The following is a 144,179-nucleotide window of genomic DNA, read 5'->3' as shown; positions in this document are numbered from 1 at the left end:
TATGTTAAGTAAACATATATTCGTTGGTAGGGATGGTCTGGGTACACTCTACTCTCCCCAGACCTACTTTGTGCCTTTCACTCGGTATGTTGTTGTAATATTGACGATAGGGAATGGATATGGCGCTTACAATGCCCTAGTTTGTTTTGGGGTTATATATGGGTATATATCAGATGCAAGTGCTAATTAGAGATGTGGACATGTGGTACTTTTTTTGGAGATTTATTTGTGGGGGTGTTTTTTTTGTTTTTTTTGGAGGGGGGGGGGGGGGGGGGGTGTGGGGAAGATCCCAGGAATTTGTTGGGGAAAAACAAGCACTACAATGTGAATGACAAGGTAGGAGGAATACCAAATTCTAAACTTCCCCAATCTATTTGAATCGAGAGAAGACAAACAAACTCAAGCACAAACGATGTTTGGGCAGTAAGTATTTCACCAAAAAATACATATGGCAAGGGAAACATAAATCAAACACACGAGACATCAAGATTTACACGTAAAACCTCCTCAATGGGAAGTGTTGAAGTCCTCCTCAATGGGAAGTGTAAAAACTATGAGACCTCCGGTCTACTAAGCTCCATTGAATCGATTAACGGAAGTTACAAAAGTTCTTTAAATTGGCCACAAATCAAGTGCCAACAACGAGCAACAATGAAACAAGTTTGCACCAAAACTAGTGAAGAAAAAGGAGAGAAATCAAGTGCCAACAATATATAACAATGAAACAAGATTGCATCAAAACTAGAGAAGAGAAAAGGAGAGAAATCACCCCAAAGATGAGCTACTGTTCACGCCTCCAAAATTGTAGCTACATGCCACAAAATCTGATCTCCCCGGTTGAAAACCATGAACCAATTGTTGAGAACCACCAGTTCAGATATGAGCACGATCCAACGGTTAACAAGTCGAAAACGCAGTTTGAAGCGGACTGCCTGAGCAGAAAATTTCTAGAGCAAAAGAACACAATTTCCTCTCTCAAAACTTCAGAAACAGCTGCCCTCTTATTTTTCTCTTATTCTTTTTCAAACTTAAAATAGGTCATATTTATATGCCTTGACATTAGTGGGACTATAGGGCAAAAGTGGGCTAGGTCCAAAAGGCTCCTTTTAATCCACATAGGAAGGGAAAGGCACTTGCATGGGCCACAGTCCCGTGGTTTTTACTCTTTCACATTGAAGAGCTTTTTCACATAATTCTTGGTGTCTGGTGTGTTTGATTTTTTGCCTTGCCATATTTATTTTTGGTTGACATACTTGCTGCCCAAACATCATTTGTGCTTGATTTTGTATGTCTTCTTTTGGTTCAAATAGATTGGGGAAGTTTAGACTTGGGTATTCTTCCGCTGCTACCTTGTCGTGCACATTATAGTGCTTGTTTTCCTCATTATAGTGCTTGTTTTCCCCAACGAAGTAGTATCAAAGCTTGTAGCTTCCCTTTTCTATGTGTATTAAAAGGTGCCTTTTGGACCTAGCCCACTTTTGCCTTATAGCCCACTAATGTCAAGGCATATAAATATGACCTATTTTAGGGCTTAGAAAGGACAAGAGAGGAAAAAAAAGAGAGCAACCGTTTGTGAAGCTTTGAGAAAGGAAATTGTGTTCTTTTGCTTCAGAAAATTTCTGCTCAGACAGTCCGCTTCAAACTGCGTTTCCCGACTCGTTAATTGTTGGATCGTGCTCAAATTTGAGATGGGGGTTCTCAACATTTTCGTTTATTGGATTTCAACGGTGGAGATCGAATTTTGTGGTCTGTTGCTCAGTTTTGGAGGCGTGAACAGTAGCTCGTCTATGGGGTGATTTCTCTCCTTTTTCTTCTGTAGTTTTGGTGCAATCTTGTTTCGTTGTTGCTCTTAGTTTGGCATTTGATTTGTGGCCTATTTAGAGAAACTTTGTAACTCCTGTTGATTTATTTGGTGGAGCTTTGTGGGACTGAGGTCCCGTTTTGGGGTGATTTCTCTCCTTTTTCCATGGAAATCTTGGTGTCTCGTTTGTTTGATTTATTTTTGCCTTACCATACTTATTTTTTGTCGATATACTTGCTGCCCAAACATTGTCTGTCTTCTCTAAGTTCAAATAGATTGGGGAAGTTTAGACTTGGGTATTCTTCTGCTGCTACCTTGTAGTGCTTGTTTTTTCCCAACAGAATTTGGATCAGAAACGTTCAGTGGTGAGTCGTTCTGAAAATGAATCAGTAAAATTTGGAGAATGGATCTCATATGTTGGTGATCAGTCAGTTAATAAACGAGGAGTTTTAACCAAAGTAAGAATAGTCAGATGTAATTATTGACACAAGTGTCTTACTCAACTCTTGTAAGTTCAGTTCCGGTAAATTCCGTCTTTCTGAAAAAACATTGTAGTTATAGCCCGTTTGACCGAGCTTCTAAAATCTGCTTAGTTTGAAGAGTACTTTTTGTCAGAAGTGCTTTTCGAAAAAGTAGTTTTGGAAAGTAACAGTTTGTATTTGCCTAATCAATTGAAAAACACTTTGGCCAATATTAGAGCAGTAATTTGTGCTTGGCAAGGTTCCAACTTCCAAAAGTGCCTTTAGGAAAAGCTACTTAGCTTCTCAAAAACAACTTCTGCTACTACTCAATAGCTCTTATTTTTTCCTAAAAGCTTGGTCAAACACTCAACTTTCTAAAACTAAAACAAGGACTCTTTGGGAAAAATAAGTATTTTTGACTTCCCAAAAGCTTGACCAAACAAACTATTAGTATGACTTCTTATGGAATCCTATCATTGTCTATGATTTCGCGCAATGACACTTGTATCATAAATTCTTTCACTATCTTTAGGACAAGCTATCACCTTGTATTCTCAAGATGGTATAAAGGTTGTAGATCTTGCAGTTCAGGCAAAATCTAACTATTGACAAATTTCCCATTTTGTAGAAAAAAAAGAACATAGAATCTGGAGGGGATCCGGGTAGTTCCATTTTTGAACCATTCTGTAGCGTACCTTATTCTAAACTTAAGAACAAGATGTTTATGTGGTTTAGTTCATGTTAGGTACTTCCCCATGATTTTCTGGACCATGGGTTTATTAAGCTCTATTTCTTTCCCATTTCCTGTCTGTTTCCAAGCTGCTTCATCAATTTCAGAATTTCTTCCAAGTACTACAAGCTTCATTTGGTATTGAAATTTTCCATAGGCATTGCTTCATTTTCGAACTTGTGAATCCACTTAACTGACGATGAGTCCTTTGTAAAGGCAATGAGCTGATAGTCAGTGTGTATTGACTTTCAAGTCCTGGCTGCCTTGCTCCATTAACCAAAATATGTAAAGCCTGAACCCCTTTGATAGTCGTCTCACAAACTGAATTCTAATGTTTAATCGATGATGTACTGCACCAATTATTTAATCACTCCACTAAGGAAGCTACAATTTATCCATGAAACAAAAGAAACTATCGAAGTCAAACTCTTCTTTATTTATTAGTTTTGTTTCTGGGTGGCATGAAATGCAAGGTAGTCACTGAAAAGAGAGATTTGATAAGCTGTCGATGCATGCGACCTTGGTAATTTAACTTTTGTCCATTTATATCTTCAAGTTCATTGTCATGCTGGTTTATATTTGGACCTTTGTGGATTTCATTATCATGTTAGAATTGGATGTGGCTCTTTTCCTACTTAGTTTCAAAATATTTGGCGAGAACGAACATTGCATTGGTTAAGAAGGCAACTTTCTGTTATACTGTATTCACGTGCATCAAACTTGTACTTATATTGTCTTGTGGCATTGCAGGAGAACTGTGTTTGGGAATAAAATGGTCTATGAGGCTGGAGATCATGTGCAAAGTACTTTAATATCGTCTTTCTTGTCCTGTTGCTGGTTTTCCATAGCCTATGAACTTTATAACAATGAGACTGTTGTGAAATGCTTCTTTGTTGAGTCTGGTGCAGTTATTGGTTTATGTTTGGACTTTTGTGGAATTTTCACTAGTATTCATTGACCCACTTGAAAAGAGGATTGACTGGAATTTCTTTTTGTACAACCAAAAGCACTGAAATTGGTACCTGTGCATTATTGTAGAATGCGTCCTAGGTATGTTCCTAATCGGACAAGGGCTTTGGTCTTGTGGTAACATCGATACTTGATGTGTGGGTTAGGTGCATGTTACTGGTCAAATCTTACGCAGAAACAAGCTGGTTAGGTAAGGGGATTAGGGTAGAGAGACGGGGTTGTTATTCATGAGTTTTGAACTGTATACCACTGGCCATCAGGGATTTTCGTTAATGAAAGAAAGGTTCTTAAGTGAACAATGAAAAGGTGAAATTTGGACGACTGAGGGAGACATGGGTATTTCGTTAACATTTAATACATGCTAAAGATATGTTATTTATTAGGCAACAAACGAAATAGGTGAAAATTATGATTTTTCAGGAGAATGTAGCCTGCAGTGTGTCAATAGTGCCTACAGTCCTCTCGTTGTTTGCCTTTTTGGTTTGTTAGTTTCTATCACTTATACAAGTTATATTAAGGTACCTCCCTCTATTCAAATCTTCAGGGTATTAACGTAACGCAATCTTTAGTACGTTCTTTTCTTTCGTTGGGCTCGGGTCCATTATAACCGTTGTGGTAATGTCCGGAGCTCAGCTACAGACTCTGATTGGGAAAGTCATGCGGGGACGTTTACTTGTGGAAGGGTCTTCCCAAAAGAAACGGAGCCTTGTTTTATAAATTATATGCGTGCTTAAGACTAGTAAACTAAGATTTGAGATGATAAAGTTTAATATATTTGTCTAGTAAATTAGCATAGGCAGGGATTAACAAGCCATCAACCAGGTTTTGAACTTTAAAGAGTCGATTCTTTTCTAATAATCTTGTAGGTGTAAGAGTAGAAAAATATATATGAGATTTTCATGTCTCCCTTTCTTTATTAGACTCCATTGAAGCTTGAAACCAAAATTATTTATTAGAAATGCTTGTCTAAATCATCCATCTGATGCATGAAAGCATAAAAGGCTCACAGGCCTTAACAAAGAACCGGAAACATTCTCCTAAACCTGAGATAACTGAAGAACATGAGATGGATTTTTCACTCCATGGTTTTGTGAGGTATCACTCTACCAACAGGGAAACAGACAAAGCAGCCAAATGAGTTTTAACTGCAAAACATATGGGAGGACAATTCAGCAAATAAAAGCAGGAACATAAAATAAAATAGAAAAAAGTTTTCTTTCTAGACATGCGTTGACATGTTGCTATCAATTGAAAACAAAAAGGCTACTATCTTTTTTGGTTTCCCACTCGGTGTCCGCTATTTGCATTGAACCTGATTAGATCGAGATGCAAGGCTCAAACCGGGACCTTTAATTAAGGATGAGAGAGGACTTATCACTCCATTATATGGTATCTGACAACATATAATCTAATAATCTATACAGTAGCATGTCTCTGGGAAATATAAAATGTTGCGGAATTTTGTTTCAAGAACCTATAACTCTTGTCTGTTTCCTATGTGCGAATCTATATGACGTTTCAACTTAGAAGGTCTAGCTAGACTTATGAGTCGGCTTACATAAATTATCACAAACCGTACATTGAGCTTTTAACCATTCATCACGATTAGCACGAGGCAGGTTCACATTAGTATCCCAAACAATAAAATGTACTTTTTAGCTCGCTTAATTTGTTATTCTCGGTTTTGGCACGAGGTAAGTTAAGCTCGAATCATGTGTGGTTGAATTAGCCTCCTTGTCGGAGTATATTGTCTAGATTGATATATTGTGCGCTTCCTAGTCGAAGCATATACATGTTGAACCTTTTGGGTATCTAACTCTTGGGAAAGTGAGATGAAGGTAGAAACCCCTTTACTTCGTGTTGAGACTTGAGTGTTCTAGTCGTTAGAATCCCCGTGAGAACTATGTTGTTCTTATTTGGGCGTTAGTTGTATTTTTGTCTTCCCAGGGTCATTTAGTACAAAAGAAGCTCGACTTCATGAATTGGCTCGTAGGGAGGTGGCTGAAGCCTCAGACGCTGTGGTCACAGGTAGTCTCACTATTTGTTCTCTTGATGCTTATTCGTTGATCGTTCCAGGTTCGAAATCTTTCTTATGTGACTTCGTACTTTACCCTTAATTTTGGTAGGGAACCCAAACAATTGTTGGAACCCTTTTTCTATGATTACCCTTGCTAGTGTCCTTGTTATCGCTTCTAGAATATATAGAGACTGCGTCGTTGTAGTTAAGGGTCGTGAGACTACTTTTGATGTGTTTGAATTAGAAATAGTGAACCTTGATGAGATTATGGGAATAGACTAGCTTTCCAAAGGTTATGAAATTGTAGTTGTCAATCAGAAATAGTTGGGCTTGAATTTCTCGATGAACCCATTATGGAGTGGAAGAGTGAGATTGCTAAACATTGAGGTGGACTTATTTCCTATTGCAGGTATGTGTTGAACCTTTCAGTTATTTAGTTCCTCCAAAAGTTTAGACTAGAGGTATGAACCCCTCACTCATGTGCTTAGGCTTGAATGATCTGTTTGATGTGTTGTAGTTTTATGTTACCTTGAAGGATAACTCACTTTGTAAAAGAACTTTAGAATTCTAGGAACATGAGGTTTAGTGAAAAAAAAAATCTTAGGCCATGACTTTCATTCGGGGGAGAATGATCCTAAGGGGGAGGGGGATAATGTAACACTCCGTAAATTCGAGTTAGGTGTGAATGTGTAAAACTAGTAATAAGTTGATATTTTAGTTATATGAATCCATTCAGGATGAATTTGGGTGATAAGAAGTCGTTTTGAAGTCAAACCAAATAGTGAAGTTCGTAAGAGTTGTCAAACTCGTCTAAATTTCGGTAGGTCTGACTTCTAAGCCAGTTTTGTGAAAATTCGTTGGTAATTTGAGATAACTTTCTTCATGAAATTTGTCGTTCTTTGAAATACCTTTCCAACGGCAAGCTCCAACGGAGCTCTATGCTAGGAGTTATGCCCATTTTACTGAACATCGTCAATGCAGTGTAAAAATTAGGTGTGCGCGGCGCCCTGGGCATTTCCTTGGGCGGTATTCCAGGACAAATTTTCAGAAAACTCAAAATTTTGACACCGTTGAAATAGACATACTGTGCGCGTCTCCCTAGGCGACGCACCAGGCCATTTTATGCGTGAAGCGATTTTTCCCGAATTTTATAAAAGCCTAACTTCGTTATATTCATTCCCACTTTGTTTTGGTCGACTTTTTGAGAGGAAACAACCCTAAGGTTTCCCCAAAACATATAAGGTAAGTTCTCGATCAATTCCCATCATTACTTTATCCATCTAACATCAAATTAACCTTAGTTCATTTCTCCAAACTCTAGATTCTTGAAAACTAAAGAGAGGAGAAGAATGGGTGCGTAGAACTTCGTCTAAAAGGTATGAACTTCGGTTTTCCTGATTTAATTAATGACTTTTAGGATAGTATAGATTATACTATGCGATTGGAATCCACTAATGATTCACATGAGGTTCAAGAACACGTTTGTAGGCTTAGAAAGCCTTAGTTTTTGAAACGTAAAGAAAGTTCGTAGAAACGAATAAAATTGTAGATTGATTGTTGAACCATGGGAATTCCGTTTTTCTAGCTTTTAGCGGGATTTGAGGTAGGTATCTTTTGAAAACCTTCTTTTGATGTATGTCAATTTTTAAAAATCCTTTTTGACTATAAAGGTGATTTGTATGTCTCTTTTTGAAAATACTATTTGAAACGAATTGTGTGACTTTGGTTGTGGTTCGTGTGCGTGATGGACAAGCCCACATTGAACCTTGTTTGTACTATATTATATATACGTATTCATGATTGTCTCTAAGGGATGATTAAAGATTGAGATATAAAGCTTTGGTATTTGAACTCGAATTACCCTTAAAGGATGTTTAAACTTGATATTTGGAAAGCTTGATTATCTCATGTGAATGCTATATAAATGGATTGTGTTAAACGTGAAACTTGCTTAAAGAAGTGAGTTTGTTTTTCTAAAACTGAAATGAATTGATGTACCCCTATAATGGGAAGATAAACATAATCCTTGAGGAATAATTTGGCTATCATGATGTGACTTGTGATTCGGCTTCTATGCCATGATTGATGATTCGGATAATACGCTATGATTTGTATCTTATTTGTGTTTGGGCCTGTATGGGCAAGCTGTGCTAGTCTAGAGGACGATTAGCTGTTATGGATCCTAACGTATCGATACGAGTATTGTTGTGTCAGTCCAGAGGACGATTGACCTCCGTTGCTTCCTAGCCCGGAGTATCTATTGTTGTGTCAGTCCAAAGGACGATTGAACTCCGAGGAGTATAGCTCGGTGCATATATGGCTGTGCTAGTCCAGAGGACGATTAGCCTCCGTGGTTTCCTAGCCCGGAGTATCGATTGTTTGATCTGCCTGTGAGTGGCTTGTTTCATATCTTGGTTGCCTGTGAGTGGCTTATTTCGTATCTTTGTTGCCTGTGAGTGGCTTATTGATGATAATGAACTTGTTCTCCTGTGAGTGGCTTGTTGATGATATTGGTCTCAAATGGTAATAAATAGTGTACTGAATCGGAAAAGATATATACTTGTCTTGGTGGTTTTCTATTGATGATTTTGAGTTGTATGATTGATCTCGTCTTTGATTTCAAATTATTCTATTGGAACTGTTTTCACTAATCATTATTGTATTAGTTTATTATATTACTTATTGTCCCCGAGACACTCACTGAGTACCCAGTACTTAGGCATACTATTGTTGTTTTTGATGGTATGTTAGGTAACGAAGAAGAGCAGGTATAGACAGATCTCGAGGATTAGGAGCACTTGCTGCTTTCCAGACTTTTGGTGAGCCCACACCTTCATTCGTGGGACACCCTCTATTTTCCTTATTGCTTTTAGTTTCCTGGCTGCGTCCTGATGAGTTAGGCGTTTATTCATTCTCTTAGAGGCTCCAGAGATAGATGTTGTTTTGTGGGTATTGGTTGAGTCGTTGTTCGACTCTCATGGGTATTTCTACGCTTTGACAATCTATTTATTACAGACTTCCGTTGATTTTATTTCTAGAATTATGAGCATGTGTTTGTCTAGTCACTTTATAAAATCTTTTAATTGGTTAATGAAAGATTATATATAAAAAAAGGGACTTCTTGTTATAAATTCATAAGGTGCTTCCGGTGTTGTTCATAGCATCGGATGCCTGTTACGTCCAGGGTGGGTTTTGGGGCCTGACAAATCCCCACTTGGTAACTAATTAACATGCCATTAATTGATGAATCTCTACTAAAGACCGAGGTGCTCATCATCTGGACTTAATCCTCCCCTTATTCTTGAATAAAATTGATTCAACTTGGTAAAAGTAACTTATTAGTTAAGACAAGTTGTAAATTATATAGGGAGAAATATGGGGCAGAGAGGCCTCTAAATTCATGGCCCTTCATGAAGCAAAAATATTGCACTGCAATAAATAATAACACACATAATCCTCTTATCTTCCTCAGTCTTACTCTAGTAATTAATACTATTGTCATGGCTCGCAATTTTGCTTTCTATTTTACTGTTGCACTTATGGTGATGTCCGGTGAAAAATCCTTTTCTCCACCTCACCCTCTTTTTATTTGATATTCCATCTGTTTTGATTTATGTGAAAGAACATTGCCTTTTATATTTATCGGCCCTTTAATTTTGATATCTCACTTGACATGTTTAATTAAGACCACAAGATTTAATGATCATTTTAGTACGTAGATTAAACATATTTATAGTTAAGATCTACAAGATTCAAAAGTCTATTTTACTTTCTTAAATTTCGTGTCAGTCCAATTAATACACATAAAATGTATATCAATATATGTAGGTTTATTACATATGCCAATAAATATGTCTAATCGTTTACATGTTCGAACAACACTGGTACCACTATAACTAAGGGTGTACATGGACTGGATTGGTTCGAATTTTCAAATACCAAACCTAACCAATTGCGTTTTTAGATTTATAAACCAAACCAAATCAATAAAATTCGGATTTTTCAACTGCGGATTTTCTCGGATTATTCGGTTTTCTCCGGTTTTTTCCTGGAAAAGTCTACATACAAAACATATAACTTTTACTTTAAATATTTCTTTAGTCTTAGAAATATACAACTATATCACTAAAGTGTTTCTTAAGAAATTAACACAAAATGTGAGATGGGTGATGACATCGTATTAAAATATTCAACAAAAAAGATAATAAAATAGGTTAAAATAAATATTGCTAATTAATAAGCCATAAAGAAAATGACCATAATCTAAAAATACTAAGTCATGCTAAAATAAGTACAATTAATAAGTATTAATTACATGACAAAGAAAAAAAGTTAAGTTATGTATTTTCACTCTCTAAACCAATTATGCAAAACTAAAGAATAGATATCCAACATTATTGTTATTCCTAGTGCTAGGATTGAATTTCTTTTGTTAGCATTAGTGTTGAGTTGGTTTTGATTTGGACTTTATTTGAGTCACTAACATCAATGGGATATAAAACTTATTGACATTCAAACTTATCAAACTTGAAAAACTATAATAAAAGACAAAAAACTATGAAAAAATTTAACAAAATATTTATAAATTACATTACAAATAAATCTTTTTATGTATAAAACATTTTAAAATCGAATACACGTAATGTCAGATTGGTTTGGTTCGATTTGAACTTTTTTTAGCTAAAATCAAACCAAACCAATTATGGTCGGTTTTTTTTCAATACCAATTCAAGTCAAACCAAATCACTAGTCGGATTTTTTTCTCGATTTGACTCAGTTTATAAATTTGGTACGGTTTGTTGGTTTTCCTTGTACACCCCTAACTATAACATATCGATGTTGACGTTTGGTTTTTGTTTATTTATGAATTGTAGTTTATTTGGCTCACTTTTCAAGAGTGCAAATACTTGCTGTGAGAGACTTAGAAGAATTGGAATCAAAACTAACTAGTAAAAGCTTGATGATTATTTTCGAAAAACCTACGGATGCGGCTAAAGGATATATCTCAATATTGATGCAGGCATGCAGCCAACACACAATATGGATACTGTTGCTTCTAAATTTGAGTAGATGTTCATGTGGTTGAGTATCGTCTTTTCTTTTGTGTTTTCTAAATAAAATAACTATGTTCTACTTCTATCTAGATTAGGACAATGTCGGATGTAACATCAAGATGGGTTGTGTTGGCCTACAAATGTACTTGCAGTATCTGTACGTTCAATTTTGAATAAGAGTCTACGATTTGCTTATCAAGATCTCAGCTTCCTCTTTAATAGTATTATTTTTGTCATGTACATGTTTCCCGTGTAAAAATACTAAATTGAAATCCCGCTGGTATGGAGGCAGAGACGGAGCTAACATATAATATGCGGGTTCATGTGAACTTAGAGCCTGTTTGGATGGGCTTATGCCTATAAGCTGTTTAGCTAAAAAATATAAGTTGGGGTAGTCTAACTTATATTTTTTTTTGGCTTATAAGCTGTTTTTAGCTTATAAGCTGCTTTAGATAAGCTAAGTCAAATGAGCCCAATTATTTTTTTGAGCTTATTTTAAGCACAAAACGACTTTAAGCTGGTCAGCCAAACACACAAAAAAGCTGAAAACAACTTATAAACAACTTATAAGCCAATCCAAACGGGCTCTTAGTAACTTTTGCTTAGATCTTGTATTCGTATAAAAAAAATTCACTAAATATTTATAATTACTTTACTGTGTACCCAATTATATATTACTATATATTAACTTAAGATTTCTGCAAGAATCCATAAACTTTAAATTCAATTTTTGCCTTTGTAAGCAAGAGGAAGGGGGAGAAGGAAGGAGGCTCATGGAATCCTGACAATATTTATAACTATTATAGAAGCATGGGTTTGAGAATCAGGATCGTCGATCAAGGGTATTATTGTAATTTCACAGCCAGCATTAAAGCATTTCCTTTGATTCTTTCATGGGTCTCACTTCTCATTCAATCTCTTTCATTTGTATCTTCAATATATTTTGCTGTGCTCATTTGCATATGTACGGTACTACAAATGATGTCATTTCAAATAGCATGTAATAATTATCAGCTAACCACATGCCACTTTTTACACTTTTACTTTTCACTCTTTTCTTTATGCTCACATAATTTCACTTCTTCAAATTCTTTATAAACTCTTTAATACTTCTATAGTCAATGGCATGAATATATACTATTTATATTTAGTTGCGCATTTTATATACTCTTTTGGCTTCAATTTATATGACACTTTTTTTAGTTAGTTAAAAAAATTGACATCTTTTTATATTTCGTAACAATTTAACTTCAAACGTTCCATTTCATCCTTAATGAAATAATTTACAACCACAAAATTTTTTATAACTTATTCTAGATCACAAATTTCAAAAGTATTTCTTTATTTTTTTAAAATTCTGTGTCCAGTCAAACACCATCATATAAATTGTGACGGAGGAAGTAATATATTGTGGCATATTTTCTTAAATATCATTAATTTCACTGGCTTGATTAACTAAATCGAACATTCATATGTGCCTCTTTTATAAAATATTTTGATTATATAATTAAGAAGAAACTAATCTAACTTATAAAATACACACAATAGTAAAACAAAACATCAAAATCTAATGCAATAAAAAACGTTTGGGAATAAATTAATTTGGACGGAGGATGAAATTCAAATAAATGATGGAGGATGAAATTCTTCAACTTTTTTTGACTTATAAAAATGTTCTTGAAGTACTTTCCAGAAGATCGAGCTTAATCAAAAGTACTAACAAATAAGAAAACGTTAAAATGCATTTCTTCTCATTGTTGTTGTCTGTTAATAGCAAATGATGTTATTAAAAAGGTTCAAGTTCAGCATTGTAATAATTTCATTCCATTCACAAAATATATTAGAAAGTTGGAGAAAAACAATTTTTATTTTTATTACCAAATTCTTTCAAAAAATATATACTATAAGAAATAATATTTTTCTTAATAAATAGAACTCTTTATCTCAAATCCATGTTTATTTGGGGAAAATATTCCTTAAATCTTTGATACCCAATAAACACCGAATATATTAGGATAGATATTATCAAAGTTGACTTCAAAGTAGCAAACTTTAATTTCTTCGTAGTCTATGTTTTCCGAAATAGTATTACTTTAACATTAACTAAAAAAAAGTTATGGAAAGAATATCAATTTGCATTCAAAATTTCTACTATATAGAAGAATCTAGAAGCAGCCCATGTGCAACATGTGAACTTCTTGGCAATTAATTTATTTTTAAGGGTATTTTCTACTTTTAGCATTTAGTTATTTTTTAAAATTGTTTAAATTTAATTGTTATCAAATATAAAAATATATTATTATTTTTAAATAGATTAATCAAATTAAAACAAACAATGTAACAAGGATTACATTAATAAGCAAAAACAATGAATAGTTGGCACGGGCCAATTGCATCTAGTATTAACATAATAAGTGAGTGTAGAACTAATCAGGTCCCTATATATAGAAGACTTAGCGCGTTTTGTATCCTAACGGTTGATAAAATTTGTGAAATTGCAAGGTAAAAAGTAGTTAGGACTTAGGACACGAGGGTTTTTTAAGCTCACTGGTCGATCAGGATTTTTCTTAACGCAGGAGTTGCACCTTACATTTATCCTGCTATTTAAATTATATTTGGGTTTTTTAAAATTATTTAACTGGTAATCAGTAGTGGCAAATTTCAAACAAAAAGTTGGTATGCTGTTAGCCCCTTTCTATTTGCCTTAGTGATGGACGAATTGACACAACATATTTAAGGGGAGGTGTCGTGGTGTATGTTATCCGTTGATGACATAGTATTGATTGACGAGACGCGTAGTGGAGTTAACGATAGGCTGGAAGTCTGGAGAGGGCCCTAGAGTCTAAAGGTTTCAGGTTAAGCAGGACCAAAACAGAATATTCGGAATGTAAGTTTAGTGAAGTAAAAGATCGAGACACTAGCCATATCTAAGAGAGGAAACTTTAAGTATCTTGGGTCCATAATTCAAGGAGATAGGGAGATTGATGATGATGTTGCACAACATATTGGAGCGGGGTGGGTAAAATGGAAGCTCGCCTCCGAGGTACTATGCAATAAGAAATTGTCTCTAAGCCTTAAAGATAAGTTCTACTGAGCGATGGTTAGACCAACTTTGTTGTATTGGGCATAGTGCTAGCCCGTCAAGAATGCCAACATTCAAAAGATGAGCGTAGCAGAGATGAGAATGCTCAGATGGATGTGTGGGCATATGAGAGATATGATTAGAAACGAGCTAAGGTTATATAAGATAAGGTGAGAGTGGCCTCGGTGGCGGACAAGATGAGGGAAACGAGGCTGTGATGGTTCGGGCATGTGCAGAGGAGGTGCGAGGATGCGCCAGTGAGGAGGTGTGAGAGGATGACTGTAGCAGAGTTTAGGAGAGATAGAGGTAGGCTGGAGAAGAACTGGCCGGGGAAGGTGATTAGATGCATTATTTCCTATTCTTCGATGGGTACTACTATCTGTTGTTGCATTTGTTTTGTATCCTACTATTTCATTGCCTTATTTTTCTTACAATATTGCTTCAGCTATTTTTCTTTTGAGCCAAGGGTCTATGGGTAACAACCTCTCTACCCCGCTAAAGAGTAGGGATAAGATCTGCGTACATCCTATCACTCGTGGGATTATACTGAGTATATTGCTATTTATTTGTTTCAATTTTTCCCCTCAAATTGTGTGGACCTGAATTTTATGCTTTACTCAGTGTTATCTAGCTGAGGTTACATCGAATATATATATAGTATATTTTTATACTTGACATCCATCTAATAATCCATTTGAAGGAAACTGAAGGGAAGGTTGCCAGAGAGGAGCTTATCTCACATTCTCACTAAAGCCAAACCGACTTAAATAGAAGTACAGGAAAAATGTAATACTAATTAATCTTTTATTGAAATTAAAGTGGCACCTTAGCAATTAAGAAAGTAACGGTGTGGCCAACTTGCTCCTCTAATTTTCGCAGCTAACCAAAATAAATTATCATTTTACTAGTTGTTAATCTCTACTTGAATTGTCAATTACACTGATCATTATGTTAATCTGCGATCTCTGAGGAGTAGGGATTCTAGTATTTGTTAAGGGTTTGCTTGACAAATGCATGTGCCAGTGTATTAACTTAAACACCATTTGCCCTACAACTATAAGCAAAATTAAGGCGTTTAATTTGTACAATAACTTGTTTACTTTTTCAGGTTATATCTACTCTCGCCCTCTAATGATGGGTCTTCTAATTTTCGGTGTGTATTTACATTTACAATCAAATATACATGTCTAGAAAGTATATACTTATAATAACATAAGGATGACATATTTTCTCTTGTGTGGTTTGCGAGCTATTACACAGGAGTTGGGTTTAACCTGTGCGCACCCGAAGGATAGCGGCTGCAGGTTCCCATGTCATCAAAAAAAAAAAAAAAAAAGGATGACAGATTTAGTTGGTCTATGAAGATATAACTCATCTAAATCCTTCCAAATTTTGACAAGTTTTTTAGACATATTTATCGTGGTTAATTTAGGCACATTATAAGAAACACCCCAAAAAGTTGACCGAATATGTAGCCCAAATTGATCGATGAAAAAATTACTCAAATATATTCTGGAAAATCATTTTAATTGTTTAATATGCTAGCTAAAGCCATAATAAAGAAAACAAAATTTTATTAGTTTTTATAATTAAATAAATGATATGAAAACAAATAATTCTTAGGCGGGTTAATTAAATATAACCTGACCATTTGACATCCCGTACACCTTAAAAAGCATTAAAATCATAGTATATTATAGTTAAAAGTATTTTATATGTTGAAAAAATACTTTTAAAGAAAAAAATTCTAAAGCTCAAAGTAATACAGTAATTTCTTGAGCGGAAAGAGTACAATTAGTTAGAACTAATCATTTAGAGCCCGTTTGGATTGGCTTATAAGTTAGCTTATAAGGTGTTTTAAGCTTTTTTGAGTGTTTGGCTGGCCAGCTTAAAGTCATTTTATGCTTAAAATAAGCTCAAAAAAATAATTGGACCCATTTGACTTAGTTTATCTAAAGCAGCTTATAAGCTGAAAACAGCTTATAAGCCAAAAAAAATAAGTTGGACTACCCCAACTTATTTTTTTCAGCTTATAAGCTGCAAACAGCTTTAAGCTGTAAGCCAATCCAAACGGGCTCTTAGTTTGCCATGTCATATAGTAATATCAACAGGCCTTCTATGCATTTATTCCCACAAAATGTATGAATAAGTAAATCTTTAACTCTCATTCAAGTGTTAATTCGATCTGCAAATTAATGTAAAAGACTAGTAGTATAAAAACATACTAAAATAAAATTTATAAAGCTAAGAGGTCGGGGACAATATTGATTCCAAGTATACAGATTTATTTAATTAAGTGGATTTAAAATTTTGAAAACGGAAATTTGAGAAGTTATATATGAAGTAATATTACTATAATACTATTAGTTAAATATGTTTAAACTGAAATCTAGCCGAGGCACATTAGCTAACTGATCAGAATGCATGGGGAAGCTATGTTAAATCAAATTACTATTAAATTTAATGAATACTTCTATTTAATTAGATCAAATTGTTTTTTTTTTTTTTTTGGAATCTCCAGTAACTTTCCTTCCACTTTCTTTCAATGATATATTAGATGGATGCCAAATTTACAATATGAATTTTGATGATTTAAATTTGTTTTAATCTAAATATCACTAAACATGAAAATTAAGGAAAGTAAAAACACATGAAGAAGAGACAAAACAAACTAACACTCTTGGATTTTTTTTAGTAATTAATCCTGTTGTCATGGCTCGCAATTTTGCTTTCTATTTCACTGTTGCGTTTATGATCATGTCTGGTAAATGACCTTTTCTGCACTTCACTCTCTTTGTATTTGATATACATTTATTTCAATTTATGCGTTATCTTTTTTTTTTTTAGTCTGCTTAAAAAAATGCTATTACTTTTTGTATCTATTAGCCTTTTAATTTCAATATTCTACGAGGGATGTTTAAGACTACAAGATTAAACAACGTGCCCAGATACCCGATTCTGACGCCGCAATTTAACATGTTCGCTTTTTAAATTTTTTTGCACGTGTTCATCCGTACATCTTCAAACATATGATGTCTGAAATTAGTCTTGACAATGTCTAACTTACCAGATACAATATTTGAATTCTCGTATGGTTGAAGTTCAATCATTTTTATCTTACTTCAGCCATTTCTGTCCAAAGTTCATAAATATATAGCTGAAGTCAGGGAAAAATGACTGAATTTCAATTATATATGGATGAAGTGTAGGCAAAAATGACTGAAGTCTAATCATTTTTGCCTGACTAGGCAGAATTGCATGAACTTCACTCATATGTAACTTCTTTGAAGTTTAGTTTTATCAACCTTAACTTCAAACATCATATATCTTAGGAGGCTATATGTGCATATACTTTAAAAATGCGGGCACAAATTAAATGGCGGTGTCAATATAAGGCTGCCTCGTAAAACTTTGACGTGGGGTTATTGTATATGTTACTAATAACATATTGATTTTGACACTTCATTTTTTTTTTCTATGGATTATATATACTCCCTCTGTTTCAATTTGTTTGAACTTATTTTCTTTTTAGTCCGTGCCAAAATGAATGACCTCTTTCCTAATTTAGAAACAAATTCACTTTATGAATGATTTACAGCTACACAAATTTTCAAGGCTTATTTTGAACCACAAGTTTCAAAAGTCTTCCTTCTTTCTTAAATGCCGTGCCCAGTCAAATGGGTTCATATAAATTGAAACGGAGGGAGTAGTTTATTTGGCTCATTCTCCATGAGTGCAAATACTTGCTATGAGAGACTTAGCAGAGTTGGAATCAAAACTAACTGGTAAAAGCTTGATGAGTGGTTGGGTGGATATTGTCGGTCTGCCAGTGATTGCTAAGACAGATATTGTAAATATTGTTACTCCGATTATTTTTGAACAACATACGGATGCGGCTAAATGGTCGTTACATTAATGGTGGGCAACACAATATGAATTATCTATTGTAGATTGTCTTTGCTTTTGTGTTTTTGCTTTTCCCATTTCAGCTTCCTTTTCCTTTTATAGATGAAAAATAAAAACGACTAAGTTCTACTTCTATCTAGATCAGGACAATGTCGGATGTACTTCCAAATTTTGAATAGAACTTCATCATTTTATTATCAAGAAAAGATCTCACGTAAGCTACGCAATTTTTGCTCAGGCTCTATACTTGTACGTATATGTTAAGAAATTTTCCATATATTCATAAATAATTTAAAATGAATTTACTTATATTAACTTGGAATTTCTGTAGGAACCAATTAACTTCAAATCAAATTAGCCTCTACTAATGGAGGGGAAGGGGAAGGGGGAAGGGGTGAGAGGAGGGAGGCTCATGAAGGTCTAACAATATATTAAACTTAAAAAGGTGAGTGTACAACTAACAAACGGAACAGTTCGAGGGAGCAGATTGTAAAATTATGTACGATAATAAAATTAGAGCAACCTCTAGTAAAATCAATCTAGCACACTCTTGTTGAACCACATCATAATGTTATTGTCACATCCTAAAACAACTAGCCCTTAAGAATTCAGAGTGAATAGTAAACTGAGATGCATTTATTCTCTACTTATATCACGATTTTTTTTTAAAAGAAGTTAATTACAACAGATCTAAATCAACACACCTAACTAAACGTGTAAAAGATTCCCTTATATACATTAATTAGAAATTACCACATGATTACAAGTATTGTAACGTAGCAACTCACAATATACTTGTTGATAGAACTTACAATTCGCCTTATGGTTTCAATTAACTTTTAATCCATGAAGATGAAGTCATGAACAACCATCCTTCATTAGTTTTCGGTTCTCATATCTTGAATTTATTTTTTCTCCATACTTAAACTTATTTAGGGAGAAAGGATATTTGAAATGACAGTTTCTCCATCAATCATAATAACACATTGACTTTTAGATGACGGAAATATCTATGAAGAAAAACTTAAAAATATGCATAACTAAAATATTTATAAGTCTATATACAAAATAACAAATATATATGCTATATTAATTTGTCAAATTGACTCGATTTGATTTTGCAGTTTTATTTGATAATTCCTATACATAAGGGTCCATTTTTAAGGAGAAACACTACGTATCAGATATCTTATTTATTCCTAAAACTCAAATAAACCTTGATTAAGGGAAATAAATTCAGACAACTAATAATAATATGATAAATGGCATCATATCTAACTTATCCTCTATTAGTGGTATGTATTACTCCCTGCCTGATTCTCACATCCTTATCTTATCTCCATATCTTTGGGATGTTAGCTAGCAGACATTGACACTTGTGTTTGGCAGTGCTCATGTAGGGGTCCAAGATAGTGATTGAAAATGCCCGACTCAAATATGAGGCCATGCCTTTGCTTTTTCTTGTCTAATTTGTCTAGTCTTATTTGGGGTACAAACGATAACTTTAGGCTGTCCGCAATACAATATATCTCTACTCTGGCCTTCTTTCATGTTCTCTTAATTCATTATCACTTTTTAAATATATTGCTTTCATGAACCATATCGATATAGGGGTGTCAAGTGGGCCGGGTCGGGCCATTTAAATGTGGGCCACAAGGGGCCGGGTCGGGGCCGGGCCATAAGTTAAGTGGGCCGGGCTGGGGGTCGGGCTTGGAGAGGGAAAGGGTGTCCGGCCCAGCCCACCTCGGATAGGGGCTACACGTCGGGCTAACCGGGCCCGTTAGTGGGCCGGGCTGGGTTTTAGTTAGTGGGCCGGGCTGGGTTTTAGTTAGTGGGTCGGGCCGGGTTTTAGTTAGTGGGCCGAGCCGGATTTTAATTATTTAAAAAAAAAATTCTAATGCTAAAATTTATTAAGTTTAATACTTTAAAATCTAGTTGTTGTCAACTTTATTTTAACCTTCAAGTTCCTTAAATTATACTTTGGCCCTATTTTCAAACTATAAATACCATTCATTCTTCTCCATATTATCTCACAATTCCCTACTCTCCTCTTTCTCTAAATTTCCTACTCATCTAAATGGGAACTAAATGGGAACAATGCACATGAGTTTTGATACTAAACCAAAGTTCTTAATTTAATTATCTCATCTGATCCTAAGTCCTAATGTCATGTGCAGATTGTCACGTCTCCATCATCGGTGGAGACATTTCAATATGCTAAAAAATATTTAATTATTATTATATAAAATATTTGAAACTAATAAGATTATATTAATATATTATTATATATATAACTAATAGTTTATATTATTATATAGTATACTGTATAACCTATTGAAATATTTTTGAACTTGTGTAAGCCAACAACAAGATAGTAACTTAAAAGGGGTATTTGATTTATTTCACGCATCAGCAATTTCAGAGGTAAATTATTTTTCATTTAGTAGCAATTAAATATTAACGAATTCGATTCCTCTTCATTTTTATTGTCTCCATTTTTCTCAAGTTCTTACTTGAATAAGAGACACATTACATGAGTTAAAATTAATGGTTAAGTTTTAATTAACTAAAGTAAGATTCTAACTATGGTTTGAATAATTAATAAATATTTCATATATTTGCTTCCAAAATTTGAAGAATCCCACAATTATAGCTACAACTATTTTATTGGGATACAATGTTTTTAAAATACTTATTATTAGTAATAAATGTAACACTTATCTTTTTTTTTTAATTTGAAGTGGGCCGGGCTGGGCCGGGCCGGTGCCCCGGTGGGCCATCACCCGGGCTTATGGTGGGCCGGGCTGGTGGGCTGTCCACCTTGTCCGGCCCAGCCCCCTAATAAAACCCACCTAGTCCAGCCCCTTACACCTATTAGTGGGCTTGGGCTGGGCCGGTGGTGGGCCGGGTTTACCGGGCTGGCCCGACCCACTTGACACCCTTATATCGATATCAAAGAGAAATCAAGATGATCAGGATGATTTTGAAAAGTTAATTTCAATTTTATAAAATAAAGTAACCGAAAATATTTATATGATATTAAGATATACTCATCAAACAATCGATCGAACTAAACCATTGACAGTTCTAGTGAAGGCAAAGATTTCATAAAATATTGGAGTGGTTAAACAATATCTGTCGGCAACTAACATTATCTAGAGCAAAAGAAGTTCTAAATATTGACTTAATCATATACAAAAATGTGCTGAGAGGATGTTAAAATAGGACCATTTAGGTCATTATTAAAGAAACCAAATGTCACGTTATATTAATTTTTTTCCTAATAACCGAATACATGCGCCCAAAGGGTGGCATAATATGAAGAACAAGAAGTACATTAAAACTAAAAATAATGGACCTTTATGATATGAATAGATATAGAATCGATGTCTAACTTATGATTGATATAACTCCCTGCCAGTCACCAAATTCCCACATGCTTATCTTCCCTGTTCAGCCATATTGCATTTGAGACTTTTGCTTGCTGATACACAAGTTGGGCTCCAAGATATTGGAAAACATCAAACTCAATTATGATGTCAAACACCCTGCTTTTCCTTGTCTGATTTGACTTTTTATATGTAGGGTACAATCACTAATTACTGGATATTTGAAACGACACATTGTTTGGTATTTGTTTTAACTCAATGCCCGATACTTCCTTCATCCAAGTGTACATAGCGGTGTTTGATTGAGCACAAAACATAAGAAATAAAGGTTTTTAAAACCTGTGAGCTAGAACAAGTTAGATATATTTGTGTGATCATAAACCATTTTATTATAATTAAAAGTTTAAAAGTTAAATTATTTTCAAATAAGTAAGTGTGATATTTTCCAGGAAAAAACTGATTAAAAAGGATAGTATGCCATAGAGTGAGTTAAGTGTTTTGACTTTTTTGTGGTTTATATTTGTAGTGGAAGATGTAGGTAAATTAATTAAATTTACATTCTTTTTCAATGAATTAACCTGAATAGTTGCTCACCCAACTAAATTGTATTTAATCAATGTATAATCTATATATACCGGTTAAAAAAAACAAACACTAAGTTCGGTTAGCATAAAATCCTTTTTAATAACGAGTGCTTTCTAATTCTGATTGAAGGATTGCAACTTCTTCGAAACTAAAAGGGTTTTGATGAATTTACCACTTCAGTACTATTACTTACTAAATCTAAACTTTCTTTATAAATTGTAAAGTTCCCCCACTCAGAAAAAAAGAAAATACTATACTTCTTAAAATCTCTCAAGCGTCCTACAAAGAAACTTGGATCCAATGGATGTCCTTGAATTTTCTTTTTCTCTCTTGATTATCATCATGTTTTTCTCTTATTCTACATGGTACATCACAAAAAGATGGTTGAAAAGCTCAATACCAACAAATTGGCCTCTCCTTGGAATGTTACCTGGCCTTATACGAAATGCTCATCGTATCCATGAATTTGTAACTGCTTTTCTTGGAGAAACAGGAGGCACTTTTGAGTTCCATGGTCCTATTCTTTCCAATTTGAACATGTTAATTACTAGTGATCCTTCAAATATCCATCATATCCTTAGTAGAAATTTCTCAAACTATCCAAAGGGTCTTGAGTTCCGAGAAATTTTCGATATATTGGGAAATGGAATCTTCAATGTTGATTCTGAACTATGGGAGATTCATAGGAAAACCACCATGTCCTTAATGAGCCACGCAAAATTCCAAACTTTGTTGGAGAGAAACATGAGGGACACTATCGAAAACGGGCTCGTACCAATTCTTGATGCTTTTGCAAAACAAGGCGCCCCGCTTGATTTGCAAGACGTTTTTCAGAGATTTACGTTTGATGCTATCAGCAAATTGTTACTTGACCATGATCCAAGAAGTTTATCTATTGGTTTACCTTATGTTCCATGTGAAAAGGCGTTCAACGATGTTGTGGATGCACTTTTGTATCGACATATATTGCCACAAAGTTGTTGGAAATTGCAAAAATGGCTTCGAATTGGTAAAGAGAAAAAGCTCATTCAAGCATGGGAAGCTTTTGATGAGTTCTTATATCCGTGCATTTCACGTAAACAAGAAGAGCTGATGCATAAAACAATCAAAGAGGAGGATTTCGACTTATTTACTGCTTATACTAAAGCATACAATCAGTGGAATAATGGAGATAATTCAGGCAACGTACAAGAATTTCTAAGGGACACTTTCTTGAATTTGATGTTCGCTGGAAGAGACACCACAAGTGCAGCTCTCACTTGGTTTTTTTGGTTCTTAGCTAAAAATCCCTTAGTAGAGAAAAAGATTAGGGAAGAAATTCAACAACAATTGCATCTAAAAGAAGATGAAATTCTCAAGCATTTCAACATAGAGGAGACAAGAAAATTGGTCTATCTACATGGTGCTTTATGTGAAACTCTAAGGTTCTTTCCTTCAGTTTCATTAGAACATAAACTTCCACTTGAACTTGACATTCTCCCGAGTGGTCACCGTGTTAGTCCAAACACGAGAATTGTGCTATCGTTCTATACAATGGGGAGAATGGAGACTATATGGGGAAAAGATTGTTTAGAATTTAAGCCAGAAAGATGGATTTCAGAGCGAGGAAGGATCAAACATGAGCCATCTTTCAAATTTCCAGCATTTAATGCGGGCCCGAGAACTTGTTTAGGGAAAGAAATGGCATTCATTCAGATGAAAATGGTGGCAGCCACCCTCATATACAATTACCATATCGAACTAGTGCAACCTCAAATAATTTCTCCTACTCCTTCTATTATCGTTCAAGTGAAAAATGGTCTGAAAGTTATGCTCGTTAAAAGGGTTCATCTCCAGTCTAGCTAAGTGGCCAATGATAAATTGTAGTACCTTAATCAAAATAAAATGTGTTAACTGATACCAAATGCGTGTATCTAATTTAAAGAATTCAAATAAAGTTTTCTTGCTCTTTATCAAGTCGAAGTATGTTTATTGCGTAGAACACGTCCACATCTACTGTAAGATCCAAAGCCGTATACTAATCTTTGGGACTTGTCCCTTTGTTCTTACTTTCTTTTTTCAACTTAACTTCTTTGTTTTGAAGTTTCTAATTGAATGGTGATATTCAATGATAAGAGGGTAGCACAATATGAATTAGCTAAACATATTCCGATGTTAAGGGCACCCCCGACGAATGGGGGATTTCATGAAAATTTGATGGGTTATATTGTATTTCTTGTAAGTTGTTTAATAGTTGGCAGCTGGTTGAATCATGTACATACCATGATTATTTGGTTTAAATTCATCCTAAGAATGATGATGAATTACTTCCAAAATTTAGTTACCAACGTGGGACTTCTGTTTGCACCCTACAATCATAGTCTCAAACAAATTAATAATTTTACACGGCCGTCATCAAGCCTCTCAACTAAGTTTCACATGACACATCATTTTATGAACTTATTTGAAGATTGATTGTGTGTCACCACATTGTTCAAGTATTTATGGCTATCGAAGCTCACATGCTAGATTCTTCTTCTTTGTGCGTCTCCAGGCTCCGGAGAAGCGTGCTTGCAGAACGCTGACGGAAAATATAAGGAACAAAATATAGGAGATATGACAAAATGTGTGATTTGAAAAGATTTTTTGTAGATTTTAAGAAACGGTTAAACACTCCCACGTGCTAGAGAGAAAAGTTACTAGTCCTGTAATTGATTTAGTTGGTAACCATTTGAGTGAATTTTACTTTAACCCCAAACATTTAAGTGTTGGGAAAAGATAGCCCTCAATATTGAATGGAAATAATAATCTCCTGTTCTTTATTTTTCAATGAGAATAGATAATTAATTTCAAAAAACATAATAAAAATTGAGTTTTTTTTTTTTATTTTGGAGGGAGTATTTTGACGCTTTTTTACCTTTCCGTATTTATTGCCGCTTCCACTCTAAAACTGAATTTGCACAAATCACTTGAGAAATAAGCAAAACTTCCACTTCAACTTTTGAAAACATCTAATTCATCCGAATGAAGACAACCTTTTGAAGGTGAGTTGCTTTCTTTAATATTGAAATATTACTCCACATGATTGACTTAAGGCTCTGTTTTTGTTTATCAACTTTCATTTTTCAGAGGACAAAGTTAAAATATTAAATTAGTAGAGTCTAGCATTGGTTATATCAATAACTTTTGCTAAGAAGCCATGGGTGTTGCTGGGTAAGCCATGTCATTTTCAAATACTGTTTCGCAATGAAAATAGGGATTCTCACATGTTCTGTGTAAAGGGGACCCGGAACTTGTTTAATCAAAAAAAAAAAAAAAATTTGCAACCAAACTAACCCGTTAAAAAAAAAAAAAAAAAAAAAAAATAGGCTTCACACACAGAATCTGTGCGTGAAAGGGCCAAAGTGTGCATTTACACTTTGCTCCTTTCACGCACAGATTTTGTGCGTGAAACCCTCTTTCCTCCCGACCCCAACCTTTATTCTTTGGAAATCAAACTCAAAATTAAGCTTTTTCCCGAACTTTGATCGAAGATTAGTCACGTTTCAAAACACCGAAATATAAATATTTTATATAGAACTTAATATTTTTTTAGTGTACAATAATATTGGCTCAGTACATCAAGTATACATATACATTTGGATCGTCGTTTTAGGGGTTGTAAAGTACTCCGAAGTACGTTTGAAAACTTGTTGTATTTAGGTTTAAGTGTCATATTTTATAGGGTTTTGATTAATCTCTTTTGTTTTACTCTCAAAGTTATGAAAGTACTTTTTTGGTTCAAGAAAGATAGAAAAGAAAAAATTACTCTGCTTTGTATTAGGTTGTTTTTTTTCTTTTATGTCTTTTTTATTTTGTTATTGTATTATGTAATCCGCACCTTTTGAATGTGCAAAAATAGATATAATATTTAAAAGTAATTCATCCAATACAAGAGGTTCATAATAATTGAAAAATATTTCATTCATTAGCAATGAAATACATCACTAAATTACAATAGACTTAAAAAAAAATCAAGTTATAGACATTCTTCTACTTCCAGATATGCTGCCACCATAGGAGTTTTGCTCACATGAACGCTTATCATGCCCAAATTGCTTACATGTCGAGCATTTGCAAGAGTAAGTCTTTTCACTAACATCTATTTGATTGTGATAACGGGTTAGCTTGTTTTTTCCTAATTTATGGATATGCTTCTTGTTCGCAACCATAGAAAATGGCGCGACTGGCCAATAAGCTTGATTACCAAGGGGACGGAAGTGGCCGGAATATGCTGTAACGTATTTTACGACCTTATATTCCTCCGCCACATAATCAGTTACATTTCTGGCCATTCTCTCAAAGCACTTGACTGCATGAGAATATGGCATGTGGTACGTTTGCCACTTACCACAAGTGCATGATTTTGTACGCTCAGTAACTATATGTTTGTTTCCTCCTTTACCGTCGTAATAACCCATTCTAACTTCATACACTCGTTCAACGACGTCATACTCGATCATTTGGTGACCCTCTGCCTTTCTTCTATGGTGCTCCATCTTTTTGTAGGGCTTTGGCATCCATGTTCCGTCCTTGGCTAATATGGCTCTGGCCTGCCTTGTCTTATCCGCAAATCGCTCCACGGCATACTTGAAAGTTAGTCTTATAGATTTGAGGAGTTCATTGAAAGACTCTGAGCTGTTCGTTGTGAGTATGCCCCCATTTTCTTCCTCCATCAGCATAAAGCGTCCATTTTTCAACTTCTAATTTCATCAACCAAACATATGCCTCTTCACTCACTTCCCTTAGCAGCTCCATTTTTGCAGCCCATTTTCTTTGTTGATGCTGCATCGCAGTCCCCCCACATCAATTTGTTTATAGTGCCATTTCCAAACTTTGTTTGCAAATTAGCCTTTAAGTGCCTTAAACAATATCGATAGTAAGCATGTAGAGGCCGCCACCCTTCCAGAGTACGCATATTGTGCAATATGCCTTTATGACGATCTGATAGGACACATATGCCCTGACGACCCTTAATAACATGAGTTTCATATGAGTCAAGAACATCCCCCATGTCTCGTTTGCGGCAATTGCGAAAGCAAGAGGGAATATTGACTCATTGCCATCCATACCTACTGCAATTAGGAGCTTAATGTCATATCGGTCATATACATGCGTCCCATCTATCGATATCACATTCCGGCAGTGAGCAAAACCATCAATACTTGGTTTGAATGCCCAAAAGACGAAGTCGAAAATTCTGCCCTCTAAAAGTCGCCACTGTACAACAGTGCCAGGATTATCATGTTGTAGAGCTGCCATATACCCCGGCAACGCCCGAAAAGAGGATTCCCAAGTTTTAAAGATCATCTCAAAAGCACGTCTACGCCTGAGAAATCCCTTTCTCTTGCTTATGATTTTACCATATTTGGAGTGGACCATGCTAATACAAGTTTTGACGGGCATCCTGCATAAGTTTAAACAAACAACATTTAGCAATGATGTTTTAATTGCTATAAGATATATAATGTACTGGGTCAGTTAAGTTACCTTGGAGTTTCCTCAATGTCTTTAAGTAACACATGAGCAATCAGGTTTATATCTAAATTAAAATGATCCGCTCGACTTTGTCCCATATCACAAGTGTGCTTTGGATGAAATTTTGTGATTTCCCACAGAACATCAGGCTTAACAATTCCACGAAGCAACCACCGACTGCCTTGAGTCTTTCGCTTACAAACCAACCTCCATACCGATTTGGTTGAGTCATCAACCTTAAAATCCCTCATATACTTTATACAATACATATTGATAGCCCATTGCAACGCCTTTTTTTATGCGAACATCATTCCCTTTGCAAGGACGCATTCATCATTCATGAGATTTTTTTGTTCAATCCACGTTTTTTGGCGACTTATATCATCATCTCTTGTAAAGAAAAATGCATCATCATGACCTTGTAGACTGTCAAGATATGGAATATAGTTAGAATGCCACTGCATTGGGCTGTCAGGAATTGGGTTTTTCGCCATCGGAGGTGGTACGTGGTGGTGAGTTGGTTCTGGGGACTAAAATGTGTATCTTCTTCATCCCCTTCACTATCTTCATCATCGGTTACCTCTGCATTATTAGTTGGTTCATCGCCATCACTCTCTGATTTATCCACATAACTTTGACAATCAACGCCATCTAAGAAAGGCCTCCTCCTACACGATAAAAAGCATATGTTATATATATATATATTAATTATTTAACATCAAGGTGATGGACCTACACATATTGAGAATGATCAACTCTACCAAACTGAGAGAACAGCCCAACATCCACAGTTGGTACCACTGGCGAGTTTTGATAATAATCAGCTGCACCGAACTGAGAATTATTATAATAATCAGCTCCACTGAACTGAGAGTTTTGATAACAATGAGCAGCTCCACTAAATTGAGATGATTGCCCAATATTGCTCGTATCAGGTCTATAACCCCTAAAAAGATTTAAAAATGGTTATTGACCAATACATGCAATAAACACGTGCTACTGCACAAAATAATAATATAAGAATGCATATTTACCAAGTTTGATTAAATTGTTGGGTAAGATTTTCCAACGGCACCTGGCCACATAAAATGTCCCCGTTAGAACTAATATCTCCATAAGTGTTAACTTGATTGAGTTGTTCTTGCGGGACCTCTCGGGGTATCTTTTCAACATACATCTCAAGAACATTAATGGCGACTAAATGTTTATATTCTTCTGACGCATTCAAAGAATCCCCCAAAGAATCATCATTGATATAATGCCTACCATAAAGCACTATACCATGGGAAACTGATTGTGGATATCTGGCTGTTATAGAGATTTCATACTCATCTGGACTAACGTTCATTTTTTCATATATGTAAGTGACTAGTGATTCATAAGACATTTCAAGTGGACATTTAACATGAACGTTTGGTCTTTTATTGTAACGAATTGTACTATTGTCATCAAGGATAATACCATTTCAATGTAGTGAAACCTTAACTGGTGGAATATCTTGAGCCATTTTTTGTAGGAAGTTTGTTTGTTTGTTTTTTTTTTGTTTTTTGAATGACTTAATAGAGTTTTTTTGAATGACTTAAAAGACTTAAAACTTATGAAATGGATGATTTTTTATCTCGTCCAACATTCTTCTTAAATAGATTCATATTGACCCCTATTGCGCATTGAAATGTTGTACAATAGTTACTATTTTCGTCATTTCATGCATTGTATTGTCAAATCGGTCTTTTATGTGTCATAAAAAAACTGAAATTGGCATGCATGATGTGTTGTCAAATCATGTTATATTTGTGCATTGGAATGTTGCGTAATATGAATTAAATTCAAATAAAACGGTCAAAAAAGCAGCATTGTATTGTCAAATCGGTCTTTTATGTGTCATAAAAAAACTGAAATTGGCATGCATGATGTGTTGTCAAATCAAGCATGGGTATCATAAAAAAGCTGTAATTTTCAACCATGATTTGTTGTCAAATCATGTTATATTGCGCATTAAAATGTTGCGTAATAGGAATTAAATTCAAATAAAACGGTCAAAAATTGCAGCATTGAATTGTCAAATCGGTCCTTTATGTGTCATAAAAAAACTAAAATTAGCATGCATGATCTATTGTCAAATCAAGCATGGGTGTCATAAAAAAGTTGTAATTTTCAACCATGATGTGTTGTCAAATCATGTTATATTGCGCATTAAAATGTTGCGCAATATGAATTAAATTCAAATAAAACGGTAAAAAAATGGGAGGTTGTAGTGGGTTTTTGTTAGGAGTTTCACGCACAGAATCTGTGCGTGAAAGCCTACTTTGGTTCTTTTTTTTTTAACGGGTTAGTTTGATTCCAAAAAAAAAAAAAAATTGGATTCAAAAAGTTCCGGGCTCGTGTAAAGGCTACTGTATATATTTTTAATTTTTTAATTTTCACTCTTAACATATTTCATTCTGAAGTGATTTATAAGTGGGTAATTTTTCAATTGTCTGATTCAATTTTATCCTCTTCATTGATTGCCATGGATGAATCCACAAACCTTCAATCAAATAATAAGAATTACACCTCGGAGCCTCACCTTTTTTTTTTTTGTCTATGTCCTTCCAATTTTGGATTCTTGGGTTCCTCTTTATTTGCTTCGAATGCATCTATGTTGGAAATTTATGTATTCCTATGCTGCTAGATACTGAAAAGCCCAACACATTATATGTCCTGCTTCAGAGTACAAATAGAGGTGAATGGAAATGCAGTAATGGATGCTCATTTGAGTCGAAGACGAACATTTCAATTCTTTCAATAATTATTTTCTTAAAAGGACATGCTGGTCATAGCTGATTTTATTATAATCTGGTGTGCTTTGGAGGAAATTGTTAAGTGAAATTGTCAATGGAATAGGTGAAATATACAATAATAATAGTTATATATTTTTGTATTTAATTGTAAAAAAAAAAAAAAGATCTTTAATTAACAACAAAAGATTCTCACCGAAAAATATTAAACAGGGAGTTATCTTTCTCATTCAATATATGAGGGGGGTATCCTTTCCCAACCCTTAAATGTTAAGGGGATAAAGTGAGATTCACTCTTATATATAATAGGGACCTTTTAAAAATGCTACTCTTACGTAATACTATAAAATGTTATTTTCGAAAGCTTTTAGAAGTTTTGTTATCTATGTGAATTACTCAAAAATGACATAAAAGGTAACAATTCCTTCAAAGTATCACTCATATGACCCACTACAGTTTATCAACACTAGTCTCACATATACATTATTGTTTTTTTAAAAAAAAAAATTGAAGCAGATATATTGGTTCATGAATAGCGGGAGTTTCGTGTCTATAAGGGGAAAGGACAATGGTTCTAATTTCCTAATATATTCTAGTTGATCAGTTTAGTGTTCGTTTCAAATTACCTGATTCCAAGAACAACCAAATTGATTAGCAAGAAATCAACAGGAAAAAAAAAGGAATAATAACTTGCATGATGGAAAAACACTTACTAGTAATTTTCAAATTTCAAGTATTGCTCGTCATGAAAACCTAGAATTGAAGAAGAAGATGATCTACACGACGACATTTTGTTGACACTTTCGTTTTCCTTCCTGCTTATAACTAGACCTCGAAAACAATCTCCTTAAAAAATCAACTAGATCTTCCACCACCATCATGCCTCCTTCTCACATCCCCCTCTCTGCCATCAAGCTCTTTGTATCTCCCACCAATCACAGTTTTAGCTTAATTCATCAATGCCACGTAAGGCGCAGATTGATTGGGCGCAATTATAGACTGTGACCTATGCAGCCAATGTGCAAACGAAGCCCCTCGAAGGTGCCGAAAGAGGGGCTTTGAATATACACTTGAGGAGTTTTAAGTATTTTTTGTGAACTCACCATGAATCACCTGATCGGTGTAAAGGATCGTGTTCTTTATCTCACAACAAGTTGATCCCAGTGACCCTTTTGATCGTTGATAAATAGTGTTACGTTCTAGCTTAGTGTAATTATTTTGGATTGCAAATTTGCTTCTTTTTGTTGAATGGACTTTTTGTAGGATTGATGTTTTCTCCTTTTTTCATTCTCTTCTTGATCATTTTTGCACTTTATTTTCATTACTTGTTTTTAAGCCTTTTAAAGTTTGTTTCTAACACATTCTTTTGTATGAAAATGTCATGCATAAATTCTCATGATGGTTTTGTTGACTTGATTTTTAGAGTTGTGGTTGCCAGTGTGGTTATTGTATTCATTACCCTTTCTTTTAATCAAATTCCCACTATCCCTGGGTGTTGTATTCATCACCGGAAACCAACCAGTTACAAAGGGCTGGATTTATGCACCCTTGCCTCCTGGGTGTTGTATTCATTATCTTTTAGTCGAACTATATAAAAAACAATTGAAATATATATATATATATATATATAGCTCGTACAATTTTTTTAAATAATTGACTTTTTTATTACCAAAGTGAATGTTACAACACATGAAAAAGAGATGGATACACACCATCTCAACTCATCACTACTACTTGCTAGCTAGAACTATTACTACCAAAGAACTATAACTGTCAAAGGAACAAAATATTACATTGGATAATAGTTCAGCTTCCTCAATATAACAACTAGCTTTGGCCTTTTACTTTCTCTGAAGAAGACTTCCTGAATAATGTTCCTCACCGCTGCATCTGCACTCCTTTGCTCATCCTGGAAATTTCTCTTGTTCCTTTTTTGCCAAATCTGCTACACAGCCTACAAATATCATCCTGAAAATCTGTGCACTGGTAGACTTACACTTAATGTGTCAATGATCCAAGCCAGTTCAGCCTTCCATCCAAGAGGTTGTCTCTGAATCCCTTGCCACACTAACAATTTCTTCTAAATATAGGCTAAGTAGGTGCACTCAAAGAATAGGTGAAAATGGATCCTAGATTGGCATTACACAATGAGCAGACTTGGTAGATAGTCGTTCCCCAACTAATCAGCATATCCTTGGTATATAACTTCTCAAGAATAACAATAATCTGAAGATGAAGATCCATTTAGAGGTACCAAAGTTATTAGAAACAATTCTCCTCCATGGAACTTACTGAAATGAGACAAGCAGTCCTCTATACATCATCCAGATAGAAAATGCTTCAATGTGCTGCACATCATTCATGTCATAACCGAATGTGACAGAACTAAGAGATTGGTGGGTAAAGTCAGAAGATCACATCAGATAATCAGGCTGACCATTGAGAGCAATACTGGCGAAAACTTGTGCCTGGGTACTCTCAGCCTGGTTGATCTGATTGATGACGGTACTAGCTTGACGACGTTTTCCACGAAAATATGAAGAATAAGGTAAACCCCATAAAGTATTCAGTTTCTTGTGGCAAAGATTTGATAGTTGCATCCATCACTACTAGTCATATACCTCCAAGTTAAACTGCAACATCCCACGATTGGACCTTATTATTTATCTTAACTAATTTTACTTGCTTTTTAATTTTTACAACTGACGATATGTGAGTCTTTGTTGTAAACCGGTTTCAGGTTAAAGTTTTGGTTAGTGGGGAGAAGTAACCAGTAGAGCGATTACTAAAGCCTTGGGTTTTTTTGTCAGTCGGATCAACTAATCAGGATTGACAGTCGGTAGATCAAGGGATGGCGCTGCTAAGCACTATCAGACACCAAATAGGAGCCAAGTAGAGTTAGGATTGTGGAGCCATCATGTCGGCCTAGAATACCAAGCCACATCCAAAACCCTTCGCCCTGGAAGCTTAACCTGGAATATGAGAGACAGTCTTTCATCATATGTAAAGTGACCTATGGTCCTAGTTTCTGTAAAACTGTTAACTGGAGGCCTTGGTTAGCAAGGAAATAAAGCAATGGGTCTATCCATAGCTTTAGAAACTCATATTGAGGTTAGGCATATCATACCTCGAGTGCGTGTATTCTCCTTTTGGATTCTAATATACAAGGTAGGGGTGAAGCCTAACCCCCCACCATGAAGGTGGCTTTAACTATATAATAAAAAAAAACCTTCGCTCTTGTTAGCGAGCTCATAATGGTGGTGGTGAAACACTATACTCTGCCGCTTTACATCCTTATTTCTCCTGCCAACTGGAAAAATCGCATGCCATATCGATGCTGCGCCATCTCTGCTTAAGAATGCTCCAATACAGCGCAATGACTAGAATGATGTTGCCTCTATAGTTGATCCCCTCCACCTAATATTGATTTTGTATAACTCGCCATGAACCTGCTATGAGCCGCCAACGCTGAGCCGTGGGCGTGAGATAAGCAGAGTGATGCAAAGAACCAAGGCTTGGGACGCGCACGGAATACTTTGAGCATCTTGTTTTCATAGGGATTCATTCTTTTGATTAAATTTTTTCTTTAGATCTGTTTACCTTTGAATCTGATCTAAGTTTAATGGGATGACAGTGAGGTCACTCAAAAAGATGAATTCAACTGTGAATTTCTTCACACTGAGCCGTAGTTCTCTTTATGTTTTCCTAATAAATGAGTAATTTTTTTAAAATTTGAAGTTGTCACTGGACTACCAAAGCTTTACGGGAGTAGTATTTCATTTTTTTCTCTCTGCTTTTTCATATTTTTGTTGTATCATCAGGCAACTATTTGTGTAAGAATTGAAGAAAATCTCTTCATATGGAAATATTGTCGCCGATTTTACCGGGGAAAAAAAATGTACACGGGTGAAGAGAAGTATCATTCTTTATGAATCAATTAAGCACTAAACTTTATGAATCAGTTAGAACGGAAAAAGGAAATGACCAAAATGGAGTAGTAAAGTTTTATGCCCTCTCTGATATATTTACATTTATATAATGCTACTAAAGAATCTCTTTTTGACATATATGCATTATTCCATTAGATCAGTTTTTATAAAATTATAGATATAAACATGCTCATTTTACAAATAAAAAATATGTAGGTCCAATTGGTAGGGAAAACCTTGGGCTAATACTGAATTCCTTCTAGCAGATTGGATGGTTAGCTAGATTGAGCTATTTTTCTCTTACTAGGAGATTGTCAAATTAGTCTTTAAGTTGGACTGTATAAATCTTTTACAATTAATAGTGAAATTTTTATGATATAAATCATTTATATTTAATCAGGAAACTAATTCGATAGTGTAAGAAATCTTTTGAAGATATGTTAATACTTTTCTGTTTAGTTTGTAAGAATGATTATTTTCCATATTATTTAAAAATAATTTATTTTTGACTTCTCATTTACTCTTGATTTATAATCACACAAATGTTTATGAATTATTTCAGATTATAAGTTTAAGTATCCTCATCTCTTTTTTTAACTTTTGTGACCACTCAAACACATGCAGCCACATAAATTAAAACGGGAAAATACTTTATTTTTTTGGCCATTTTCCTAACCACAGTTCTGTCTTATTGAGGTTTCAGGTTTGTCACACGGTAATTGACTAGTTGAGCTTATATATACTATAATAAAAAAACTTAAAAAGAGACGAACCGAGGGGGGCACATGCATTCATTCATGTGATAGCTCTTGGATGCTATAGCTAGAAGTTGTTAAAATACCATATCTATCTGGTCATGGTAGTGAGCAATAGGCGGATAGTAGTGAGCAATAGGCGGAGCTAGAGTATCAAGGAGTTTATCGAACCCCCTCATCAAAAAATGACACTATATATAAAATGTTAAAAATAATTTGTGTGTAATATAATAAAAGTTGAATTTGTATAGTTTCTTTATTTAGATACTTCCTTATATTCTAAATCCCCTAAATAATTATCTTAATTTCACCACTATTAGTCTCCGGAAATGATACCACTGTACTACAATATTTCACCAGTTAGACTTGTGAGCAAGAAGAAAGAAAAAGAATGTCTCATACAGCTGTGCTAAGTGACGAAAAAGAGAGGGTAATTGGATCGGAGAATTCGCAATTTTTAATCATGCAAAATTTAGAATTATCACAACAAAAGACTCCTTGTTATCATTATGGTTTGTTTCTATGAGCTAATTAATGATGATTTAGAGGAAGACAAGAGAAAGGATTGTGGATGGATTGTAGCGAGAATTGAATTTAGAGTTTGAACTTTATAAGTTTGAGTTGGAGATTTCTTCATAGCTTTTTGGTTTACTAAATTCAAAATTTATTTTTATACTTAATTAGTGAAAAACTAAAACATATAAGAAATTTGAGTCAAAACTATTGAATTGAATGAACTCATATGTCCATATTGCAGGAAGGATGGTATAGAGGCTGAAGGTTGGTAACAACCCGCACCCTAAACTTAATTATCGATATATCACTATTATATATAAATGCTGATATTGGATTTTTAGTGGTCCTCTTTCTTCGTTCACGATGAATCTTCAGCAACCATACCACAATGTGCAACCTGTGTGGGCCACAGGCCACAATGGACGCTTGTCACGCAGAGAGACTCTCACACAACTGAGTCACTTTCTCAAGACCACTTCCATGTGGACCTTTTTTTATTGGAAGTATAACTTTTTGTAGATCTATCTACCTTTGCCTCTTATTTTGTTACACCTCCATTTTAAATTATTTATCGTGTTTATTAAAAATAGTTATGTCAAATTATTTGTTATTTTAGAAATTCAGGACAAAATTAATTATTTTTATCCATTTCACCCTTAGTAGAATTTTGTCATTAATAAAGATGACACATAATAAAATAAACATTTTACTTTGTTTGTCCTTGTACATTATCGTAAATTTAGGCAATGTTACCAGTCTTTTTTTCTAACTGAACCATTTATCAAATCTCATTATACCAACAATGGTTGGTGGCTGGTACTATTTCATCCTTAATCAAGGTCTCGAGTTCGAGCCCCCTTGGGTGCGGAGTCACCATTGTTAAGGAGTGTTTTGCCCCACAAAGTGGGACTACCCGGCACGAATCTGGATTAGTCGGGCCCAATGCGGCTACCGGATACCGGATGGAAAATCAAAAAAAAAAAAATCTCATTATAGGTTAAATATATCTCACGTCATCCATACATGTTTTTTTCAGGTTTTTTTTTTTTTTTTAATCCATACATGTGCTTGTAGAGATCTCTCCTAAATCATTTTCCAGCATAATTTCAAAAAGAAAATCATTTTATAAGTTTTCTTGAATTATTATTATTATTATTGTACTTATAATTAGATTTATTTGGAAACATACATCTTGAAATTTTTGTTATTACGTGTAATTGTTACTTATTATTTCACTCATTTCTTTTCAAATACCTAATATGTATAATAAATAATGAAAGCAAAAAATCATTAATGAGCAATTTCTTATAGAATTGAAAATGAAGCCGTTATAAGTCAATAATTAAATTATCTTAAAAACCTCTAATTTGATTAACCAATCAAGTAATCTTTTTAATCATAAAATATATTCGAAGAACTAAATTATTTCTTGAGATTCATTTTAATGATTAATGAATTTAGGTTTTTATCTTATTTTTATTTCGTCTAAATTTTTGGTTAGATCATCATATTTAACTAGCATAAATTGTTGCCACGTGAAATTTTGAGTGAAAAAGTACACCAACCCCTCCACCGCCGCCCCACCCCACCTCACGTCCCCATTGTGTATTATTTGATTTTTTAGTTGTTTGCACATAATAAGAAAGTTAGTTAAAATACGGAGTATGAGTTAAGAATGTTATGACTATATTAACCTTTAGCTCTTTTCAAATTTACTCATAGAAAGTACTTTATTAGGAGGTTTTTTAAATCATCTATTAGCAAGGGTAACTTTAGAAAGAAAATATTAATTAACACCTTTGAAAAAAAAATTAAGTACTTTGGAATAAATAAAAATTCCTTAAAATGAAATAAAAAGGAATAGAGCAAGTTATAAATACCAAAAGAGTTTACTTCTATGTACAATGAAAGAATTATATGCTCATAAAATCATAAAATGCCAACATATTTTTAAATTTATGAGCTTCGCCAAGTTAACTTTGTTTTTCTACAAAATAATGTTAGTTGATTAAATATCGAATCACTTGTGTCTTCAATTTGGTGTTTGCTAATTGCATACCAAACTTGCTTCCTAAAAAAATCTTTAAATTATTTTTTAATTTCTCATCCGGCGTCCGATATATGCTTTGAAGCCCGATTAATTCAGATTCACGTCGAAAGGTCTTTTCTTTGATGGTAAAACACTCCCTACCAAAACGACTCTATACCAAGGGCTCGAATCCTAGGCCTCTTGTTAAGAATAAAGGAGCACTTACCATTTCGTCACAACTTTAAAGATAAAAATTATGTAACTAAGAAATTTTAATAATTATTAAGACTTATAAACAAGACAAAATTAACATGTCACTACATTAAATTAATTATAACAAAAAATATGACAAAAATTACACTTCCTTAATTAAAGTTACTACTCTTATATCATGAGTTTGGGCCCGAGCTTAGCACGGACCTCCTGCAACTAGTATAGTTGAATATAATCTTAAAAGTTCATCCATCAACCCTCACAAATTAGGAGTGTATTGCACTTATTATGTTAAAATCCTGAATACACCTTTATTTGCTTAATTGTTTTCTATGTGGTCTATGAGATAGTGGTTTGCCCTCTGGTGTAAGAATAAATATTTTTCAAGATATAAAATAATTTAATTAAAAGTGCCTCGCCCATAGACTAAAGTCATCTCCCTTCACGATTATTTCAACTCTTAATGTTAATATTATAACTACTCCAACCAACACTTAACAGTATATTATCTTAGTTTTTAAAAAAATCATCCACATACTATTCAATTTGTTAAAATTGTTATCACTTTCTAATAAATATTTTATTCGGTGAAATATTTTTCCACTCACCAAGACACCAACTAAGCGACTCCCATAGCATCTAAGTAGAATTTTTCAAACTTATCACATTGAGTAAATCCTTAATCCTCCCCTTTTACTAAGACTACAAAATACTCGTATGAATTATGGTCAATACTAATTATATAGGCATTAATTTCAAGTCCAGAGGTTAATACGGCAAGTTTACACAAGGTATACTCTGATTTTACTTGGCTGATAGCAAAAATACATTATACTAGAAAAATATTTATTAATAGGGAGACCAGGGGTTTTACTAGCCACTGCCGGTCCTCACGAGGGACCACTTGAAAATTAATGTCGGTTTTTGGAGACAAATTGGGTCGTTGGACGAGAAATTTATGTGTTGGAATTTTCGTTTCTTTACTACTCTCTCAGTTTTAAAATAAGTGTCTCTTTAGTTCATTTTACGTCCGTTGAAAAAAAATATAGAAGGGTTCAAAATAATAAATATAAGGTGTAATTTACTAAGTTATCCCTAATTATTAGATGTTTACTGAAAATTGAGCACTATTAAGAAGAGATAGAGTTGCAAATACTTAATCCCTCTGGATAAAAAAAGTGTCAATTTAGTCTTTTTTTCTTGAGTCAAAAAGAGTGTTCAAATCAAGAAAGAATTAACCTTATCTTTCCAGATTTGTTCCTGTTAAATGTTATGTGATTAAATCTTAATACTTATTTAATTAAGAGTAGTTTAGTCAAATTGTTTATTTTTGCATAGGAGTTACTATTTCGACACTTGTTTTAGATTTTTTTTTTTTTTTTTTTTTTTTTTTTGAAGGGACACTTGTTTCTCAGTTGAAATGTGGAGTTTTTGACCATAGCTACCAAGTCAATTCCATGGTTGAATTGATTACCATTTCATTAAAGGCTAGGTTCCATGGTTGAATTGATTACCATTTCATTATATACTAGTCTGAACTCTGAACCTCTGCAGCAGTACAGTTGTAGTATGCCCACAGCCTTGACTGAATGAAGTTTGTCTCTGTATGTACATACAGTGCAATACAGATATACAAAGTAGTGTCCACAGTCCACACTATATACATATATTTTCATTCATTAGCATTCAGCCAATTATGATAAATAATGGGTGGCTCATGGCTTCCACCTCTTATCGGTCTATTCCATCTTTCTCCTTGGCGGTTTCATTGAAAGTTGTCAATAAACATATACAGCAACTCATTTGTTTTGTTTCCCAAACACATTATCAGCTCTTTAGTTTTTATTTTGATTTACCTGTTTGAGTGCATCTTGACTATTTCACTTGGCGTATGTTACCTTACAAGTTTTGATTAACTCTGCACCCATTGTGCTTTATCTGTGCTGGATTTTGATCTCTAATATCCAAGGTTTACTCCCACTTCATTATTCAAAGGTGTGACGCCCCGGTAGAGAGCAAGTTGATGAAGGCGAGTCAAGCAGGACTGACAGATTTTTAGATTGACAAGCTTCTGAAGATGAAATGCACATGACACTTTAGATGAATCCCACATTGAAATAAGAAAGAGAAAGTAATGAGTTTTACGAGGTGTAGCTCAAGTTCACATGGTACTCGTATTTTTGTTGTTCGATCTGGTGTAGCCCGAAAGACAAATTTGTACAAGCTTAGGGTCAAAGCGAACAATATGTGTCATGAACTTGCATCATTGCCAACCTTGAATTTTATTTTAGTACCTACTACTAGTTAAACAAGACATAAAGCAAAACTTGGTCCCTTTCCATTATAAACTTTCAGTTGCTGATATTTTATTGTTATTACTTATTAGTGCTTTGTATCCATGTTAGCAATGTTTGGGCTCCATCATGTGGAGCGCATGAAAAATCCAGATTACCTGCAATAATCATCAAAGAGAAAATTAAACTACAAAATGTCCAGCTGTCTACATTAAAACACTTCCCCAATCTTTATCAAAAAAAGTTTAGAAGAGTTGGATTCCTTTGCCTTTACCCGTAAGTGTTTGGTGCTGAATAATTCTACATGAACTTTTTAACCTGAAGGAAAAAAGAAGACAGCTTCAACCAACTGTTTTATTTTCTTTCAGATGTGGCATTTTGAGCATGGACAGCTTGAAGCAAACAAAAAGAAAATGACATTCACTGCATAACTACCATCTTGTATCAGATATTAAAGATTAGAGTATATTTGGTCTGTCTGAAAGAATTCATATAATAAACAAGAAAAATACCATCAAAATATTTTACTTATTGTCAATGAATCTTACAAACTTTCATCACAATGAACTCTACCATATGCTAAAAGAATAAATGCACAACATAACAGATCATTACAAATGTGAAAGCTTAGAGATTATTATGTGCACAATAACCATGTTACCACTCACACTGCTATCATAAGCCTACTAAAGAATTGAATAAAGCAACACCAAGAAAAAGGGTGTGTGGTTGGAAGAATATCTAACAGCAACAAAAGAAACATGAATTTGTGCAGAGGGATCAGTTATGGCCTGTACTCGGTTTCTAGTGTAGGTTGCGTTCGCGTAACAGTAGCAGCAGGTGCTTTTGTGCTCCCAACGTTAGTCATTTGTAATGCTTCTCCAACCTCTGCAGCCCTCTCCATTTCTTGCATTTTCTTTCTACGCTTGTACTTGCTCGCACACGCTATCAGAAGACCTAAAAGAAACATCAACACTAGTCCTCCTGCTACCGAACCAACAATTATCCAGACTTTCGACTTGTTCTTCTTTCCCTTATGATGAATTACAGATGCTGGAGACACTGGAGCAGGTGAAGGAGCAATTGACTCGGTCACGATAGAGAAATGCCCATGTTGAAATGTTGTACACGTGTTATCCGACAAAACTTTGCTGAAATTCAGAGAACCTTGTAAATCAATTGAAACACATTTTGCAGATGATCCAACAGGCAATGGCTTGACATCAGAAAAACTTATTGAAATAGGCTGACCAGAAACTTTAATATCCAGCTCGGGCAAATTAGTAGCTGACAGATTTGATGCATCGTAAGCAAGAAGACCTAATACGGGAGCCAAGTAGATGTAGCCGGGTAAGTTGTAATATCTTGCAGACCAGTTGCCCAAATTTTGGTAGACCAGTACAAGCCTCTCAACATAAGGCTGCTCGACGACACCAATGGGTAGTTGGAACTCTTTATACATTTTAACTCCTCGTCTCCTTAAGCTACCGCTCCTAAGCCTCAACGCAGATACCTTAATCCCTGTCAAATTCGATGAGACTTTTCCATCATAGATAACACCTGTTCTAATCCTCGGACGATCAAATGCAAGATAAGCATAATCTTGGAGGAGTGTGTCTAGTGCCCGTGCAGCCCCCATAGAAAAGTCAGTTAACTGGGAACTTTCGGAATGTGGCAACCAAAACAACCACATCAGAAAGCGAAGCATCGAGAGACTTCCAATAAGCCCCGTCATGCTTCACAATTTCACTAGCTCACAACAATGTCAACCCCCAAATACACCTTTTTTCCCCCTGAAATGCTTTACTTAAGCTCAAAGTCTATCGGGAACAGGCTCTCTATCTCTACAAAGTAGGGGTAAGGTCTGCATACACTCTACCCTCCCCAGACCACACATGTGAGATTACACTGGGTATGTTGTTGTTGTGTCTTGAGAACCGTGTCATCCGTGTTAGCTTGCTAGCGCCAGACTAATCAGCTAGGCAACCAGCTAAATCCTACAAGCTCAGGTATCAGGTAAACCTGTCCACCAAGGTTCAGGCAAATGTGCCTATAGGAGGAATTCGCAACCCAAAATGTTAGTACTTATCTAGTGATGGTTCTCAGATCCAAAATGAGCAATTTAAGGAAACTGTGCTACAACTACTTTAATATCACAAAGAGACTTCAAGTTCACGCTTTAGGTACTTTTAAATTCATAGATTTCGTTGGAGAATCTGATACTGCAAAACAAATATAACGGTAACAGTATCAAAAGTAGTATGCAAGTAAACTTGGTACTTTAAGCCGTTGAAAAGTCAATAACCCAAACACTTTTTGATAAATTCTTGCTCAAAAGGGAGACTGGAGTGAAATCATTAGCTTGATTCCCCTGAAACCCAAATTATTCATCAATTTGCTAACTAATTACCAAACCCCAAAAATTAAAAATACAATCTTGATGATTTTATTTGCTCACATAATCACACTCTATATAAGACATGGGCATTTTAGGAAAATAGAACAACGTAGTGCCATTCTTGTTTATGTGGACATAAGAAAAAGGAAACAAAATGCAAACTTTTTATTTAAATGAAAAGAAAAATTACCAGAATTTAAGCTCAAAACACCATAAGCCAGCAAACCTAGATATATGATCCAATTAAGCAAAAGGGGTTTAAAATATGGAGAAATACAGTAAAAACTTCAAACCCAACTCAGCATTGTTTAAAAAAAATGGAGAATTTGTAGTTGCAGAGATGAGCTTATAGGGGTTTTTTTTTTTTTTTGTGTGTGTGTGTGAGAGAGAGGGAGAGTAAAGTGAATGCCCATAGACAAAAAAAAAAAAAAAAAAAGGCGATGTAGCAGTGGGCCGTGTAATGAACAATGTGTCCAAGAATGTTATATAGTACTAGTCCTTGTAGATTTGATTATTTGAATAGTACTAATAAAATAAAATCTTCGTACACCTTATACAGTTGTAAGTATATCAAAATGCAGTGTGAGCTGTGAATTCTATAAAAATGATAAGTATGTTTGTTTATACTTTTTTTGCGATTAAGAATAATCTCCGCACTAAATTTTGTAATGATTGATAAAGAGTATCTTGTTGCAATATTTTATTTCCTTTTTTTTTTTTGGTTAAAATTTATTTATAATTAAATGTCTGTATTAATTATGGGATAATTTCTGTATATAAATATAATTCCTAACCCAAAAACTAAAAATGCAATCTTGATGATTTTATATTTGCTCACAAAATGCAATCTTGATGATTTTATTTGGTCACATAGTCACATTCTATATAAGACATGGGCAATTTAGGAAAAGTAGTGCAATGTAGTGCCATTCTTGTTTATGTGGACATAAGAAAAGGGGAAAAAATGGAAAGTTTTTATTTAAATGATAAGAAAAATTACCAGAATTTTAGCCCACTAACTAAGAACAGAAACTTGAGCTTATCAGCCTTCAATATCGAAATACAGTAGAAGCTCAGACACCATAAGCTATTATTAGATATTGTGTATGACCCAATAAAGCAAAATGGGTCTAAAATATGGAGAAATTACAGTGAAAACTTCAAACCCAACTCAGCATTATTCAAAAAAAAAAAAATGGAGAATTTGTAGTTGCAGAGATGATCTTGATTTTTTTTATTTTTTTTGGTGGGGTGAGACTTGAGAGAGAGGAGTACCAGTAATAAAGTGAATGCCAATAGACGAAAAAAAAAAAAAAGGATGGAACAGTGGGCGATGTGATGAAATGTGTGAAAGAATATATATATATAGTCCTTGTAGATTTTAATAGTAATAAAATAAAATCTTAGTACACCTTTATACAGTTGTAAGTACATCAATATGTAGTGTGAGCTGTGAATAGTACAAAAATGATATGTTTGTTTATACAGTACTTTGTTGTCACTGAGAATAATATCGGTACTAAATTTTCTAATGATGGAGATTTGAGAAGAGTATTTGGTTGCAATATTTTATTTCCAATTATGTCTGTATTAATTATGGGATAATTTCTTTATATATTAAATTTAACGAGGAATAAGAACGTAAGTACATAAGAGTAAATCAATGGAAATTTTGACATTTGCAGTCCTACTTGTTAAGGTAACCATTTTTTACTGTTTCTAATATAATCTTTGTAATATTGATTTAGATTAAATTATATAAGAAAGTGTACCAAATTTAAGAAAAAAAGGACATGTAATATGCTAATTTTTTATTCCTTTTTTCTCAAATTTATATTTATTTAAGAATTTAATTTTTATACACTGATATCATAAAATAATTTATACACTATTAAGTCATCTTAAAATAGATACTTATAAGTTATCAATAAGCTCTAACGAAGTGAGAGTGAAATGGTTATTTTTTTTGGGGGTGGGGGGGGGGGCGCTTCAGAAGATCCGGAAAAAGGCTAAACAAATAGTCAACTTTACCTTGGCATGCTTCCACTAACGAAACTAGAATGTAAAAAGGAAAATGACAACGCATCCAAGGAAAAGGATTAGAGCATGTTTGGATGAGCGTATTTTAGGTGTTTTTAAGCTAAAATAGTTTATAAGCATTTTTGTAGTGTTTGTATAAGATTAAAAAAAAAAAGTGTTTTGAATCACTTGTTTTTAAGCCAAAATAATAAAAATAAGCCAAAAGTCATAAGTTAAGTATTTTTAAGTAAAACTTACACAAATAACTATCTTTTAACAGCTTCTAACAAGTTATAGCTATGAGTTGAAGATTTACAATTCGTAGTTGCTTTTGGCTGTATTTCAGGTGTATCTCGCGTTTTTGAAATACAGTGAAATATAGCGAAATACAGCGTGGTTGTTGAATAAAAAAAAGGCTATATTTATGGCAATAAAAATATTTTTCAAATTATATGGTAGTTTGTATTAATGGTTCCATGATTCACGCAAACCTCATTAGGTTCCATTACAGCTAACGTCTCTCCATCAAAATCACTCCATTCAAAAGTTTTTTGCTGGTTTTTGTTGTATTCGGTTGTATTTTGCGTTTTTGAAATACACGAAAATACAAAATTTGGCAGAGTAAAAATAGGCTGTATTTATGGAACATATTCTCTTCTTTCATTTTAAATGGTAAATGTTACACCCCTCGTCTTCGTAGTGGTAGAACTTATGATTTCCTAGTCGGGTATGCCTTGGGAATTGAGACCCGAGCCCGAGTTTCGGAGATAGGAAGTGTCCTACCCCATGTGCAATGGTACCAACAGGTATTCCTGGTGATTTATAGGATTTGAAGTTGAACGAATCGAATCGACGCGACCTGAACCGAATTAGAAAAGTCTGCAGACACTAGTCAAGATCGACGGGTCGTCGAACCTGTCGACGATCCGACGTTATGCGGCGTCGATAGGGTTCCGCAGCCCTGCATTCTGCAGGCGCAGGTCGACGAGCACGTCGACCCGCTCGTCGAACCGGACCACTGAAGCAATTAATTTTTCGAGTATAAATACATGGTCCACGACTTTATGTCTTATTTCTCTCTTTCCCAGATCAGAAAACCCTAATATTTTGCTCTCCCAACATTTATGGCATAGTAGTGAAGATTTGACAAGACCCGAATCCCGTAAACCCGAACTTGTGAAGAAGAAGGTTGTTTCTAGGGTTTCTCTAAGAATGGGAAGCTTAGGGAGTTGAAGTTAAGGTGATTCTTGGGATTCTTGACCCCTCAAGGTATGTAAATGATTTCTACCCTCGTATTTGAGTTGCTATCAAGAGCTTTAGTGATTTTAGGTAAAGAAAGGGTATTTGTGGAAGTGATAGATTGATGAAGGGCAAGGTAGTGACATGAGACTATTTTGAAGAAATGATTAGGGATGGATTTACGTGTAGTTGGATATATATAGGTGTTATCATTGTAAGCCTATAAAGGAGATGGTCGTCTATAATTCGTTAAGCTTTATACGTGCTTGGGAATGATTAGTAAGCAAATCAAGTAGCCTAATTAAGGCTTATGTTATCTTAATTGTAGATTTACAAGTTCAAGAAGTAGAAGTTGGGCGATTTGATATACGTCACGGTATGTTAAGGTTATTCCTTCTTTTTTTTGGCATGATCCTATGATGTGAACCGATAAACGAGTAAGAGAGTTTCCATATTACTCTATTCTTATAAGCTAAGAGAAATACTGTTTTGATGTTCCCGTACCCCGGCTATGGTATTTTCCCCATATACAGATCTTATGATTTCCTGTCCTAGTAGTACTAGTGTAGTAAGGCCCATGAAGAGGCAAATTGTCATTATATTATTTGAGAATCCTGTTGTTCAATCTTACTTGTATTATGCATTCACTTTCAGTTCTCGGGGGTATAGTGAAAGGCACACTTGATAGGGGGTGAAGGTGTGACCTATGATATTACGTTCTATATGTGAAAGGCACACTTGACAAGGGGTGAAGGTGTAGCCTATGAGTGGTCCATGAGTGGCCTATGATGTTGGAGTATATACATGAGAAAAGCACACTTGACAGGGGGTAAAGGTGTGGCCTGTGATGTGACGATGAGGTGTGTACCTACTAGTTATATATATATATTTCTCGACATACAGATTCAGCCAGATGCAGACAGATACTAGTTCATACAGATTTATGCAGATAGTCATTTCAGCTTATGAGTTCAGATCTTATTCATGATTTCTGTACATAGTTATACATGTTGTCTTTATGCCTTACATATTCAATACATTATCCGTACTGACTCCCCGTTGCTCGGGGGGCTGCGTTCATGCCCGTAGGTACAGGTAGATAGGGAGGTGGTCCGGCTTAGTAGGACCCTTATCCAGCAGCGATCAGTGCACTCCATTCGATCCAGAGTTGCAGTCTATTTTGGTAGGCCATTCTTTTGAGATGTATATAGATGGGTACGACAGGGCCCTGTCCCGTCCTTTCTACAGCTTTATTCCAGTAGAGGTCTGTAGACAGTTGTATGCAGTAGTCAGGCGATGTAGCCTTGTCGGCTTATATTCTTTTGTGTACAGTATATATGGCAACCTAGCTGGCTTGCACTGTTCTTCCGCATGTTATGTTTATATGTAGATGCAGATTGTACAGAGTTCGGATGTTTCCTCTTTATGAGATTAGTTTGTTCCATTCATGGGTCATTGATGTTCAGTATGTTTCAGAGAAGTGTTTAGGGGTGTTTGGTCGCTAGAGGTCAGACTCCCGTCACGGCTCATCGGTTTAGGTCGTGACAAAGTCAAATTAAATCAACCATGTATCACGCATAACGACTGAAGTTCCATAAAAACCCACATTTCTCTCTCCAAATTACTTTATTCCAAACTTTTAGAAATACTTCCAAATACAGAAAAATATACACTGGAATACAATGAAATATGGTTGATTGTTTAAGAAATATAAAATTGCAGCATGCGTATATACAATGGAATACAATGAAATGTATCAGAAACTGTTTCGTAAATTAGAAATACATTGAAATATAGCGAAATATACTGAAACAGTACACTGAAATATATAGAATATACTGAAACAGTACATTGAAATATAGTGAAATATACTGAAACACCACAACCACAAACCCTACCGAACCACCACAACAACAGGAAAAACCCTCCTCCTTCCTCCGCCGCCTTTCTTCCGATCCACCATCCTGCTTCACTTCAAAAACCCTACCGAACCACCACAACAAACTGGAAAAAACCTCCTCCTTCCTCCGCCGCCTTTCTTCGATCCACCACTGTCCTCCTCCACTCCAAAAACCATACTGAACCACCACCAAAAACCATTAATACATGAAGCATATGGAGTTCAGATCTGAAGAACTAGAACCTTAATTTTTTTTCGAGTTTAGAGATGGAGATTGTAGTAATAATGGTGGTGGTGGCGGCTCCGGTGAAATCCACTGCTCCCTCTTTTTCAGATCTGAGTGTATTTTCAGATTTGGCGTCGTTCCACCACCGTCGCTGCCACCTCATCATCATCAACAACAGGAGCAATGGCAGCGGCATCGACGGCTTTAGCAGCCGCCGGAGTAAAGTCATGGTTGTTATTCGACTATGAAGCAGCAACAACTTGTGCAACAACGATGTTGCTACAGTTTCTACGAGCTTTAACGCTCAGCTGCCTCACGAAGTTTGGCTGAAGGAGAAGAGAGGCCAGAGATAGAGAAAGGGAGGGAGAGAGGAGAGATTTTTTTTTTTAGGGTTTGGAGAAGATGATAAATCTTAAATGTGTAGTAATGGAGAATAGAGAGGTACATGTATTTCAAAAGTGATTGGACCAGTTATGATATGTAATTTTGGAAAAATAAAGCTACAAAAATTAAATAAAAAATAAGGTAGTTATTATTCATAAATAAGTCTTAGAAATAGCTATGGAAAATAAATTTTCCTATTTTTAAGCCATAAACTATAAGCCCATACAAACAGGCGCTAATCTCTATCAATAGTGCTGCTAAAGCCACTTGAATTAGTAATTTGAAAAATAAGATTATAATTAAAATTCATTAATATTATTAAAGAAAATGAAATAGATGTATATAATTTCTTGACGGATGGATTTTACATTGAACAGGTCGCGGCCCAAACCAGTACGATATATCCATGAAGCAGGACAAGGCATACTTTACATAGAAACTATGCCTTAAGGCATAAATTTTGACCGAATCGACATAGTTTGCTATGAAATCTTGCTTGCGAACTTTTTTTTTTATACTCTACTGATGTTCGAACCCAGAATCTCGAAAGTATTTTCGCCCACTTAAAGTACTGAAGGACAAAAATTAAAGACTTGCGGTTTGAGGGCCAAAAATAAAAGACCAACCTCGAAGAGAGGCATTTATGCGAATGACCCCTGGTTTTCTGCGGGGCGAGGTGCATCAATAATCACCTTTTGGGTTGATGTTTAAATCTTAGCAAGTATTGTCAATTTATTCAAACTTTAGCCAATACTTAAAAAAGAGACTTTGGCCAAGCTTCTAAAAACTGCTTATTTTAAAAAGTACTTTTGAACCTATGGCTAAAAGCAGTTTGTGTTTGGCCAATTAATTTAAAAAGTACTTTTGAGCAGCAATTAGTGTTTGACCAAGCTTTTAAAAAGTGCTTTTATGTGTATTTTTCTCAAAAGTACTTTTCAAAAAAGTGCTTTTGGACAAAAGCTATTTTTTTAGCTTCTGAAAAACTGCTTCTGCTACTCCCCAAAAGTACTTATTTTCTCCCAAAAGCTTGACCAAACACCTCATTTTTTTTAAAATAAGCACTTATTGAAAAAATAAGTACTTTTTGAGGGAAAAATAAGCTTGGCCAAAAAGGCTATAACCCGTTTCGCTTCTTCTTGCTTGCTTATTCTGCGTGTTATGTATCTCTTTTCTTCTTCTTCACACAAATAAGAAAGCGAGTGCATGCACCGACAACGCTTCAATCTCGGACATAACTCCAATTACGTTTAACTTCATGACAGTTTAATCAAGAATAGTTGAAATTTTAGGAGGCCAATTTGCAGGATTGGCCCTCGCTAGGGTGGTCTTTAATTTTTGGCCCTCAAATTAGTGGTTAATTTTGGCCCTCAAATTAGTGGTATTTAATTTTTATCCTCTGCCTTTGCAAATTCTGCCTTAAAGTATAATTTCGCAAGGCAGAATTCTGCCCATGCAAATTCGGCCTTAAGGCCCAAATTAAGGCAGAATTTGCATGGCTAGATTTACAAAATTCTGCCTTAAGGCAAAATTGACAGAATTTGCAGAGGGTAAAAGTTAAAGACCGCCAATTTGAGGGGCAAAACTTAAAAACCACCAATTTGAAGGACAAAAATTAAAGACCACCCCAAATGAAGGGCAATCCACGCAAAAAAAAAAAAAAAAAAAAGATTTTAGGACAGTCCTAAAATTTAATTTTTTCAATTCAATCTCCAGTATTTACTTCTTTATAGTACTTAAAATAAGTTTTTCTTTACGTTGTGATGTTAGTATAACATTAACAGACGATAAAAGTTAACATTCATGCTGAACTAGAAAAATAAGCTTTAGGATACTAAAACTGAACTTTAGGATAGTGTTAAATGACATGAAGTTTGAACTGAAAAAACTAAACTTAAGAACATAGTGTCTTGAAGTTTTCAAGTGAAAATCTAAGCTTAAGGAGATGGTACTCTGAAGTTTTGAATTGAAAAAATTGAACTTAAGGACACAATGTCCTAGAGTTTTATATTGAAAAAACTGAACTTAAGGATATAGTGTCATGAAGTTTTAAAAAACTGAACTTTAAGACACAAGTGAAGTTTTAAAGAAAAACAAATCTCTTCCTACTTTTTAAATTGTAGCTAAACTTTAAATAATTTGCAAATGTTGGCTAAGACTTAATCAATACTCTTAAAACTAGCTATTTTGTGCCAATTTTCATTTGTGTTCTCTCTATCATCTAGATACTTATACTAACTATATGTCTTTAGTCCAGTGCGTCTTTATATTCTAGTATTCGACCTATATCCAGATCAACGGTTATTAGGTCAGATGCTATACATTGATTATCTATTATAAAAAGTATTTTATACTGAAGATATTGATAGCTTTTGCTATTAAATTAGATTAACTTGTATAGTATTTCATGATTGAGGCGTTTCGGATAACAAAAGAAACAAATGCAATTGAACTTGAAAATGCAAATTGTGATTTTTGTTGGCCGCTATAATTCTCCGAGATTCAATTGATGAAGAGAAGGAGAAGGGAAAGGGGAAGGGTACAATAGTGGTGACTGGTGATCATGGTTGTGGAGAAGGTGGTATTAGTGGTAGGAGAGATGAAAGAAGAAAGAAGACACAATTTTTTTTTGTGAGAATGAATAAAAAGAATATTTTTATTTGGGCTTTTCACGCTTTCAAACACTAGTGTGCAATATATATTGTGCCCAACATTATTTATGTTTAATAGGTACACTTTAGGGTCTGTTTGGAAAGCCACCCAGATAATTGAAATTGAGTGTAATTACACAGTTTAACCTATTTGTTTGACCAAGTAATTACATAACTAGGTGGGAATTGGGTGTAACTAATAAGGTGTAATTACAGGGTTACTTTTTTGTTTTATTTTAATTTCTTTTTTTATTTCTATTATTTTTATTTCTTTTTTATTTTTATTTTCTAAAATATATTTTTATTTTGTATTAGATATCTTTCATTTCATTTCTTCTCATTCTCAACCTTTACTTCTTGTGGTTCCATGTAATTGCTCATATTTTTTTAATTTTTTAATTTTATTCATTTAGCATAACCGTGTTATTATTCTAGTTTTTGAAACTACATCTCTTAATATTAGAAAAAATGAGTCATTAAGAAACTTGACATATAATGAGTGACATTATTAAAGTAAAACTTCGTTGTGAATGAGGTTATAGACTTATATTTTCCTTTTCTTTTTAATTATATTTACTTAAGTTACGTTGGAACTTACTTACGTAACGTTAGAATTTGACATAAGAGTATTATGTTAAAACTTTTTCTTTTGGATTTTGAATTTAGCTTATATTTTTTATTTATTTGCTATAGTATTATTGACTTATTATTTCACATTGCATACTGTTTATTTTTCACTTACAGTTGATAGTTTTTTTTTTGTCAAACATTTGAATAATGTTATGACATTATATTTATAAATATCATTTTTCTTGTCAAACATCCAATCCATGATGTTCACAAAAAAGTCTGCTTTTAAGTTTTATAATTAATTAAAATAAAAATATTATTGATTTGAAAAAATATATATCAATTATTTTTTACAATATTAGTGTCAAACATATTATCGTAGTATAATTTCTTGTGCTCTAATTTATGCTATTATGCTATTATCTGTTATTTCCTGTGCTTTGATTATTCTATGTTATCTGTGTCGCTTGCGTTACTTCATTTCCATATCGCTTTGAATCTCTTAGCCGTATCTGACCTGTTTTTATGTTTTTATTGAGTCGAGGGTCTCTCGGAAACAGCCATCCTACCTTGGTAGGAGTAAGGTCTGCGTACACTCTACCCTCCCCAGACCCCACGTTGTGGGATTTCACTGGGTTGTTGTTGTTGTTGTTGTAGTGTCAAACATATGATTATTAATTAATATATTTTCAAGAAACAATATGTTATTAAAAACAAATATAATATCATTTATAAAGGCACGTATCTTTTAAATATTAATTTTAATTTTTTTATAATTAAATTTTACTTTTAAATTAAACTAACTGTGTAATTACACTTGTGCAATCAAACAGCATGCTTGTAATCATACTGTAATTACATTATGACAAACAAAGCGATCGTTATAATTATAATACTTTGTAATTACTAGGCTGTATAATTACTACCCTAGTAATTACACCATTTCAATTACCAAGTGGCTTTCCAAATAGACCCTTAATGATATTGAGCCTATGATAGATGCAAACGCTAGTTTTTTTTTTCATCGATACACACGCTAGTTAAAGTATATTAAAATAAAGATATTTTGGCAACTCTAAGAGGCCGGTAAATGTATCTGGCCTTATTTAATTCTAGAGTTTATATTGTACACTCATTAGTCGCTCTATCACAACATTTCTGATCATACTATGAAATGCAATTTGCTGTTTCTCGTATCAAACATCTAGGATGAATTTTAGGTTTAGATTTTTAATAATCTATCTAAGATATTTAAATTCTATAACTCTATAAGGAATAAATAACCCAACGTTACTCAAATCCAATTGACTGACTTTGAATGAATTTTGAAAAATTTCCACCAACTATTGTTGAAATAATTCACGTAATATTAAATTGACAACCACTTGGAAATAGTTGAGGAGGAAATTGACTTTCATCCTCAATAATCTGACCAATGACTTGATTGTTTTTAGAAAACTATACACTTTAGATGGAATTTTAACTTATATTCAGAAATGATTATCATTTTTGAAAAAAAAAAAACTAATTCGAGTTTTTATTAAACTAATTTCTACAATAATTACAAGAGTTGTGATGAGATGGATTAATTTTTTCACCTTAATCAGAGTTCTCAGGTTCGAGCACTGAATATAAAAAAAAAAAATTATGTTAAAAAGTACTTTTCCTTAAGTAAATCTTACACGATGTAAATCTAAATTAATCAAATACTTGATGTGAAAAAAATTATGTTCCTTAGTACGCCTTACACAATATAAATCCAAATTAATGGGACAAAGGCAAGTGCTAACGCCGTGTGGGAACCGAAATAATTAATTAGAGAGTTTGACAGTTACATAAAAATGTATTACCCACCAAATTTATGTGATTGTTTAGCATCTCTCCTTTCTGGCTCACATCCCTTTTCCAAAGAGCCAGAAAAACCAAGAGAGAAAAAAACATCAGATTCCCCCCCCCCCCCCCCACCCCCACGCCCCACATAACATTGTAATTTTCAATACGTCGATTCTTTTTGATTTTTCTTAAAGACGCGTTGACTGTAAGGATAAAGTGTTAATTAGGGTTTGCTAATTGGGAGGATTAATTATCCGTTTGATCGGATTAGCTTCTTCCACGGCGTTTCCATATCGAAGGTAAGTAAGTAATCAACAAAACTATTATTTATTTACTCCCGCTTTTGTGACACCTTTGGAATTTCGAGAGTTTTTCTTTGATTTTATATATCTTCTTATTATTGTGATTTATGGTATTTCTTAGGTAGTTTTAATATATAAACAAGTAACTTAAAGATTTTATGTGATCAAAATTAATCCTTACTGTGATCAACAAAAGAAATCCGGTTTCTTTTATTTACTATTTATCAAGGTTCTTTTTGTAATGATGATTATGCTTATTAGCGTTTGTTCCTGCTTTTGTTCCGTTGGAGCTTATGAATTGTCTAATTTTTATTATGTGATTTTGGGTTAGGGTTGGAGCTTATGAATGTCACTAAAATACTATCCGGTTTTTCTTTTGGGCCCATTTGGCTACGGAATCTTTGAGTATTTGAAAAAAAGAAGAAGTAGTTTTTGTTTTCAAAATGAAAAATTCATTTTGGAAATTGGAGTTGTGTTTGGCCATGAATACAAATTGGAGTTGTTTTTTGAATTCTTGTGAGTGATTTGGAGTGAAAAAAGTAAAAACCACTTTTTGGTATTTTTCAAATTCCTGAATTCAACTTGAAGTTGAATTTCTAGGAATCTTCCGGAACTTTATGACAAACATGATTTCCGGAATTCAATTCCGGAAAAAAGTTGAATACAGTCATGGCCAAACAGCCACGTATTTATTTATAAAATTTTCAAGGTTCTTTTTGTTTTTGGGCATTTAGTTTAGGATAATGATTATCTTTTTTAGTTTTTCGAGCTTATGAACTGTCTAATTTTATTATGTGATGTAGGGTTGGGTCTAGGGTTAGGGCGATGCGAATGGAAGCGTCCGGTGCAAATTCGGACGCACACAGAGGTATTTCTTCATCGAGTAGTAACAATATTGGTAATTCTAGAAGGCATGGAGTACAATTATCTGCTGCTAATTTATTGCGTTCGCCATTATCCACGCTGTTGGAATATTCTGGAATTCTAAGGACAAGATCAAGTAATTCAGAATCGGATAGTTTGATAAACAGTGGGGTCACTTCTAGCTACCGCGATCAATTTCAGCCCCGCGTGGATGATGCTGGGGCATCACCAGCTTCTGCCGGTGGCTCCGGTGAAGTTTCCATTCGGATTATCGGTGCTGGCGAGCAGGATGGGCCACTGAGGGAAGCGGATGGGCAAAATGATGTTTTGGGGAGGCCAATTTCGAGGTCGGGGTCTGCAGCTTCGGTGGGAGCATTGGAGAGTCAAACGGGTGATAGAGGGGCGGGAGATGGAGTCTCGCAGCAGGTGAATGGAAACGCTGATACAGGGCCTACAGATGCTAATAATAGGGAGCCTTCTTACCAAAGATACGATATACAACAAGCTGCAAGGTGGATCGAGCAAATTATTCCGTTCTCTTTGCTTTTGTTGATTGTTTTCATTCGACAGCATTTGCAAGGTACTGATGTTTCCTCTCCGTTGTAACTATGTGATTTTCACTTGAAATTGTTCATCACAGTTCTTGCTTGTACTTCTATCTATTTCATGTATTTAATGATGCCTGTTTGGGTTTTCCGTTATTTTTTTTCTTTGACTGTCAACTAGCCAGAACCTTATCACTGCTATTGTCACTACAATGGCTATTCTGCCTTGCTTAAGTGGCACAGAACCAAGTTGCTTATATGTATCAGCCAACTATATTTCCCACAGGATTAGGCCAAATTATGAGGCTCGTGAGCTCTTTGAAAATGATGACATTGAATAGTAAATGTAGTGGCCAAAATTATGATAAATTTTCAAGGAATCATTATAGATGGATGTTGTAGTGATTTTATTAGGAAACTAATAATAACTAAAGGAAACGAGTCACAAAAATAAATTTAGAAACTTAAATTGCATCTCTGTATCTGCTTGGAAATTCAAGGTGATAATTGAACCTGATTGAGATGGTTTTACTTTGGTGCGTTCGGTATGGAGGAGAATGTTTTCCGTGGAAAACGTCTTCTTGGAAAATATTTGCAGGAAAATAAGTGAGTTTCTTATTTATTTCTTGTGTTTGGTGTGTAAGCAAAAAATATTATCCTAAAAGCATTTATATATAATCTAGACAATACTATGGGAGGAGGTGAGGGTAAGGGTAGGCGTGTCAGGTGGGGATGGGGGCTATGGGGCTGGGGTTAAGATGAGGTGTGTTGGAGGGTCGGGAGGACACAATCAATGTGAAATTCCACTTATGGAACTTGTTTTCCCTACTTAATTCCTCATTTTTAAGGAACTTGTTTTCCTAGAGAAAATGTTTTCCAAAAATCTTGACTAACCGAACATGAGAAAATTGGAAAACATTTTCTAGAATATATTTTCCTCCGTACTGAACACACCCTATATGTTTACTTAATTGCAGATTTTTCAATTGTAGTAATCATTAAATAGTCTTGGTGGTTAAAGCTTACTTTTTCTTGCGCTATTTTTTGATTGTTTTATGAGTACTTTTTCTTGCCTTACGTATGCACGTGTATACATATTTTTTTTTTCCATGAAGGACTTCTTCTTGCGTTTTTCTTTCACTAAGGCACGGACTATAATTGCATTTTCTCTTATAGGATCAGGTGTTTGTCTATGCTTTTTGCATTTGACAACATTGGAGTCATACAGTTTGCTTATTGAATCTTTGTATTTAGTAGGATATCATACATGTATGGCTGTATGAATACTATATCCATTGGTGTTGTATTATATTTATAACGTTATTCTTTTAGTGCTGGATGCCTTCTGTTGTCTTTATTTTAAACTTTCAATTGAACATGACTGCAATTTTGTGCTTGGGACCTGCATAGTGTGTTAACCTAGTGAATTCTATAGAATGATAGCTCTTGCTACATAATGGACTACTTGGTCAAGGGGTTCACTTGTCTCTCCTCATCATCCCTGTCCTTTCATCTTGTGGCCTTCTCTCTACTTTCCTCTCAGTTTATTGCTTTTTCCTTCTTATCTTCTGTTACCTAAATATTTCTGTTTGGGGGAAATCATGGTATCTACATTTTTTTTTTTTGTGTTGAAAGTTTTGATGGCTATCAATTTTTCCCGTTCTGCATGTTTCAGGGTTACCATAATTTCCACAAGTTAGTATTTCTCAAATTGCTCTTTGGTTTGTGCATGAATCCACAGGTTTTTTTGTTACAATTTTGATTGCGGCTGTCATGTTCAAGTCAAATGATATTGTAAAGAAGCAGACTGCACTTAAGGTGATGTAAAATTCCCTAGCAACACACCCTCAACAAGGGAAAACAGAGAAAAAAAAAAGAAAAAAAGGAACTGATATGCTGATTACTCTTCCTGCCTTTTCTGCTTGATACTTTTCTCATACTAATAAGCAATGAAATTATTGATCTTCTTCTTCGTTGCAGGGTGAGAGGAGAATCTCTGTTCTGGTCGGCGTATGTCTTTTGTTCGGCGGTTATGTAATTGGGTTTTATTGGTGGTACCGTAATGAAGATCTTTTGTCTCCGTTGCTGATGCTTCCACCAAAGGCCATACCTCCTTTTTGGCATGCCATCTTCATGATCATGGTGAACGGTGTGTTCTTGTGAAGTTGTCCTTGTTAGAAATCTCTTGGTCAGCGTTTGGATTCCGATGTGTGAATAGTCTGAAATGATATCATGGAGTTGACTTCTTTCTCTTTGATTTCCTTGATAGATACTTTGGTCCGCCAAGCAGCAATGATCTTCAAATGTCTTCTTCTGATGTATTACAAGAATAGCAGGGGCCGTAACTACCGTAAGCAGGTGACAGCAGTTTAGATAGATTTATCCACCCTATCGTTTATGGAATATGCATTATCTCTTCCTTGCTCTGTGCTATATGTGTGTATAGAAAAGTGAAAAAGAAGCTTTCTGAGAAGTCATTTTCTTTACAGGGTCAATTGTTAACTTTGGTTGAGTACCTTCTACTGCTATATCGCGCTTTGCTCCCAGCTCCAGTTTGGTATCGTTTCTTTTTGAACAAGGAATATGGAAGCCTCTTTTCATCATTAATGACGGGGCTGTATTTAACTTTCAAGCTTACTTCTGTTGTCGAGAAGGTATATTTTTTTTTTAATGAGTGTACTTTCTTCGATGTCTTCTTTGTCCTTCAGTATCTTAATCATTCTTTCTTAGATAAGCCAGTATCTTAATCTTTCCAAATTTTAAGGGTCGATATTATCATTGTCCTAACCTAGCTTTCATCTGATCCTACCTTCATATTCCGCAGGTCCAATCCTTCTTTACAGCTTTGAAAGCACTGTCACGTAAGGAGATTCATTATGGAGTATATGCGACTTCTGAACAGGTAACATGGGTTCTTTTTATTTTTTATTTTTAATGAAGAAAAATAAAAATAACGTTTCCTAAAGTTTGGTGAAGATGTTTTTCACAAGAGAAGGTCATAATGCTACATAGAACTCGATTTTTCTAAAGTTTAGAACTCCTTATTCTCATACACAATAATTCCAAACTTAGAAACTTATCATCTGGTAATTTGGTATGTTTTCCTGCCTTACAGGAATGGCAGTTAGAATATCTAACTCGCTGATTCAAATATTAATTTCTTGTATGTGGAAAAAATTCCAGATTTAAAGCCCTTATCATATGAGTTTGCTTGAGGATTACATTGCTGTGCTGTTTACTGGAACATTACGTTTCATTTTGAATAAAATGGGGAAGAAAAACTTACTCCTAGTATGGTTATTTTTAATCAGGGTGTTGGAGAAGTTCCCTTCTGTTCTAGAATGGAAAAAAGAAGAAGCAGTTCATGCCTTGCTCTCTATCTTTTTTATGGGCAGGCAGCCACATATTCTAGTGTGCCCTAAAGTAACGCGGTATTTTGTCCCGGGCGGGGGGGGGGGTAGGTGGAGGTTGGGGGCAGTGAGATTATTTTGGCGGAAGAAACAAAAGATAGAAGAACTTTTTGAGTCAAAGGAGGAGATGAGATGAGGGAAAAGAAACCTTGGTAAGAAAGGGAAAGAAAGAAGTTAGAGAACGAGAGGAAGAAGAGGTGAAGATAAAAGATTGATTAATTTATATAGAACCATATATCATGATCTTTCTGAAAAAAGTACTATATAAAATGATTTATGGGCAATGCCAAACACTCTGAGAGAGTGGATGATCAGTCGGAAGAGCGTGAGAAGGAGGAGAAGACGAAGGGCATGGATATGGCACCACTAGCGGTAATGTGGGTTGTTTGGAGAGAGAAATAGGAGAGCTTTTGAAGGTGTAGAGCTGAGCTTCTCTTAGTTGAGGAGTAGTCTTTGTTCCCTTATTTTCTTTTGGTGCACACAAAACGTTCCTTGTTGTATAGATGAATGGGTGGAGTTTGTGGAGAATCATATCGTTTTGTAAATTCTCTACTCTTTTGTATATCTCTTATCTAAGGCCGTTGTGACCATGTTTATGAATGAAAATACATTTACTTGATAAAAAAACGATTCACAACTTCCAAATTACTTGACTAATTGCTTAAATTAAAATGGCCCATCATTAGCACCCAAGGGTGTGACCTATAGTGGTTAATGAAGTGGATTGAGAACCATGAAGTTTCAAATTCCAGTAGAGGCAAAACACTAGGTGATTTCTACCTCTCTATCCAAGTCTTGGTGGACAGAGTTACCGGGTACCTGTGCCTGTAGAGGCTAGCACCTAACTCATGGAATTAGTCGAGGTGCGTGCAAGCTGGTCTGGACACTACGATTATAAAAAAAATGGCCAATCATTAATATCATTTAATAGATCCCAAATGAGCTTCTCTATCCATTTTAAATTGATTTCTTGATTTGATTCGGCATGGTTATAAACAAAGACTTGAAAAGGTGAATTATTTTAGTATTTGTGGGGGAAGCATGCTGCCTATAGGGTTACATATAAAATATAATGTATTTTACATAGAATTTGGTTCTTGTCTTCTCGGACAAACTTTTTTCTCCATTAAATCTTTGAACCTGAAGTTCTCTTTCTAGAGAAGTGAATCTTTTTGGTGGTTTAAGAGGAAAAGTGGACATTCAATCCGGAACAGACATTGTATATTGTGTCATTTTTTTTTATAACCATGGTGTCCAGGTTAGCTTGCGCACCCCTCGACCAAATAATTCACTTAGTATTTTTGTCTCCGTTGAGATTTGAACCTGAAACGTCATGGTTCTCAACCCACTTCATTGACCACTAGGTAACACCCTTGAGTGCTTGTATACGATCTCCTTTATGAAAGTCTTGGCTGTTTAACTACTTAAAACTCATGATTATTTATAGATTTTAATGTAACTTTTCCAAAGTATTGATTGATATTATAAATAAATATTTTTTCTGTCACTTAAATATCAAAATTTATAATTTATGAGTGTATAAGATATGAAAGAGTCGATAATCTTTACATTTTAGTTTCATATACGTATGAAAAGGATGCACCTTATTAATATCACGTATAGGAATAGAATTAGGTGTACATAGCTATGCGTGAAATTTAGTGATTTAATTATTTATTGATGCAAATTTTCAACTTTCAGACTTGTCTTAGGATTTTCAACATTTTCAACTTGGAGACCCTGAAAAAATTGAATAACCTGAAAACAGGCAGCGAGTTGCTTTTTCTAGAGAACACGCTATAAATAACTTTATTTGGAAATTCTGGTTAAAAGAAGTGTCATCACTTTGGTTCATGATCTGGTTGGATCATTTGGTCAAATTACATCATGGAATTCTTCTCTTATATGGGGATACTACTGTAAATTGTAATTCATGCTTATTTCACATGAGCTAATTGTGTCAAACAAGATTTGCCTTTTGACTATGTTCACTTTGTCATTCATATTCTGGATTTCACTGCCTATAACTTGTTACAGTAGTAGGTTTATCTTCTTCCCCATATTTTGATTGGTAGTTTGTCTTCTTTCTCTCACAAAAGAACAAAAAAAACATGTTGAGCTGTGCACATCCTTCTCTTTTCTCGGGCTTGGCTGGGAGGTGCAAGTCCCTTTCCATTTAAAAAGATTTAAATCATCACATAGCCCATCATACTGAAGTATATAACCATCCCTTGCTTTCGGTGCCTTGCAAGTTGGGTCGAGTTCTCTGCGAACAATGATTTGGACAGGTTTGGGGACTTCCACGGAGGACTTGAAGTGTTAGGTTATCCAAAAAAGTAAAGAACAAAAGAGAAAAGAAAATACCTCAAATGTGTTAAACTTTGGAGTAACATTTGTATCCTGGAAGCTATTTTTCTTTAAAAACAGTATACAACGTAGTGCGTGAGGAGGTGTTGGAAAAACTCAAGTGCACTTGGTTTCTGTTGGGGAAAAGCTACCAGAGTTATTATGGTCTTTCAAAGATGAGAAAATCATCCTTGTAAAACGTATTCAGTAAAAAATTGATATGTAAACGAGTACGTCAAAGAAACTAACTGAACTGTTTGCTTGAAGTGTTTACTGAAGCTCTAGCGCGATGTGATTAATTTCAGGTCAATGCTGCTGGGGATCTCTGTGCTATTTGCCAGGAGAAAATGCATACGCCAATCTTACTACGTTGTAAACATATATTCTGCGAAGACTGTGTGTCTGAATGGTAAGTTATCTGCACTTCTCCTAGGCCATTTGTGCTTTGACCCACTTTAAGCATGACTCGTGCATGATAGTGTAACTTATATTAAAATGATGCGATCTTCCTTCTCTCAATAGTCACATATAGCTGTAAAAGTAATGAGCACAACACATAAACCATAAGATTGCAAATAGCATATGAATCATGCACAAGCAATATTTGATATCCCTTTCTTCAATTTCGTTGAGCTTATTTACGTTGAATTGGTCAGAGACTTAATTTCTTACGCCTAAGGCTAAGGTTGGCATCTCAACCAGCTTACATCATTCCCTTTTTTGGTTGCTTGATGGTTCTTATTTATTCTGCCAGGTTTGAGAGGGAAAGGACGTGCCCTCTGTGCAGGTCTTTAGTAAAACCTGCCGATCTAAAATCTTTTGGTGATGGTTCAACTAGTCTCTTTTTCCAATTATTCTAAAGAGATGGATGTCGATGAAAGGGAGTCTCTTCAAAGCTGCCAACTCACTACGAGCAGCTATAGCGGATCACCCATCCACGGAAAGCAGATTGACTCTTTAGATAACAGATCTATTGCCTCCAGAAAGTAGTAAATGGCTTAACACACTCTCTGAGGCCATTGTTTATAATGCAGTTCCACACAAGGAGCGGGCTATTGTTCATACGTCCGTGAGGAGAAAATGTTTGTATCATCAGTCCATTAGTCAACAGAATTCCCAATTGTACAATGTATGAAATAGTGTAGTAGTCATATTTATCTTTCTATCTCCATGGCCAGTTATACTTCACATCCTAAATGAACCTATAAAAGAACAATGTGTCATCCCCTAAAGCAAAGGTATGAGTTATTGCGCCCAATGTTGTTCATAAGTAAACAAGCTAGCATCTTTGATCTTAAAAACTCTCGCTACGATCTCTATTCACAGGAGAAATTGGCAACCAACCACTTTTGGGACCGTTAATCAAGATTTAGCGACAATCTCAAAACTATTAAACATTTATCCACTTTATAATGCGGATACAATGATACTTTTCACTCATTGTACTCTTTTAAAACTTCATAATTGTGTCTTGGAGTTCTAACAAGCCTTTCAATTAAAATTGCATCAGAAAATTTTACGTCAAAAATTGGATTGGAACTTCAACATAATACGGATTTTCACCTTTAAAAATTTGCAACTGCAGCAGAGAGTGTTGGAACTCCAGCTTAGTGTGGTGAATTTTCACTTGCAAAAGTTTCGAACTCCAGGAACGTGTGCTGAAGTTCAACTTGCAAAGTTTTAAACTATGGCACCATGCCCGGGAGTCGTTTTGTATTTTAGCTAGCGATATTTTTGTCCAAATGTTTTTTTCACATTAAAAAGTGGCTACTTTCTAATTACATTTGAAATGATGGTTAAACTTTGATTGCTAACTTAAAAACTGGTCATTCCATCCCTTATGTTGGAAGCAAAACTTCAATAAAAGGCTTTAAGCTTTTTGTTTAGTTATATTAGAGATCTATTTTTCTAGCCTTTTGATATGCAAAGTTATTAAAAAATTATAATTGATTTTTTCTAATAGTTCTTTCTCAAATTTTAATATATCTAATCTACTTAATCTACCTTGAGACATATTTTCCAATTTAGGATTTTTATTGTTTTGTTAAAAAGTTATCGAGGCTCTTTTTTGGGATTGTGTTACAGTTTTTCATCCTCTTTTTTGAGTTTTGAATAATCGAATTCTTGTTTTTAATTGATATATTTAAATACAGGGAAAAGGGCCAAATATACCCCTCTACTTTATTTTATTAGCCAACTTTGTCCTCCGTTAGTGATAGTGAGCAAAAATACCCTTGCCGTCTACAAAATTTACACCTATACCCTCAATTGGATGGAAAACCCCAAATCCCATAAAATTACTCGTTTCAATTAAAATTACCCGACCTGCCTCTTTTAACCCGCTTGCGACCCTACCCTCACTGTTGCTTGCTCCATAGCCATCATCGTCGGCGAGCTTGTGACACCGGAGCTCCGGCGAGCTCCAGCCACCATCACATCACTGCAATATGTGAAGTGTTTCAATCAGTACAAGAACCGTCAATGGAGCTCCGGTGTCACGAGCTCGCCGGCAGTGATGGCTATGGAGCAAGCAACAGTGAGGGAGAGGAGATGGAAGTCTAGGTCGCGGGTGGGTTAAAAGAGGGGGGGGGGGGGGGGGCGGTTAATTTTAATTGAAATCGGGTAATTTTATGGGATTTGGGGTTTTCCATCCAATTAAGGGTATAGGCGTAAGCTTTGTAGACGACAGGGGTATTTTTGTTTACTATCATTAACGGAGGATAAAGTTGGCTAATAAAACAAAATAGAGGGTTATATTTGACCCTTTTCCCTTAAATATAACGTAAATAACTAAAAAAATAATATAAACCTTTATATTGTATGACAAGGAGCTATTAGCATTAGTCATGACAGTAAATAAATGGAACATGTATATGACTGGCAAACCTTTTATAGTGAAGACAAACCAAAAGGCTCTTAAATTTCTTCTTGAGCAGAAGTTGCATACAGGACCACAGTTAAATTGGATATTAAACATATGCAGTATAATTTCATCATTGAATATAAGAAGGGAAAATAATGCAAGGTTGCAGAAGTCTTATCTAGGTTGCCCTTGGCAAAATTAGCTACTCTTAATGTATTAACCAAGTATGCTCACTTCATAGAGATTTTTCATACTTATTTAGTTACTGTTATTGCCAAGCTATTCATGAAGTATGTGTATAAACTGCATGATATGTCAAAAGATATAGTTAAAGATAGGGACCCCATCTTTACAAATAAAATATGGTAGGGGTTGTTTTCCATGTTACGTATGTTGTGGTCACTCTTACTACGTCTACAAATTATCGCCCTCAAAGTGATGGGTAAATAGAGATGATCAACATGTGTTTGAAAATCTGCCTAAGGTGTTTCTGATCTAATTTCAAGTAGATTGATTTTCTTATTTAGCAACAGCAGAATGATGGTATAATATCTACTTTCACCTTTCAATACAAACTACACCTTTGTTTACTCCGGATTTAGATAATCAATTAAAATTGTAGGTGAGGTATAGAATATGTCTACTTGAAATTAAAATTGTAGGTGAGGTATGTGGCTATATCTTGTACCTATTTGATAGAGAGAAGAAATATAAGAATATGCTATAAAGGAGCAACTGATGATCAATGGTTAGCTATAGACTCATGTATCTACTAGTACATGAGCGTTATTTGATTTGAGAAACATAAGAAATAAGCACAACAAATACGGATCAAATCTGATGTATGAGAGGGAGATTTTGTATATATATTGCTATTACAAGAGTTCTTGGAAATGTAGAAGCCAACCCCCTAAGAGGAGGACAATGTCTCTTATTTATAGTAGTGCCCCATGGGCTTCACACAACATGAATAATAGAATAATAAAATAATAATGAAAAAGCTCTGAGTTGGGTTAGGTTGGATTAGGTGGACCCTACGGTCTGACACCCGTACGATTGGCAGTTGAACATAGCAGGACGTCATCGACGCTTGGCAACCGCGCTATGGATCTCCCGGACCACTGGCCACGACCAAACGGACATACGGCCTCGAACAACCGGTCATGAAAGAACCGGACCAAATGATGCCCTTCCTTTGCTTCGGTCCAAGCGTTTCCCCGGTTCAGAACGGGAGCCTTCATGCACGTTCTTGTCCCTTTCTTCCCTCGGCCTTCGGTCTCACCGGTTTAACATATACCCGGTTTTTACCGTATACAAATAGTCCCCATACTTTCTGGATCGTAGATTTGTCGGAGTGACGGGGAGTGGATGAATCACTGAACCGGTGACTCCCTTTGTCCGTCGTTATCTTTTCGTTTTTGGCGGGAACAGTTGCGCCACGTTCTTCTGCCATCGGCCACGTGTCTTATCCTGGATGGTCCGCTCTGACAACTGCACGTCGTTTCAAGTCATTCCTCATTAATTATGGGGCACGTGGCGCTCCCCGGTTGGCTGGGGAATCGTAACCGTCATAGCCCTTACCTATATAAGGCCTTTTCACCTCTTCATTCTAACATTTTTACGATCCATTCCTTCTTCATTTTCACTCTTTACTGCACTTCTTCATCTTCACCGTATATAGTTATCCTCCATAGCAAGTTTGCTTTCGATCCATCGCTTATATCACATAAAAAGAAACAACCTTGTTACCATCTTTGCTAACTGCTCTTGCACGAGTGTCGCTGCTTCTTACTCTGTCATTCCTTGAATCGTCTGTTCCCTTACTCTTTTTTAACTCCCTTTCTGAATCCACTCAACTTCTTCTTTCCATATTTTCAAAATGTCTGAGACCACTTCCCATGATATTCCCTCGGTTTCATCCCAAGGAACCGAGCCTGCATCTCCGGCTAAAGCAAAAAGCACTGTTACGTCCCGTATTTTTATACATTGGGACAACCCGGATTAACTATGACAATTAAGGGCCAAGACTCTTTCGGGATTTGAAGTCGGGAATTTTGACCATTTGATTTTATTTTGAGGCATAAGTTGAATATGAAATTGATGGCATGAACACTTAGGAAAAATTGGGACCACAATTCATAAAATTGGAATTAAAAATCTTGCCCAAAAATGGCCTTGTAGCCGTGTGGTCCACAAAAAGGTCCCACACATTGTGTGGCCAATTTTAATTGGTCCAACACATTGTGTGGGCCAAAGATTTGTAGAGATATTTGTGGACTTAAAAGATGAAGAACCAAGTCATCTTTATTCATTTTTCCCACACTTAGAACAAATAGCAAGAAGGAGAAAAACCCCTCCAACCTCACGGCTTGGAATATGGAAAATCAAGTCCAAATTTTGCCTCTCCAAAATTAATTCTTTGGTACAAACCCACTAATTAGAGGTCCCTAAGTAACGTGGAAGTGTCGTTGGAGCGATCAAGCCATCAAATTTGTGGATTTCAAACCCTAGCCTAATGGTGGAGTAAAGAAGAAAGGTAAAAATTTCTCTTGTTTTATGAGTTGTGAATGTTTTGTGCACAATGTAGTATGTTAATATGGATGAAAATCATGAGATATAATATGTTGGAAGTGGGTTATGTTATGGGTGTGTGAGCCGTGTGTGGGGTATATGTGGGTGTGTATATGGGTGTGGAAAATGGAATTGATGAATTAATTCTTGTATCATGTAAATTGTTGTAGAGTGAAGAAATAAATTAGAACCATCTAAATGTGTATATGTATATATATGTGGGTGTGGCCGTATATATATGGTCCCAAATGTTTGGCAAAGAATGAATTAATATCGCTTAGCGTCGAAATGGTTATTGTGATGACTTCTATGTAGGAAATGAGAATTAATGTCCCGAATTGATATAGTAAGCGTTGCGGACTGATTTGGAGAACTTTGTGCATTTAATGTAATCTTTATATATGAGGACCATTAACATATGTATATGGGTAGTGTGGACGAATGTGAGTCCTATAATGTGTCGAAGATCGCATCACTATCGCTTAGTATTTTAGTTATCGTCGATATGAACTCTAGTTGGAAATGAGCATCTAATGACTTAAGATTGATGTTGAGATTGCGCGGGCTGTTTTGAGGCTTATTGTGCGTTGATGTAATTTGTATATTTAATGAAAATGATATCGTTATATTGTGGATTGTGATACAAAACATGACGTGAAAATGAGAAATGTTTAAAGGGGGCAGTTCACGGTTTTAGGGGCTGTTTCGGCCAGATTTGAAAAAAAAAATGTTGGATCGTTGGAAATATTATGTGAATCGTTTAGAATGTCCTTGAATATTGTTGGTAAAGATTCGGGTTGATAATTGAATGTATGAGCTATATTGTGGCTTGAATGTAAGCCGTTGAAACAAATATTATGAATGTTGTCGAATGATGTAAAAGAGAGTATTAATGCAATATTGCCTTTCGGATTGATTGTCGATGTTGCTAGGTTGGTTGTTGTTGATTTTGAGCGAGTTAAATTCTCGGGATGGCCTATTTACAGGGGAAATGCTGCCGAATTTTCTGTAGAATTTAATGATTAGTTGGAATAAATGGCTTAAGTGCCTATGTTTAATATTGGATATTCGTTGGCATATTTGTAGACCTTGGGGAGCCCGAGGCGTAGATTGGGATTGACTTTAGGTTGGCTATCTTGGAGTGCGTACGAGGTATGTAAAGTAACCTCCTTTCTTTTGGGCATGTCTTAGTTTTACATAGGCTAGATTAGAGCCTTAAGGAAATTCCCAATTCAAAATCCGAGCATGTTATGGTCCGTATATGTTCCTTGGCACTCTTATGTATGATTTGATGAAATATGAACCCTTATGTCTTTGAAATAATCGCTTTCCGAATTTTGCATAAAAGGGTTCACTTTAAAGAAGTTCGTAATTTTTGGAATGCCATATCTTGCACAAATATGCTCGGATTACTCCAATATTTTTGTAGAAGTCTATATGACACATGATATGTATGTTTTCCGTAGGTGGGCCCGACTCGGGTCAATACCCGTCCGTGGGTCCCGCGACTTTCCCTTATGTAATTCGGAAATTTTTTGAAAGAATTTGTTATGATTATTATTTCGAAATTCAAGTATGATCATTTTGCTTATGTTTGAATTTATGATAATGATTTTATGCATATGACTACTCACGACTCTACTCGTGCATTCTGTTATTCCTTCGCCGAGTCCCGGGCCGGTTCTGTTGTCGTGCGCACTTTGTTATACTCCGGAGTTATGCTGTGTTTATGGTTCACCGAGCTACTCGCAAAAGATGGTCGGGTTCCACTTATATTTGGTGTTATGTTGTGTATGGCGTTATGCGGTGATGTGATATGTGACGGGGATACGGAGATTTGAAACTTTCTGGTGTTATGCTGTGTTATGGCGCCATCGACGGGCGGGCGACCATATTCTTCTGTACCCTATGCATGACTTACATGTTTGAAACTAAACATTTTGATATGATTGGATTTGCACTTATGTTCGGCACTTCTGTTTCGTTTATGTCTCAGGTTTGATTTCTGTATATTCTGCTTTGCATACTCAGTACATATTTCGTACTGACCCCCATTCTTCGGGGGCTGCGTTTCATGCCCGCAGGTACAGACGCACAGTTTGGTGATTCACCAGTTTAGGACATCCCCTTCTGCTGGTTGGAGTGCTCTTCTCATTTCAAAGCATATATGTTGGTATATTTGTCGCTGAGTATGTACATATTTGTTCAGGGGTACGGCGGGGCCCTGTCCCGCCATATGTTTTGATCGGTATGTTTAGAGGTCTGTAGACGTATTTGTGGGTGTGTGTGCCTACTTCTGTACAGTTGTGTTTATATGGTTCTATTCGTTATGGCAGCCTTGTCGGCGTGCATTTGTATATGTGTTTTGGGCCGTTGTGCCATTTGATAGCCTTGTCGGCTTTTGACATATTTGACAGCCTTGTCGGCTTTTGACATATTTGATAGCCTTGCCGGCTTTTTGATATATGTGCATATGTTCGGCGATGCATATTCCGCCGCCTCTTCTGATTCTGATATAATGTTTTGTACGCGCAATCGCGCAAGATAATATTCGTTCTCAACTCTGTTTAAAACAAAAATGATGAATATGAAATCCGTATTAAGCTTTGCTATGATGATTTAGTTTGTATGTCCGTTTGGGTGCCCAAGTAGGGCACCAGTCGCGGCCCACGGGGCTGGGTCGTGACAGAAGTGGTATCAGAGCAGTTCGTCCTTGGAATGTCTACAGACCGTGTCTAGTAGAGTCCTGTTTATCGGTGTGTTGTGCACCACATCGATAAACAGGAGGCTACAGGACATTTAGGATGTTACCTTTCTTTGAATCTTAGATCGTGCGATAGAGCCAGCCGTAGGAAATGAATCTCTTTCTACTAACCTTTAATTTCAGCTGGAGGACGGTATCGACGTAGGAAAGTGACCGATGATATTGGAAGCTATACCGTACACAAGTAAGAAATGCTATGAAAGATGTATGTCAGGGAAGCTATTTGAAGTAGGATGGAAATATAAAGTTGAAGATTGGAAAGAAAAATAAACAGGAAGTTGCCTCCGATGCCGTTTGAGTTAGGCATGTGAGGTAAACCTCGACATTTTCATACTTTTTATTGAAATTGTTAGCCCTGTGTGGCTATGATACGATGTGATATGATGATATAAATACGTATATGTGTTGGCCCTGTGAGGCATGGTTGGTATTTCCTGTGTACAGGTTTTGGAATAGTAAGAAATACAGAGGAACCTCTGCCCAAATTTTTCCAGAAATATAAAAAGGAGATCGAGATATGAGTTCTTAGTATGTCTTGAAAGTTGATACCGATAGGGTAATCTATTATGTTGGATTAAAGTTAAGAGATACCCTCCATGGCATTCGTAAGAAGCATTATCCTTGATTGGGAAATTTTATTTCGAGAAAGCATATAAGAGTAGCAAATTCGTAATTTATTTAAACGGACCAGAATATGTTCCAACCACATGTTGCTTCAGAAAAGCTTATGTGAAAGGCAAAAATGTCCAACGATTAAGTTCGGTTCATTTGAAGAATACTAAATGTATAACAGGCAGTTGGGAATTAAATGGTTCGCTTATGACTCAAAAGAAATATATATATATATATATATATATATATGGAGGTAATTATGTGAATTAAGTACTAAAGGATTTCGCGATGTTCGTCGGATTCTAGTGTTCTTTTGCGGGTGGTTGGAGAATGCTTTACAGTAGTATTTTATCAGTCTTCATCGACTAATTGGAGATGGAATTTGTGGAATAAAAACTTAAAGCTGTGGGCTGTTTAAAATTATATATGTATATGCATGAGGAGAAAAATATTGAGGATTTATAGGGGGCGACACAGTGACTATATAGTCCGAAAAGTAAAAGAATTCTCTCTAGATCGGGGTGGGACCCGCTACGAGAACGTTTTGAAAATATGTAAGACCCCGATTTGCCTTAAATTATGTGATAAAGGTTGTGCGGGGAAATTGATGCAATTATACCGGCCTTAACGCGTCTAAATGCATTAAAGTTGTAAGGTTAAGCGTGCCAGGGCCAGAGCAATTCTGGGATGGGTGACCCCCTGGGAAATGTTCAAAAAATTTCGCAAATATGGATACAAGAGACGAATAGGAAATTTGGAGTAACCTAAAAGGAAATTAGGGTACGTGGAATGATTAGAAACTTTATAAAGGTCGCGTGGGCTGAGACGGATTAGATTAGTGAAAAAGAAGAAAGAGCAATGCAGCTCTAGAATTAGAGTGAGTTTGAACAAATGATTGCAGATGTCTTGTGAAAGAAATGACAGTGATATATATGTATGTATAGGACCCCCATTTATGATTTTGCCGATCGATTGGCGAACCTTAATAGACAGCGTTATAATATATGGGAGACATTAACAGAATAGAATTTATGAGACGAAGTGAAAGGTATGATACAGATGTTACGAGATAAACAGATATTGATTTTGCTATGGGTTGAGATTGGAAGATGCTAATACGACGATATTTTGGAAAGAAAAGAGAATAATTGAGTGGAAGGTAAGGAGACCAAAGTGTTAAAAAAAAAAAAAGGTAAACCGTAAGAAACGTAATTAAGCAGAGCTTCTAAAAGAGTCGACGGGCAAAGCACGAAATTACTTGCAAAAAACGAACCGGAATGTAATAATGTAGGGCAAAAGAAAAACCTATGGCATGGAATGATGAATCATGCGAATATTAAGTAATTTGACTATCGAGAAAATAGAACGACGGATAAGGAACGGGTATGAAGGAAGGATATGATTATTAAAGGATAAATTGCTATATTAATTAAATTATTCGAGTGCCAGCTATCAGATAAGATTTGTACTATATGATTGAGAATTTCATCACTTCGTGATTTTGTTAAGATCTCGTACGAAGATAATCAAGTTATAAATTATAAAGGGAAAACATGGATACGGTATAAGCACAACCCCAAAAGAGGATGAGCGGATGAAAGTGAAGTAAAGTAAGTAGAAATAGAAACAATTGACACACAGAAGATTGAAACGATAGAAAGTTGGCCTAGGTCTTCGACATAGACCGAGATACACAGTTTTCGGGGATTAGCCAGGTATTACAGAAAAATTTGTGAAGGACTTTGCTTCTTCTACGGCACTATTAGCGAAGCTAACTCAGAAGGCCGTGGAATTTCAGGGAACCGGTACGTGTGAATGCAGTTTCCAGTACTGGAGGGAAAAATTAATTACAGCTCTAGTTCTCGCTCTTCCCGAGAGGCCAGTCGGGTATGTTACTTATTATGATGCTTTCGGTATTGGGATAGGTTATGAATTAGTGCAGCACGGTTGAGTTATGGCCTAGGCCCCCCAGCAGTTTAAATCGCACGAGAGAAATTATCCCATACATAACCTGGAATTAGCCGCGGCGATTCATGTTTTGAGAATGTGGCGGCATTACTTACACAGGGTCCACGCTGATATTTATACGGACCATAAGAGCCCCAGTATAGTTTTAAGCAAAAAGGGAGCTAAATTTGCGACATAAATGACTTGAATTATTGAAAGATTATAATGTCGATATTCTGTGTCATCCTGGAAAAGCCAATGTGGTAGCTAATGCACTTAGCCGTAAGTCCATCGGCAGTTTGACTGATGTACAGTTTGATGAGAAAGAATTGGTTCGTAGAAATTTATCAGTTAGCTAGCCTTGGAGTCCGTTTGGTCGATCCTGGAGATATTGGGATTTTGTTCGAGAAGTTCCTGAATCGTCGAGTATAGAAGAGGTAGAACAGCATCAGTTTGAGGATCCTATCCTTGTACAGTACAAAGATACGACCTTTGATAAAGAAAAGACTTAGTTTGAAATTTCGTCTGAACGGGGTATTAATATACGGAGGTAGATTATGTGTGTCCGACGTTGCAAGGTTATGATGATCAATTATGGGCGAAGCACAAAATGTTCGGCATTCTGAATCCACAAAAATGTATCATGATCTTAAATATTTATGCTGATGGGATGGTATGAAAAATGGACACTGCAAAGTTCGTTGGCCAATGCCCAAACTGTCAGTAAGTCAAGATCGAGTATCAAAGGCCCGGCAGATTGCTTCGGGAACTAGAAATTTCAGTTTGGAAACGAGGAACGATTCGCGTGAACTTCCTTATAGGCTTACCGCGCGCCCAACGCGGATACTATTCTATTCGGAGAATTGTTGATAGATTAATGAAATCAGCCCATTTTCCTCCAGTCAGGACTACTTATTCGGCTGAAGGTTATGACATAGTGTATATTAATGAGATAATAAGACTTCACGGGATTCCTATATCTATTATAACCGACTGAGGTGCTCAGTTTACGGCTAACTTCTGAAGATCGTCCCAGGAAGGACTGGAGACTCAGATGAGTCATAGCACAATATTTCATCCTCAGTCCGACGGACAGGCCGAGTGTGCTGTTCAGACACCGGAAGATATGCTATGGGCCTGTGTTATTGATTTCAGAGGTTGTTGGGGTGATCATTGTCGCTAATTGGATTTGTTTATAATAAAAATCGTTATCACTCCAGTATTCAGATGGCACCATATGAGGCTTTGTATGGCAGGAAATGCAGATCTCCGATTGGTTCGTTTGACGTGGGTGAGATTCAGTAATTGGTCCAGATGTGGTCCAGCAGGCAGTCGATAAAGTGAAACTGATTCGAGAGCGACTATTAGCGGCCCAGAGTCGACAAGAATCTTATGCTGATAAATGACGTCGACCGTTAGAGTTTCAGATTGACGATTGGGTATTACTGAAAGTATCACCTATGAAAGGTGTTATGAGATTTGGCAAGAGAGGAAAGCTTAGTCCAAGATATATTGGGCCTTATCTGATTATTCGTAAAATAGGCAAAGTGGCCTATGACTTGGATCTGCCAGCTGATTTGGGAGCGGTTCACCCGGTATTCCATGTTTCTATGCTTCATAAATGTATTGGTGACCCTTCCAAATCTTTCCTTCAGATGATATACAGGTCACAGAGGAGCTATCTTATGAAGAGCAACCTATAGCCATATTGGATCGTCAGGTAAAGAAAATGGCGGAATAAAGATGTGATTTCTGTTAAAGTGTTGTGGCAGAATAATAATCGAAAGGAATTAACCTGGGAGGCTGAGGAGCAGATGATGAAAAAGGTATCCTCACCTATTTTCGGCACCTTCAGGTAATCCAAATTCTTTGTTTGATTATGTTGATTCGTGATCGATTTGTATATGATGGCTATAAAAGAAACTCCCCCTAATTTGAGTAAGATTAGTAGCATTAATCCAACATTCGAGGACGAATGTTCTTAAGGGGGGGAGGATGTTACGTCCCGTATTTTTATACATTGGGACAACCCGGATTAACTATGACAATTAAGGGCCAAGACTCTTTCGGGATTTGAAGTCGGGAATTTTGACCATTTGATTTTATTTTGAGGCATAAGTTGAATATGAAATTGATGGCATGAACACTTAGGAAAAATTGGGACCACAATTCATAAAATTAGAATTAAAAATCTTGCCCAAAAATGGCCTTGTAGCCGTGTGGTCCACAAAAAGGTCCCACACATTGTGTGGCCAATTTTAATTGGTCCAACACATTGTGTGGGCCAAAGATTTGTAGAGATATTTGTGGACTTAAAAGATGAAGAACCAAGTCATCTTTATTCATTTTTCCCACACTTAGAACAAATAGCAAGAAGGAGAAAAACCCCTCCAACCTCACGGCTTGGACCATGGAAAATCAAGTCCAAATTTTGCCTCTCCAAAATTAATTCTTTGGTACAAACCCACTAATTAGAGGTCCCTAAGTAACGTGGAAGTGTCGTTGGAGCGATCAAGCCATCAAATTTGTGGATTTCAAACCCTATCCTAATGGTGGAGTAAAGAAGAAAGGTAAAATTTTCTCTTGTTTTATGAGTTGTGAATGTTTTGTGCACAATGTAGTATGTTAATATGGATGAAAATCATGAGATATAATATGTTGGAAGTGGGTTATGTTATGGGTGTGTGAGCCGTGTGTGGGGTATATGTGGGTGTGTATATGGGTGTGGAAAATGGAATTGATGAATTAATTCTTGTATCATGTAAATTGTTGTAGAGTGAAGAAATAAATTAGAACCATCTAAATGTGTATATGTATATATATGTGGGTGTGGCCGTATATATATGGTCCCAAATGTTTGGCAAAGAATGAATTAATATCGCTTAGCGTCGAAATGGTTATTGTGATGACTTCTATGTAGGAAATGAGAATTAATGTCCCGAATTGATATAGTAAGCGTTGCGGACTGATTTGGAGAAATTTGTGCATTTAATGTAATCTTTATATATGAGGACCATTAACATATGTATATGGGTAGTGTGGACGAATGTGAGTCCTATAATGTGTCGAAGATCGCATCACTATCGCTTAGTATTTTAGTTATCGTCGATATGAACTCTAGTTGGAAATGAGCATCTAATGACTTAAGATTGATGTTGAGATTGCGCGGGCTGTTTTGAGGCTTATTGTGCGTTGATGCAATTTGTATATTTAATGAAAATGATATCGTTATATTGTGGATTGTGATACAAAACATGACGTGAAAATGAGAAATGTTTAAAGGGGGCAGTTCACGGTTTTAGGGGTTGTTTCGGCCAGATTTGGAAAAAAAAATGTTGGATCGTTGGAAATATTATGTGAATCGTTTAGAATGTCCTTGAATATTGTTGGTAAAGATTCGGGTTGATAATTGAATGTATGAGCTATATTGTGGCTTGAATGTAAGCCGTTGAAACAAATATTATGAATGTTGTCGAATGATGTAAAAGAGAGTATTAATGCAATATTGCCTTTCGGATTGATTGTCGATGTTGCTAGGTTGGTTGTTGTTGATTTTGAGCGAGTTAAATTCTCGGGATGGCCTATTTACAGGGGAAATGCTGCCGAATTTTCTGTAGAATTTAATGATTAGTTGGAATAAATGGCTTAAGTGCCTATGTTTAATATTGGATATTCGTTGGCATATTTGTAGACCTTGGGGAGCCCGAGGCGTAGATTGGGATTGACTTTAGGTTGGCTATCTTGGAGTGCGTACGAGGTATGTAAAGTAACCTCCTTTTTTTGGCATGTCTTAGTTTTACATAGGCTAGATTAGAGCCTTAAGGAAATTCCCAATTCAAAATCCGAGCATGTTATGGTCCGTATATGTTCCTTGGCACTCTTATGTATGATTTGATGAAATATGAACCCTTATGTCTTTGAAATAATCGCTTTCCGAATTTTGCATAAAAGGGTTCACTTTAAAGAAGTTCGTAATTTTTGGAATGCCATATCTTGCACAAATATGCTCGGATTACTCCAATATTTTTGTAGAAGTCTATATGACATATGATATGTATGTTTTCCATAGGCGGGCCCGACTCGGGTCAATACCCGTCCGTGGGTCCCGCGACTTTCCCTTATGTAATTCGGAAATTTTTTGAAAGAATTTGTTATGATTATTATTTCGAAATTCAAGTATGATCATTTTGCTTATGTTTGAATTTATGATAATGATTTTATGCATATGACTACTCACGACTCTACTCGTGCATTCTGTTATTCCTTCGCCGAGTCCCGGGCCGGTTCTGTTGTCGTGCGCACTTTGTTATACTCCGGAGTTATGCTGTGTTTATGTTTCACCGAGCTACTCGCAAAAGAGGGTCCGGTTCCACTTATATTTGGTGTTATGCTGTGTATGGCGTTATGCGATGATGTGATATGTGACGGGGATACGGAGATTTGAAACTTTCTGGTGTTATGCTGTGTTATGGCGCCATCGACGGGCGGGCGACCATATTCTTCTGTACCCTATGCATGACTTACATGTTTGAAACTAAACATTTTGATATGATTGGATTTGCACTTATGTTCGGCACTTCTGTTTCGTTTATGTCTCAGGTTTGATTTCTGTATATTCTGCTTTGCATACTCAGTACATATTTCGTACTGACCCCCGTTCTTCGGGGGCTGCGTTTCATGCCCGCAGGTACAGACGTACAGTTTGGTGATTCACCAGTTTAGGACATCCCCTTCTGCTGGTTGGAGTGCTCTTCTCATTTCAGAGCATATATGTTGGTATATATTTGTTCGCTGAGTATGTACATATTTGTTCAGGGGTACGGCGGGGCCCTGTCCCGCCATATGTTTTGATCGGTCTGTTTAGAGGTCTGTAGACGTATTTGTGGGTGTGTGTGCCTACTTCTGTACAGTTGTGTTTATATGGTTCTATTCGTTATGGCAGCCTTGTCGGCGTGCATTTATATATGTGTTTTGGGCCGTTGTGCCATTTGATAGCCTTGTCGGCTTTTGACATATTTGACAGCCTTGTTGGCTTTTGACATATTTGATAGCCTTGCCGGCTTTTTGATATATGTGCATATTTTTGGCGATGTATATTCCGCCGCCTCTTCTGATTCTGATATAATGTTTTGTACGCGCAATCGCGCAAGATAATATTCGTTCTCAACTCTGTTTAAAAACAAATGATGAATATGAAATCTGTATTAAGCTTTCCTATGATGATTTAGTTTGTATGTCTGTTTGGGTGCCCAAGTAGGGCACCAGTCGCGGCCCACAGGGCTGGGTCGTGACAAGCACCTTCGAGCCTACAGCCTCGGACATTATACCGGCCAAACCCAACTTCAACAAAGATTTTGAGGTTGAAAAACCTTCTTCGGTGTCCGATAGGGGGTACGATGTGAGGCGATACCCCTCATCCATTACTGAAGAGAAACTCGACATAGTCCGGGCTGACTGCGGGTGGGACACCCGTCCGGTTCGGGTTTTTGCCCCCGGGCCGAGTGAATCAGTCACTGACCACCGGGAAGGTTTTTTGTATGTGTATACTTATCCCTTCACTCTCAAGCTCGACCCTCCGGTTGATCCGGTCATCCTGGACATGTGCCGGACCTACGACGTGACCTTGGCACAGATTGGTCCGATCGTTTGGAGGGTCGTAGCATGCCTCCGATTGTTGGCCAACAATGCCGGGAAGGAGCTCACGCTGGCCCACCTGATACGCTTATACTCCCCGAGTCTGTTTCGGGGTGGCGTAATAAAACTCGCCAAGCGTAACCGGAATCCATTTTTCTCAAAAATGGACGAAGATAGAGACTGGAGCTGGCTGGAGCGATATGTCCGGGTGAGGACCGAGGACATCATTCCGGCCAATTACATGCCCTTCCCGGAGAAGTGGAACAACAATTGTAAGTCTGAATCTTCAAGTAATTGCTTTTGTATGCTTCGTCAAATTTTGATCCCACTTTCTCACCGTTTTTCTTATTTATATCAGCCAATGGATATATTCCTCCGGTAGTCCGGAACCTGAGCGAATGGGTCACTGCACTCCTTAGCCAACATATTCACGACGACCGAACGTGGGGCCACCTGTCACGCGGCCGATGGGTCGCCCAGAACCACGGTAATACTTTGCCCTTACCCGTGTTCACTGCATCTTCGACTACCCGTATTCATTGTGTCTTTGATTTTCAGGTTTTCCCAAGGGCTCGGTGGATCCCAGACCGGAGACGACAGCCGAACCTACAACCTCGGCACCCGAGTTTGATTTAGAAGGTGCATCTCGCATCCTTGCTGCCGCCAAAAGAAAAAGGCCCTCAGACAAAGGGCAGAAAATGAAGAAAAGGGCGAGGAGCGTCGTTAGGACTCTCCGAGACGAAGCAGAGCCCGAGCTTCTAGTCCAGCGTATCGGTGCGGCCCTTGCCGTGGCCCCTATTCCGGAGGAGGATGTCACCGCTTCTCCACCTCCTTCGGCCGGTGAAGGGCCTTTAGTCCCGGCGCTACCCACAGGTGCGGAAGAAGTTCTTCACCCGGCTCCTCTATGGTCGATTGGTTTCGTCTACATTTCAGGTGAGGCTTCCTCCGAAGTGACCCCCCTGCAACGGGCAAGTAGATCTGGGGGGGCGGCTGCTGCCGAAGCTGCTCAAAGAACAGAGCCGACCCCCGAGAGTGAAGCTCCACCGGTCATTGGCCCGTTGCCCGATTATGAGACCACTGCAACTACGGAGCCCCTTTCATTGTTGAAGCTGCTGAGGTTGCTCCAAGTTCTTCAACCCCGGCTCCGAGGCCTGATGAATTTGAAGATATGTTCTCGGGCAGTCCTCTCGCTACCGTCGAAGCTGCAGGATTCGGGCATCTTCCGATCCCTCGGGCCACGAAGTCGGCCAGCCGGACCTGCGAATTTGGGACCAGGGACAACTTGGTGCGTATCTTTCCGGCCCCAAGTGTGGAGCCGAGGAGAACAAAATTGGTTATAGTCACCGTCCTCGAGGACTGCAGCTTTCTTTCTCGTCCGGTGGGTGTGGCGAGCTATCTGAGGCCTCTTCTCTCGAATTCGGACAAGCGGAAGATGACCGGGGTCTCTTGGCAGTGCCTCATTAACGAGGGTATGCATGCGGGCAACCGGGTAAGACTTTTAGTCGTCCTTGCATAACTTTACTGCGAATTTTAGCCTTGTTTTGTTCAAGTTTTAACTTTCTTCATTTGCAGAGTGTGGTGCTCGTCAACGAAGCCTTCATCCGTGCCCAGCAAGAGATGGGCGATCTTAATGGACAACTGGATGCCCAGGGCCGGAAAACGGAGAAATATCTGCACCTTCTTCGGGAGAAGGAGAAGGAGTTGAACCGAGCAGTTGCTCTTTCCAATCTCCGACTCGAGCTTGACGCAGCGAAGGCTGAAAACCGTCAGTTAAGGAGTGAGCTGGCCGCGATGACCGAATACAATCGGAGTCTCGAAGCTGACAAGATCTGCCTTAGCCGAGACAACGCTCAAATTTCCTCGAGGCTTGGTGAGCTCGAAACCACCTTCTCCCAACTCCGGGAGGAGCTGGATTTGGTGAAGTCGGATGCTGCGAGCTTGGCCGAGAGGAATCGGCTGCTCAAATCTGAGAGTGCCCGATATCAAAAGCGTGCAAGGGTGTTCGAGGAGAAGGCAGAGATGAGGGCCCAGATGTGTGCTGATCTGAAAAACGAGCTTAAAGAGACGGCTGATGCAAATGACACTCTCCAGGCCGAGCTTCAATCGGCCATCCAAATGCAGAATGTTATTGGAGAGGCTTGGGATGCTCTAGCCGCGAAGTTAGCCCAGGCCGAGGCTGATTTGGACGAAGCTTTGAAGAGCGTCGAGGCCACCGAGGCTCATGCTACCATTGCCACTGAATACGAAAAATGGAAGTCTCGGAGGATCACCCTTGAGCAAGCCGAGCGTGGTTTTACGGATCTGCCGGCCCTTATTCTCGAGGCAAAAAGAATCGAGGAAGAGGCAAAGGGTGCCCTCGGGACCGACTCTGATGACTCCGAGCGGACAGTGTCTGAGCACTCCAGCTCCAGCCATTCCGGATAGATTAGGGCCTGTACTTAGCCTTTTGTTATTTTTTGCCTTTGTAGGAGTTTTCAATGTAAAAATCCTTCGTTATAAATGGAACATGTATTTTCCTTGACTCTTCACTTTGCTTGAATGTTTTGTTATGGTTTCCGCCCGAATTGTCGGTTTCGTTTTTAAGGAGTCATTATTTCTGACTGTGCCTATATATCGACATTTTGCTTCATCCGGTACATTTTGTCCGAGAATTTTATTTAGTTTTTTCCCGTGGGACTTATCTTATGCTTTGTGAATAAGGACGTCTTCGAATCACAACGGGCATTTTTAGGGCCGGAATTTTTCGGCTATTTTTACCTTTTAGGGCCGGTATTTTTCGGACACCTGAATCTCATCCTTAGCTGGATTTTGATGTAGAAGTCCCCGTCTATGGGGCTACTAATTTTGGCTCGGTTCACTATGACCTTGTTGCCTTTACCGATTTCGATCGTAGCGCCCGGTATCGGGTATATATGAACGAAGTAGAGCCGAAATACGGCAGTTATCCTCGGGGTAAAGTGTTTTACCAGAAAGACATTTCGAGAATAATATCTAAACTTTCGATAATTTTTGCATTGCAAGTATTTGTATACATGAGAACGAACTTTTTCCTCCTGCCTTTGCCGTAGCAAGTACTAAATGGACACGATTCATTCCGATCGTTTGGTCCTTACATCGGAACCTAATGCAGAATGTCCGATTCTTTGTTTTGCCGTAGCAAATATTGCGTGGACACGATTCATTTTGATCGTTTGGTCCTTACATCGGAACCTAACATTTTTGGTCCGATTTTGTTTGTTGAGGGCGGCCTCCGGTTTCGGCTAACCGGGGAAAACTCCAGAGTGGGTGTGATAGTCCCCTAGCCCTTAGCCGAGCTGCAAGATCGGATGAGTGCTATCAAGTCCCCATTCGTTGGGTGTGACCCCGAGAATCCGGACGTTTGTCCTTTATCTTTGTCAAGTAACATGTTTTACTTGTTGCCTCATTAAAAACCTTGTCGGAAAACCCATTTTGGGACAAAACCGCACTAAGGAAAAGAGTGCAACACGTGTTTTCAGAATTAGGTTCTTTTCTTTGCCCGGTACTCGGTTTCCTGCAAAAAGGAAGGGTCAAAAATAGAATAGCTTGGGGATTTCATACCTCAGCAGTAGTATCTTTTCAGATGAGCCACATTCCAATTATTGTGCAACCGTTGCCCGTCCATGGACTCCAGCTGGTATGATCCTTTACCCGTTACCTCGGTTATCTTGTACGGTCCTTCCCAGTTCGGGCCTAGTTTTCCTTCGTTGGGATTCTTGGTGTTCAAGGTAACTTTTCGAAGCACCAAGTCCCCAACCTGGAAATGACGAAAATTGGTTCTCCGATTGTAGCACTTTTCCACCCTCTGTTTCTGGGCTGCAATACGGACCGACGCGTTTTCGCGAAGTTCATCCCTGAGGTCGAGTCTTATGGCCATGGCCTCCTCGTTTGACTCCTCGGTGGTATATCGGAACCGGAGGGTCGGTTCTCCGACTTCCACGAGAATAAGGGCTTCATCCCCGTAGACCAACGAGAAAAGAGTTTCCCCCGTGCTTGATTTCGATGTGGTTTTGTAAGCCCATAATACCTCCGGTAATATTTCTCTCCAATGATGCTTAGATGCTTCAACTCTTTTCCTCAGATTTTGGATTATTGTCTTGTTCGTGGATTCTGCCTGTCCGTTCGCACACGGGTGATACGGAGTTGATAAAATTTTCTTAATTTTAAACCCTTCGAGGAATTTGTTGACTTTGCCACCCACGAACTGGGGCCCGTTATCACAAGTTATCTCAGCGGGGATGCAGAAACGACAGATGATGTGATTCCATATGAAGTCAATAACTTCCTTCTCTTTGATTTTTTCAAAGGCCTGCGCTTCAACACATTTGGAGAAATAATCAGTCACAAAAGGAATAAAACGGGCTTTACCTGGTGTCCGTGGTAATGGACCGACGATTTCCATTCCCCACTTCATGAAAGGCCAGGGTGACACCACCGAATGCAACAACTCCCCGGGCTGATGAATCATCGGAGCATGTCTCTGACACCCATCGCATTTACGGACAAAATTCTTCGAGTCTTCCTCCATCCGGTTCCAATAATAACCGACCCTGATAATCTTTCGGACCAGAGCATCGGCACCGGAGTGATTGCTGCAGGTTCCTTCGTGCTCCTCTCTCATCACATACTCCGTCTCTCCGGGACCCAAACACTTGGCCAGGGGTCCGAAGAAAGACCGTCGGTACAATTGGCCGTCTACCAAGCAAAAACGCGCAGCTTTGGTCCTTAATGACCGTGATTCTTTTGGGTCATTCGGGAGCTTCCCATCACGCAAGTAGTCAATGTACTTGTTGCGCCAATCCTAAGTTAAACCCATTGGGTTTATCTCGACGTGTCCATTTTCTATCGCCGTTTAACAAGTGCACCGTTGTCCCGGGGTTGATTTCCTCCCCTTCGACCGAGGATCCCAAATTTGTTAATGCATCGGCTTCGCTGTTCTACTCCCTTAGAATGTGTTGTATGGTCCACTCTTTAAATCGATGTAGTATCACTTGGATTTTTTCAAGATACCTCTGCATCCGTTCGTCCTTGACCTCGAAGACGCCGTTCACCTAGTTTACGACCAAAAGTGAATCGCACTTTGCCTCGATTATTTCAGCCCCCATACTTCGGGCCAGTTCCAAACCTGCAATCATAGCCTCATACTCCGCTTCATTGTTAGTCAATTTAGCAATTCTAATGGACTGTCGAACGGCATTCCTGGCCGGGGTTGTAAGGACGATTCCCATCCCGGAACCTTTGAGGTTCGAGGCCCCGCCCGAATGTTGCGACCAAATACCCGAGGCCTTCCCCGGGGTCAGCAAAAGTTCTTTCTCGACCTCGGGGACCATAGCCGGGGCTAAATCTGCCACGAAGTCGGCCAAGATTTGGGACTTGATGGCCGTTCGAGGTTTGTACTCGATATCATACCCGCTAATTTCTACAGCCCATTTAGTTAGTCTACCCGATAATTCCGGTTTATGCATGATGTTTTTTAGGAGGTAAGTAGTTACTACACATATCGGATGACATTGAAAGTAGGGCTTGAGCTTTCTAGAAGCGCTTACCAATGCCAATGCCAATTTTTCCAAGTAGGGATAACGGGTCTCCGCATCCCCCAAAGTTCTACTCACGTAATAGATAGGGAATTGTGTACCTGATTCTTCTCGGACCAAAACGCCACTTACCGCTACTTCGGAGACAGCAAGGTAGAGAAAAAGCGGCTCGTTCGCCTTCGGTGTGTGCAGCAGCGGGGGGCTAGACAAGTACCTCTTCAATTCTTGTAAAGCTTTTTGGCACTCCGGTGTCCAAGCGAAGTCGTTCTTCTTCCTTAGTAAAGAGAAGAAACGATAACTCTTGTCCGAGGACCTCGATATGAAGCGACTCAACGCCGTTATCCTTCCAGTAAGCCTCTGTACTCCTTTGACGTTATTCACCACCTCGATATCCTCGATGGCCTTGATCTTGTCCGGGTTGATTTCAATCCCCCGGTTTGACACCATGAAATCCAAAAATTTGCCGGACCTTACCCCGAAGGCACATATTTCCGGGTTGAGCTTCATGTTATACTTGCGGAGCACGTCGAAGGTTTCCTGCAAATGTTTTAAATGGTCCTCTATTTCCAGGGACTTGACTACCATGTCGTCAATATAAACTTCTATTGTTTTTCCTATTTGTTCTTCGAACATCTCATTAACTAGGCGTTGATAAGTTGCACCAGCATTTTTTAATCCAAAAGGCATGACATTGTAACAGTAAGTCCCATACCGGGTAATAAAGGATGTTTTCTCTTGATCCTCCGGGTGCATCCGAATTTGGTTATACCCGGAGTAAGCATAAAAAAAACTTAACATCTCATGCCCGGCCGTTGCATCGATCATTCGGTCGATGTGAGGCAACGGAAATGAATCCTTCGGGCACGCTTTACTTAAATCCTTGTAATCAACACACATTCGAAATTTATTACCTTTCTTGGGCACCACTACCACATTAGCTAGCCAATCCAGGTACTTTACCTCCCGGATAGAACCTATTTTTAAAAGATTTGTTACCTTGTCTTTTACGAAGGCGTGTTTTGCTTCCGCCATAGGCCTTCTCTTCTGCTTCACCGGGGGAAACTTCCCGTCCAAGCTAAGCTTGTAAGCTGCTACTTCTGGTGATATACCTGTCATATCTATATGTGACCATGCGAAGCAATCTGCGTTAGCTCAAAGAAATTCAATTAACTTGCTCCTGAGCTCCGGGGTAAGCCCTGTGCCCAGTTATACCTTTCTGTCTGGTAGGTACTCGAACAGGATGATCTGCTCCAGCTCCTCTACAGTTGATTTAGTTGCATTCGAGTCATCCGGCATGACGAACGATCTGGGCACCTCGAAATCATCCTCTTCGTGCACTAGATCCAACCATATGTGCTTTGATTACTATTGGGCGTGCTCTCCTCCGGTTACATCCTTTTCCTTCTGAACCAATTCTATAGGCCGAGGCGCTGCTTCCTCCGCTGCGAACATTTCCCTTGCAGCGGGTTGTTCACCTCGGATGGTTTTTACTCCTTCCGGGGTAGGGAACTTCAGCAATTGATGCAGCGTCGAGGGCACGGCCCTCATACTATGTATCCAGGGTCTGCCCAGCATTGCATTATACTTCATGTCCCCTTCGATCACGTAGAACACCGTTTTTTGAATGGTGCCATCGACGTTTATAGGCAATGAGATATCCCCCTTTGTGGTTTCACTTGCCATGTTGAACCCGCTGAGTACCCGGGTTACCGGTACGATCTGATTGAGCAGCCCTAGCTGTTCGACCACTCTCCACCGGATGATGTTGGCCGAGCTACCTGGGTCAATCAAAATACGTTTAACCTTAGTTTTAAAGATAAGTACAGAAATTACCAATACATCATTGTGCGGTTGAATGATGCCCTCTGCGTCCTCGTTGCTGAAAGAGATAGAACCCTCGGGTAAATGATCCCGGCTGCGCTTTTCGCGAACAACAGAAACCTTGGCCCGTTTCATCACCGGCCCCCGAGGGGCATCGATACCCCCCAACTATCATGTTGATTATATGCTGGGGTTCTACTGGCTCGGCCCTTCGATGAGCTTCCCTTTCCTTGTAGTGACTTTTGGCTCGTTTACTCAACAGTTCTCGGAGATGACTATTCTTCAGTAACCGGGCTACTTCCTCTCTCAACTGGCGACAATCCTCGATTCTGTGACCATGGGTTCTATGGTATTCACACACCATGCTCGGGTCCCGTTGGCACGGATCTGACCTTAGAGGTCTCGGCCATCTTACATCCGGGACAGGACCGATGGCCGAGATGAGACCCGAGGTACTGACGTTGAAGTTGTACTCCGATATCTTTGGTGAGTCCTTGTTGCCGGTAGAGCTTCCGGCATCGCTCCTGAATGAGAGACCCCGGCTGTTCGATGGGCGCTCGACCCGTTTACTACCCCGACCGGAGAAACGGCTTGGGCTCACCCTTGATTTTTCCGACCTAAAACTTTACTTCTCCGAATGGGAGTATGGCCGATACCTTTCCTTCGACGATTCGGCCTTCGTTTCGTAACCGTTCCTTGGTCTCTCAAAACTTTTATTCACATTTATTGGCCCCGGGGGGAGCTCGAATTGATCATCCTCCACCCGAATCTTCGACTCGTATCGGTTATGGACATCAGCCCATGTCACAGCCTCGTACTCCAGCAAGCTTTCTTTTAATTTGAGCGAAGCCGTTGAACTCTGAACATTGAGCCCTTTTGTGAAAGCTTGTGCAGCCCATTCTTCTGGAACCGGGGGGAGTTCCATCTGTTCCCTTTGGAATCGGTTGACGAATTCATGCAGTAAGTCGTCGTCTCTTTGGGTTGTACGCAAAATGTCGGCCTTACGGGCGTGCACCTTTTTGGCACCGGTGTGAACTTTGATGAAGGCATCGGCGAGCATTTCGAAAAAGGTGATCGAATGTTCAGGTAGATGGTCGTACCACGTCAATGCTCCTTTTGACAAAGTTTCTCCGAATTGTTTCAGCAACACCGATTCAATTTCATACTCCTCCATATCATTGCCTTTTATGGCGCATGTGTATGAGGTCACGTGTTCGTGTGGGTTCGTTGTGCCGTCATATTTCTGGATATCCGGCATTTTAAACCTCTTCGGGATTAATTTCGGGGCTGCACTCGGAGGAAAAGGCCTTTGGATGTACCTTTTCGAATCCGGCCCCTTCAGTAAAGGCAGAGCCCCCGGTATTTGATCCACTCGAGAGTTGTATGTTTCGACTCTCTTTTCGGTCGAGTCTACCCGCTTTGCCAAAGTTTCGAGCATTTTTAGAACCTCGCGGGAGGAGCCAGCTCCGGACCCATTGCTCTCAATAACCCGTGCCTCATCCCTTCTGGGTTCAGCAACACCGCTCGTCTTCTCCGGGGTCGTTGTATCCCCTCGGGTTTGCAACTGGGCAATTGTGATCCCTTGTTCGGCAATCGTTGCTCTCTGTTCCTGCAACATTTCAAAGATTAAACGTAAGTCAATATTGTCATTAGGTGTACCCGGTTCTTTCCGGCCCTATGCCCGGGACAAAGTAACAGAATTGTGGGTATTTAGAGGATCAGTGGCCGGTAAGATGGCATTCTCCTGGTCCACGGTGTTTTGACGGTTGAGGCCCTCCCTCGAATTAACAGGGTTAGGGTCAGCAGGGTTTGGCAATCCTCGTGGCCCGCTGCCTTCGTTTTCGGCCACGATCTCGTTGTTGTTGACGTGACCAGGTTGCCCACTGTCAGCCATTTAGTCCGATTTTTCAGAGACGAACAGAAGGTGTTTTTTTATTTAGATGGGTAAGGTAGAGATCAAGATCAAAGACCACTATTATGCTAGCCCCACGGTGGGCGCCAAACTGTTTACCCCGGATTTGGATAATCAATTAAAATTGTAGGTGAGGTATAGGATATGTGGCTATATCTTGTACCTATTTGATAGAGAGAAGAAATATAAGAATATGCTATAAAGGAGCAACTGATGATCAATGGTTAGCTATAGACTCGTGTATCTACTAGTACATGAGCGTTATTTGATTTGAGAAACATAACAAATAAGCACAACAATACGGATCAAATCTGATGTATGAGAGGGAGATTTTGTATATATATTGCTATTACAAGAGTTCTTGGAAATGTAGAAGCCAACCCCCTAAGAGGAGGACAATGCCTTTTTTTTCTTTTTTTCTTTTTAGTAAAAAAAAAAAAAATAGTGCCACATGGGCTTCGCACAACATGAATAATAGAATAATAAAATAATAATGAAAAAGCTCTGAGTTGGGTTAGGTTGGATTAGGTGGACCGTACGGTCTGACACCAGTACGATTGGCAGTTGAACATAGCAGGACGTCATCGACGCGTAGCAACCGCGCAACGGATCTCCCGAACCACCGGCCACGACCAAACGGACATACGGCCTCGAACAACCGGTCATGAAAGAACCGGACCAAATGATGCCCTTCCTTTGCTCCGGTCCAAGCGTTTCCCCGGTTCAGAACGGGAGCCTTCATGCACGTTCTTGTCCCTTTCTTCCCTCGGCCTTCGGTCTCACCGGTTTAACATACACCCGGTTTTTACCGTATACAACCTTTACGAGGCATTTTATGGTCAACCACCTCTTTTGATACTCTATTATGGGGGAGGTTGATAGGAGTTTGTTGAGCTATCTACAAAGCTCAATAGAGAATGGTGGTACAAGCCAATAAGCATAGGTCAGACAGGCAATTCAAAGAAGAGAATGGGGTTTTAATTAAAAATTCAGCCTTACAGACAAGTATCCATGTTTGGAACTCATTTTACAATATTTTCTGCTAAGTACTATGTATCCTATCAAATTCCGCAGAAAATTGAAGTGGCCTACAAACTATCCCTTCCCTCACAACTTTTATTGCGCGCAATATTTCATGTATCTCAACTAAAGTTGTGTCACAAGCTACCTGAGAACATCTCACACCCTCTAGTGATTGATATCTCTAGTCCCTTTTGTTCGCAACCACATAAAATTTTGGATAGGCGTATGATATAGAAGTGTAACAAGGCTATCACACAAGTCCTAATATAATCTGATCAACCATCTCTTGAGGAGAAGTAAGATTTTAACAACGGGGATCTGATACGAAGTATATAAGATCAGCTTTGGGTAGTAGTACATTGAGCTCAAAAGATAGAACTTGGTAGTTAAGTTGGTTAGGAAATGAGTTGAAAGAATTCTGGGAATAGCCACTTAGTCCCCTCTATCCTTATTTATAAGCTTCTGTTATTACACATTGCACCCTTTTCTTTGTTTGTCTGTTATATAACAAGTTCTAACTAGTTACTTACAATTAGCAGAATGGGGAATCATAGCCAGGTATCAGCATACATAATTCTTATATTGTAATTATCCACCATTAATGAGAATCATTAGCTATATTTCCTACTATTTGCTTTCCTCTTAGTTGTAGTTTTCTTCTTTTTCAGCTTCTGTATCAATTATACTCCCTCCAATTTATTTTATTCGTTGTTGTAGCCAAACAAATTTAGTCAAAAATAGTTATCGTTTTAGAAAATCAAGAAGGGGCAATAATTATTATTTTTTCAAATCCACCCATACTCCAATAAATGATCTCTACAAATTTCTAAGAAGTCTTACCAATCTTATGAAAAAAATTGAAAAGAGATACTAAAAGGTAACTCAGTCAAATAACCCTTATGATTAATGCTAGTATCAAATGGTTTTCTTAATAGATGTGTCAAAAATCGACCAATACAAAGGACAAGAGAGAATAATACTAGACAAATATTAATTATGGATGAAAACAAATCATGATTGGCACTTGATCTCAACAGTTAGATTCATGTTCGTGTTAAATCTTTCCCCTTGGAAGAAGTTGAAGTTCTTGGTGGTTCTTCATTGTGTTGAACAGTACTTGTATTCACTAGAGCTGTTAAATTTGTGACAGAGGAGTTTCTAGATGGTGTGCCTCTTGATTTAGGGGATAATGGAGGTGAAGCTGAGAGCATTCTTGAAACAGCTGGTATTGGGGAAACTTCTGTTACTTCTTCAAATCCTTCATCCAAATACACTACATCCTGCATTGTCAATTGATGGTACTCCACAATCTCTCTTAAGATGAGATTCTCACGAGCGTAAACTGAATTCTCATGTGCTAGACGAGCCTTCTCTGCTAACAGCGTCTCCAGTTGAAGCCGTATCTGATAATTGCAGCAAACAGGAAAAATTTCAATCGTCACAGCAGATTCATAAAAGGTATCCAGATGATTTAGCACTAGCACTTTTGCTAAATGTCATTTCGTTGGCATTGGATATGCAGTTAAGGGAATATCACTAGTTCTGGGAATAACAGCTTTGGGATAGAGGAAAAGTGAGCAGATATAGCATCATTGTTCACTCTTCTAGATGTGTTGACGAGTATTCCTTGATCATTTCGTCCAAGAAGGGAAGTTCCTCTATTTCTATGAATTTTTCTAGAAGATGCCAATCAAACCCAATACACCAATCAAGGGCCAAAGGGGGTTTTCCAGAAAATCACACTATATATATATATAAAAGGCAGCCCGGTGCACATAGCATCCTACATTAGTAGGATCTGGGAAAATCACACTATATATATAAGGTTCAAAATTTTCTTTTATTGTATATATGGTAGATGATGAACAACCTCTTGCGTTCATGAAGGGGAGCCTTGGCGTAACTGGTAAAGTTGCTGCCATGTGACCAGGAGGTCACGGGTTCGAGCCGTGGAAACAGCCTCTTGCAGAAATGCAAGGTAAGGCTGCGTACAATAGACCCTTGTGGTCCGGCCCTTCCCCGGACCCCGCGCATAGCGGGAGCTTAGTGCGCCGGGCTGCCCTTTTATGGTAGATGATGAACCCCCGGGTGAAAATCCTACCTCAGCCACTGCAGGCAATTTATAGTTTATGTAGTTGGTCAGAAACAACACTCTGGTTTTGTTGACACACTATGCCTGAACTAGTCGCTAAAATACACAAAAAGAACTTAAAACAATACTATATTCTTGCTTTCCAGGATACTATCATATGTTTCCCACAGGCTGATATTCACTAATGTTTTGCAAGTTTGCTACTTTGCTTTGATCTGCAACTGATTTTGAATCATTAATAATGGATGAAGAACAACTTGAATGAGAAAAAAAAAGAAAGAGCATGTTAAACTAGAGCAGTATATGCTTTTCAGCATAAAAAGGAACAAAATTTTCAAGATTTCCGGTGCAGTATCATATTAGAGAACTTGACCATAAAATGAAGGGTTACTAAGATGAAATTAGAAGAAGATTTGTAGCAGGAGGTGAAAAAGAAAAAGTACCATGTCATCATCCGCAGGGTTGTCTCCCTTTTCACGAGCCTCTCGAAGCATTTTATTTTCTTCTTCCAGCTGAGAGCAACGTTGCTTTGCAAAAGCAAGATCTGCTTTAACAGTCTTTAACTCTCGTAGTAGTAATTTTGCTTTTGCTGCAGTTGCCATTGCCACCTGTAACCCCAAAAAACAGGCCAAAAAATGCATTTGATCACCAGCAAGGAGATAGAAACAAGAACATTTAATGGTCTAAGTATTAATATTGAAGTTGAGTTAAAAATTTAAAAGCATTCTCAAGGATAGTGAGATCCTTAATGCTACATGAATCAGAAATATATATATATATATATATATATATATATATATATATCATCACACAAGTTGCCACCTTACGTCGCGAGAAGCCTTTAATTGATCTTCATGAATAGTTTGTGTTTGTGTTAGTGGCCGAGTTGTTTGCATCTGCCATGGGCTATGTCCATTCAAGACATGATTTTGCGACGTCTCAACAACTGTGCGTCCTTCCTGAAATTCAAGAAAAATATTATGTTGAGGCAGAACATGTACCTGATGAAGGAAATCGGAGACACTATAACTATTCTGGTGAAAATCAACTCCAGTACTCAAATCAGCCATGGCCTTCTTCTGTAGTTCAAACCATTTATTTCCCTAGTCATTTGTGCACTGCCTTTTTAACTAATTAAAGTGTCATTAGTCCAGCTGGAATCTTGGGTGCTCCAGTTTTCTGGAAATTTCAGGGATTTGATATAGCCTGTAACCTATATTGCTCGTGACCCTTCAAAAATGCAGCGGGGTGCGTGTTAGATCTTCCAAGAGTAATGCATTTTTGGAGGATCTGATATAGGTGTTGCAATAGTTTTTGAGAATCCGAGCAACATAGCCTATAGTACTGGATTTTGAGGAGGATACCTAGATTGGAAGCTCATGAACCAAACACTACGTTTCATTGATGCATTTCCTTGCATATATAGTGAAGAAAGGAGCTTCAATATCAGAAGTAGCCGGAGCCAGAAAAAAAAAAAAGGAAAGAAGCAAAAAATTCCACACATGGAAGTAAAAAAGGCGTCAATTTTTGAGCCATCTTTGGCACTACACTGGAAGCTTATCTTATTTTAAGGGGATTCAACAATGTATATATAAAAAAAAAATTGTTTGTAAAGAGTATTTGCACAAGTTAATTCTTGGGATTCAACCGAACCCCCTTCAAACCATGTAGCTCCGCCCCTAGGAAGAAGTAGTAGTAAGAAACTAAGTTTCACTTTTACTTGGTGGAGCTTGTGGTTTAATAATGAGAAGAAAAAGGCTAAATGATGATCACCTGGCTTTCTTCAAGAATGTCTTTGCCTTTCCTCGCTAAAACTCCCCAAAATCCACCTGCCTCATTTTCGCTATAACCATTCGAAAGAGCATCCTGATTTTGATGAACAAATGTATAAGTAGGGGTGTACAAAGTAAACCGACAAACCGCACCAAATCGATAAATCGAGTCAAACCGAGAAAAAAACCCGATTAGTGGTTTGATTTGATTTGGTTTGGTGTTGGAAAAAAAAATCCGATCATAATTGGTTTGGTTTGGTTTTAGCTAAAAAAAGTCAAACCGAACCAAACCAACCCGACATTACATGTATTCAATTTTTAAAATATTTTATACATAAAAATATTTATTTGTACTGTAATTTATAAATATTTCTTAATTTTTTTGTAGTTTTTTATCTATTGTCATATTATTCAAGCTTGAACTTAGAATTTTGAATATCAATAAGTTTTATATCTTATGGATGTTAGTAACTCATATAAAGTCCACCAAAACCAACTCAATACTAATACAAACAAAAGAAATTCAATTTACCACTAGGAATGAAAATAATATTGAATATCTATTCTTTAGTTTTGTATAATTGGTTTAGAGAGTGAAAATACATAACTTAAGTTTTTTTTCTTGTCATGTAATTAATACTTATTAGCCGTACTTATTTTAGCATGACTTAGTATTTTTAGATTATGGTCATTTTCTTTATGGCTTATTAATTAGCAATATTTATGTTAACCGATTTTATTATCTTTTGTTGAATATTTTATTACAATGTCATCACTCTTCTCGCATTTTGTGTTATTTTTTTATGAAACACCTTAATTATATAGTTGTATCTTACTAGGACTAAAGAAAATATTTGAAGTAAAAGTTATATATTTTGTATCAAGACTATTCTAAAAAAAAAAAAAACCGAAAAACCCGAGAAAACCGAATAACCCGAGAAAATCCGAGATTGAAAAACCCGAATTTTATTGGTTTGGTTTGGTGTATAAATTAAAAAACCCGATGCAATTGGTTTGATTTGGTGTTTAAAAAAATCGAACCAACCCGGTCCATGTACACCCTTATGTATAAGTAATTAATTTACAATTAGAGAGTATTTAATTTAACAAACATGATGAGAATTGTTGTAAACTTTAATACGACACACTATATGCCATAAGAGAAGTCCATACTGATCAATGTGACTTAATCATGTATAGATTTAAATCCTTCAAAACAATGAATATTCAAAATCAATACGCCAATTGTGATCAGACATATAAAGCAAAAGAGAGAGGAATTTGAGAAAGTGAAAAGGGGGTGAGCCAAAAAAAAAAAAGCCAGATAAAATAGAGATGATTGAACAATACATTGCGTACGTGGAATTTTCCGTAAGCGGTATTAACATTTGTAAAAGTGAACCATGAATAAGTGATAACTTATGAGAAGCATTGACTTTCTTTATATTTATACCCATATTTTCATTTTGCTTATTGTCTATATACGATAAAAAAAAATCAATGAAGCAATAATCTGTGACAATGCTTGGGGCAAGGTATATTCGCCCCCGGAACAACATATAGACTACAATGCATGCAACAAATTTGCAAGAAGGAGCATGAGATTATATAAATGGGGATCTACAAATAGGAAAAAACATACCCCATATGCATATATGAGAAATAGGAGAAGAGGAGGACCTGATAGGAGCGATCACGATGAGCAGCTGAGGCTCTAATAGCCTGAGCCGCGAGAGACGAGGATGAAGAAGAAGAAGACGACGATGAAAAAGGGTCCCCTGGGGGACGGAAAGTGGTTTCATGATGGAATGTAGATGATCTGCTGATCCCTTGCTTCGCGTCTCCAGGGGGACGAAAAATGCTCTCTTCTTGGAATGTGGAGGATCTGCTGATCCCCTGCTTCCTTCTGTATGCCATTTTTTATTTCTTTCTCCAAACTTGGAATTGGGAGAAGAAATATTCAAATCAAGAAAACAAGTGGAGTCAAACAACAAAGGCACCAAAATGTGAAGGGGATTTGGCTTGGATATTGCAGAAAAAGAATGGCGGGTAATAGGGAGAGTGAATGTGAGGGAAAGGGTGAATAACGTCTCTAACTAACTAACTCTCCACCTTTTATGTTGACTCTATGAAGCATTAAAATAAAATAATGGAATTTATTACTCTTAACTTGCTTCATTGAGGGTGCTATTGCTGCACCATTACTTTTAAAAAAAAAAATATCTTTGTCAAGAAAATTTGTAATTACATGAGTACTATTTGACAATAAGCCATTTTTATGACTGCTATTTTTGAAATAAGCCCCAGTTCCAAAGATAATCGAAATTTAGTTACTTTTTTGTGCTAAAATAATATTTGGACAAAAATACCTTAAACGTAAAAAGCAGCAAAGACTCGCTTCTTGATTTGCTCCACTCTTAATTCTCAATAAATCGCCTTTGTTATCTCAGGGTGGGTTGTCCAGGTACAAAACCTCTGGTTTGACACCTTGAACTCCCACATAGAAACCAGGACCCCTTACATGTTTTAAGGTGACTTTCATATAGTTCCATTATGGTTCTCATTGCTCGTTGGAATGGAATAAAGAAGCAACCAACAGAATCAGGACATTGTTATGAAATTTTCACTTGTACAAGTTTGAACTCTAGGATACTGTTATGAGATTTTCATTGTGCAAGTTTGAAGTCTAGAATACTGTCTTGGAGCTTCACACGTACAAATTTGTACAAATTTCGAACTGCAAGACGAGTTCCTAGAATTTAGTTTTTGTAACTTAAAACTCCTGGATAATGTTCCAAACTGAAGAACAAGTTATTCGTTTTTTTCCTCTTCTTCTTTTATGCTTCATTTGTGGTTTTCTACTTCTTCCATAGAGCAAGAAATACAAGTTTAATTGTTTTTGGAGTATTGACACGGGTACACGATAATATTTTCGAAGGATCTCCATCACATAGGTGATTTCGACCGAGGCCTGTGAATTCACAGTACCATGGCAGACACATTATGTTGTAAATGTAATTGTTTGTGTACACGCTTGTGACAAACTACGAGCTCCTTCCACAGTTCCACCAGTACTAACAACCTACTGTTATGGGGAGAACATTGTACAATTTTTATTTTTATTTATAAACGTGATACGCGGTCAACTTGGGAGAATTTGGTAACTATATAGAGCGACAACAGTTTATTTATTTTTCTGATCATTACTTGAAGTTATCGTCTTCTGATTACAAATGTCACAAACAAATCCTACTTACTTATTTTCCCAAATGAACATAAAGTCTCATCTTTGTCTTTACCAAATGCTCAATCCAACTTTGACCTAGCCACCAGCGGAAGAAGCCAAGAATAAATAAGGAGCAGTTTAGTTAACTCCTCCACCATGACTAATTATACTTATAGATATAGTAGCAGTAGATATTACATTCCTACATTAATAATCACTACATCTCTCTCTGTGATTACGAACAATGAACAGCTTTTCGACAAGGATGGCACGATCTTGGGTAAGTGGAATAAAAACTTCACATCCAAGATCTCTTCTTTAACCCTGTGTAGCAACACTGTTTTTTATCCTAACTTAAAAGAGTATGCTGATGTAGAGGATGATCCATCCAGCCATAGAGAAAATAGCAAAGATATGAACCCAAAACAAGATAGCAGCTGCCTCCTTCCCACACCCTCTCAAGTTGGCAACAGCACCTGTCAAAGAGTAAAAATTTGATGAAACATGCATACACACAGAATAAGTAAAAGACGACAAAGTGTCTATAGCAGTGTCATTTTCCATCAGCTTAACACATCGACTACCCCTTAATCTGTTATTAAATTTCATTTAGACACTTGAACTATGACATGTTTTCAATTGAGTGCTTGAATACATGATTATATGTTCCTATTAGAAACACTTCTAGCTCAAATTATGGATAAGTTTTTGCATGTTCTCACAAACATCCACTACGTAGATAAGTTAAACACTTAAAATATGTCATCTTTCTTTAATTATAGCATTAGTCTCAACAAGCCGTAAAACCTCCAGTTTATTCCAATTGAGGCTAATGTGTATAATTAAAGAAGGCAACATATATTATGTGATTAACTTAATTACCTAATAGATGCTTGAGAATACCCACAAAAGTTTTCTCAAAATTTGAACAGAAAGCGTCAAGTAATACACACTATCACGTGTTCAGTTGCTCAATTGGAAAAAGGTCGCACTTCGACTTAATGAAACTTTACTGACAAATTTAAGGGGGGTTATCATCAATGTAATAAGCCTTTTTCCATCTAAAGTCGTACATTTGACATGCTTCGAAAAGACTCTGGAAGTAAAGGTATTTTACCAGCAAGTATGGATGTGGGCATCGTATACTGAAGAAGAAGAACAAATCTGAACATTTTATCACCAGCAGGAAGCCAGCCAAGCTTATCAACTAACATGACAACGCCAAGTCCAGTTGGAGGAACCAAACACAGCCGTGCAAAGACAATTGCAGCAGTTGTTTTTAGACCAAGTTTTGAACTTCCAGGTCCTGGTCCTGCAAGATTCAAATATCAAGCAGTAAATAGGAGCACCTAGGAACATCAGAATTCAAACATCCTTGGAAAAGTATAAGCTTAAAAGAAGGAAACAAAGACCAGTTACTTACCATCAACAAGATTGCCTCCTAGAGCCAACAATATGCAGGGAATCATGGCATCCCTGATAACAAGAAAACAACATTCAATTAACATTTCCACCCGTAGACTAGAAGAATCGAATTATTGGATATGTCAATTCAGCCAAGTCCGAGTATTCTAACAGTAGAGGAACAAATAAAAGCAGATTTCGTGAATCCAATTCTTTAGGAATATATGCTGATGTAAGCTATCAAAAAGGAATATGTATCATGTACTGACATAAGAAATTCTTAGGCAGACTCTCAACCAGCATGCTGCAGGACCATTAGGATAATATTTCACATAGGCTGTATGGCATGTATGGTGATCTTTAACTAATTCTGCAAAGAAGAGCAAAACTTACCCAAGAATCAAGCAGCTGTCAGTGAAGAAGTAAAGTGGAGCATCAGAAGTAAAGACCTGGCGCCTCAGGACTGGCACACATCCTATGACAATCGCTAAGATCTGTAGAAGCAGCACGCAATTTAGCAACTGTCATAAAAATTGTTCTAATTCACAATCTGCAAAAAGAATTGGAGCACCCAGAGAAAGTAAATGGAAATGCATATATGGATCCATCCCAAGACTATTGAACTTACAGAAGCTATAATAGGAGGTTGAATTATTTGCTTGAGCTTCAGTTTCTCATACAGAAATTTAAAGAACTCTTTAACCTGCAAGGAAATTGATGAGTAGCCAAACATCAGTATTATAGAATACTATTAAGATCATCCATCAAAACAAGTATTCAAAAGATTTTATCACAAAGCACGTAGTGAATCAAGGAATCCAAAACCCACATGAGACTGATTTCCTACATTATTTATGTGTCAGCTTGTAACAAAATTAAATGAACCTAAATTAGCACTTATCATGATGCAAGTTCAATATCATGATGCAAGTTCAACCGCTACAAGCAATAAAGAGATACCACTAATGCCAACAAAAGCAAGAGAAGAACCATGTGTCTTGATGCAAAGTTAAGATCTTTAAAACAAGAATTTTGAGGCTCCAGGAGTTGGCCAAAATTCCAATAATAACTTCACTAAATAGAGAGCCTTGGCGTAACTGGTAAAGTTGTTGCCATGTGACCAAGAGGTCACGGGTTCGAGCCGTGGAATCAACATCTTGCAGAAATGCAGGGTAAGGTTTAGTACGATACACTTGTGGTCCGGGGACACACAGCAGGAGCTTAGTCCACCGGGTTGCCCTTTTTAACTTCACTAAATAACTGAAATTGATTACTCAGGCTTGAAAATTTGTGGATATTTCAAGAATTCCAAAGACATTATGCAAAAGCAACTGAACTGAGAAAATTAGGGATGTACTAAGCATGAATCATCGATCTAGCTAAGGACTTGAAGTCTACATTCAACTAAGCTATTAAAGTATTGTGGTCGGACTTTGAAAGCTCTATTCATTTCCACAGCAACAAGAACAACATACATACCCAGTGTAATCCCACAAAGTAGGGTCTAGTAGAGTGTACGCAAACCTTACCCCCACCTAGAAGGTAGAGAGGTTGTTTCGACAGAGCCTCGGCTCGAGGAAAAAAACAGTACAAAGCGGTTCGGAAAAGAAAGTTGCAGAAATGATGAAGCCATAAATCCAGATCTATCCAAAGTTGAAATGACCCGTGATTCTTCCTCTATGGGTAGATTCCTGCTTATTTTTTATTCACATAGAAAAATCTCTTGAAGGAAAAAGGTAGTCCTGCCACAATCATTGATTATTTATTTATTTTCCCCTGAATAAGGCATTGAAGATCTTATGCAAAAAGCATTTCATTTTATGAAGCACTAGCAATGTTAAAATCCGACAATTATTAGAAGAAAAACTAGTTCTGACACCTCAGTGATAGCAAGCCTGACCCTAAATGCCAAAGTTCTATAGTATTTTCTCCATCACTAAAGGGATTACTATTTCTACTCATAACGCCAAAAAGTACTATGGGTAAAGGGGCAAATAATCTAGGCTCAAAACGTCGTTCTCACCTTTTCTTTGTTTGAACCACTAGAGTCAGCTGGTGCAGCATTGGCTGTAAGTAATGGAACTTGCTCTGCAGAAGTACCTGATGGATGGCTCGGCAATCTATCTTTGTTAGGAGTCTTGATAGGAAGGTTTGCATCTTCAACGTCAAAGGTGCCGAGCTCAGGAGGAGGTGCGAGCATCTGGAATACATAGGTGTAGAGGATAATTGCACCAACCTACGCACATTTATCAAATAGTACTGTTAGACAAATATCCTATTAAAACTATATTAATCTAAATGATGACAGTGAGTTCGAAACCATCAACTATGAACTCTTACATACCCACTGGCCAAATGAGATGTACGCATTACCATCTCGCGAACATATTTCAGAGTCACCGAAAGGATTTGATTTGTCACGACATAATGCAGCTATCAGGACAAGTGGAACATTTCCAATATTCCCTGCATGGAAATGGAAAACATAAGCTTACAAATCTGGCACTGAATTCCAGATACCAGCATATTAAATAGAATAGACAATTATAGTTGAAATACACTTTCATGTAAAATGCACTGTGAAAGATGAGTTACAAAGTTGCATACTGTAAGTTGCATTATATAAAAATCAAAGAGACTTCATAAAATAAGTGATTCCTAACTAGGAAACTAGCTATAGATGGAACACTTACCAATGCCAATCTGTATAATGGTAAATTTGAAATAAGGGTAGGGTGGACGGATGATCGTAGCAACAATAAAACCGATGATAGAACCTAATACGGTCGTGATAACAATGTTAACAGGTATGAACCACCTGATAAAATGAAGAACGTCAGTTGAAAATACTATAGAATGGGATTGCAGAACGAAATGAGCACGAATGTAATGTAATCCTTACCACTGAAGCAATTTTTCATATGTAATGGCTTGTCCAAGTTGAGAGAATATCAAGCATGGCAGCAGAAGTGAAAATACCAACTGCATCAAACCATGTAATAACATCTATTAGAGATACATAAAAGCTAAAACTTAACTACTTTTGCCATTAGGGACCGCACTAGTAATCAAAACAAGTGTCATCACATAAAATTGAATTGATGATTATGTTAGAATCTATAAAAAAGAAATTGAATTGATAACTTCATAACATCTATCAGAAAGATATTTGAAGACTCATTGAGCTATTTCCTATTTCAGGATTGAACATTTAGTAGAGCTTATTCTAACTAGCCGTTTGACCATGAGAACTATTCACTTTTTTTCCGAAATAATTTTTCACTTTATTTCAAAATCAGAGTTTGGTTATAATATTTTAAAATCCAACCTGGAGTTGAATTCCAAATTTGGAAAAAAGCTCCAAACCTGTTTTCCAACTCCATCTTCATAAATTTCAAATAAAGTGCATTCTTCCTTCCTTTGCAAAAATTATAACCAAACACAACTTGAACTTACATAACGAGACTTAACAACAGTGCTACCATAAAAATTAAAAAATAAAAGTACTAACCCCATTTAAAAGCTTCCTTCCATTTGCTGGAAGAATATTGACATACTTGGAGGCCATCAGAAATCCCAAGAAGCACAAAGTAAAAACTTTTGCAATTGGTAAAACAGCAATCTTAATGGTCCCGAGAAACGACTCTCCTCCTCGTTGCGGTTCTGTTAGAACCTCAACAAGAAACCTTGGCACCCTATCCATCTTTTCTACCTATTAACTGCTTCCCTCAAAGGCAAAACAGTGTTCTTGTCATCCAAGACAAATCTCTCCAAAAAACCGAAAATTTTCCCTTTTTCGGTCTTGGTAGTCCTGCTATTCTTGTTTAGCTAATCCAAGAAACAAAATAAGCCAAAGGTTTGAGCTTTATCTATCTTCCTGCCCAAAAAAGCAAGAAAGTTCAAATTTTTGGCAAGTAATGCTCAGCTGGTCCAACAATTTTAGCTCCCTTTCTGCATAATTAGTTAAAAGAAAGCTCCAATTAATATGAAATCCCAAATGCTATATTGGAAAGTAGTTGACAAAACAACAAAAAGCCAACTCACCACAACTACTGCAAGGATATATTTGTGTGTTGTGGGGTGGTTTTTTTTTTTTTTTTTTGTGGGGGGGGGGGGGGGGGTGTTAAAAGTATTGCAGGTTTAAAAGGTGCTTTCAGATTTACAAAGAAACACCAAAACTAAATCTTCAGACAATTTTTAGAAACCCCATAACATAATTAAAGTTAAGTGCCAAAAATACAAAAAACAACTACCTTCCACGAACCAAAAATTCCTTTTTTTAACCACAAGAGTCAAGAAACATCCCAATATCTTAATAAAGCATCTACATAACTCATATCTACAACAAATATGCAATAAACACATCTCATACGTTAAGAATATGTAAGTATGAATTAACAGAAAAAGAGTAAGAACTAACCAATAACAGGCGTCTCCACAAAGCTAATATCTTGAATAAACGTTTCTTTCTTTATGGGGTTTGGTTTGTTTATTTGTTTGCACTTTTTTGTGAGCCTTATATAGAAGCTAAAAAGAACCAAGAATCCGAAAAGGCGTATAAATAATAAATGGGAGTTTTAGAAAAATTAATTTACAATGTGTATTGAATTTATATGTAAAGAGATCCCATACCCCACACAATTTGGCTCATTCACGAATACTCTGTTCCCATACAGGTATGCACAGATGAGTTAAAATATTGTCGATTTTACCCCTGATTTTAATATGAATGTACGATAATACCCTTTTGATTTGGAAGTTGCGTCCGTACTCTAGTACGTTCATAAGTGGACACCTGGCTCCTTCTTACAGGGTATTTATCTTTCTTTTCTTTTTTTCCTTATTTTTCTTTTTTACGATGCACAAATTATCACCTGCCAATTTTTTATTTTTTATTTTAATTTCTTACTTTTTTCTACCGTAAAATGGGAGATGATAATCAGTAAGGTTGTCGCGAGTTAAAATTAAAACGCCGTTAATAAATGTGAATTTGTATCACTATAGTATAGTACTTTGTTCGATTCAAAATAAATATTCACTTAATCTTTAGTTTGGTTCAAACTAAGCTAGGGTTTGGTCATAGATTCCTAAAAAAAAAATTGAAAAACTTGATTTGAGTAATGTTTTTCAAAATGTGTTTGGCTATAGTTTTTCAAAATATACTTTATTTTTAGTTTTGAAAAATATAAAACATTACTTATACCCATAAGTTTTAAAAATTATCAAGAATACCTAACCATACAAGACATATATACTAGTTAATCTCAAATTATGCAGAACATGATATTTTAATAACAATTGTTAATAACACGGTTATTAGCTACTACAATTCAAATTATAATATAAAGATCCATCTGTGCAAGAAAAATAATAACGGTAGTAACCAGCTATTCTTTAATATAGTTTTCCACGTTGTACGAACAATCTTCACTTTATACAAGAAGGCTAATTTAATTGTGGAAACATGATAGATACGGCTTTAATGGAAGAACATGGCTAGATAGAATTAGTTGGGTAATAAATAAATGGCCTTTTTTAAAATAAAATATAAAAGTTTGGGGTAGTTTTTAAAAGTTTTGAAAAGGCCAAAACATAAATCTTGGCCCAAAAACAAGTTTGAGCCACAATTTGGGAATTTGAAGATTTGTTTTTAGAATCTGGCAAAATTTTATGGCCAAACAAAGATTTGAAAACAAATCTTCAAAATATGCTCTCAAAATCTAAGGTCAAACGGGAGCTAAGTATCCATTTACATAATCGAAGGAATTAATTTTATTTTGTTAGATTTACCCTTATTTACTCAAGAGGATAAATAATCAAGAGTCTCATTAATTAAAGGTAGTTTAGTCAAGACATCTATTTTTTTCCTAGGAGTTTGTATTTTCTTTAATAAAAAAAATTAATATTTTCTCAAGGTATGTTAACTGCTAAGTGGACACTTATTTTGAACCGGAGAGAGTACAATTCTTTGGCTAAAGAGACTTAGGGGTTGTTTTGTTCACGGATTAAATTTTTCTGGGATTATAATTTTTGAACTAATATTTCTCATCTTAGAGGTGCGATAAAATAATCCCAAGTTGTTGATGGGATAAGATGAGATATTCAGGATTAAGTTTGAGATTAAATTTATACCGCCAACTAAATACATTATAAATTTAATTTCAAACTTAAGGATATCCCACCTTATCCCGTGTACCAAACAACAACCCGTTAGTCTTTTCGTTTAATTTCCATTCGATATTTTTGAAATTTTGGTTAATACGTTTGATATATATATGTTCAAATCAAAACCCGAAATGTTGTTAATAGGAGATTAAGAGTTCTTTAGTATGAGTATATATCATCATATGGAATAAGTACAGGTCATTTTGGATGCGAGAAATTAATTTAGTTTTAAGGCAAAGCACGGTTAGTGTAAGACATGGTAAATAGATTCTAACAAATGTCCATTTCTAAACATAAACGTTGATCATAAACAAAATTTATCTCATATAATTTCAGCGATTTGATAATTGATGGAGTGATCTAACTGTTAAGATACAATATCATATTTTTGTAATTATCTAAATGGAACACGAGAAACTATTACTTTGTGAAATGTAACATATACGCAGGGCGGAGGAGAATATCGGCTACGGACTCTGTCGAACTCACTAATTTTGGTTTAAACTTTTTATTATTTTAAATTTCACTGAATATTTACAAAAACAAATTGAAAAGATTAGTACACATGATCCATAAATTTTAAATTTTGACTTCCCATGCGTATACCGACCAGTAGATATTAACCAAAGCTACCTAAATGCAAATTCCATTTGGGAGAATTTCCATCTTTAGTCGGTCACTTAGGATGCAAGTTTGAATTAATGCGATTAGTCAGCACAGACACCGAGGTTACAACGAAAAGTCACTTAAATGCAATTTCTAACAAGTCTCATTGGAGTAATATTAATGTCACCTAACTCAAGTCATAAAATATCTTCAAGAAAACTTTGACCAGTTTTAAGCGTTGCAAGTGGCAAATTATTACTATAATATAATGCACATTTGTTTCTAATGAAGTAAAATTCGTTTTTTAACTGATAAGAATATTCTCTTGAGAGAAAATCATGTGGTCATTTGTACTAGTTGGAGCATATTAAAATATTACTAAGAGTCCGTTTGAATTGACTTATAAGTTGCTTATAAGCTGTTTTCAGCTTTTTTGAGTGTTTGGCTGGCCAGCTTAAAGTCATTTTGTGCTTAAAATAAGCCTAAAAAATTAATTGTGCCCGTTTGGCTTAGCTTATCTAAAGCAGCTTATAAGCTGGAAACAGCTTATAAGCCAAAAAAAAATAAGTTGGCCTACCCCAACTTATTTTTTTTTGACTTATAAGTTATTTTCAGCTTAGAAGCTGTTTTTTTTTAAGTCCAGCCAAACAGGCTCTAAATAAGAAAAGAGAGAGAGACAGTTTGTCCTGGATTCCATGGAGCGAGGGTTGGTGAATCCTTTGTTTATTTGATTTTTTATTTCCTACAACTCTTAACTAGACGGTGCAACTTCCAACTGTGTAATATCTTCCCCTGTTTTAATATATGTCTGATGTTACCAAATTATTGCTTAATTAAATGAAGAAAAGGAGGGTGAGTATATAAAATATTAGTAATTACTACTCCTATTATGTAATGAGACAACATGGAAGCAACGTGGCAATCTTCTATTAGACACCTTTGTTTGTGAATTAAATCAACACTTCAATCAGTAGAGGGTCGAAGGTTAAAGAAGAAAAAGACGCCATAAGATAAGAGAGACATTTCATTTAGGCATAGCTTGGAATTTTTAAAAAAATGCCATAAGCATAAATCTTCAAGATAATGTATTCGAAAATGAGAGGAGATTTATATAGTTAAATTGCTAAAGTGGGTTTTGGGAACAAGTTAAGGAAGTACAACATGGTGCTTTTACCGTTTAGCAATTGTAAATTTCTGCTTCTTTGTTTTATTATTGTTAAAATACAATTAAGTAAATAAAAATATATTATCTCTAATAACTTAAATTATTAGATTAGATGATCACGTGTCAGAATCAGACTCACACGTGAGTGGATTTGTTGAAACATAAAAGTATGATCTGTTTAAGAAAAATCAATTGACACGCAATTCAACAATTATGCTCTTGATAAATCATAAGAAGAGAATATTTTATACATTTAGGTAAGGGAATATTTGACAAAAAGCATCTAAATTTTATTTGCCATAAACTAAATACAATAACAAGTTTTGTCGTTTTATCATTGAGACAAAGGAAAAGTTAATAATGCACAATTTATTTTAAATGATGCTCTTAGCAAAAAAAACAAAAACTAATGTCAACGTCAGAATTTCTCCTAGGCTAATAGCAACCACGCATGAAATGCATTCAACAAATTTGAGAATTGGAATCATTCATCACTAATAAATCATGTCAAAACTACCATAAAACCCATAATGCATTAACAAATTATTCATCTTAATTGTAATGATTCATTTAGACCTCATAATACAAAGGCGTAGTCGGGGATTAACTAAGAGCCCGTTTGGATTGGCTTATAAGTTAGCTTATAAGCTGTTTTCAGCTTTTTTGAGTGTTTGGCTGGCCAGCTTAAAGTCATTTTATGCTTAAAATAAGCTCAAAAAAATAATTGGACCCCTTTGACTTAGTTTATCTAAAGCAGCTTATAAGCTGAAAACAGCTTATAAGCCAAAAAAAATAAGTTGGACTACCCCAACTTATTTTTTTCAGCTTATAAGCTGCAAACAGCTTTAAGCTGTAAGCCAATCCAAACGGGCTCTAAATCTTAAACTAAGAAAAGATTCCGGTCCTTTTGGACATATCGACAGACACGCATGTAGTAATTATCATTAAGGCCATCTCCAACCCACCTCCATTTTTATCTTCAAACTTCATTTTGGAGTCAAAAATGGAGAAATTTTGCTCCAACCCAGCTGCAAATTTGGAGCGACACTATTCATCCACTCCATCACTATTCCCCATTATTTTATTATGTTTTATTATTATTTAACCCTTTTAATTTATCATATTATATATACCTAATTATGTTTATGTAATATCTTTATAATATTAATTTTACATCTTAATTTTGGCATATAATTTTGATAAATTAATTTTCGTGCATATATTATTTTTATGTAAAATTGAAAGTTAATTTTATTATAAGTTATAATTGTATAAATAAATATATAACCATCACAAAAATGAAAGGTGCAAATATAAAATATAAGATGTTGCCGGACAATATGCAGGTCGTAGTGGATCCCCAACAATTATTCTTGAAGTTGTAGCTGATTATGACCTTTGGATGTGGCATGCATATTTTGGTATGCCAGGCACCAATAATGACATTAATGTTTTAGAGTCATCACATTTGTTTTCCAATCTTGCTAAAGGTATTGCTCCTCCCGCCCATTATGTTATTCAAGGAAAAGAATATGATGTGGGTTATTATTTAGCTGACGATATATATCCAAAATGGTCTACCCTTGTGCAAACTATTCGTGAGCCGCGTTCGCCAAAGAAGAAATATTTCTCGATGAAACAAGGATCATGTCGAAAATATGTTGAACGTGCATTAGGAGTTTTGCAAGCTCGTTTTGCAATTATTGCAGGACCGTCACGTTTTTGGAGAAAAGAAGTGCTACATGATATAAGAACTACATGTATTATACTGCACAACATGATAATCGAGGATGAGCGTGGTCTTAATGCACCAATTCAAGATGCTGGGGAAGGTCCAACTCCAACAGTAGAAATGGTAGTTGATGAAAATCACCGATTTGAATAATTTTTAGGTCGACACAAAAAAATTAAGGACAAAGATGCTCATTTTGCACTTCGTAATGCATTAATAGATCATTTTTGGGAGCATACTAGAGGTGGAAGTTGAATATTTAAGTAGTATTTAAACTAAATTTTACCATAATGTAATATGTAATGAATTATCTTGTATCTCAATGATTTCACTTTTATTTGAATTATCCGTTAATATGTATATTCTATAATATTTGCTTACAAATTATATTATTTAAAAAATTATGGTATAAAATAATTTTATTTTAAATGGTTATATAAGAAAGAAATATGAATTATATGGGATGAATATGTAAAAAAGAAAAAAAGATAAGATTTGTTTAATGGAATTAAGAAAATAAAATTTAAATAAAAGATAATAATATAATATAGAAGAGAGAGAAGAATATAAAAAAGAATATTCTTTTTTGGAGTAAAAAATAGAGTAATGGTTGGAGTTAGTTTACTCGATTTTGGAGTAAAGATTTGGAGCGAAGGGTTGGAGATAGCCTAGTATAAAAGAGAAATATAATAATTAGGGGGTCTTCACATGTGTTATTGATCTGCAGATCTAGTTGAACTAGTTGAAATGTGATTGTGATCTGATATAAACCACACCCCTTTCTCATTTTCGATCTATGCTTCTTATTTTTTCTTCTTCATTCAAAAAGGATTGTCCACTTCTTTTATATTCTATAATTTTTAGTTCCTAACATTTCCATTCTACCCTCAATAAACTTATGGGTCAAGTTTTACTTTTTTTTTTAAATTGAAATCATGATTTGGTATCCAAATCATACATTTTTGGAGAATTTGGGATTTGAAATCATGATACAAAGTTGAAGTTGAAATTTTGTACAAATTGCATAAACAAACGCTAATTTAAAATTAAAATATGAAATCATAATTTCATATCGTATGACCAACCGTCTAACACCCAAAATGAAACGATCAAGCAGTAGCTATTTGATAAGTGGACTTAAAATACTTATTTGCGCATATATATATATATATATATATAGTTGCAGCCTGCTGGGGCACCAGTTATTAGTTCTTCATCTCCATGTGAAGCCATCTATATGTAGACGAACTACTCCATTATTTGTGAGTGTTTTAAGGCTTCATCAGACAAACAGTACGTTTGGCAGCTGGATATTTCATCTTTCTCCTCATAATAAAATCAAAGTAATTAATGAGAGTTGTCGTGATCGATTAGATATTTTGATTGATATAAGTTGAAAGCTACTCTTTCTTTTTTTTGGAGTCGGACAGTGTTGCCCCACCATTTAATCGACTAGTAGGTTCAACCGGTTTAATTTTTCGAATTTAAGTTATATACGTACAAACTTTAAAAAATATTTATATGGTCAGGTCATATTTATTTGCACAACATATAACTTATCTTATTTAAAGATTTTAAATCTCACTTTTTAAAGGGATTACCTTTAAACATTGATTCGTAATTTTTATAAAAGAGATTCAAAATATAAGGAAGTAAACGCATAATTATAAGAAGTCAAAGAATATTTAACATTCACTATATATATATAAGATAATTTCGACCTTGTATATAATGTAATTTTCAGTGAAGGGAATTTAGATGATTTTTTCCCCTTCCCCACACCAGGCTCTACCCCAGCGTGTAAATAACTTTCACGTGATTTGGTAGTGTAAAAATAATTAACACTATTGATGTATGTAATTAAGTTATACACCTTTTTCACGGATCATAAAGGAATATATTATAAACTCTAAATTTCTAATATTTCAGTAAATTCGAAGTTCTCAATCCATAATTGTAAAAGTGCAATGAAGTCATAGTCATCCGAACATAACTATGGAACTCATTCAATTTAAATTGGATTGACCTCTGCGACGTGTTTGGGAAGCTTTTAAAGTAGAATAACGGATCTGATAATTAGTTTTGGTGGTAGAAGTGGTTTAGGCCTCATTTTTGTCATTAAGATTAGTACGTCTGAATCTGAATATAATGCACATCTGAATGATTAAGATGTTGTCCTAGATCTGAACACTGAATGATTAAGATTGTTTATTTTCCAACATCTGAATGTGCATGATGTATTTATTTAAACATAGTTTATATACAATTCACATAAAAAAGTTACTAAATGGTGGTGGTGATAGTTGTGATGGTGGAGGTGGTTGTGATGGTGGTGATGGTTGTTGATTGTGGTGGTGGTGATGATGATTGGTGCTAGTGGCTAGCAATGGTGGTGGTGATAGTTGTGATGGAGGAGGTGGGTATTGTAGTGACTGCGCACTGGTAGCGATTGGTGGTGATTGTGATGACAGAGGTGGTTAGTGGTTGTGTGATGGGGGTGGGTGATGGTGTGTGGGGTGGGTGGTGATGAGTGTGGTATGTGGTGATGGGTGGGTGGGGTGGGGGTGGGGGTGGGGGTGGAAAGAGGGTTGGGTGGTGGTGGGTGGGGCTGGGGCTGGGTGGTGGTTGGGAGGGGGCTGGTGGTACCTCTTAATGATATTAAAACTTTGCTCAAGATCTTAATGATTATAGCCTGTTTGGCCAAGCTTATTATTCCTCCAAAAGTATTTATTTTTTCAATAAGCGCTTATTTTTTTGCCAAGCTTTTGGGAGAAAATAAGTGCTTTTGGGGAGTAGCAGAAACAGTTTATCACATAAAATCACTTTTTAATAGCTTGGCCAAACATTAATTGCTGCTCAAAAGTAGTTTTTAAATTAATTGACCAAATACAAACTGTTTTTAGCCAAAAGTACTTTTTTGAAAAGTACTTTCGAAAAAAAGTACTTTTTAAGATAAGCTGTTTTTAGAAGCTTGGCTAAACAGGCTATTAAGACCTATCCAGAACAAATAAGTAGTCAGATCTTAATGTAAATAAACGCACTTAATAGCCTAAGATCCGAGCCATTCATATTCAGACCTTCGTTAAATATGCAAACAAATGTCGTCTTATAGTCTAGTTTTACTCTAAACCGAAACAAATGATGCAAACTCCTACCCTATCCAAGAGAATAGAATAGTACGAAGTCATAGAAACAAACAACCTTAGATAGGTGTGCAAATAGTGAAATTATCTGCATTATTTATAATCAATTTAAGAAATGATAGTTTTATATATTTAATTGAGACAAAATATTTCATTAATCTACTGTTATACCCCGTACATTTATACGACGAATTATCCGCAAGCAAATCGACTCAAGTTAAAGGCGGAATTATTTTCGGACATGAAATAAGAGCTTTTAATTTTCAACTTTGATTATCACAAAAATTGCTTATAAATTTTATTTAGCATAAAAATATTAATATTGGAGATTAGGAATTAATTTAATTATCGAAAGTGGGCCCATGACATGTGGCGAGATTTGGTTGGCCTTGAATGAAGATGGACACATGTCATGAAAATTGACACATGTCCACTTTGTAAAGATTATATAAATGAGCATAAGTGGAAGACTACACTACAATTAATCTTGCAAATTAGGTTTTAGAGAGAGGGGCTCTCAAGCCTAGAGAGAGAGGGGCTCTCAAGCCTAGAGAGAGAGGGGTTCGGGCACTGTTCACGGCGACTGTTCACAGCGGCGCCACTGTTCACGGCCGGCGCCACTGTTCACGGCCAGCCCATTTTTGCCCCCTTCTACACAATTAATTGGAGAGATTTGAAGATCAAGAGGAGGAAAAAGATGGAGCTCATGGTAGCCATGGCAACTCACGGCCATGGCTTTCTTGAAGACATTTCATGGTGAAAAATTAAAGTTTGTCTCTAAGGTAAGATTTAATTCTTTTCTACATGTTTTGGAGGTAGTTTAGACTTGTATAGCTTGGTAGATGTGTGTTGAATACAAACGGGTTATGTATGTTGATGTTGAATTATAAATTGAGCCGTGTAAGGGGGGTGTTTTGAGTAAGAATGAGGAATTGATTTTAGTAGCATTATGTAGGAATTAAATGGTTAAATTTAAAGTTGTGATTATGGACATATTGCTATCCTTGCTAAATTGAAAGGATTGAGGGTATGATTATGTTCATATGATTATTGTTGTTGTTATCATGGGTTATGTGATGAGAATAAAGGAAATTAATGGTTAGAAACTTTATAGAGGTCGTGTGGGTGTGTGAAGAGGAGTGTGGCCGTGAGCCATAGTAATGAAAGAGAATGGTGAATTAAAATTTATTTAGCTTGTTAGAGGTGTCGTTGTGACATTGATGACGTAGATAAAGGGTTAACGAGTTGAGTTGGTGTTGAAATTGGTTGTATGTTGTTATGAGAAATTATGTGATTTTTATATAATTTTTATGCAATTATGAAAGTAAGATGCTAAATGTGAACTATGGTTGTTATTAATGAATTTGGAAGAAAACAATGCGATTTGGTAGTTTCGTTGCAATTGTAGAAGTTTCGAATGGAATATGGAAATGGGCGGAATGGTTCGAATCCTTGGATATTGTTTAAAATGTTATTGAAATATGTTTGGGTAATCTTGAGTTAGTTAATGAATATGGAAAAATGTTGGTATTAGTTGGGTGGTGTGAATTTAGAATGGAAGAGTTACATTATGTGGAAAGGAAGGGAAAATTTTTGGATTGTTGGAAATGTTGTATGAATTGCTTAGAATGTCTTTAAGTATTGTTGGTATGGATTCGGGTTAGTATTTAAATATATAAGCATCGATGTTGGCTTGAAGGTAAGTCGTCGAGTTGAATTTATGAAAGTTGTTGAATGATGTAAAAGAGAGTTACTATTATTATTTTGCCTTTCGAATTGGTTATCAATGTTACTAGGTTGGTTATTGTGGTTGTTGTTGTTGATTTTGAGCGAGATAAATTCTCGGGATGGCCTATTTACAGGGGAAGTGTTGCCGAATTTTCTGTAGAATTTAATGATTAGTTTGGAATGAATGGCTTAAGTGCCCTTAGCTAATGATTGGTATTCGTTGGCGTAATTGTAGACCTTGGGGAGCCCGAGGTGTAGATTTGGATTAGCTTTAGATTGGCTATCTTGGAAGTGCGTTCGAGGTATGTAAAGCTATCCCTTTTCTTCTTTTGGCATGTCGTAGGTGTACTAGGATCGGATTCGAGCCTCGAAAAATATTCTGCTCATCGGAATCCGCATTTGAAAATATCCCTCTTTCATTCAATAGAATTGAACCCTTTTTGTATGCTTTCTTAAAAATTATGCAAACCTTCCCCAAACTTTATGAAAAGTTATAGAATGTCCGTAGAACCTTCGTAGGTGACCCCATAAGCCTAAAATGCGTAATTTGAGCCCACCGTCTTGCTTGTCCCAAGGTGGGCCCACTAGTCCCGGTTTTACCCTTATTGTACTTAAGGCTCGTTTTCGAGCAGTTTTTGGAAAGAAATGTTCTGACTACTCTTTTAACTACTAAACAAAAAAAAATTATTTTAAATAATTCATTAAGTCTTATAAATTGTTTTGGCACTCGGAACGACTTCAAAAAGGTTATGCTTCTGTAATTCATTATGACATCCGAAACTCACTTATTATGATCCCGTCTGACTTCATTGAATTGGTTTGTCATTGATATGCCTCATCGAGTCTCTGAAAATATTTATGATATTTTAACTGCATTTAGTTTCTCACTACTCTATTCGTGGATGCCCCAATGTTTCCCACACTGAGCCCGGGCCAGGATATGTTGTCAAGCGTAATCCTCTGCATTGTTCGCCGTGCCTCGATGTGAGGGGGCAGGTATACGTGTACATGGGTTTGTGGAGTATGTTGTGCCATGTACACATGTTCTGATATGATTTGCCATGGCCATCTGATATGATATACTATGTTACGGGGTTATGCCCCTATTCTGATTCTTCTGTGTTGTGGCACCAGCGTCGGGAGGGTGGCCACGTTTTGTCTGCCGAGTCCCTTGGCAGGGGCCGGATTTGATATGACATATGTTTCTGTACACACTCCGCATGTTTTGAAAATATATATTTGATACTTTGGATTTTCTACTCACTTTTTCTGTACGTTCTGTACCAGTTATGATTTTGTTTCTGTAATTCAGGCTTTAAATATTCAGTACATATTTCGTACTGACCCCCTTTCTTCGGGGGCTGCGTTTTCATGCCGCGCAGGTACCGACGACAGGTTTGCTGATCCGTCCGTCTAGGATATCTTTTCTGCCATTTGGAGCCCTCTTTTATTCAGAGCTCATCTTTTGGTACAGTCTGTCACTACTGTATTTATATATTCTCGTTCATGGGTATGGCGGGGCCCTATCCCGTCATATGATTCTGTCGGTCTGTTTAGAGGTCTGTAGACATGTTTGTGGGTTGGGGTCTTTCTGTACGGATGCGTGTATATGTTGTGTTTGGGCGATCCCATTCGCCGCGGCGGCCGGTCCGCATATGTTTAAATGTTGTTTTGTTGGCCCTGGGTGGTCATTGTTGGTATTATCTGTGCGCAGGGTTAATTTGGATAGTCTGTAAAACAAAGGAAACTCTGCCGAAATTTTTCTGGAAATTATCTAAATTTGAAATATAGCCTTGTCGGCTTCTGCTATATACTTGAATGCGTTTGATAAAAATTTGAGATAGCATTTGATAGATGTGTTTGGGTGCCCAGATCGGGCACTAATCACGGCCTACGGGGTTGGGTCGTGACATCTACTTACAAAATTAATTTATAAGTTGATCAAATCACAAATACTCTCTCTGTTTCAATTTGTTTGAACCTATTTCCTTTTTAGTCCGTGCCAAAATGAATGACCTTTTTCCTAATTTGAAAACAAATTCACTTTATGAATGATTTGCAGCCACACAAATTTTTAAGGCTTATTTTGAACCACAAGTTTCAAAAGTCTTCCCTCTTTCTTAAATGTCGTGTCCAGTGAAATGAGTTCATATAAATTAAAACGGAGGGAGTATAAAAATTCTAAATGATTTCCTATTTCCATGGTGCAATTGTCATACTTTCAAGAAACGTATATGTCACGTTACAAACTATATAATATTTCAAAGTCCTATAAATACGCTAATTAACAGATGGAAGTCGATGTATATATCTTAACCAATTAATTCTTTCATTTCTAAAAATTGAAAAAAAGTTTGAGTAATTGTAATACAATTGGTAACTATAATGGGATTTTGTTCAGCAAACGAACATGAGAATTCACTATAGGACAGGAGAAGACAAGTTAGGTCAGAACGTTGACAAGACTTAAGAGCTGAAACACGTCATTCGCATTTTAAAATATTAGTTTATTTATAACAGATAAATTATGTTCTAAACAACACCATCCATGGCATTCCAAAAAAGGCCCTAAGAAATGTACCAATTACTATTAGGCTTGCTGGTGGTGCGGTTTATCATTTGCATCGTGCATGTACATGTACTGTGGTCTGCGTGTATGTAAAGCGCCTACATTTACAACAATTCAGTACGAAAGTTTTTGCTTTAATTTTCTCCCTGTATACAAATCTAAGGAGGCAACACAAGGAAATAAAGATCACAGATTAAGTTACTTGCTCTCCTTGATAAAATATATTATCACTTCGCACTTGTCAAATGTTAAATAGCTTACTTTGACTCATTATTTAAAACCTTTTCTCATATTTGAAAATGTAGAAGGTTTCGAACTGTAAAGTTCTCACAGAATTTCTAAATTAATTAATTTTATGCTCAAGAATCAAGAGGAGACTACTAGATTTTTGGCTGATGATTTGTTTCAAAATATTATATAGCAAAATCAATTATATATTAAAAGAAAACTTCCATCTCATAATTATTTTTGTCACTTGAGTTCTTCCCGTTAGATGTGAATTTTTTTCATATTTATTGTGTTAGTATTACTTTAGTTTTCTATACATAAATATAATCTTATAACTTAAGAACCATTGCATATTTTATTCGCCAATAATTCAATGATAGTTAATTTTGGCAGGCATGAAGAAAAACACATGCATTTATTAGAAATCACATGAATATTGGAATTTTTACTAAATGTGGACTAAACGGGCTAAATAAATATAGTTAGTGGACTTGATTTGGGTTGAATCACTTCATTTATCATTTTTTGCTGTGGATTGTCCTTCAAAAGCACTGGTCTTTAATTTTTGTCCCTCAAATTGGCGATCCTTAATTTTTGTCTTTCGCCTAATACCTTAAGGTTTTGGATTCGAACCCCAACTCAGTAAAAAAAAAAAGGAATTTCGCAAGGCAAAGTTTTGCATGCAAAACTCTACCTCACGCAGAATTTTGAATGGAAAACTCTACCTGCAGGCAGAATTTTGCATTCAAAATTCTACCTGAGGCCTAACTTTGGCCTGAATATGCCTAACTTTGCTACAAAACTCTGCCTTGCTATTTTATTTTTATTTTTATTGAGCCGGGGTTCGAACCTCAAACCTCATGGTATAAGGTGAAGGGAAAAAATTAAAGACCACTAATTTGAGGGGCAAAAATTAAAGACCACCCCAAAATAAGGGCATTCCTGCGAGGTGCCTTATCATTTATTGGTGTGGGCTAACAATAGTGTAGTCTGTTGTAGATCTAATGAAGCTCGTTATGAGTAGGTCTATTAGGCCAAGACTTGATGTCTATAAATACATGGTTAATCTCAGAGGCGGAGCTAGGATTTGAAGCTTGTGGGCTCGGAGTTCTAATTCCTTAAAGTTACTGGGTTCCAAATTAGTAATTTGTACATATTTGATAAAAAATTTAATACAAATATATGGTTTGGACGAAAGTTACTGGGTTCGGCCGAACCCATATGCAAAGGGCTAGCTCCGCCCCTGGTTAATCCCCTCTCATTCCTCGAACTTAAGGTAACCAACCTATCCGATTGCTAGTCGTGGGGAGAGCAGTGAAAGAAATTAAAGTCGTAGCCAAATGTTCCCCACTTTTGGAGTTACGTGTCTTAATCTCGCTTTCGTATGGCGATCTTAATCTATGCAACGTTCTGGGCTATTACAAATTAGCTTCAAGTGAAACAAGTTTAGGAGATTTGAAAAAGAATCAAATATGGAGTACTAGTTGACAAAAATGGTAAGACGGAGAGATCTATAGGAAAGTGATATTTCTTGTATACGTAAGGTATAAAAGAGTAGAGTGACAGATACCCGGAGAAATAAGCGAAGTTACATGGAAACTTCAAATTAGGAAGTTTCGTAAGCCTTTTGTCTCTTTTGTTGTTTCAACTCTAAGCAAACGCAGTGCATCATGCATACATACACAAATAAAAAATAAATGTAATTGATCTACGCGTTATGACTTTCTAGTAAAGGAATTTAGATGGAGGAACTTTGTATTAATCCAACATCAAGCATCACTACCAAAAAAAAAAAAAAAAAAGCGACAAATAAGTTTTGTTGCTAAACAAAAACTTTTTGTCGGTAATCTAATTTAATGATGATTTAGTGATTGATTATCAACAAATTTGTTAGTTACGGATTATATAGTGACGATTGGCAACAAATTTTATAACTAATTCTTGTTTTTTTAGTGCATGTACAACCATTACTCTCTCCTAATCTTACAACATATTTTGAATAACTCTCACTAAATTAAGGAGAAAAGTATGGATAATGAGTGACGTCATCCAAGGTTTTAAGTTATGAATGTGAATGAAGTATCAATACGCAAGTGAAACTATTACAAAGGGTGGAGACTTACCTAATTAGTGCGTGTATATTGTATTATAATAAATTAATAATACACGTATAACTAAAGTTATGTGCTACAGCCTACATATATATATGCGTCCGTTACCGAAGGCCTATATCCAGTCCTAGTGCCATGCATGGATATAAATTAACTGAGAGCGAAGTTAAGGTTTCTTCATTATTGAGAAAGCAAAGATATTATTTTATCGATATTTTGAAGTAACCGTTCGTAGTAGAGTATTAAATTTGTTGAGCTATTGAGCTAAGGGGATGATAGTTTGAGCTAGTTGACTAACGATTAGACATATTTGTACCAAAAACATAATCGAAAGGTGAAAATAACCTATTTTAAATAATTCATAAGTATTTTTAGCCATTTTTCCTTTTATGAAGTAATCCCTCTACGCTTTTGTATCATGACTAGCAAATTATGTCCATGTGATGCACGGAACCCAACATGATTAATTTGGTTACTCACTTTAGTTAGTTTTTATGATTTGTATTTTGCAAAGGATACTGCGATTCTCCTTAGTGAGTCTCCATATTTCGTTTCTTTTCCTCTTATTTTCCCCTTAATTTGTCAATTATTGTTAAAATATGTCTTATTTTGGTTATGTCCGCCTCTTTTTATATTTAGTAAGTTGACAATTCAAATATCCTACATGTCAAGTTTATAATCACAAGATTCAAAGGATATTTTATTATATTATACACATTTTTAATTTAAAACCACAAGATTCAAAAGTTTATTTTTATTTCTTAAACTCCGTGTCTAGTCAAACTTAGACACTTAAATTGAGACAGAGGGAGTATATGTCAAATGAAGAAAATGAAAGGACAATTGAGACACTGCGGAGGTAGAATTAATGTTAAACTTCTGAAATGTACACATGTTAATTCCTGCTTAGAGTACAATTTCTTGTGCTTACTATCATTGCATTATTCTAACAGAGGTGTTTGATGTAAAATTAATGTAGTTATAATTGCACTAAGTATAGTTCAATAACTAAATAAAAACGAAATTTAAATTTCCCTATAAGACCGAAACTAAAATGTAAAAACATTAAGAATGAATTCAGAATTCAAGGCTAAAAGAAAAACAAACGCATAAGAAAGGTAAGAGGAAGAGGAAAATAGCTGTTCAAGATGCAGATTTACTTTTTTTCTTGCAATTGATTAACACAAGGGCCAAAGCCACATAAATTCGTAGAATAGACATTAGAAAATCTGGTAACTTTTGTGTTTGCCTCTACTACGTCTATATGTTTAGTAAAGAATTTATTTCTCACAATGTTTATTTCTTAAATTTCGTGTCTAGTCAAACATAGACATTTAAATTGAGACAGAGAGAGTAGATGCCAAATGAAGGAAATGAAAGGACATATGAGATACTGCGGACACGTGAGACTTAAAAAAAAGTAATAAATTTTATAAATGTAAAGAAACAATAATCGGAGAATGCAAATGAGAGTAAAATAAAGGAAAACGGAAATAAAAGGCACTCCCTCCGTTCACTTTTACTTGTCCACTACTCTAAAAATAAATTTTCACTTTTACTTGTTGACGTTAATATATCAAGTCAAAGAAAAAAAATCTTTTTATTTTACCCTTCACATTAATTACTCATTTTCAAATCATTTTTCAAGGCTATTGAGACTATACACCAATCAGTATGGATATTATGATAAAACATACACTTTATTTATTAATTCTTAAAGAGCGTGCAAAGTCAAAAGTGGACAAGTAAAAGTATACGGAGGGAATAAATATGTGCCACTCAAAAGAAGAGAATTAAATTGAAGTGCATACGTATGTACATAAGAAGAGAATAAACATTTAATACCATAACATATGTCTAAGTGGAATAAAAAATTAGTTAGTTAAAGTGTATAATTTATATAACTTTTGGTATCAATTTGCATTGCAGTGTTGGTCTTCCCTTCAAGTTTATAATAATAAATATATAATAATAATAATAATAATAATAATAATATAGATTAATTATTATTATATTAATTACTTTTTATATACTATATAATATAAGAGGGAATGTGAGGACTTTTGTAGTCCTCACAAGAGTTTCCCAAATTTTTAAAAACTTTTTAATTAATTACTTTTATGTCCTAATTTTATTTATTTAAGTAAATTTTTTGATTTTTTATTTTTAAGGTCTACTTTTCAAAAGCTATCGAACCTGGGGACTTTTGTAGTCCTCACAATAATTTCTAATTCTTTTTAAAAAAAAATTAATTACTTTTAGGTCCTAATCTTATTTATTTAAGTCAATTTTTTTATTATTTATTTTTAAGGTCTACTTTTCAAAAGCTATCGAACCTTCTACCTCATTTTTCATGTTCTTTGATTTTCTGGTTCGTGCTCGATATCCGCATTTAAGCCCAATTAATGTAGATAATTAGCACTGTGTCGCGCCTATTCGGAGGGAACGCTTCCTCCAAAGATTTTTTCCATATCCATGTTCGAACCCCTAATCCCTAATTAAGAGAGGAGCAGCTCCATCCGCTGCACAAGTTAAATTATGTATTTGTCTTAAAAGTTCATTAACTATGTATAGATTATTTATTTAGAACTAAATAACTTCAGAAAATTAGGATACATAAGTTATAAATGTCAAATTCTGACTCCGCATTTGATTTGAGGTAAATAATTTTATCAAAATGGAAGTTAAAATATTAAAGCAGTGGAATGAAAATTTTGCTTTTATATAATTACCCACTTGTGGGACTACAATGGGTATATGGTTGTTGTTGTTGTTGTACACTTGTACTAACACAGATTATATTTTTTTAGTTAAAATATCTACTTTTATATCTTGAGTTTGGGCCCGGGCTTAGCACGGGCCTCACATAACTAGTATATGTAATAAGGGATGATCAAACAATTTTTGTCGTCCTCAAGTTAGATTGTAACTAGGCTCCCCAACCGAAAAAGCTCCCTCTTCTAAATTTACCCCTATCTCTCCCCTTTATTGCTTTAAACTACTAAGGTGTGTTGGTGTAAATAGAGGCACTTTGAAGCCCTTTTTCAATAATACCAAATCCCTCAAACTAATGGTTTCCAGGTGAAGTCATATGCGGCTATGCGCTATAGTGCATCTTTATATGCCTCAATATTACCCCTACTTTGGTTATTTATTACTTAATTGCCATTATTCAATTTGATAAAACTTTCGGGCCCTTTAGAAATACTTATAATTTGTGAATTGTGAAGATTCCACACGTCACTATACAAGACTTTTAACATTACTATGTAGATGATACATTTCCCAGTGCATTATGAAATTATTTTTAAATTCTCCGCATCTTGTTTTTGTGTAGTATTTTTTTAATTTTGAAAATATCAAATAAGGTATGATGTTCTAAATTGATGTTCCCGAAAAATGAGAAGCAGAAACAGACAATATAATTAGCTACCTTTTTTTTTTAACATGTTGTAACTGTTTAAAAATGGGATAATACTCCATGCATATTTGGTGTTACCCTAAGTAAAGCATGTACAGTATTGCACCGAAGAACAATGAAAGTTCTCTGCTTAATAGCTTATAGAATCTTCAATTGTTTAACGTGAGGCTTTTACAATTTAACAAGAAATTTGATCTTTATATTAAACATCGTTGGCTAACTTATTTATTATTCATTTTTTATAAGAACCTTGGGATTCAAATCTTTTTATTGGGAAATTGTGTTGGTATATAATTGATGAGTTATTTATCTCATATTTAACAAAATTAACTTACTTTTTTCTGACGTTGTTTGAGGTATCATAATTTTTTAATTTTTTTTAATACATGTGTACTTAAATATTACATAGTTTAAAAGAAATCTATTTCTTCCATAGCTAAAGAAATTATATGCTCACAAATTTATAGAAATGCCAAATGTTCCCAATTTATGATCTTCGATCAGTTATAATTATTTACTTGTAAATCTTTTTACTTTGTAGTATATCGAATCACGTGTGTCCCTTTATTATTTACTAATTCTCTTCCAAACTTGATTCTTACTAAAAAATATCACTTTTAAAGATTATCCAAATGTGTGACTAAAAAACTTTGATTCTTATGAGAACTTATCGACAAGACATGATTAACGCGCTACTACCATAAATCTATTATCCGAAATAAAAGTATGATTCAAATTATACAATATTTGAATCTAGAACTTTTAAATTTTAAGTTTGGGCCCGGGCTAAGCACGGACCTGCTTGAACTAGGTAAAGTTTATGTGAGGCCCGTGCTAAGCCCGGGCCCAAACTCAAGATATAAAAGTAAATATTTTAATTAAAGAAATATAATTTGTGTTAGTACAAGTGTACAACAACATCAACAACCATATACCCATTGTAGCCCCACAAGTGGGTAATTACGTTAATAATAATTAAATTTCATATAAGTATATTTTCAATATATGAAAGCAAAACTTTCATTCCACTCCTTTAATATTTTAACTTTCATTTTGATGAAATTATTTACTTCAAATCAAATGCGGAGCCAGAATTTGACATTTATAAGTTATGTATCCTAATTTTCTAAAGTTATTTAGTTCTAAATAAATAATTTATACATAATTAATAAACTTTTAAGACAAATACATAATTTAACTTGTGCACCGGATGGAGCTGCTCCTCCTTTAATTAGGGATTAGGGGTTCGAATATGGATATGAAAAAAATCTTTGGAGGGAGCGCTTCCCCCGAATGGGCGCGATACAGTGCGAATTATTTGAATTAATTGGGCTCAAATGCGAATATCGATCACCAAACAGAAAACCAAAGAACATGAAAAATGTGATAGGAGGTTCGATAGCTTTTAAAAAGTAAACCTTAAAAATAAAAAATAAAAATTTGACTTAAATAAATAAGAGTAAGACCTAAAAATAATTAATTAAAAAGTTTCCTTTTAAGTAATTGTACTTCTTTATTGTTTTATTTGGTACAATTTCAAATCCTTTTATGCTTACACGCGAGTGCTACAATTTGACTTTTCCTTGCGGTGCTCTCAATCATTTTGGAGACAAGACCCGCATAAGACCTCTATAACTGGGTCCCACGTCCAATTCAACTTTTGCACGTTATTTATTGTTCTTGCTTTTCATTTTATTACCTCAATTGTCTTGTACTCTTTTTTTTCCCCTCAAAATAGAGTGTCGATTTAGCTTCTTTTTTTTTTTTTTTTATCAAAAAACGTGTTCAGTTATCAAATAAAAAAAAATTAATCTTATTTTTTTAGATTTATTTTTATTAGTGTTAAGTGACAAAATCTCAATACTTATTTAATTAGAAATAATTTAATCAAATTACCTATTCTTGCATAGAAATTTGTATTTTCTTAAAAGATGTGTAAATGACTAGATTGACACTCTTTCTGAAGAGGAGGGAATATATTTTTGTAAATAAGACAATCTTTACATGCCTTTTTGTAACGCCTAATTGATAAAAAAAAAATTGAAGAGGAGGGAATATATTTTTGTAAATAAGACTATCTTTACATGCCTTTTTATAACGCCTAATTGATAAATTTTTCGTGTAAGAGATGACATGCGAGAATTGCAGTATGACATTCGGGGATTTCTGACGTTGGGTTTTCTTTTAAGCCTTCTTTTAAATTGTTTGACAATAGAGGCAATTCAGCAACTGGCGACTAGCAACCTTAAATTTCTTTCTAAAGTTTTCTTGATCTAAATGTAGCATTTTTTTTTTTTTTATAATCAACAATTTCCGAATTACATTTAAAAGCTTAAAAATATTTCTAATCCTTCAGAAATTTGTTGCAGTCTTATTTCTCATCTTCTCAAGTATAAGTTTATTTGGGAGTATGTGGTGTTTTTAACTTTTATATTTAGGTCATAATAAATGACTTTTAAAATAATCAAGAAAGTATTAATTACTTTTTAAAAAAATTATCATTTAAGTAAATTTTTACACAACCAAGAACCCATATTAAATTTGTTATATTTCATTAAGAATAATTTAGTGAAAACACTTCTACTTTTTAGGGGTGAGTGATTTTTAAGGAGTGTGTCCATGATAAAAACACCTATAATAGGAACCGGTCCGAGAGTACCATTTTTTGCGTTATTTGTCCTTATACATTAATTTAGATAACTTTGGAGCAAAATGTTTTTTAATTGGTGCATTATAAGGTCTTACTTTGCATTTAAATATGTCTCACATCATATGTTCTTCTCCATATTCTACTTTCTATTTGTTTTACACCTCCAAAATTTTACTTCTTTTGCAAAGCTCATACGTGCTTACAACTATAGAAAGTAAAAAAAATAAAATTACATGGTGTGTCATATGGTGTTGAAAATGAAGGTAGTATTATCAATCAAGATCAGATTGTCTTTAAAATATCTTATTTGGTTAACTAAGAATTAAACATTTTAAGCATAAAAATTAAATAAAGAGCTAAATTGATTCTTGAGGTTCATTTTAATGAATTTAAGTTATTTCTTGAATTTCATCTAAAACTAATGTTAAAAATCACATTTAACTAGCATAAACACTTGACACATAAATTAATAAAAATACAAAAATAATTTTTATTTATAATCTTAGCCGACTTATAATTATGATACTTTATCATGTTAGTTTATACAATATCGAATCACTTGCATCCTTTTGATATTTGCTAATTTTCCTACTAAATGTTCTTCCTTATAAATATATTGTTTTTAAAAATTATCGAATTATATAACGAAGAGACTTAATAATTATGAAAATTTATCAACAAGATATGATTAACCTACATGAACAACATACCCAGTGTAATCTCACAAGTGCGTCTGGGGAATGTAGGATATACGTAAACCTTAACTCTATCTTTGTGGGGCTATGATTAACCTACAATTACATTAAATTAATTATGTGGTAGAAAATATAATACAAATTATACTTATTTAATAAATATTACATATTATTTCATATTTTGAATTTAAGTCCGGGCTTAGCACGGGCCTCCGATTAAGCACGGGCCTCCGATAACTAGTATAGATAGAAATGAGGTTTGAATTAGGCCTGTGCACGAATCGGTTCGGTTCGATTTTGGCCATCATCGAGTTGAAATTCTGAATTTCGACTTTCTAAAATTTTCAACCAAACTCGATCCGTTCTAGGTTCAATTCGATTCGTTTTTTATTATTTCGGTTCGGTTACACAAATCGATTTGTTCGGTTTATTTGAAATTTAAACAAGTAACTATTTCATTTTCGTTTTAGAGTAAATATAACAAAAAATAATGAGATCCTAAATTTGCAGTCTTATAACCAAGACATTAACCAAGAAAATATCATAAACTTGCAAGCATAATAGCATATAAACAGCAAAACAAGAGCTTGTCAGCTTGTGCAAGCATACAAATCCGCCAACACCACATTACATATACCAAATTAATAATTCGGCATCTTGCAACTTGCAAGCAGACCAGCATAATAACTCAGTTTGCATCCTCGAAAAAAAAATAATATAATTTGTACATGCTAAAGTCAAAGAATAAACAAAGCCTTGGGTGGACAGTGGAGGCAATGGTCAAAACGCAAAGATGGCTCGTGAGAAGAACATTCAAAAGATGAAAGACTAAAAAGGAAGTCAGCTTGAGGCCAGACATTCATTTGCACCACTTCTGAAGTTAAATAAATATTACTTCACTATTAAGTATTAAGCGTATATATAGTTAGACTATTAGTCATATTAGTCACTAGTGGTGTATAAATTCGGTTTGTTCGGATCGATTCGGTTGATAATTGAAGTCAACTGTATTCGAACCGTTAAACCGTAATATTTTACAATTGCATTTGTCAATCGAAATCGAATTGTATTATCCAAATTGAATTATCTAAATTATTTCGAATCGATTCGAAAATTCGGATTGAACCGATTTGTGCACAGGCCTAGTCTGAATGAACCAAAAACAAACAAACAAACAAAAAAAACTAACGGAATCACTAAGAAAATATTCCGGTCTTTTTGAACATACCGACAGAAACACACACATGTAATAAATATACTAGTGTCAGCATAAAAGAGAAAAGAGAATATATAATTAATTAATTAGAGGGCCACCACGTGTGTTATTGATATGTGATTGTGATATCATAGCTCCCAGCCTCCCCCACTCCCACGTCCCACCGTTTCAATTGTATCAATCACTAGTTCAGTGTTTCCTCCGTCCATTTTAACCTTTTTTTTTTTTTTTTTTAAGTTTTTTTCATCTCCGTTTAAAAAGGTAAACACTTATTCGCATTGAGTGTTTAACAAAAATTAAATATAATTTATCATGATTAAGTGATTTAATGAAGTAAATATATGCATTAACTGATTATGGCTAAGTGATAGTTATATATATTCAAACGCATGTCATACATTCATTGATTTGATATAAACGTCTGATGTGGGTAAGTTTTTACCGTTTAAAAGTTACTCTCTTCGTCCCCTTTACTTGTTCACTATATTAAAAATAAGTGTATATTTTTCTTTATCTAGTTTGAAAAATAAAGATAGAATTTATCACTTAATTCCTGATTAATTCTTTATTAACTATAATCATTTTTCAATACATTTCTCAAAAATATTCTATTTATTATATTCAACCGGTGATACAGTAAACATATCATTTTATTAGTTAGTACTACTTTTTAAGGGGGTGTGACAAGTCAAACACGGACAACCAAAATAGAAGGAGGGAGTAATAAATATAAGGTACAGTTTACTAAGTTATTCTTATTTATCAAATATCTTTTGAAAATTGAACAATAATAATAATAATAATTATTAATAGTTAAAAATAATTGTCAGCTTTGATCTTGAATTCTTAAAATGACAATTATTGCTAGACAATTATTTTGAGCTGAAAGACATTTAAAATGGAAGGAAATTAGTGTTGATTTCGTATGCTTTTTTTTAAAGAAAAATTTATTAAATATTTATTTATTTATATTTTCATATGAGGTATATATTGAAAAATAATTTTGAACTACTAGTACTTCAATATATACTTAATAATAAGAATAAGATTTAACATAATAATAATAATAAAAATAAAAATAAAAAATCCTTTAATTTGTTAAAATAAATAAATTTAAAAAATTGATTTTAATATACCGTACTTGCAAAAGGGAACGAGTTGGAGTACTGTGCGTTTATTTATTCATACAACAATCATGAAATTTGAAACACAAATTCACAAAGTCTCTCTGTTGTATTATTGAATTTTGTGTCCCTTCGAACATACACACAATACGAGACGAACGGAGAAGTAACAAATTTTGATAAGTGGACGCCCATATATAGCTGCAGCTAGGAGGACGACTGATTAGTTCTCCATCTCCCCGCGAAGCCAATACAATGTAGTCCATAAATTAATATTATTTGCTGTCTCAATTCATGTGTGTTAATTTCGTTTCTAATATATAATGTTATTTTAAATAAATATTAATTTTTAAATTTTAATATCTCAAGTGATTAAAAAGTGCTGGAAGTCATTTTTTGTTTGAAGACTTGTAGTCGTTAGTTTTACTTTATTTATCTTTTAGGGTTTCGTGTTATTTTTAAATTAATGCTTAACTTTATTTTGAACGTGTCACGTTTTTTTTATTATCAATTTAGGATGTAAAACTATAAACAATAATAAAAACTAAGATAATATTTATAAATATGCAAAAAATATATAATATTTACGATAAACTATACAACACTAATGTATATACACTATCGTGGATGGGTCCCACATGTGGTATTCCTGAGACTATCCTTAGGCCTAAGGCTCATACCATCCCCGCCGCCCTCGCCATCGTCTCCATCGCCCTTTTTCCCCTTAATAACTGGGCGCTCCAAGCCATGATCATCTCATCTTCCCCTAGCCCGTGCGCCCTTGACTAGAATGTGCTTCTTCTTGGGATCTGGTCCCGCTAGCACGGGCAGAACCTCATGCTGACCTGGTGTAGATAACGAAATTTTATTGAATTTAAATCCGTAAGAAATTCGGATTATAGTAAATTCAAAATGTATTAGTCCAAATAAAGATTACGGATTAATATAATTGGATTAATTATTTAAAGTCCAATAAATATGGATTTAAGTAATGGTCCAAATTCATTGGGCTAGTCCATTTAATTGGGCTACAAATGATGAGTCCACTTTGTCAAGCCCAGGATGTCATCTTATTCAAGAGGCCCAAATTGATGTCACATGTCAAATGACGTGGCACGCCAAGTCAAATAAAGGAACCTATAGGGTCATGCCACGTGTCAACATGATGCAGCATGCCTAGTCAAATCAAAGGCCAATGAAGATGCGCCATGTGTACAAGTGATATGTTCCGGCCAATCAAATATCGACATGTCAGCTTAAATCTGATTGGTCGAAAGAAGCCTGTCCTTATCACAACTCCTCCATCCTACAACTATAAATAGGGGTCTCATAATTCAGAAAAGGGGATAGAAATTCTAACAAGAAGCAAGAGAGAGATCGTGGATCAAACGCTGCGGATTTCTCTACAAGCTAAAAGCATTCAAGCATTCAAGTATTTCTCTAGAAGTTCTAGAGATCCAGACGAAGATTCAAGATCAAGCTTCAAGCCCTTGAATCCAAGTACAAGTTCAAGATCAAGACCACCAGATTCAAGATCAAGCTTAAAAGCCCTTGAATTCAAGTACAAGTCAAGATCAAATCCATCAAGTTTAAGAATAAGCTCAAAAGCCCTTGAAATTATTGTTGAAAAGACGAATCAGAGGAATCATAAAGATTGTAACACTCATATTCTGAAATCAAATACGACGATTGTTGCGATATTTTCCTGTCTTGATTATTATTTTCTCGACGCGAATTTTATTGTCTACACCCGGGTCTAGAAACTCGACCTCTTCCTCGTCAGGAGTTGCCACCACAGGCGCCGAAGGATGAACCTGAAAAGTATATAATAATTAGTACCATTTCTTATTTATATTGAATACATTAACGTTTGTTGAATAATCAAACCTGTGTGTCAACGAGCACCTGAATAGGCTCCTGAGCTGGGTCTGTAGGCTCCTGAGATGGGTCTGGTGGTGAATATGAGGTAGTCTCCTGGACGAGACGCTGTTCAAAGTCCAAATAAAGGTTATAAAAATTAAATAAATATTTACCTTATATTGAATAAAATTTGTTTTAAGTAAAAATCTTACCTGCGCCTCGGTAGTCTCACGAGAAGACACTTCTGCCTCGGCAGGCTGATGAGAATGCTCCTGAATGGGTCTCTCCTGTGGACCCACTGGCGCCGAATCCTAAAATATGAAAAAAATGAAATAATAAGTAACATACATATTTAAAATAAGTACTTTAAATAATCAAATATGTATATTAAATATTGACCTTATATTGAATAAAACTAATTTTAATAAAAAGCTTACCTGTGGCTCAACAGTCACATGGGAAGACACCGCTGGCTCGGCAGGCCCATGAGAAGACGCCTGAGTGGGTGGCTCTGGTGGACCCGCTGGCGCCGAATCCCAAAATATAAAATATTACTAAATAATAAGTAACATATATATTTAAAATAAGTAATTTAAATGAACAAATAAGTATGTTAAATACTAACCGAGATCAAAAACTCATCGAAGTCAAGAATCCTGGCTCCCTCTAAATTCCTCACAGGCCGCTCATCAGCTAATGAAGCGCGTAACGCCGCCCAATCGACGTTATCACGCTCCTCCATGTATGCATTATGGATCGGTTGTGATGAAGACCCAGGTATCTCAGCAAGTAGGAGCGCCGACGTAAACATAGGTGAGTCCCCAGGTGAGCTGCCACCGGCCTGGAACGGTTGCGGATGGACTAGACAGGGAACGTCCTCTGGAATGGGATCGGCCTCATCTACCAAATGGTGTCCTCCACCACCAGGTCCTCTAGCAGCAGCACCGCGTCCTCTACGCGCACGACGTCCTCTGGCAGCACGACCTCCTCCTCTGGGAGCACCGAATCCTCCTCCTGGCGCTGCCTGATACTCAGCTTCCGGAACAGGCTCCTCCATGCACCTAATCTCTCCTGCCTGCCGGATACCATCCTCGGATATTCGTACCATCTCCGACGCAAGCCCCGCAAGCCCGGGATAAGGCATATGCTCTAACCCCAAGATGCGTAATCGCTGTACAGCCATCAACTGCATTTGTGTTTAACAGTAAAAAAAAGTTATTTTTTAAAACATAACAATTAATGCAATTAAATACATCTAAATACAATAAACTTACCAATGCCTCGTACTGCCCCGCAAGTGCTGAGTATCCTACATCCCTAGTGGGACGCAAAGCTGGGTTGCCGATCAATCGGCGTGTGATCTGATGATACCAGCGCATGTAATCCTCAATGGGAGTCAAATGGTCGACCACCGCTAAAATGCCCAACCTGTTCTCCCGACGGTGGAACTAGACAGCCATGAAAGCCATAAAATCATCATCAACGGCAGCCCGATCGTCCCGCTGATAGTGTCGGAGCTCATGACGGACGTCAGGGGGTATACTCTCTGTATGCCCAAACTGTCGTAAGACACGCTCGGGCATGTGGTCCTCTACGAGGTCCAGGTGTATCAATGGACACCGAGACCTCCAAACCCCCTGACCTGCCCTGCAAAAGGCCGGTAAACCATCTAATACAGCAGCGTACGACGTCCATATAAATAGCTGCAGAACATATAAATACAAATCAGTGATCCCCAAGTAGAAAAGACGTTTAACTAAATTAATAATGTAAAGTTAAATAGTTTTACCGTATCGTCCGTCATGTGATCAAGCTGGTCCCGGAATGAAAGAATACTGTGGTGCGTATCCACATCCCGGTCAAAAACCGCTGTCCACCTCCCCGCATAAGGCATGTCGATCTCAAGGTGATGCCTATGTACCAGCTGAAAAGGCAGCATCCTTTCCCACGCCCATAATTGTAAGTGATATTAGAAAATACGATTTTTTAGTCGTCGTTTCAAGAGGTTTGCTTACATTAAAGGAACACACACTTAAAATATTACCTGGAGAAGAGCAAAAAATCCACACACATCTCTGACAGCACCAATAGACGCTTGGCACAGGCATCTGTAAAGATACGCCAAAACAGCACCGCCCCAGCTGTAGTCTCCCAAGCGGTCCAGATGCTCCAAGAAAACCAAATAACATAAATTGACAAAGACACCCGATGAGTTCGGGAACAAGATGCCCCCGAATATAATAAGCAGGTACAAACGGGCATGACGATTAACATCATCCTGCAGGGTGCCGTCCACAACCGGATCCAGACTCTCCAAATAAGTACAGAGTGCACTAAGCTGAACCCGACTCTGTCCCGATAACTGGGCCGCCGCATCAGCCACGAAGTGGGTGAGCCTAGTCAACTCTGTCACCCACGTCTGACCAGGAGGAGGCTCGTACCGAGTGTATAGTGGCTCTCCATCTACCTGCAATCCAAAGAAGACCTCCACATCTTGAAGTGTAATCGTGGCCTCACCAGTGCGAAAATGGAAGGTATGTGTCTCCGGCCTCCACCGCTCAACCATGGCCGTAATGAGCGCTCAATCATGCTGTAACCGACCAATGGACACGCAACGGTAGATGCCGCCCCGAAACAATATCTCGAAGACGCGAGGGTGTGGGGGGCGCTCGCGTAAAAGAGTCCACGCTCTCTGCAGCCTACAGGGATGGAGCCTAGTCGATATCCCTATAGTACCAGCCCATAATAACTCTGACCTATGATTGCCTTACAATGGCAATACTGATCTATCAGCGGGCCCCGAGTGAACAGCGGGCCCCGGTGATCATCAGGCCCCGGTTGATCATCGGGCCCAGAGGGAACATTCGGATCCATGAAAGAGTCCGGTCTGTACAAACTAAATTAGTCATTATTCTTGAAATGAAAGATAAATTATATTAACTAATTAATAATTTGTAGGGAATATGTGAATTATGTAGTATTATATCTTGTGAATAATTAACATGGGATAAACAATTTCACAAATAAATAAAATAACAATGGCATAATTAACATAATAGGAGATTACTATATTTTGGGGGTATGTAGTCTCTATGTACGTGCGTTGCACGAATATTTCTTGTCGATTTTTATAATATTATTTATATTCTATTGATAAGCAACTTGGAAAAAAAATATCTACTTATTATCTTGAATACAATATTTATTTTGAATGTATAAATCTTTATTAGATAGTCTTTTTGAAAAATTATTTTCACTCTCCAACTAAATATTGGAATAAAAATAATTATTTTCAACATAACTTTCGTCATATTAAATGTGCAGTAAATTTAATATGTGATAGTAAGGACACATATGTGATGGCAAAGACTTTTAAGTTAATTAGTTTGGGAATCGAAATTCAGCAGTAATATTTGTTTAGAACTCTATTTTGAATATGTTATATATTTTTAGTTGACCAAATAGCCAACACAACTACGATAAAATTAGACTAAAAGAGTATATTCGTCGACCACATATTTTTAGACAAACTTTACATTTTTATCGTTAACTTATGTATTTATGAAAAGAAGAACTTTAACTATTCTTTTTTAGATAATCTTTTTTTATTTAACATATATATTCATGCTTTTAAAATAATATATATATTTACAATTCATAATCATTTACAACTTGTTTGGATGGTTGTTACCTATTTTATTATATTGTGTTGTTAGTTTAAATACAATGTTTGCTTTGATTGTTACTTTAATTTAATTGTATCGTATCGTTAAATCCATCGTTATGTAACGACAAAAGGTCTTATTTTATGTAACGACTGATTTGGTCCTATACAGTACAACACAATACGATACATTATGAAACAATACATAACAATCATCCAAACAAAGTGTTAAAAAAATAATAATTCATTACCAATCAACTTCTTTCAATTCATAAACAATATTTAACAACTAATTAATTCATAATCAATAGTTAACAAATAATCAATTAACAAAATAATAATTCATAAACAATTAACAAATTAACAACTCATAAACATATAACAAATTAACAATTCATAAACATTTAACAAATTAACAATTCATAAACATTTAACGATGGATGAATTAAAAAAAATAAAATTGAACAGTGGCAAAAGCCACTGCCCAGTCCGATTTTTTTTTTTTGGAAAATAACAAGGATTAAATGTTAAACATGCTTAGAATATAATGTATATAACAAATAATGACAAAAGTTCATAGTAGAAAACCTTAATCGAAGATTTTTTATAGTTATTTTAATCAAGTTGTACGCCGCTTTTTCCCAAAATTTGAACTTAGAATCTTGCTCCTTGACTTGAATATACCGAGAATCTAAAGTTTCCCGACGAAATTTAATAGAAAACAACGTTTTTGGATGTGGGGACCACCTTCAAATCGTCTCCAATGGCGTTTTTTTTTTTTTTTTTTTTTTTTGCCACTGGAGGGATCGGTGGTGGAACCAGAGGGGAATTTATGTTGGGTGATATAGCGCAATATTTTACTGCGCTATAGGTGAGAGAAATTTTTGTTTAGCGCAGTATTTAGTACTTAACGGCTCCGTCACGGTTAAGTGTTTTAGCGCAGTATTTTACTGCGCTAAAGGTATTTATGTAACCTTTTTTTTGTTGTTGGGGTATTTTGGTTCAAAATGTTTTTTTGGGGTCATTTTGATTTTGGACTCATATAGTAAACATATCATTTTACTAGTTAGTACTGCTTTTTAAGGGGTGTAACAAGTCAAACACGGACAATCAAAATAGAAGGAGGGAGTAATAAATATAAGGTACATTTTACCAAGTTATTCTTATATATCAAATATCTTTTGAAAATTGAACAATAATAATAATGATTATTATTATTTATTTAATATTAATAGTTAAAAATAATTATCAGCTTTGATCTTGAATTCCTAAAATGACAATTATTTTGAGCTGAAACGACATTTAAAATGGAAGGAAATTAGTGTTGATTTTGTATGCTTTTTTTTTTAAGAAAAAAATATTAAATATTTATTTATTAATATATTCATATGAGGTATATTTTGAAAAATAATTTTGAACTACTAGTACTTCAATATACGTAATAATAAGAATAAGATTATTAATAATAATAATAATAAAATCCTTTAATTTGTTAAAATAAATAAATTAAAAAAATTGATTTGAATATACCGAACTAGCAAAAGGGAACGAATTGGAATACTGTACGTTTTATATATATCAAATCATGAAATCTGAAACATAAATTCAAAAGGTCTCTCTTTTTATTATTGAATTTTGTGTCCCTTCGAACAGATACACACAATACGAGACGAGTTTGATAAGTGGACTTAAAACTTATTTGCCCCACATAGCTGCAGCTTGCAGGACCACTGACCAGTTCTCCATCTCTACGTGAAGCCAATACAATGTTAGACCATAAATTAATACGAAGTATTATTTTCTTTGTACTCAATTCACGTGTCTTAATTTCGTTTCTAATATATTTAAAAAAGAATGTTACTTTTGTTTAACCTTAAAATGTAGAACATTTGTTTAACCTTAAAATGTAGAACAATTAAATTTGTACGGGTGTCAAAGATATGTGGTTAAATTCAATTCAAGATTAAATAGCGAGATATGTCAAGAGATGAACAAAGAAGCAGATCTAACCAAATGTTAAATACGTATGGCCTCGGATATAGAAACCGAGGTCGATACCCTTTTGTTACAATCTCTCACGAGGTATAATAAAAAATGAACTTAAGAACAGATGAGAACTGATTTAATAAGATTCTTATGATTGTTGATGTAAACTATTTCTCTCCTTGCTATTGCCAACCTCTTTCATGAATGATGACCTCCTCTTTATATAGTAGAGGAGTTTCAACCCTAGTACAATTCTAAATAAAGCAAGTAAATCTGGTGACAGCTGTATTGCCAAAATTGACGCCGAAATATCCGGGTTAGGACGGATATTTCGGTCTCCCACTAATGGCAGTTAATCGCCCTTCCTTTATCGCCTCATCCTGGCCCGGGCTCAAGCCTCGTTCCCGGTGAGACGATCGTTTTGTGACCGAGCATAACCATGACGACGAGAAACCGAGCGTGCTTGTGTCCTCGATTTTACCTGTATACAACTTTAAATAAATATTAATTTTTGAATATCAATATCTCAAGTGTTATATTTAAAAACAAAAATTAAGAAACATTTTGGTATATTATATATATTTTTAATTTAAGATTCAAGATTTGTTTTTTTTTTTTTGGGTTAAAACTTCATATCGAATTAAACTAATACACGTAAAATGAAAGGACGGGATCCTTGATACTAGTAATTTTGTGAATTGAAGTGAGTGTTTAAAGCTAGCTGATCTGACAGTAGAGCATGTTTGCCAGCTAGATATTTCAGATTTCTCCTAATTATAATGTCAAAGTCATGAGAGTTGCCGACTTGCCGTGACCAATTTCGATATTTTGATTGAAACAAGTCGAAAGGTACTTTTTCTTATTAAAAAGACGGATGCAATGTCGGTCCAACCAGTACAATTAAATTTAATATTTTTTATATGGACTATAGAGTATATTCTAAAAATAATAATTTTCAATAAATGGCAAGTTCTGAATTCATAGTCGTAAAAGGACAGTAAATCCTCAATTCGTTCTAGTAGCGAATTTTGCAAATTTTAGATGAATCTGGTCAGTTTTTGGTATTAGCGCAATACTTGTCTACATCGGGTGTTTACACTCAATCAATGCAACTTATCAGGGTTAAGTGATTTAATGAATTGAAGATATATATTAACTAATCAAGATCAAATGAAAGTTGTATATATTCAAACACATGGTGTACATCTATTGGTTTTGGTGTAAACACCCAGTGTGGGTAAGTATTTACCATAATTTAGTAGTACTCCTTTCGGTTAAAAATGAGTGTCCACTCAGTCTTTTTCTTTTAATTAAAAAAGAGTGTTTACTTACCAAATAAAGAAAAAATTAACTTTGTTTTTGCAGATTTTCCCTTATTAAGTATTAAGTGCTCAAATCCCAATATTTAATTAATAAGAGATAGTTTAATCAAATTATTTATTTTTTTCTAATAATTTTTATTTTTTAAGTGGTATACAAATGATTAAGCGGATACTCTTTTTAAATCGGAGGGAGTAATTTTACTCTAAAACCCGAACGGAAACAAATCATATTTGAAGTCATAGAAACAAACAAGACAAGTGCGCAAATGAAGAATAAAATAGGGGCACAAAAGATGTTGGATTTGATAACCACTGGAAACAGCATAGGGACATATATTACCAAATAAAACCAGCCACATCCCCACAATAACATGATAGGGGAACGATAATATATAGATAAGTATAGTAAGAGCACGAGATAGACTTATCTTTTGATTAGGCTTTTGGTGGGGTACTCTGTCATAATTTAAGTATTATGCACTGTAGTGTATCTGGTAATTTCAAAAATAATAAATTAAATTTCTTAAGTAGTATTATTACCTTTTCTATATGGTTATATATCTTACCTTACAGCAAAATAACATTAAAGGCAAACTGATTCCTAGTTGTACTCTAATCAAAATAATCTCTTTACTGATAACCAAATTATTTCCTTTCCAACCTTATTTACAACTTCGAGATTTTTATGGGTTCTTTTGTAGACCACGACTCAAGTAATTCATGATCACATTAAAGAGATAATTACGGCAAGGTACTTTCCGGTGATCTAACTTACCAAACTTAGCCTAACTCTTTCATTATTACCGGGCGACCCATTGTCAATGTCATTCCTTGCTCGATTTCTATTTTTTTTTATAAGGTGTCGTTTGGTTGGAAACAACTTATATTAGGATTAGTTATTGGGAAAAGGGTCAAAAATACTCCTCAACTTTCATAAGTTGACTACTTTTACCCTCCGTTACATGCTGGGGCCATATCTACCCCTCCCCTTACAAGTTGGAGCCAAATATACCCCTATCGTTAGTAAAGTTTCAAAAATATCCCTCATTTATAACATATTCCTACATAAGCAAGTCTAGTCATTTGGAATTGGGTGACATATATGGACGCCACATGGCATTTAACTTAGGCTTAATGCATATGCAGCCTCCTAAACTTGTTTTTTTTTTCTTTTCCATTTTGGCACCTCAACTAAGTATTGTTCCTATCGAACCCCTAAACTCGTCCTCCAGTGTGTCTATTGTGTTTGTGTTGTTCCTATTGAACCCCTGAACTCGTCATCCAGTGTGTCTATCAAACACAATTTGACATACATAGTATTTCCTCTTCAATGTAGCAATATGCTAATATATATTTTAATTTAATTACGCTATCTTTTAGCTAAGATTAACATCAATTGAGAGAAAAAAAAAGTAGCTCTTAATTAAGCTGGCAGTGGAAGAGCAGAACCAGCAGAAACGTGCACATCCAAGACTTAAAGAATAGCTTACCACATGTCTTAACTATTACTCCACCTTCATTTTCCCAATTTAATTTCTGTTTCTAATAAAAATCAGATTTAGGGGGTTTGATAGACACACTTGAGGACAAATTCAGGGTTCAATAGGAACAACACTTAGTTGAGGTGTCAAAATGAAAAAAAAGGGCAAGTTTAGGGGGCCGCATATGCATTAAGCCTTTAACTTATTTTATGTGGTGCCTACGTGGCAAACTTTTTTAAAAACAATCTGGAAAATTGATTTTTCTAAAAAAAATGGCTTTTATTAAAAATTTATATTTTTTTTATTTTCTAAAGCCCGCTTCTTAAAATTTTTTTTGCAAATTAAATGTTTTTTTTAAATCAGTTCTTTCAGATTTTTTTTTAAATTAATCCAAATTAAAAAAAAAAGTTTTTCAGGACACTTTTTTTTTTAAAAAAATAATACTTTATAGTTTTCCAGATTAAAAAAAACCATTTTCCAGATTTTATAATTAAAAAATCCAATTTTCGAGAATATATTTTAAAAAATAGGTTTTATAAAATAAAAAAAAATCATATTTTTAATAGAAACCATTTTTTTCAAATTTGTTTTAAAAAAAATCAATTTTCCAGATTGTTTAAAAAAAAAAGTTGCCATGTAGGCACCACATAGAATAAGTTAAATGCCATGTGACATCCATGTCACCAAATTCCAATGACCAGGTTTGCTTATGTGGGAATATGTTAGAAATGAGGTATATTTTTGAAACTTTGCTAATGGTAGGGGTATATTTGACCCCAACTTGTAACGGAAGGTAAAAATAGTCAATTTATGAAAGTAGAGGGGTATTTTTAACATAATCTTAAACTTTCACATTATATTTGAGAGGATCCCTAATATTATACACTAAGGTATGATCAAATACCCATATTTCTCTAGGAATTACCATAAAATTTATATTAGCTTTTCGTTAATCTTTACATTATTGGTCAATCTTCCATGTTTCGTATTTCTATTTATGTTATCAAGTATATCTATGGAGTGCTGTCATACTTCAGTTTTTCTTCTAAGCAAACGACCTCATTACAACATTTATTATTTTTGTACTTTAGTTGTACAAAGGGAGAAATTTGCATTTAACGAGAGATGAAAATATTATTCTATTTGGGCAGTTCTAAATGGCAGCAATTCCACCGCACTTTTTTTTTTTTTGGGTTTGAAGTATCTAAATGTTCTTTTTTGATGAAGAAGTAGTTTCATTAAAAAAGCATCAAGTATATAATTATACAAAACAAATACATTTTTTATACACTGCAAGCTGAGTTGGTTCCCTATCATTTTTGTAGCAACCACCATCATGGGCTCATGGCAGACATGAGATAATGTAATCATTCCAAAAAATCACTCTCTTGCGAAGCCTCTCATGAATATAGAGGGATTGACAATGTCAAAATTGATTACGTTGTTCTTCTCATTCAATTTACAAGCAAAAATTATATATCGAATCGTTAGTTTTCTATAAGTAAAAGTTAATTAAAGAATCATCGCAAAATACCTATAATCGAATAATTGTTTTTCCATGAAAATGCACGCCTTTTACTAGAAATCATGTGAAAGGATTTTAGGAGATTTGAGTAAGTATTTGTAAAGTTTGTCAGTTTAACGTTGAATCAATATCTAGAGACGCTTTCGAAGCTATTGTATTCTCTATTGTCTTTGTAGCAACTATACTGTAGACATGAGACAACGGTTCTAGTAAAAAAAGTCATCTTCTGGCGAGCCCCTCACGAATACAAAGGATTGATAGTGTAAAAAATTGTTTGTGTTGTTCTTCTCATTCAATTTACTAGCTAAAAATGATAATAAGTCCCGTATTATTATTAGTCTTTTTTATAAATAAAAGTTTATTAAAGAACAATCGTACAATGCCTATAATCGAATAATAACTTTTTTCATGAAAAACACATGCTTTTTACAAGAAATCACGTGAAACAATATTAGGAGATTTAAATAAGTATTTGTAAAGTATATTAGTTTAGCTTTGAATCATTATCTAGAGACGCTTTCGAAACTATTGTGTTCTCTACCGTCTTTGTCATGACTGTCATGTGGACATGAGACAACGATTTTAGTAAACAAAAAAAAAAAAAAATCATACTCTGGCGAAGCCGCTCATGGATACAGAGGGATTGATAGTATAAAAATTGTTTACGTTGTTCTTCTCATTCAGTTCACAAGCTAAAAATAATATGTACCGTATTATTATTAGTTTTTCTATAAGTAAAAGTTTATTAAAGAACCATCACGCATTTGCCTATAATCGAATAATGATTTTTCAGAAAAGCACTCCTTTCACAAGAAATCACGTGATAGTGACATGATTTTAGGACATTTGAAAAAGAATCATAGATGGAGTACTGGTTAACAAAAATGGTAAAGACGGAAGAGATATAGCATGATATAGAAATAAAGTTAGGAAGAGATATAGCATGATATAGACATAAAGTTAGGAAGAGATAGAGCATGATATAGAAATAAAGTAAATATCGTAATAAAGGAAATCAAGGAAATATCAAAGGAGGGTTCAAAACCTCTCCTTTTTCGTGTGTCAGCTCTAAACCAACACAGTGCAATGGAGGGCATCAACGTATACATACGTAAATAAATAAATAAAAGTTACACAATCGTTTATATTTATCAGCAAATTTCATTTAAAAACTCAAATTTATTCTCATTACCTTAATAAGTACCATGACGACAGTTAAGTGAATAAGTTTTGAGAAAGTACTTTACAAATTTAATAACAAAACGATATTCCCCACAAATGTTAGTACCCATTAATTTCATCTTATGTCAAAAAGGAAACGGAGATACACACACGTAATGCAGTTACATTTCCTTCTCTTTGTATATTTATGCCATGTAGATGACATGGCTGTTGCAATCAAATTGATACATGCGTTTAAGATTTCTCTCATGCGCAGTTACGCAAATAGCTCATCAAATTGCTCTAAGCTTGAACCCAAGAAGTTGAACACATTTGAATTATTGAACATACTTATTGTTTACCCCGAATTTGGATAATCAATTAAATTTGTGAGTGGGTATAAGATATGTGGTTAAGTCTTAATCTACTTGATAAAAGAAAGATATAAATGTGGATATAATAAGACGAGAGCAATGATAATCGGTGATTTGCGATATGCTTGTATGTTCACTAGTGTATGAGTGTTACTCGATTGAAGTAATGCAAGAAATAAATGCAACAAATATGACCGAAAGCAGGTGTTTGAGAGAGAGATTTTGTATATATATATTGCTATTACAAAGTGTTCTTGATGTGTGGAAGCCAACCCCCACAAAGGAGAGGGATGAGCTCTATTTATAGTGTTCTCTCTATAGGCCTCATACAATACAAGTCATTAAAAAATAAGGGGAAGGACAACTCTTAGTGGGTTAGGTTGACCGTACGGTCTGACACACGCATGGTTGGTGGTTGACCATGACAGGACGCTACCGACGCGTAGCTCACGCGCAACGGCTCTACCGGACCAATAGCCACGGTTATTCGGACTAACGACCTCGACCGACCCGATGACGAAGAAACCGGACCAAGCGGCCCCCCTGTTCAGCTCCGGTCCGAGCGATCCTCCGGTCCGACCGTTCCTCCGGTTCAAAATTAAAATCTTCACCTGTGTTATTGTAACCTTCTTCCTTCGGTCCCCCATCTCCCCGATTTGACTCATATCCAGTTTTTACCGTATACAGATAGTCCCCACACTTCCCGGATCTCCGATCTATCGGAGTAGCGGGGAGTGGACGAATCACGAAACCGGTGACTCCGTTAGCTCGTTGTTATCTACTCATTTTGGCGGGAACGGTTGCGTCACATCTCCCTTTTCAACGGCCACGTGTCCTGCCCCGGATGGTCCGCTCTGACAACCGCCGCATGCACGTTGTTTCGAGTCGCTTCTCATTAATTATGGGGGCACGTGGCGCTCCCGGATTGGTCGGGGAATCGTAACTGCCACAGTCCCATGCCTATATAAGGCCCTTCCATTTCATCATTTGAACATTTAGCTCCTCGATTAACCCTTTCTGCTTCAAACGTTCCGCCTCTTACACACTCAATATCCTTGCTCATAATCATCTGAAAAACTTGATTCTCATTGATCTGCTGCTTGCATTAGGTGAAAAGGATCGATACCGCCACCTTTTCTACTTGTTATTCTCGCCTGTTGTTGCTTCCTTCCGTAGCTTTTGCCACTTTGTGAACCTTTTGGCTGTTCCCTTCGCTCTTTTGCCTCCCTTATCTCTTCTTTCGAATCATTCAACTTCTTCCTTTCATATTTCCCAATGTCTGAAACCACTTCCCATCACATTCCCTCGGTTTCATCCCCAGGAACCGAGGCCGTATCTCCGGTTAAAGCAAAGAGCTCCTTCGAGCCTACAGCCTCGGATATTATACCGGCCAAATTCAACTTCAACAAAGACCTCGAGGTTGAAAAACCTTCGTCAGTGTCCGACAGGGGATTCGATGTTAGGCGATACCCCTCCTCCATTATCGAGGATAAGCTCGACCTGGTCCGGGCTGACTGCGGGTGGCATACGCGTTCGGTTCAAGTCTTCGCCCCTAGGCTGAACGAATCAGTCACCGACCACCGGAAAGGATTTTTGTACGTTTACACTTACCCCTTCACTCTCAAACTCGACCCTCCGATCGACCCGGTCATCTTAGACATGTGTCAGACTTACGGCGTGACCTTGGCTCAAATCGGCCCGATTGTTTGGAAGGTCGTGGCGTGCCTCCGGTTACTGGCCAATAATGCCGAGAAAGAGTTCACGTTGGCCCATTGATACGCCTATATTCCCCGAGGCTATTCCGGGGCGGCGTAATAAAATTAGCAAAACGCAGCCGGAACCCCTTTTTCTCGAAGATGGATGAAGACAGAGACCGAGGCTGGTTGGAGCGGTTCGTCTGGGTGCGGACCTCGGACATCATCCCGAATGATTTCATGCCCTTCCCGGAAGAGTGGAACAACAAGCGTAAGTCTGAACTTCGAGTTATTGCCTTTGTATGTTTTGTCATTCTTCGGTCTTATTTTCTCACTGCTTTTCTTATTTTTATTAGCCAACGGATATATTCCTCCGGTCGTCCGTAACCTGAGTGAATGGGTCACGGCACTCCTCAGCCAGTATGACCACGACAACCGGACATGGGCCCACCTGTCACGCGGCCGATTGTTCGCCCAAAACCACGGTAGTGCTTTGCTTTTACCCGTGTTTACTGCCTTTTTCACTATCCGTACTCATTGTCTCTTCGGCCTTCAGGTTTGCCCAAGGGCTCAGTGGATCCAAGACCGGAGTCGGGCGCCGAACCTACAGCGTCGACATCTGAGTTCGATTCAGCGGGTGCGTCTCGTGCCCTTGCTGCTGCTGCTGCTGCCAAAAGAAAGAGGCCCTCGAAGAGAGGGAAAAAGTCGAAGAAGAGGGCGAGGAGCGTCGCCCGGACCTCCCGGGATGAAGCAGAGCCCGATATCATTATTTGGAGAGTTGATGCCGATTCTCTCGTGGCTCCGATCCCCGAGGAGGCTGTTTCTGTCTCATCTCTTCCTTCTGCTGCTGAAGGACTTCTGGTTCCGGTCTCGCAAACAGGTGCGGAAGAAATTCTTTCCCCGGCTCCTCTAAGGTCAATTGACTTTGTCGACATTACAGGTGAAACTTCTTCTGAAGAAACTCCCCTGCAAAGGATAAGGAGGTCCGGGGAGGCGGCCGCTGCTGAAGCCGGTAAAAGGACTGGGCTGGTCCCGTAGATCGAAGTCCCCGTTGGCGCCGATCTGACGCCCAAGCACGATCCTGCTGCGACTACGGAACCCCCGAGCTTTGCCGAAAATATTGAGGCTGCTCTAAGTTCCTCTACCCCGGCTCCACGACCTGACGATTTCGACGATATGTTCTCGGGCACCCCTCCCGCTACCGGCGAAGCTGCGGGATTCGGGCATCTCCCTATCCCTCGGGCCACGAGGTCGGCCAGCCGATCCTCCGAGTCCGGGGCTAGGGACAACTTGGTGCGTATTTTCCCGGCGCTAAGCGTGGAACCGAGGAGAACAAAGTCGGTTGTGGTCACCGTCCCCGAGGACTGCAGCTTCCTTTCTCGTCTGGTGGGCTTAGCGAGCTATCTGAGGCCTCTTGTCTCAGATTCGGACAAGCGGAAGATGACCGGGGTCACCTGGCAATGCCTCATCAACGAGAGTATGCATGCGGGCAATCGGGTAGGATTTTAAGCCGTTTCTGCTCACCTTTACTGAGGATTTTAACTTTGTCCCGTTCAAGTTTTTAACTTGCTTTATTTTGCAGAGTGTGGTGCTTGTCAAAGAGGCCTTCGTTCGCGCCCAGTAAGAGATGGATGATCTTAAGGGCCAATTGGATGCCCAGGGCCGGGAAATGGAGAAGTATATGCACCTTCTTCGGGAGAAGGCGGAGGAGTTGAGCCGAACAGTCGCTCTTTCCAATATTCAGCCCGAGCTTGACGCAGCGAAGGGCGAGAACCGTCAGCTGAGGAGTGACCTGGTCGCCATGACCGAATACAATCGGAGCCTCGAAGCTGAGAAGATCGGCCTTAACCGGGATAACGCTCAAATTTCCTTGAGGATCGGTAAGCTTGAGACCACTTTCTCCCAACTCCGGGAGGAGCTAGATTTGGTGAAGTCGGACGCTGCGGGCTTGGCTGAGAGGAACCGGATGCTCGAATCCGAGAGTGCCCGGTATCAAGAGCGTGCTAGGGTGTTCGAAGAGAAAGCGGAGAGCAGGGCCCGGATGTGCGATGATCTGAAGAACGAACTTAAGGAAACGGTCGATGCAAATGACACCCTCGAGGCCGAGCTTCAATCGGCCATCCATATGCAGAATGTTCTTGGGTAGGCTCGGGATGCCCTAGCAGCGAAGTTAGCGCAGGCCGAGGCTGATTTGGACGAGGCTCTGAAGAGTGTCGAGGCCGCCGAGGCTCAGGCTACTATTGTTGCTGAGTACGAGAAGTGGAAGTCCCGGAGGATTACTGTCGAGCAAGCCGAGTATGGCTTTTTATCGATCTTCCGGCCCTTATTGCTGAGGCTAAAAGGGTCGAAGGAGAGGCTAACGATGCTCTTGGTTCCGACTCCGATGACTCTGAGCGCTCCGGTTCCATCCATTCCGAGTAGATTAGGGCTTGTACTTGGCTTTTATCTTTATTTTATTTTTTTGCCTCTATAGGACTTTGGTTTTCCAATGTAAAAAACATCCCTTTGTATAAATAAAAAATGCATTTTTCTGGTTTCCTTGTTTGAATGTTTGCTATTACTTTTGCTAGAAGTGTTGGTCCGTTTTGAGGGCGAGCTGGCTCGTGGTTGTTAGTTCGCCGTGCCCGTAGGACTTACCCGTCGCTTTTTTAGAACGAATAGACTCGTAGTCGTTAATTCACTGTGCCCGTAGGACTTACCCGATGCGTTGTGAATTCAGATGTCTCCGAAACACGATAGGCATTTCCTTAGGGCCGGTATTTCTTTGGCCTTGGCTAAATTTTGGCATAACAGTCCCTGTTTGGGGAAGTTTATCAAATTTTGGCTCGGATCATTGTGACCTCGTTGCCTTTGTTGAATTTTTTAACGATTTAGGCTCGGTTCGCTGTGACCTCGTTGCCTTTGTCGAATTTCGACTATTGTGCCCGGTATAGGGCGTGTGATTGAAGTAGTGTCGAAATACAGCGGTTATCACCGGGGTAAAGTCCATTTATCAGAAAGACACCCGAGATATTGTTGTCCAAACTTTCGACAGTTTTGTACTTGCAAAATGTTTGTTCACATGAGACTTTTCATTCCTTTTGCCTTTGCCGTAGCAAATACTAAATGGGACACGATTCATTATGATCGTTTGGTCCTTACATCGAATGCTAAATGGGACACGATTCATTATGATCGTTTGGTCCTTACATCGAAGGCTATGGCCGGTGGCCGGGATAATTTTGCCGTAGCAAGTGTTGAGTTTCTCCGTCTTCTTTGACCGGGGTAATCTTCGATGTGGGCATAGTATTCCCCTAGCACTTATCCGAGCTGCAAGGTCGGGTGAGTGCCATTAAGTCCCCACTCGGAGGGCGTGACCTCGATGGTTCGGGCGCTCATCCTTTATTTTTGTCAAGTAACATGTTGTACTTGTTGCCTCATTAAAAACCTTGTCGGAAAACCTATTTTGGGACAAACCCATACTAAGGAAAAGAGTGCAACACGTGTTTTCAGATTTGGGTTCTCTGCTCTGCCTAGTACTTGGCTTTCTGCAAAAAAGAAAAGGTCACAAATAGAGAAAACATGGGGTGTTCTTACCTTAGCAGTAGTATCTATTTAGATGAGCCACATTCCAGTTATTGCGCAACCGCTGCCCGTCCATGGACTCCAGCTGATATGATCCCTTGCCCGTTACTTCGGTTATCTTATAGGGTCCTTCCCAGTTCGGCCCCAGTTTTCCTTCGTTGGGATCCTTGGTGTTCAAGGTAACTTTTCGGAGTACCAAGTCCCTAACTTGGAAGTGACGAAAATTGGCTCTCCGATTGTAGTACCTTTCCACCCTTTGTTTTTGAGCGGCAATACAGACCAATGCATTTTCGCGAAGCTCGTCCGTGAGGTCGAGTCTTACGGCCACGGCCTCCCCGTTTGATTCCTCGGCTGCATATCGGAACCGGAGGGTCGGTTCACCAACTTCTACGGGGATAAGAGCTTCAGCCCCGTAAACTAACGAGAAGGGAGTCTCCCCCGTGCTCGATTTTGATGTAGTTCTGTAAGCCCATAATATCTCCGGTAATATTTCCAATGATGCTTTGATGCTTCGAGTCTTTTCCTCAGGTTTTGGATTATTGTCTTGTTCGTGGATTCCGCTTGTCCGTTTGCACATGGGTGATACGGAGTTGATACAATTTTCTTGATTTTCAACCCTTCAAGAAATTTGTTGACTTTGCCGCCTACGAATTGGAGCCCGTTGTCACAAGTTATCTCGGCGGGGATGCTAAAGCGACAGATGATGTGATCCCATATGAAGTCGATGACCTCCTTTTCTCTGATTTTTTCAAAGCCTGCGATTCAACCCATTTGGAGAAATAATCAGTCATAAACAAAATGAAACGGGCTTTACCTGGTGCCCAGGGTAATGGGCCGACGGTGTCCATTCCCCACTTCATGAAAGGCCAGGTTGACACCACCGAATGCAATAGCTCTCCGGGATGATGAATCATCGAAGCATGCCTTTGACACCCATCGCATTTACGGATAATTTTTGTTTGAGTCTTCGTCCATTCGGTTCCAATAGTAACCGGGCCTAATAATATTTCGGACCAGAGCATCAGCACCAGAGTGATTGCCGCATGTACCTTCGTGCACCTATCTCATCACGTACTCCGTCTTTCCGTGGCCCAAACACTTAGCCAGCGGTCCGA

At 36.3% G+C, this 144,179-nt stretch overlaps 7 protein-coding genes and 1 long non-coding RNA gene across 13 annotated transcripts in view; 5 read left to right on the top strand and 3 right to left on the bottom strand.

Annotated features, from left to right (window-relative positions):
- The window catches only part of LOC132606712 (NADH dehydrogenase [ubiquinone] 1 alpha subcomplex subunit 1), an 8,689-nt gene extending 4,778 nt beyond the window's left edge, over positions 1–3,911 (top strand). The window contains exon 3 of the mRNA XM_060320325.1: positions 3,743–3,911. The gene's annotated coding sequence lies outside the window, so the exon portion shown is untranslated. The remainder of the gene's footprint in view (positions 1–3,742) is intronic.
- An 18,282-nt stretch (positions 3,912–22,193) lies between these two features.
- On the top strand, positions 22,194–24,042 carry LOC132605274 (alkane hydroxylase MAH1-like). The gene has a single exon (XM_060318473.1). It carries the CDS (start codon positions 22,295–22,297, stop codon positions 23,837–23,839), a length of 1,545 nt encoding a protein of 514 aa, XP_060174456.1. The 5' UTR covers positions 22,194–22,294; the 3' UTR covers positions 23,840–24,042.
- Positions 24,043–40,512: 16,470 nt separating this feature from the next.
- LOC132606711 (uncharacterized) lies at positions 40,513–43,708 on the bottom strand. Of its 3 annotated transcripts, none has more exons than XM_060320324.1 (2): positions 43,402–43,708; positions 40,513–42,053 (listed from the first exon to the last, which is right to left on the bottom strand). In XM_060320324.1, the coding sequence occupies exon 2, from the start codon at positions 41,736–41,738 to the stop codon at positions 40,788–40,790; it is 951 nt and encodes a 316-aa protein (XP_060176307.1). In that variant the 5' UTR covers positions 41,739–42,053; positions 43,402–43,708; the 3' UTR covers positions 40,513–40,787. The 3 variants fall into 3 exon arrangements, with proteins under 3 accessions (XP_060176307.1, XP_060176306.1, XP_060176305.1); XM_060320323.1 differs by lacking the exon at positions 43,402–43,708 and adding an exon at positions 42,592–42,846 and having other exon boundaries at positions 40,513–42,225; XM_060320322.1 differs by lacking the exon at positions 43,402–43,708 and adding an exon at positions 42,592–42,846.
- Positions 43,709–53,317: 9,609 nt separating this feature from the next.
- LOC132606710 (uncharacterized) lies at positions 53,318–61,852 on the top strand. Of its 3 annotated transcripts, none has more exons than XM_060320318.1 (9): positions 53,323–53,519; positions 54,326–54,966; positions 56,673–56,749; positions 56,912–57,080; positions 57,201–57,289; positions 57,421–57,585; positions 57,756–57,833; positions 60,993–61,096; positions 61,442–61,852. In XM_060320318.1, the coding sequence occupies exons 2-9, from the start codon at positions 54,348–54,350 to the stop codon at positions 61,545–61,547; spliced, it is 1,407 nt and encodes a 468-aa protein (XP_060176301.1). In that variant the 5' UTR covers positions 53,323–53,519; positions 54,326–54,347; the 3' UTR covers positions 61,548–61,852. The 3 variants fall into 3 exon arrangements, with proteins under 3 accessions (XP_060176304.1, XP_060176301.1, XP_060176302.1); XM_060320319.1 differs by having other exon boundaries at positions 53,323–53,523; XM_060320321.1 differs by lacking the exons at positions 60,993–61,096; positions 61,442–61,852 and adding an exon at positions 58,243–58,931 and having other exon boundaries at positions 53,318–53,519.
- Positions 61,853–87,293: 25,441 nt separating this feature from the next.
- LOC132605273 (uncharacterized) lies at positions 87,294–93,364 on the bottom strand. The gene is made up of 5 exons (XM_060318472.1): positions 92,931–93,364; positions 91,252–91,344; positions 90,306–90,437; positions 89,922–90,086; positions 87,294–88,789 (listed from the first exon to the last, which is right to left on the bottom strand). The coding sequence occupies exons 1-5, from the start codon at positions 93,165–93,167 to the stop codon at positions 88,430–88,432; spliced, it is 987 nt and encodes a 328-aa protein (XP_060174455.1). The 5' UTR covers positions 93,168–93,364; the 3' UTR covers positions 87,294–88,429.
- Positions 93,365–94,419: 1,055 nt separating this feature from the next.
- On the bottom strand, positions 94,420–100,461 carry LOC132606709 (protein PIN-LIKES 6). 2 transcript variants are annotated; one of them, XM_060320316.1, is made up of 11 exons: positions 100,301–100,461; positions 99,392–99,831; positions 98,783–98,862; positions 98,574–98,698; positions 98,225–98,346; positions 97,904–98,116; positions 96,509–96,583; positions 96,274–96,374; positions 95,900–95,952; positions 95,594–95,788; positions 94,420–94,952 (listed from the first exon to the last, which is right to left on the bottom strand). In XM_060320316.1, exons 2-11 carry the CDS (start codon positions 99,581–99,583, stop codon positions 94,831–94,833), a joined length of 1,278 nt encoding a protein of 425 aa, XP_060176299.1. In that variant the 5' UTR covers positions 99,584–99,831; positions 100,301–100,461; the 3' UTR covers positions 94,420–94,830. The 2 variants fall into 2 exon arrangements, with proteins under 2 accessions (XP_060176299.1, XP_060176300.1); XM_060320317.1 differs by having other exon boundaries at positions 99,392–99,757; positions 100,301–100,459.
- A 4,653-nt stretch (positions 100,462–105,114) lies between these two features.
- On the top strand, positions 105,115–105,701 carry LOC132608125 (uncharacterized). The gene is made up of 2 exons (XM_060322200.1): positions 105,115–105,121; positions 105,163–105,701. The coding sequence occupies exons 1-2, from the start codon at positions 105,115–105,117 to the stop codon at positions 105,699–105,701; spliced, it is 546 nt and encodes a 181-aa protein (XP_060178183.1).
- A 3,473-nt stretch (positions 105,702–109,174) lies between these two features.
- LOC132606707 (uncharacterized) lies at positions 109,175–112,230 on the top strand. Its single transcript, XR_009570027.1, has 3 exons — positions 109,175–109,473; positions 110,655–110,721; positions 111,802–112,230. It is a non-coding gene; the product is annotated as an uncharacterized LOC132606707 (long non-coding RNA).
- The last annotated feature ends 31,949 nt before the right edge of the window (positions 112,231–144,179 follow it).

The sequence above is a fragment of the Lycium barbarum genome, chromosome 8 (assembly GCF_019175385.1).
Source record: "Lycium barbarum isolate Lr01 chromosome 8, ASM1917538v2, whole genome shotgun sequence".
NCBI classification, from domain to species: Eukaryota; Viridiplantae; Streptophyta; class Magnoliopsida; order Solanales; family Solanaceae; genus Lycium; species Lycium barbarum.
This window is presented reverse-complemented; position numbering and strand designations above follow the sequence as displayed.

What these genes read in the sequence shown, in the direction of transcription:
- LOC132606710 (XM_060320318.1), top strand. Translation starts at nt 54,348, where the DNA reads ATGCGAATGGAAGCGTCCGGTGCAAATTCGGACGCACACAGAGGTATT. An exon ending in GCCGTAACTACCGTAAGCAG is followed by an intron (nt 57,290 to 57,420) that starts GTGACAGCAGTT and finishes TTTTCTTTACAG; the next exon opens with GGTCAATTGTTAACTTTGGT. An exon ending in TTACTTCTGTTGTCGAGAAG is followed by an intron (nt 57,586 to 57,755) that starts GTATATTTTTTT and finishes CATATTCCGCAG; the next exon opens with GTCCAATCCTTCTTTACAGC.
- LOC132605273 (XM_060318472.1), bottom strand. Translation starts at nt 93,167, where the DNA reads ATGGCATACAGAAGGAAGCAGGGGATCAGCAGATCCTCCACATTCCAA. An exon ending in ATCGTGATCGCTCCTATCAG is followed by an intron (nt 91,345 to 92,930) that starts GTCCTCCTCTTC and finishes CATCAAAATCAG; the next exon opens with GATGCTCTTTCGAATGGTTA. An exon ending in ACATTCTTGAAGAAAGCCAG is followed by an intron (nt 90,438 to 91,251) that starts GTGATCATCATT and finishes CTTGAATTTCAG; the next exon opens with GAAGGACGCACAGTTGTTGA.
- LOC132605274 (XM_060318473.1), top strand. Translation starts at nt 22,295, where the DNA reads ATGGATGTCCTTGAATTTTCTTTTTCTCTCTTGATTATCATCATGTTT.
- LOC132606711 (XM_060320324.1), bottom strand. Translation starts at nt 41,738, where the DNA reads ATGACGGGGCTTATTGGAAGTCTCTCGATGCTTCGCTTTCTGATGTGG.
- LOC132606709 (XM_060320316.1), bottom strand. Translation starts at nt 99,583, where the DNA reads ATGGATAGGGTGCCAAGGTTTCTTGTTGAGGTTCTAACAGAACCGCAA. An exon ending in CATTATACAGATTGGCATTG is followed by an intron (nt 98,347 to 98,573) that starts GTAAGTGTTCCA and finishes ATTTCCATGCAG; the next exon opens with GGAATATTGGAAATGTTCCA. An exon ending in AGGAGGCAATCTTGTTGATG is followed by an intron (nt 95,789 to 95,899) that starts GTAAGTAACTGG and finishes TGAATCTTGCAG; the next exon opens with GACCAGGACCTGGAAGTTCA.